This window comes from Carcharodon carcharias, chromosome 9, assembly GCF_017639515.1.
Source record: "Carcharodon carcharias isolate sCarCar2 chromosome 9, sCarCar2.pri, whole genome shotgun sequence".
Taxonomy (NCBI): Eukaryota; Metazoa; Chordata; class Chondrichthyes; order Lamniformes; family Lamnidae; genus Carcharodon; species Carcharodon carcharias.
Genome location: NC_054475.1, coordinates 3,146,320 through 3,290,498, shown reverse-complemented (window position 1 = coordinate 3,290,498; position 144,179 = coordinate 3,146,320). Strand labels below are relative to the sequence as shown.

Sequence of the window (144,179 nt, the reverse complement as noted above, 5' to 3'; positions counted from 1 at the left end):
ACCACATGTGCAGGAAGTGCTGCCAGCTACAGAAACATGAGCTCCAGGTTTCAGAGCTTGAGCGGCGGCTGGAGTCCCTGTGTCGCATTTGCGAGGCTGAGGGCTACATGGATAGCCTGTTCAGAGAGGCGACACACTGCAGCTTAAGAGCCTTGAGACAGAGAGGGAATGGGTGACCACCAGGCAGTCTGAGGGAAGTAGGCACATAGTGCAGGAGTCTCCTGGGGGCCCGCTCACAAATCAGTTTTCCATTTTGGAAGCTGGTGAGGGCGCTGGCTCCTCGGAGGAGAGCAGTCAGAGCCAAGTTTGTGGCGCCACGAGAGGCTCGGCTCTACAGGAGGGGAGGAAGAAGAAAGGAAGAGCAATAGTGATAGGGGATTCATTGGTTAGGGGAACAGACAGATGTTTCTGTGGCCGTAGACGTGACTCCAGGATGGTATGATGCCTCCCTGGTGCCAGGGTCAAGGGTGTCACAGAGCGGCTGCAGGACATTCTTCTGGGGGAGGGTGATCAGCCAGAGGTCGTGGTCCATGTTGGTACCAATAACTTAGATAGGAAGGGGGATGCAGTCCTGCAATCAGAATTTAGGGAGCTAGGTAGAAAATTAGCAAGCAGGACCTCAAATGTAATAATCTCTGGATTACTCCCAGTGCCACATGCCAGTGAGTACAGAAATAGGATGATAAGGCAGATGAATGGGTGGCTGGAAAGATGGTGTAGGAGGGAGGGCTTTAGATTCCTGGGACACTGGGACTGGCTCCAGGGGAGATGGCATCTGTACAAGCCAGACGGGTTGCTCCTGAACAGAGCTGGGGCTGAGTTCCTCACAGGGCATTTTGCTAATGCCGTTGGGAGGGCTTCAAACTAACTCAGCAGGGGCATGGGAACCAAGAGAAAATATTAGAGAGGAATACCAGCATGCAGAAAATACTGGGAGGGACAGATAGCACTAGTATAGGGAAAGTTAATAGGTGAAGTCGGGTGAAGGAGAAAGTAACAAAATCTAAATCAGGGTTACTGTGCATGTATGTGAATGCACAGAGTATAGTGAATAAGATTGGGGAGTTACAGGCACAGATTGCCATGAGGAAATATGATGTTGTGGGAATAACAGAGACCTGGCTCAAGGAAGGGCAGAACTGGGTGTTAAATATTCCTGGGTACAAGGTGTTCAGAAAAGATAGGAAAGGAAGGAAAGGAGGACGGTGGTGGTATTGGTTAAGGAGAGCATTGCAGTGCTGGAGAGAGAGGATGTCCCAGAGGATTCAAGGACAGAATCTATTTGGCTAGAGATAAGAAACAAAAAGGGTGCAATTACATTGCTCGGTGTAGTCTATAGACCATCAAATAGTGAGAAGAACATAGAAGAATAAATCTACAGGGAAATTACAGAGATGCAAACATTATAGAGTAGTTATAATGGGGGACTTCAACTACCTGAATGTAGACTGATTGGGACAGTAAAGGGTGGAGAGGGACAAAAATTCCTAGATTGTGTTCAGGAGAATTTTTTACAGCAGTATGTGTGTAGTCCAACAAGAAAAGATGCTCTGTTGGATCTGGGTCTTGGAAATGAGTGGGCCAAGTAGATCAAGTGTCAGTGGGGGAACATTTAGGAGACATTGATCATTGTATTGTAGGTTTTAGGGTGATGATAGGCAATCGAGAGTAAGAATAATTAACTGAAGAAGAGCCGAACGAGGTGTAAAAGGAGGAGAAGGGCCGATTAGGGGCCTAAAAGGGAATTTACAAATGGACGAAGAGGCCATGGCTAAGATATTAAATGAATACATTGCATCCGTCTTTACCAAGGAGGTAGATTCTACCCAGGCCATGGTGACAGATGAGGAAACTCTGTCACTAGAAGGGTTCAAAATTGATAAGGAGGAAGTGTTAAATAGACTTTCAATATTTAAAGTTGACAAGGCACCGGGACCAGATGAGATGCATCCAAGGATATTGATGGAAGTAAGAGTAGAAATTTCAGGGGTATTAGCCATAATCTTTCAGTCTTCCCTAAACTCAGGGGAGATGTCAGAGGACTGGAGAATTGCAAACGTTACACCCTTGTTCAAAAAAAGTTAGAAGGATAAGCCCTACGATTACAGAGCAGTCAGTTTAACTTCAGTGGTGGACAAGATTCTAGAAACAGTTATTCAGGATAGAATTAGTAGTCACATGGAAAAATATGGGTTGATGAGGAAGAGCCAGCATGGATTTCTAAAGGGGAAATCGTGTTTAACTAACTTGCTGGAGTTTTTTGAAGAGGTAACAGAAAAGGTCGATGAGGGCAATGCTGTTGATGTGGTGTACATGGACTTTCAAAAGGCATTTGATACAGTGCCACACAACAGACTTGTGAGAAAAGTTAATGTTCATGGAATAAAAGGGACAGTAGCAATGTGGATACAAAATGGGCTGAAAAATAGGAAGCAGAGTGTAATGGATATTTTACGGGCTAGAAGAAAATTTGTAGTGGAGTTCCCCAGGGGTTGGTATTGGTATTACTTTTCCTGATATATATTAATGACCTAGATCTTGGTGTACAGAGGACAATTTCAAAGTTTGTGGACGATACGAAGATTGGGAGCATTATGAACTGTGAGGAGGACAGTATAGAACTTTAAAAGGACATAGACAAGTTGGTGGAGTGGGTAGATAGGTAACATGAAGTTCAATGTGGAGAATTGTGAGGTGATGCATTTTGGGAGGAAGAACATGGACAGACAACATAAAAGAAGGGGTGAAATTTTGAAGGGAGTACAGGAGCAGAAAGACTTGGGTGTATACATGCATAGGTTATTGAAGGTGGCAGGACAGGTGGAGAGAGCAGTTAATAAAGCATACAGTAGCCTGGGCTTTATTAACAGGGGCATAGAATACAAGAACAAGGAGGTTATGCTGAATTTATATAAGACACTCGTTAGACCTCAGCTGGAATATTGTGTACAGTTCTAGGCACCACACTATAGGAAGGATGTGAACGTATTGGAGAGAGTGCAGAAGAGGTTTACAAGAATGGTTCCAGGGATGAGAAACTTCAGTTACGAAGCTAGATTGGAGAGGTTGGGACTGTTCTCCTTGGAGAGGAGAAGGCTAAGAGGAGATTTGATAGAGATGTTCAAAATCATGAGGGGGCTGGACAGAGTAGATAGGAAGAAGCTGTTCCTCCTTGTAAAAGGATCAAGAACGAAAGGGCACAGGTTTAAAGTGATTTGCAAAAGAAGCAAGTATGAGAAAAAACCTTTTCACACAGCGAGTGGTTCAGATCTGGAGTGCACGGCCTGGAAGTGTGGTGGAGGCAGGTTCAATTGGGGCATTCAAGAGGGCGTTAGATGATTTTTTAAAACAATGTGCAGGGGTACAGGGGAAAGGCAGGGCCATGGCTCTAGGTCATAATGCTCACTTGCAGACACGATGGGCCGAATAGCCTCCTTCTGTGCCGTTAAAATTCTGTGATTCTGTAATAATGCCCCTATGAAATGCCTTGGGATGCTTTATTACATTAAAGGTGCTATATAAATATAATTTGTTGCTATTATTGATCCTCCTTATGAACTGTCTGGACAGAATTTTGCCCTCGGTGAGCAGGGGGTGGGGTCTGCTCTCTGACACATAAAAGGACGCAGGATGATGTCAGGGGAAACCCCCGATATCATCCCGCCCCATTTAAATTTTCAGGAAGGTGGGGGCGCAGCAAAATCAGCTGTGGGCCCGCCGACCTGTCAATGGCCAATTGAGGCCATTGACAGGATCATTTATACAATTAAAGGACCTGCCCGTCCAACCTTAAGGCTGGCAAGTCAGTCAGGAGCCCCAGTGGGGAATAGAGAAAACATGAAACCTCATCCACCGGCGGGGTGTAGGGTTTTAAAAGTTTTAATAAAGTTATTCTGTAAATTATGAACATGTCCCATCTCATGTGACATTGTCACATGAGGGGGACATGTAAGGGATTTTTTTTTTCCTATTTTTAGTATTTTTCAAAGTCCAGGCGATCTCCCTGAGGCTGCACTTAGCCTCAGAGAGATGTGCGCTCTGTCATGCACATGCATGAAAGAGCACACCCTTGGTTTTGGGGAATTCCCCCCCTCCCGCCCCCTCCCCACCTCACTCACACACGAAGTGCATAGCACTTTGCGCCAGACATCAATCTGGGTGGGCCTTAATTGGCCCACGCATGTAAAACGGCGGTGTAGCCCGCTTCTCTGGTGGGGATCAGCTCCCCGCCCACCAGACAGGCAAAAAATTCTGCCCTCTATCTGTATTATCTTTCAGTTCTGACAAACAATAAAAGACTTCAAACATAAAAATTTCCGCAGATGCTGCCTGCCCTGATGAGTTTTCCCACATATTGTGTCTTTGAAGCAATTACGATGCTGTGTGGATTTATATCAGGACCTATTTAATACCTTTTGGATGAGATGTTAAACTAAAGCCCCGTCTGCCCTCTCTGGTGGACCCAGGAGATCCCATGGTGCTATTCCTGGTGTGATGACCAATAATGATTTAACCTCCTGGCCCTGCTTTCATTTCATGTTTCAAGGAGTTTAGTTTTGCGGATGTAGTATTGAGTCGTGTGGAGGTGGACTCCACTCTTTCGCTGTCAGATCGGATGATTTGAACAGGAATTAAATTGTTCAGATACGAGCAAAATACTGCAGGTGCTGGAAATCTGAAATGAAAACAGAAAATGCTGGAAAAACCCAGCAGGTCTGGCAGCATCTGTGGAGAGAGAAACAGAGTTAATGTTTCGAGTCTGTATGACTCTTCTTCAGAGCTAAAGAGAAGTAGAAAGTGATGAAATTTATACTGTTTAAGGGGGGGTGGTGGTTGGAGCAGGTGAAGCTGGATTGAAGGTCAACGATAGGTGGGGGCTAAAGAGAGATTGACAAAGGTGTCATGGACACAAGACAAAGGGAGTGTTAATGGTAGTGGTATGGGCTAAAGGAGGTGCTGATAGTGGTGTGAAGGTAAGAAGTCAGAATGTGTGAACAGTAGAACAAGGATCAGCACTCAATGAAAGAACAACATTGAACAGGTAAGAGATGGCCCTTTTGGGGGTGGGGTGGGGGGACGATGGTAGTGTTTAGGGAAAAAGGAAAGAACAAGGGATAAAAAGGGGGGTTAAAAAAGGGGATTAAAACCATGATTAAATGAATAAAAATAAGTAGATAAAAAATAAAAATAAATTTTAAAAAAGGATTTAAAAAAGGGGTGGAGACAGAGGAGAGAGTTCAAGGTCTGAAATTGTTGAACTCAATATTAATCCAGGGGAGGCTGTAAAGTGCCTAGTCGGAAGATGAGGTGCTGTTCCTCCAGTTTGCGTTGAGCTTCACTGGAACAATGCAGCAGGCCAAGGACAGACATGTGGGCATGAGAGCAGGGTGGAGTGTTGAAATGGCAAGTGACAGGGAGGTCAGGGTAATGCTTGCGGACCACCACCCACGATCGGAGCCGGGCCGCGAATTCACTCTGGCGGGTCAATTAACAATGCTTCAGCGCTCAGTGCTGCCTGTGTTTTGGGGGGGGGGGGGGGGGGGGGGGGGGAGAGGGGGGGGCCGGGGGTGGGGGGAGGGGAGGAGGAGGGTGAGTGGGGAGCTTCACGTATGCGTGCGGGTACGCACTGGAAGATCTCCCTGGGTCACAGAGCTGTCACATGAGCAGTGACATGTTAGAAATTAGGATGACATTTTTTTTCTGATGATGGATTGAAACCTCATCCCACCTGTGGATAAGGTTTTTGCAAAAGATGCAAAGGCCATTTGGCCTTTTTGCCTGCCCGCGTAAGGTTGGGCGGGCAGTGAAAAATTTAATTCAATTACATTTTAAATGGCCTTAATAGGCCTTTTAATTGCCGGCAGGTGCACTGCCTACTCCCGCTTGTGCCCGCCAACTGAAATATCCACAAGTGTGGGTCACCGCTCTAACCTGTCTCTCTCTGAACTTACTGCACTCCGTTTTCTCAGGTCCAACCCTGACTTTGTCATCAAACCTGCTGACAAGGGTGGTGCTGTTGTTGTCTGGCGCACTGACCTCTACCTCGTAGAGGCTGAACGTCAACTCGCAGACACTTCCTCCTACCTCTCCCTGGACCATGACCCCACCACTGAACATCAAGCCATTGTTTCCAGGACTGTCACTGACCTCATCTCCTCTGGAGATCTTCCCTCCACAGCTTCCAACCCTAATAGTCTCCCAACCCAGGACAGCCCGCTTTTACCTCCTCCCCAAAATCCACAAACAGGATTGTCCCAGACAGACCGATCATGTCAGCTGGTTCCTGCCCCATGGAACTCATTCCTTCCTATCTTGACTCGTTCTCTCTCCCCTTGTCCAGTATCTTCCCACCTACATCCACAATTCCTCTGATGCCCTATGTCATATCAACAATTTCCAGTTCCCTGGCCCCAATCGCTTCCTCTTCACCATGGATGTCCAATCCCTCTACACCTCCATCTCCCACCAGGATGGTCTGATGGCTCTCTGCTTCTTCCTTGAACAGTGGCCCGAACAATCCCCATCCACCCCTACTCTCCTCCGTCTGGCTGAACTTGTTCTCACACTGAACAATTTCTCCTTTAACTCCTCTCACTTCCTCCAAATAAAAGGTGTGGCTATGGGTACCCACATGGGCCCCAGCTATGCCTGTCTCTTTATGGGGTATGTGGAACATTTCTTGTTCCAGTCCTACTCAGGCCCCCTGTCACAACTCTTTCTCCGGTACATCGATGATTGCTTCGGTGTTGCTTCATGCTCTCGTCTGGATCTGGAAACATTTATTAATTTTGCTTCCAATTTCAACCCCTCCATCATTTTCACATGGTCCATCACTGACACTTCCCTTCCCTTCCCTGACCTCTCTGTCTCAATTTCTGGTGATAGACTGTCCACCAATATTCATTATAAGCCTACCGACTCCCACAGCTACCTTGACTACAGCTCCTCACACCCCGCTTCCTGTAAGGACTCCATCCCATTCTCTCAGTTCCTTCGCCTCCGTCGCATTTGTTCTGATGATGCCACTTTCAAAAACAGTTCCTCTGACATGTCTTCCTTCTTCCTTAACCGAGGTTTTCCACCCACGATGGTTGACCACGATGGTTGACAGGGCCCTCATTCATGTCTGGCCCATCTCCCGCGGATCCACCCTCACACCTTCCTTTCCCTCCCAGAAACATGATAGGGTCCCCCTTGTCCTCACTTATCACCCCACCAGCCTCCGCATTCAAAGGATCATCCTCCGCCATTTCCACCAACTCCAGCATGATGCCACCACCAAACACATCTTCCCTTCACCCTCACTGGTGGCATTCCATAGAGATCATTCCCTCTGGGACACCCTGGTCCACTCCTCCATCACCCCCTACACCTCAACCCCCTCCCACAGCACCTTCCCATGCAACCGCAGAAGGTGCAACACCTGCCCCTTTACTTCCCCCCTCCTCACCGTCCAAGGGCCCAAACACTCTTTTCAAGTGAAGCAGCATTTCACTTGCACTATCCTCAATTTATTCTACTGCATTCGCTGCTCCCAATGCGGTTTCCTCTACATTGGAGAGACCAAACGCAGACTGGGTTACTGCTTTGCGGAACACCTTCGGTCTGTCCGCAAGCATTACCCAGACCTCCCTGTCACTTGCCATTTTAACACTCCACCCTGCTCTCATGCCCACATGTCTGTCCTTGGCCTGCTGCATTGTTCCAGTGAAGCTCAACGCAAACTGGAGGAACAACACCTCATCTTCCGACTAGGCACTTTACAGCCTTCCGGACTGAATATTGAGTTCAACAATTTCAGATCCTGAACTCTCTCCTCAAACCCCACCCCTCTTTCCGATCCCCCTTTTTCTAATAATTTATCATTTTTTTTAAAATATATTTTACTTTTCCCACCTATTTTAAAATTTATTTTGATCTATTGTTTTATCTCCACCTTTTAGCCTATTTCGATCCCTTCCCTCTGCCCGACCCCCACTAGGGCCATCTGCCACTAGCTTGTCCTGCTTACTACCCTTAACGTCCCCATTAGCACATTCCTTAGATAATATCACTACCATCAACACCCCTTTGTCCTTTTGTCTATGACATCTTCGGCAATCTCTTCTTTGCCTCCACCTATCACTGGCCCCCTATCCAGCTCCATCTGTCCCACCCCCCCACCCCTACCAGCTAATATTTCAACTCATTTCTCTATTTCATTAGTTCTGATAAAGAGTCATATGGGCTCGAAATGTTAACTGTGTTCCTCTCTGCAGATGCTGTCAGACCTGCTGAGTTTTTCCAACTATTTTTGTTTTTGTTTCAGATTTCCAGCATCCACAGTGTTTTGCTTTAATCTTACACATAATCCAAGTTGGTTTGGAGAAGTATGTATAAAATAGTACACTGATTACATATGATGAGCTTTGAACAAAAGAATGATTCACCCCCTCTGCAGCTATTGCCTTGTTTAATTAAAGCCACTTCTTAATCTTACTTTCAATAGAACAATGCCTGCTACCACCACAGGATGTTGGCAACACAGATGAAGAGGTCACTTGTGATGAATAACATCGGCTGTTAATGACGCAGGACAACAGCCCAGCCAATGTTTGCCATTGCAGGCCAGTAATGCCAGGAGAATGAAGGTAGGACATTCTGAGATTACAGGCCTTCAACCGTCATTGAAATGAGCTTTTATTTTTACATAATGGCCTTGGTGCTCACTGGCCCCATTAACTAAGGTGCTCTCCCACTGGTGCTATAAACTCCAACATAAACTGGAGGATGTTGATTGATGGAATTCCAGTGTCACCATTAGGATCGTTTTTTTGTAGGTGCTCAGGACCATTTAACCTAAAGGATGCAATTTTCGGAAAATGAACGGCATTGAAGCAGTTCTTATGTATTGATACTTATAGCCATCTCTAGGATGATATGGATGGACTTTACAAGCTTGACTTTCAACCATCCCATGGAGCTCATTATAATGAATCAGGGCTGAGGCTATATCTGAATGCTGCTTCTGCTCACTGTGTGCAAAAATATTTAATCGTATAAACAGATGCTGGGCTGCAGGTCAAGCATGTTGCCTGATTGATAAAGAAATGCAATTATATTAAGGTATAGATGCCCTCGGGACCAAAATGCTTCATGGCCAACTAATTACATTTGAAGTGTAGTCACTGTTATATAGGCAAAGGCAGAAGACAAACAGCAAGATCCCACAACCAGCTAATGAGGTGAATGACCAGTTTATTTGCTTTGTGGTAATGTTGAAGGGGGGATATTAGTCAAGATGAAGAAGGGAAACCTCCTCCTCTTCTTCCAATAGCTCCATGTCTGAACCTAAAGATGGCACCTCCAACAATACAGGACTCCCTCAGTTCCAGAATTGTATTCCTTGGCATTCAGAAGGGGAAGGGGTAATTTGATTTAAGTTTTCAAGATATTAAAGGGAGCTGATAGGGTAGGTAGAAACTATTTCTGCTGATTGGGGAGTTTAGGACTGAGGGACATCGTCTAAAAATTAGAATGAGGTCTTTCAGGAGTGAAGTTAAGAAACACCTTTGCACACTAAGGGTGGTAGAGTTTAGAGCTCTCTTTTGCTGCCAGTAGTTGATGCTAGGCCAATTGTTAATCTTAAACAGGAGACTGATTTTTGTTAACCAAAGGTATTAAATGATTTGAGCCAAAGGAAGGTATAAAGAGTTAGCTGTGATGTCACTGAATGACAGGAGAGGCTTGAGGAGCTAAATGGCTGATTCCTATTTCTATGTTCCTACTGCACTGAAATATCAGCTTAGATTTGTGCTCAAGTACTTAAGGGAAGCTTAAACCCACAACCTTTTGTCTCAAGAGTGACACAGTTACTAACTAAGGCAAGCTGATGCAGCTTATTTAAATCTTCAGAACATAGGGTTGCTCAGTAGTGTGATAGATTAAAGCAGCAATGGTGTCACAGGGTAATAGGATAGGATACATAGGATACTTATTACACTTCACCAACACATGCTATTCTTTCCATAGGATAGGAGATTACAGCAAAGCATCAGGACATTGGACTGGATTTTTGCCGAGTCAGGATAACTCAGGAACCTTTTAAAAAAGCCAGGTGGGTCCTGATTCCGGGACTTCTAATCCCATTCCCAAGGTTTCTGATTTCCACGAATGCCTTTTAAGGGTGCGGCCTAGTTCAGGTCACAAGCTGACACCCTGCACTCCCAGCCTGGCCAGCTCCATTGCGGGGATAGGCATGCCCTAGTCCTCTGCAATTTTCATGGAGTCAGGCCAGGTTTTCAGTGAGTCATGGTTCACAGCACCTCAGAAGGGTCATGAATCATAGTTTGCATGAGGGAACCTTTTGAAAGGTAAGTTCTAAAGGTCTTCTTCATTTCCCCCACATTCCAAGTTATGCTGCCCCACCTCGCCCTCCATACCTCTCATGCCAAGGTATGTCCCAACCTACCACCCCCTATGGCCCCTTATGCCCCATACCAAGCTATGGCATTTCCATGCCCATTTGCTCCAAATACAGTGATTAGGAACCCTATAGTGACAGTAGGGTATGTAAAAAAAAGGTTTTAAGAAAAAAAATCATTCATTGATAACTTTCCACTTTCTTTAAAAAAGACATTTTACTACAGCCCAGTAAAAGTGTCAATCATCCAGACCCTTTAAAGTATCAATAGCAGAAATTGCAAGCGCTCAAAACTTCTTTATCTTATGTAAATAAACATTGTGAAATTGACCATATAGATCTGAGAGCCAGAGCTGTCAATCAGGCAATGTTTTCCCTGGGACTCAGATGTTTCAACAGGCTAATGGATTTCTGGGCCCTCAGCCAAGCCTCATTATATATCCTTGGCCGAGAGCCCAGAAATCCTTTAAAATCCTTTAAAACTGCAGCCTGCTCCCTCTCAATGAAAATCCCACCCTTGCAGGCACTTTCTCCCAAGGCTGGTGGCCAAGATGGGAATTTTCCCACCTCCTGCTACCCACTTCGAAAATGAAAATCCAGCCCATTGCGTCAAGCTCTGTCAATGTGTAAAATGCTCCAGATAGTTCCATAGTCAGTTAGAGGAAGACTCACCAATTCACATTAACAACATGTTTACCCTCAACTTACAGGTAATACTGTTTCCTTGCCAATATTGCAGACTAATGGGGATCTTCCCTTGCTCTAGGTCAGAGAGCTCTGTAATAAAAGTAAGTTCAAACCAGTCAATAATCTGCGGACTCCAGTTTTTTTTTAACAATTGCAAATTTTTTGCCCAATATTTTTCCCTGCTCACCGATCCCCCCCCCCCCCACCCCTCCCCTCCAACTTAAAAGTTTTGCTGGGGTTTGGTTCAAGAGGTGCTAGCGAACAACAGTAACAATAACTTGAATTTATACGGTGCCTTTAATGTGGTTAAATGTCCCAAGGCACATCACAGGAGAGTTATCAAACAAAATTTGACCCTGAGCCACATGAGATAATAGGGCAATGATCAAAAGGTTGCTTGTGAAGTAGGTTTTAAGGGGCATCTTAAAGGGGGAATAGGGTAGTAGAGTGGATCCCTCCAATAACTCATACAAGTGGCTACGATTCATGTCATAACGAATACCAACGTGCTATTTACCCATGGAGGCATCACAATGGCACCTAATCCTGTCAGAACTTGGTGTTCACACACTGAGAGTCCAGTAGAAACTTCCAATAGAAGTCACTGAATGGTGATTAGGGGTAAGAATCTTGGATATTTGCCCCCCCTCCCCTCCCTCCCTCCCTCCCTCCCTAACCCAAAGTGACTGCATTGCTTTATTTAAAATTCAGCTAAATCCATGTGGACCAGGGATTGAACCTGTGATCTACCTGGCCTGGAGAGATCAGCTATTTAACGCATAACTTCACTGGGCTATCGGCAAAGCTTCTGACCTTATATTTTTCTTACTTCTACTCTTTCCTCCTGTGCCTCCCATGTTGAGTCCTTGCAACTTTCTGTAGGATTCACCTGGGCCACAGGCTCCTATCAACAGCAAACTGCAGGTTCTACTTGTGATTGTCCAGCAGGGGGCAAACTTTCCACACTGAGCTGACTGCATCAATTCTCTGCTTGTGGGCACTGGATCAAGTGGATTAAAAAAACAGGAGAAATGTACAGAATTAAATTGAGTGAGTGGCTCTACCTGGTAATCAGCCTGGATTCACTGTTGTCTCCATCATAAGTTCACATGAGAACATATGGAAAGACCGGTTGGGTCAACACTTAGATCCAGGTTTAGCACCCATAAGAAATCGTTTTCACCTCTTGTCTTGGCACTAAAACAATATCCTCTACAGCACGACTAGCATAAAATGCTCACTCCTCAGAAGTTACAGGATCCTAACCACAAGGTAAACAGTTTGAGATATCAATGAATATTAGTCTTGAAACATGATTGCTCTCAATTGGAATCCAGCACTCTACTTTTAGGGGCATACATATAGGAGAATGACCTGCTGCCACATCTACAAGTCATAAATGAATAAAACTTATTTTAATAGTGTATATTTCCAGAATAAATTGTTAGGAATCACAAAGACCTAATGGAGTACGGCTCCATCTGCTGGCCAGCTTAGTGCCTAAGATTATTTAGAAAATAGTAAAAAAAAAGTACTTTTTTTTAGTATCATAATACTGAACCCATCATGTTTATTGTTGCTGTGTACATTTTTTACAAAGCTGGTAAGAACCAGATTCTGGAATGTTCAGATATCTACACAGCCTGGAAGATCAGGATCAGTTATAGTGCACTCCAACCCAGGTCATCATGGTTATAACTTCTATACTTCTAGAGTGGAGTGAGCTGTATCGGTTTCCCTTGAGCTGTAGAGGCATTTTACTTACAATTAGTTAATTGCTGGACCACAGCAATAGGGGGAAAAAAGCAATAAGAAATAGAATGATGAATAAGAATGTAAAAAAGTCTAAGGTTGGCTTGAATTCTTCAGCTCATCACTGACTCAGCGAACATCCAAGAACGTTTTCAACTCCTGCTTCACTCAAAAATCTTGTCAATTATGTTATTCTAAACAGTTTATCATGATTTTAAATGAACAGTTTTTTCACTCTAAACCTAAGACCTGTCATCTGTCGACAGATGGTGAAATTTGAATTCAATAAAAATCTGGAATTAGAAGTCTGATGATGACCATGAAACTGTTGTTGATTGTTGTTGTAAAAACCCATCTGGTTCACTAATGTCCTTTAGGGAAGGAAACCTGGTCTAGCCTACATGTGACTCCAGACCCACAGCAATGTGGTTGACTCTTAAATGTTCTCTGAACAAGGGCAATTAGGAATGGGCAGTAAATGCTGACCTAGCCAGCGACAACCACATCCCAGGAACGAACAACAAAAAAAAATTGGGTTGACCACTCTTGACTTTTTCTAAACAAAGTCTTGCATTTACACAGCACTTTTCATGACCACAGGATGTCCCAAAGCACTTTGCAGCCAATGAAGTACTTTTAAAACATAGTTGCTGTTGAAGGAAATGTAGCAGCAATTTGCACAGAATAAGGTCCTGCAAACATCATTGTGATAATGGCCAGATAACCTGGTTTGGTGATGTTGCTTGAGGGATAAATAATGACCAGTGCACCAGTGTTAACCCTCCTGCTCTTCCTAAATAGTGCTGTGGGATCTGTTATGTCCCCCTGAGACAGCAGATAGGGAAAGAAAGAATATCTATTGTTCTTCTGGTGTACCCTTGCAGGAGGGCTGGAAATTAGATGGGATCATGGACACAGGGCCTTCCAGCCAGCCCACCAATTCCCACAGAGCCATATCGGGAATACCCAGGAGAAAGGATTCCCTGACCAGGAATTTTCTCTACTGTGGCCTGGTGTAGGATCCGTGAGCTGGTACATTGAGTCAGAGCTGGCACCTTGCCTGGCACCTGGTCAAAGTGAAGCATACCTGGAGGTCCAGGCCTGATCTGTGACCTGTATTATGAATACTTTCTAACCCCCCTTTATGAAGTGATCTGTAAGTTCTGTTTCTACTTCTTTCCAAGGTGCTGGTAAACTCTGCTACATTTTACAGCCTCCTTCCTCTGCCAGGTACCATAAGCTGCACACCGAGTAGCCAATGTCACCCACTTGGATTATTTAAATTAGGCAGCCTCACATTGATTTTGCATAATTTGCCGCAGTCAGTATTGGAGTTAGCGGTGGGCAAATCCTGACATATACTCTGGCATTGACAGTCAGCGGGTTTGCATGCCCAAGGTTTAGTACGGGCTAGAACCAGAACTTCACTGGAACTTGCCAAGCGGAAATACATATAGGCCAGGATTTTACAGCCCCATAGAGATAAAAACAAAAAACTGCGGATGCTGGAAATCCAAAACAAACAGAAATACCTGGAAAAACTCAGCAGGTCTGGCAGCATCAGCAGAGAAGAAAACAGTTGACGTTTCGAGTCCTCTGTTGAAGGGTCATGAGGACTCGAAACGTCAACTCTTTTTTTCTCCGCCGATGCTGCCAGACCTGCTGAGTTTTTCCAGGTAATTCTGTTTTTATTTTACAGCCCCTCCTGCCTGACAGCATATTACAGGTCTGCCGAACTGAACGGAGATTGAAATGGCACGCCGCATCCACCAGGGGGAGACATGCCATGGTGGGGTCGTAAAATCCTGGCTCAAGATTCCAAACTAATCTCAGCTCTGACCTTGCAGCCGAGTGCCAAGAGTTTCAGTGTTTTAAATCTTGGACATCTCGCAGAATACATGTGTCTCTTGTTTAACAAGGCACTTTGTAGGAGCTTTATCAAGCAAAAATTAGCATTGAATCACATAAGGAAATATTAGGACAGGTGACGAAAAGCTGAGTCAAAGAGGTAGGTTTTAAGGAGCATCTTAAAGTGCAAACAGAAAACTGAAGGAAAGCATATATTGAAACCATGCACAATATCATTATCCCCTTTGGGAATCCTTAAAAGAAATGTTGTAGATCAATGCTTGTTTACTGGAAGGTCTTAAAGGAAACCTCTGGAACTATTTTATTCTAGGACAATGGCAAAAATAGGCTGGGATAATATGTGTATTGTGCAAATACTCCTAATATATATATTTGCAAAGGGAGTAGGAGGATTTTACTCTGGGATTTTAGCTGATATTTGTGTGCAGATGAGTCACAGAGAAAATGAAACGTAGGTTATTACATAGATTCTATTTTCACTCGATCTGCGAAAATCTTCTTCTAATGTAAACTTGCACTTCTTTCCAGACCAAATCAATACAATTTGTGGGGATAGATTGCAGAGGAAAATTTGTGTTTACTAAGGAAGAGGAATCTGACAAAATATCGGCACAAGCGGAGACAGTTGGATGCAACGGATAAGGTGAAAATTGAGAGGGAGGGAGGAGGTGGTGGAAAAGTTGGTTATGCTTAGAGTAGATACAAGTCACTTGGTCCAGATGGCTTTGCAGTCCAGGTTGCTAATGGATGTGGAGGTGGAAATAAGGAAGGGCCTGCCATAATCTGCCAATCTTCCCTCGATATGAGGGAGGTGCTGGAGGACTGGAGAGTTGTACATGTGACCCCCTTATTCAAGAAAGGGTGTAAAGATAGTCTTAGCAACCACAAGCCAGTTAATTTGACTTCTGTAGTGGATAAGGTTTTAGAAACAATAATCCGGGAAAAAAATCAACAGGCCCTTGGAGAGGTTTGAGTTAATTATGGAGAACCAGAATGGATGTGTCAAAGGCAGATCATGCTTGACCAATCGAATTGATTTTTTTTGATGCAGTAACAGAGAAATTTGATGAAGGGATTGCGGTGGATATTGTCTCTATGGATTTTAAGAAAGCTCTTGACAATTTTCATGGGAGGCTGGTTAACAAAACTGAAGTTCGTGTAATAGGAAGATCAGTGTCCAACTGGATAAAACATTGGCTTCAGAACAGAAAGCAGCGAGTCATGGTAGATGGTTATTTTTTGGACTGGAAGATGGATGACAGTGGTGTTTCCCAGGGGTCAGTACTAGAACCACTGCTATTTTTGCTATATATAAATGATTTAGATCTTGGAATACAAAGTGAAATTGCAAAATTTGCCAATGATACCGAACTTGGAGAAATGGCAGTGAGGATGGTGTGACTGACCTGCAACAGGATCAATAGATAAGTTAGCAGAGTTGACAGACAGGTGGCAGATGGAATTTATGTCAGAGAAGTGTGAGGTGAGACCTTTGGCAATAGAGATAGGGAGAGGCAAGATAGGCATGTTGGCACAGTTCTAAAGAGTGTTAGGAACACCCAAGGGACCTGGGGGTGCATGTGCATCATCCTTTGAAGGTGGCTGGACATATTGAGAGGCTGATTCGCAAAGCAGATGGGATCTTGGGCTTCATAAAGAGGCATTGAGCAGGCAAAAGCAGGGAAGTTATGCAGAATTTTTCTAGACCTTAGGCCCCAACTGGAGTATTGCCCCCAGCTCTGGTCACCACATTTTAGGAAGGATGTGAGGGTCCTTGAGAGGGTGCAGAGGAGATTTACTAGACTGGTCCCAGGGAATGGGGAATTTTAGTCACAAGGTTAGGTTGGAAAAGTTAAGGTTGTTCTCCTTGGAGCAAAGGAAAACGAGGGGAGACTTGATAGAATTGAAAAAGATTATGACAGACTTAGATAAGGTAGGCAAGGAAAAATTGTTCCCATAAGTTGATGACACAAGGACTAGGTGAACATAGATTTAAGCTCTTGAAGAAAAAGGGCAAGGTGAATACGAGGGAAAACTTTTTTACACAGCAAGTAATAATGAGGAGAAATTTGCTGCTCTTGGGGGTGGTGGAAGCAGAAACAATCAATGATTCCGAAAGGAAATTGGATGGTCATTTGAAGGAAATATGGGATATGGTGATCGAGCAGAGGAGTGGTAGCGCATGGATTGTTCTACGGAGAGCGGGCATAGACTTCATGGACCGATTGGCCTCATTCTGTGCCATAAATGACTTTATAACTCTGTAAATACCAAAATGACTTACCATCTCTCGGTGAGCAGGTAAATTATCACAACAAAGATTGTATAATAATTTTTTAATTCACTCATGGGATGGGTATTGCTGGCAAGGCATTTGTTGCCTATCCCTAATTAACCTTGAAAAGGTGGCCTTCTTGAACCACTGCAATCCATGTGCTGTAGGTACATCCACAGTGCTGTTGGGGATGGGGTTCAAGGGTTTTGACCCAGCTATGATGAAGGTGACTTGGAGGGGAGGTTGGAATTGGTGATGTTCCCATGAGCCTGCTGTCCTTGTCCTTCTGGGCAACAAATGACATGGGTTTGGGTGGTATTGCTGTAGGAGCTTTGACGAGTTGCTGCAGTGCATCTTCCAGATCCTATACATTGCTGCCCCTGTAAAATGATGGTGGAGGGAGTGAATGTTTAAGGTGGTGGATGGGTGCTGATCAAATGGGCTGCTTTGTCCTGGTTGGTGCTGAGCTTCTTGAGTGTTGTTGGAGCCACACTCACCCAGGCAAATGGAAAGTATTCCATCATACTCCTAACTTTTGCCTGTAGACAAAAGACAAGTTTTGGGAAAACAGGAGGATAGTCACTCACAGCAGAATACCCAGCCTCTGACCTACTCCTATAGCCATAGTTTTTATGTGGCTGGTCTAGTTAAGTTCCTGGTCAATGGTGACCTGCAGAATGTTGATGATGGGGGAATTCCAGGAGATTATTGGGTTTTGTCTTATTGAGATAGTCACTGCCTGTCACTTGTGTGGTGCAAATGTTATTTCTGAATGTCACATCAGAAAAGGAATAGAGCAATGTTACAGCTATTCAGTTCATCTGCTTAAACACCTCTATTTTATCACACTTCCTTATTTCCAATTGTAACGTGGTGACCAGTTCACAAAACATCAAAACCTGCTTAGCTCCTGCTGGCCAGGGTATCCAAGTGGTAAATTATATTGCTGCAATTACCCTAATCCAAGTTAGATCTAGTGGAAAAGTAATGTTTCATTTTTTAATACTTTTTTCCTTAAAAAGGTTTGAATAGATTAATATCTTACAAGTCTTTAATGTAAGTAAAGAAACCTTTTGATTTCAAGAACCATTTGTGAAATATATGATATTTTTTCAGTACTGGTAAAGACCTAGGGTGAATTTATAGGGTTGGTTTGCCATTTAAGCTTTTATTTAGCTTAAGCCAAAATCAGGATTTTAAGAATACAGTGTACAAACCATGATGGCAGCACTTTCTACCCATACTGTTTAGCCCAGGTAAAACTCCTCTATGAGTAGGTAATGTAGGATTAGACAGAAGCTCCACACCTAAAGGCTACCTTCCTTTCCAAGTCTAAAGGAGACCAGGCGGATGCAACTTCATAGTCACTAGATCATTAAGGATTTGATTGACTTAAGGGAAACCCAACACAGATACACACACTTACACACTGATACACACACAAACACATACATTTACACACTGATACACACACACATACAAACGCACACATATATATCATATTTGCTTCCCACTATGCTACCGTTGACCTAATTTGTGTATATTTGGCATGAGGCACAAACTCCCATGTGAAAAGGAAATTTTATTTATTATGTTAAGTTTTTGATTTGGATTTTTTTATTGTTAGAATATAAGAAATAAGAGCAGGATAAGAGCTAAATGACCCCATGAGCTTGCTCCACAATTACATATCATGTAACTGAACTTCTACATCAATTCTGCTTTCCTGTACTATCCCCATATCCCTGCTTTCCTGTACTATCCCCATATCCCTGCTTTCCTGTACTATCCCCATATCCCTTGATTCTCTTAATGTCCATGAATCTAAATCCATAGTCCTCAGGGTAGAGAATTCCAAAGATTCACAACCCATGGTGAGTGAAGAAATTTCTCATCATCTCAGTTCTAAATATCTGTAACCTTTATCTTGAGACCATGACCCCAGTTCTAGACTCTTCAGCCAGTGGGAAACATCCTCTCAGCATCTACCCTTGCAAGATCCTACCTCCATAAGATCCCCTCTCATTCTTATAAACTCCAGAGAATATAGACCTACTCTACTCAATCTCTCCTCAAAGGATAGCCTTCTCTTCCCAGGAATCAATCTAGTGAACATTTATTGCACCACTTAATATCCTTCCTTAGGAAAGGAGACCACATCTGTACAAGGAATTCCAGGTGTGATCTCACCAAGACCCTGAAATTGCAGCAAGATTTCTTTAGTCTTATACTCCAAACCCCTTGTAATAAAACCTAGGCTAATGCACTATTTGTAACATGTGAGGGTTAAAACAGGTCATACCCTGTTGAGATCAGCCGTGGCAAGCTACTTTCTACAAGATAAAGACAATATACATCACAACCTGGCACGTAAAAAGTGTCACTTTAGATCGGTGGTGGACAACCTGCGGCCTGTGGGCCGCATGTGGGTCATCAGGGTTCTGAGTGCAGCCTGCAAGATATTGTGTTGCCTGTTGCCTGTTGCCTACATGCAGGACTGCCAGATTCCACTGGCTTTCATCCATGTATATTGTTCCGACGGCTATTACTAAAGTGATACACACATAAAGCAAAGGCATGTGAAGTGAGGTGTGTGCTGATTGCACATAACATTGACTGTGAGAGCCATGCTCTTCCTCTGCGTCCAGTCAAAGTGCTGCTACAGTTCATTCGGCACTGCCCTGCAAATTCTTGTTCATGGGGTCATGGTTAGTGCACATGCCCGATTCCAATCTTGCGGCCCACTGAGATGAAGGAGGGCCACTCATGCAGCCCACTCACCAACCTAGGGTGCCCATCACTGTTTTAGATGCTCCTTCCTAGGAAGCACATAATTACACTTTGAATCTTGTGTGGCATTCTAATCAATTTGTCCATTTTGCCACTTCAGTTATGGTCAGGCACTGAGATATCGACAAATTTTATTGGCAGTAGCAATTGTAAAGGGCAGACAAACATTCTAAGCAATTACAAAACAAAAACAGAATTACCTGGAAAAACTCAGCAGGTCTGGCAGCATCGGCGGAGAAGAACAAAGTTGACGTTTCGCGTTCTCATGACCCTTCGACAGAACTATTGATTGCCTGTGAATGACTGTTGATCTAATGAGAAACACTATTGCCTATTTCCTTTTGTCTCTGTATATCTTCAAAGAATGTTAAGTGATAAATCAGGGCTGTCGTTATGCCAGTAAGTATTCAGTTTCAGTTTCTAGGGCACAGTTCTGTGTTTAAGGTTGGGCTGGTTAGAAGGCAACTTGACTTGTTTGAAACTGCAGCGTATTTTCAGAGCCTCCATTACAGACTCTTTTAGGTCCATTTATATTCCTGCAATGCTGATGAACCTTTCTGATCTGTGATAGCAATTTTCTTAATTTTAACTACTACCTGAGAAAATTCAAATCTTTGTGTTAATGACCTCGGTGAGGGAAATTTCGAAACATTTTGAGTGGAACTGGGCTGGGACAGGAGCAACTATTGGACTTGGCTGTGAATTAGAGCTGAGCAGATTGAAATTAAAGTGTCTGAGCAGGACAGATTAATCAAAGGTGTCAATGGCCCAGCTTTTACAGTCCCCAGATGGTCGGAGACAGGGTATACCACCCAAGACAAGCTTTTGGACCCAGTGGGAGTTTCGATGCAATGATTCCATGAGAATTGCCTGGGAAGTTTGAAATTCCAGTGGGCAATTTCATTGCTCCCTGGGACCCTTTGAAAAAATCTCCAACTCTGTAACTCAAGAGTCTGAGACATTGGACAGTTCTGGAATGTTAGACAGAAAATTGTAGTCTAACTCCTGGGTAACTATACAACTGATAGCTCCAATTCCCCTCAAACCCCTGACTACCCCACCTGACCCCCTTGACCTTCAACTTCCTCTGACCTGGCCTGTCTGGCCCCCACCACCTGATTTTCCCCTTACCCCCCAATTCCCCTGGACCCAACCTGTCTAGCCCCTGTCATCCGTCTCCCTCCCCAACCCTCCCAACTCCCCTCGACCTGACCAGACCAGCCCTGACCTGACAACCCCCCACTGACCCAATCTGACTAACCCCCAACACACCAACACCCTATCCACCCGTCAACCTACCCACCTTCCACCATACCCAGCTTGCACCCTAACCACCTTCCATGGGTGCCACCCTACCCACTTACTCAATTACCTCACCCAGCTACCCACTTACACCCTACACACTCACTTTATTCAAATGAGTAAGACAAAATGAGTGCATCAAATGGAGCAGAATGGGACTGGTAAAGGCAAATAGGGTCATAATCAATGTTTTCTACAATACGAATTACTTACCGGCCAGTGCTTTTCACAAAAGTTCAGTTACCCAAAAAGCACAAATTCAAACTGAACTCAAGGTAAATTTCACAGTGTTCTCTGAAGCCGATCACCATTCAAGATGGAGCCAGTTCAGTTTGGTCAGTCCAAATATCAAATCTCAAAGGTAAAAAGCAGGAGATAAGATTTGGTGCCCGTCTGAACAGAGATGTTCACATCCTTTGTGACCTTGAGATAATGTTCTGATCCCCTACCCTCTCTGTTGCCACAGCTGCCAACTTCCGCCTCTGTAAAGTGGCTCATTTCCATTCCTGCCACAGCTCTGAAAGCCCCATCCATTCCTATGTTACCTCCAGACTCAACTCTTGCAATGCTCTCCGACTTTGCACCCTCCATAAACTTGAGCTCATCCGAAACTTTGTTGCTCATTTCCTAACTCACCACTAAGTCCTGTTCACCCATCGTCCCTGTGCTTGCTGTCCTAATCTGGCTCCCGGTCTGGCAACACCTTGACTTCAAAACTCTCGTCATTGCTTTTAAATCCGTCAATGGCCTTGTCCCTCCTTTTCGCTGTAACCTCCTCCTGTTGCACAACCCGCTGAGATCGCTGCGCTTCTCCAATTCTTGCACATCCCCAACTTTCCTTGCTGCACCATTAGCAATGATGCCTTCAACTGCATTTTTTATTCATTCATGGGGTGAGGGCTTTGCTGGCTGGGCCGGCATTTATTGCCCATCCCTAGTTGCCCTTGAGGAGGTGGTGGTGAGCTGCCTTCTTGAACTGCTGCAGTCCATATGGTGTAGGTACACCCACAGTGCTATTAATGAGAGAGGTCCAGGATTTTAACCCAGCGACAGCGAAAGAACTACGATATATTTCCAAATCAGGATGGTGAGTGACTGTACCTGCTGCCCTTGTCCTTCTAGATGGTAGTAGTCATGGGTTTGGAAGGTGCTGTTGAAGGAGCCTTGGTGAATTCCTGCAGTGCATCTTGTAGATGGTATACACTGCTGCTACTGTGCATCAGTGGTGGAGGGAGTGAATGTTTGAGGATGTGGTGCCAATCAAGCGGGGCTGCTTTGTCTTCTACAGTGTCAAGCTTCTTGAGTGTTGTGGGAGCTGCACTCATCCAGGCAAGTGGGGAGTATTCCATCACACTCCTGATTTGTGCCTTGTAGATGGTGGACAGGCTTTGGAGAGTCAGGAGGTGAGTTACTCACTACAGGATTCCTACCCTCTGACTTGCTTTTAAGGCCACAGTTCAGTTTCTGGTCAATGGTAACCCTCAGGATGTTGATAGTGGGGGATTCAGTGATGGTAACATGATGAACATCATGGGGCAATGGTTAGATTATCTCTTGCTGGAGATGGTCATTGCCTGACATTTGTGTGGTGCGAATTTACTTGCCACTTGTCAGCCCAAGCCTGGATGTTGTCCAGATCTTGCTGCATTTGGACATGGGCTGCTTCAGTACCTGAGGAGTCGCAAATGGTGCTGAACATTGTACAATCATCAGCAAACATCCCAACTTCTGACCTTATGACGGAAGGAAGGTCATTGATGAAGCAGTTGAAGATGGTTGGGCCGAGGACACTACCCTGAGGAACTCCTGCAGTGATGTCCTGGAGCTGAGATGACTGACATCCAACAGCCACAACTATCTTCCTTTGTGCTAGGTATGACTCCAACCAGTGGAGAGTTTTCCCCCAATTCTCATTGACTCCAGTTTTGCCAGAGCTTCTTGATGCCACACTTAATTAAATGTGGCCTTGATGTCAAGGGCTGTCACTCTCACCTAACCTTTGGAGTTCAGCTCTTTTGTCCATGTTTGAACCAAGGCTGTAATGAAGTCAGGAGCTGAATGGCCCTGGCAGAACCCAAACTGGGTATCAGTGAGTAGGTTATTGCTAAACAAATGCTGCTTGATGGCACTGTTGATGACCCTTACATTACTTTACTGATGATCGAGAGTAGACTGATGGGATGGTAACTGGCCGGGTTGGACTTGTCCTGCTTTTTGTGTACAGGACATACCTGGGCAATTTTCCACAAAGCCGGGTAGATACCAGTGTTGTAGCTGTACTGGAACAGCTTGGCTAGGGGCGTGGCAAGTTCTGGAGCACAAGTCTTCAGTACTATTGTCGGAATATTGTCAGGGCCCATAACCTTTGTACTATCCAGCGCCTTCAGCCATTGCTTGATATCATTTGCAGTGAATTGAATTGGCTGAAGACTGGTACCTGTGATGCTGGGACCTCTGAAGAGGCCAAGATGGATCATCCACTCAGCACTTCTGGCTGAAGATTGTAGCAAATGCTTCAGTCTTATCTTTTGCACTGATGTGCTGGTCTCCCCATCATTGAGGAAGTGGTGCCGGGCAAGTGGTTGAAGTGTCAGTGGGGGAGCATTTCGGGGATAGTGACCATAACTCTAAAGGCTTTTAAATAGTTATGGAAAAGGACAAAGATGGACCCGAAATAAAAGTCCTGAATTGGGGGAAGGCCAATTTCAATATGATAAGACAGGATCTAACCAAAGTGTACTGGGAGCAGCTACTTGTCGGAAAGTCTACATCAGACCAGTGAGAGTCATTCAAAAAGGAAATAATGAGAGTTCAGGGCCAACATGTTCCCATAAAGGTGAAGGGTAGGACCAACAAGCCCAGGGAACCCTGGATGTCAAGGGGTATAGGGGTTTAGATAGGGAAAGAAAAGGAGGCTTATGACAGCTACAGAAGGCAGAAAACAGTGTAAGCCCTAGAGGAGTGTAGAAAGTATAGGGGGGTACTTAAAAAAGTAATTAGGAGAGTGAAGAGGGGGCATGAAAAAATGGTGGCAGGCAAGATAAAGGAAAATCCCAAGGCATTTTATAGATATATTAAGGGCAAGAGGATAACCAGGGAAAGAGCAGGGCCCATTATGGACCAAAGTGGCAAGCTGTGTGTGGAGCTGGGGGACGTAGGTGAGGTTTTGAATGATATCTTTTCATCTGTGTTCACTATGGAGAAGGATGTTATAGGTGTAGAAATCAGGGAGGAGGACTGTGATTTACTTGAACAAGTTAGCATTGAAAGGGAGGAGGTATTATCGCTTTTAGCGGGCTTAAAAGTGGATAAACCCCCAGGCCCAGATGTGATCTATCCCAGGCTGCTGAGTGAGGCAAGGGAGGTGATTGCAGGGGCTCTGACACTAATTTTCAAATGGCAGAGGACTGGAGGGCAGCGAATGTGGTACCATTATTCAAGAAGGGTAGTTGGATAAACCAGGTAATTACAGGCCAGTGAGTCTAATATCTGTGGTAGGGAAACTATTGGAAAAAAATTCTGAGGGACAGGATTAATCTCCACTTAGAGAGGCAGGGATTAATCAGGGATAGTCAGCATGACTTTGTTAGGGGGAGATCATGTCTAACAAAGTTGATTGAAATTTTTGAGGAGATGACTAGTGGTGTAGATGAGGGTAGTGTGGTTGATGTAGTCTACATCGACTTCAGTAAAGCTTTTGACAAGGTCCTGCATGGGAGAATGGTCAAGAAGGTAAGAGCCCATAGGATCCAGGGCAATTTGGCAAATTGGATCCAAAATTGGCTTAATGACAGGAAGCAAAGGGTGATAGTCCCTGGTTGTTTTTACAATTGGAAGTCTGTGATGAGTGGTGTACCGCAGGGATCGGTGCTGGGACCCTTGCTATTTGTAGTGTACGTTAATAATTTGGATGTGAATATAGGAGGTATGGTCAGTAAGTTCGCAGGTGACATGAAAATTAGTGGTGTTGTAAATAAGATGAGGAAAGCTTTAGATTACAGGACGTTATAGATGGGCTGGTAAGATGGGCAGAGCAGTGGCAAATGGAATTTAATCCTGAGAAGTATGAGGTGATGCATTTTGGGAGGACTAACATGGTAAGGGAGTACACAATGCATGGCTGGACCCTAGGAAATACAGAGGATCAGAGGGACCTTGGTGTACATGTCCTTAGATCCCTGAAGGCAGCAGCACAGGTAGATAAGATGGTTAAGAAGGCATATGGGATACTTGCCTTTATTAGCCGAGGCATAGAATAAAAGAGCAGGGAGGTTATGTTGGAGCTGTATGAAACACTAGTTAGGCCACAGCTGGAGTACTGTCTGCAGTTCTGTTCACTACAGTATAGGAAGGATGTGATTGCATTGGTGAGCATGCAGAGCAGATTCACCAGGATGTTGCCTGGGCTGGAGCGTTTCCACTATGGAGAGAGACTGGATAGACTAGAGTTGTTTTTCTTAGAGCAGAGATCAACTCTTTCTTGGACTCGAACTCAAGTTATGTCGAAGGGTCATGAGGACTCGAAACGTCAACTCTTCTTCTCCGCCGATGCTGCCAGACCTGCTGAGTTTTTCCAGGTAATTCTGTTTTTGTTTTTGTTATGGTTGAGGGGGGACCTCATAGAGGTATACAAAATTATGAGGGGCATAGATAGGATAGCTAAGAAGAAATTTTTCTCCTCAGCAAAGATGTCAATAACCAGGAGGCATAGATTTAAGGGTAGGGACAGGAGGTTTAGAGGGGATTTGAGGAAAACTTTATTCACCCAGAGGGTGGTTGGAATCTGGAACACACTGCCTGAGGGGGTGGTTGTGGAAGGAACACACACAACATTCAAGAAATATTTAGATGAGCACTTGAAATGCCATAGCATACACGGCTACAGACCAACTGCTGGAAAATGATATTAGAATAGATAGATGCTTGATGGCCAGCACAGACACAATGGCCGAAGGGCCTGTTTCTATGCTGTATAACTCTATGACCCTATTGTTGAGGATGGGGATATTTGTAGAGCCTGCTCCCCCAGTGAGTTGTTTAATTGTCCACCACCATTCATGACTGGATGTGGCAGGACTGCAGAGCTTAGATCTGATCTGTAGGTTGTGGGATCATTCAGCTCTGTCTATCACTTGCTGCTGATGCAAGTAGTCCTGTTTTATAGCTTCACCAGGCTGATCCTGTTTTATAGCTTCACCAGGCTGACACCTCATTTTTAGACATGCCTGACGCTGTTCTTGGCATGTTCTCCTGCACTCTTCATTGAACCAGTCTCTAAGCTGCAGAATTCCCTGTCTAAACCACTCTGCCTCCTACCTCTCTCTCCTCCTTGTGGACACTCCCTAAATCCTATCTCTTTGACCAAGCTTTTGGTCAACTGTCCTAAACTCTTATTTTTATATATTGTAATTTCTCCTTGTGTGGCTTTGTCTAATGATGTTCCTGTGAAGCGCTTTGGCACATTTTACTTTGTTAAATTCAGTATAAAAATGCAAGTTGTTGTAGTGCAGCCTGAAGGAGCATGTGTACAAGCAGCCAGCACAGTGACCAATTGCTGCAAGATTAACCCAATACCAGGGAGCTACCTGTAATCTCTCAACCAACGAGGTTTTCCACCCACGGTGGTTGACAGTGCCCTCAAACGTATCCGGCCCATCTCCCGCGCATTCATGCTCACACCTTCCTCTCCCTCCCGGAAACATGATAGGTTCCCCTTTGTCCTCACTTATCACCCCACCAGCCTCTGCATTCAGAGGATCATCCTCCGCCATTTCCGCCAATTCCAGCATGATGCCACCACCAAACACATTTTCCCTTCACCCCCCTGGCGGCATTCCGCAGGGATCATTCCCTCTGGGACACCCTGGTCCACTCCTCCATCACCCCCTACATCTCAACCCCCTCCCACAGCACCTTCCCATGCAACCGCAGAAGGTGCAACACCTGCCCCTTTACTTCCCCTCTCTCCTCACCATCCAAGGGCCCAAACACTCCTTTCAAGTGAAGCAGCATTTCACTTGCACTTCCCTTTATTTAGTCTACTGCATTCGCTGCTCCCAATGCAGTTTCCTCTACATTGAAGAGGACCAAACACAGACTGGGTGACCGCTTTGCAGAACACCTTCGGTCTGTCCGCGAGCATGACCCAGACCTCCCTGTCACTTGCCATTTCAACACTCCACCCTGCTCTCATGCCCACATGTCCGTCCTTGGCCTGCTGCATTGTTCCAGTGAAGCTCAACACAAACTGGAGGAACAGCACCTCATCTTCCGACCAGGTACTTTACAGCCTTCCGGACTGAATATTGATTTCAACAATTTTAGATCATGAACTCTATCCTCCATCCCCACCCCCTTTCCAACCCCCCCCTTTTTTTCCAATAATTTATATATATTTTTCTTTTCCCACCTATTTCCATTATTTTTAAATGTGTTTCCACCCATTGTTTTATCTCCACCTTTTAGCCTATTTCGATCCCTTCCCTTCACCCCACCCCCACTAGGGCTATCTGTACCTTGCTCGTCCTGCTTTCTACCCTTAATGTCACCTATTAACATGTTCGGTAGATAATATCACCACCTTCAACACCTCTTTGTCCTTTTGTCTGTGACATCTTTTGGTTATCTCCACCTATCTCTGGCCCTCCATCCAGCTCTACCTGTCCCACCACCCCCCCACCCACCTCCCCACTCCCCCCCACCCACCTCCCCACTCCTCCCCCAACCCACCCCCTTAAACCAGCTTATATTTAATCTCTTTTCTATTTTTACTTAGTTCTGTTGAAGGGTCATTCGGACTCGAAACGTTAACTGTGTTCCTCTCCGCAGATGCTGTCAGACCTGTTGAGTTTTTCCAGGTATTTTTATTTTTGTTTTGGATTTCCAGCATCCGTAGTTTTTTGCTTTTAGCTACCTGTAATTGTTGCTCTCAGTCCTGCTTGTTCAGAAAACCATTTTGAAATATCTACGGCATTCATGCCACTCAGCATATTTGTTGTGACACCCGCCTACGTGATTTAAATACCTTCCCATGTACACAGCTGAAGCACCAGCCTGACATATGCATCCTGTTTTCACAGGTAAAGTGAAACACACTTAACAACAAACATCGACATTGTGTGGTTTTTTTTTTGGTTGCAGTAAATGACTCAAATCTGCAAATGACATTTCACAAGGAAGATGCAGTTTGATGACCTGATAAGCCATATTTCTAACTCCTGAAGCTGTCTCGTTAGAAATGCTTCAAAGCTTTTTTTTTGAGAAACAAATTAGATTTCAATCTTCACTGATGCAAATTGAAACCAATCTAAATCCCCTATTTGATGCAAGATATCAAATAGGGAATTCAAGGAATCATCTGGAAGTTCCTCTCCACGTCACTCACCATCCTGACTTGGAAATATATCGTCATTCCTTCACTGTCGCTGGGTCAAAATCCTGGAACTCCCTTCCTAACAGCACTGTGGGTGTACCTACACCACATGGACTGCAACGGTTCATGAAGGAAGCTCACCACCACCTTCTCAATGGCAATTAGGGATGGGCAATAAATGCTGGCCCAGCCAGTGAAGCCGACATCCCAGAAATTAATAAAAAAAAAATAGTGAATTCAGAAGAAACATCTTTAACCAGGAAGTGGTGAGGATGTGGAACATGCTACTAAAGGGAGTGGTTGAGGTGAATACTGCAGATACATTTTGGGGAGGCTAGATGAGCATATAAAGGAGAAGGGTTATGCTGATAAAGATATGGGAAAAAAGTTGGGAGTGGAGCATAAAAGTCATGGACTGATTGGGCTAGATGGTCTCTTTTGTGCTATATATACAATGTAACCCTATGTAACTCAATGAAAAGAGTGTCCCTAAATGTATATTGTGATTAGAGAAACAAGCATCAGAATAGGGAAAACATCGGGCTGAATTTTTGCCACTTAACTGGAAGTCTCTCTGTTGGGGTCAAAACTGGGAGGTGACCTGGTTTTGGCACATGGCAGATCACAGGGTGGCATTTTGCTGGCTGCAACCAATGAAGAGGCCACTGCTGGGATCGCTGTCCAATTAAGGGTAGCGGCCTGCTCCCAAGAGCTGCTGCCCAATCCGAAGGCCAGCTGCTTGGCAGCCTCAGCAGCGCCACCGGTAGTGGTGGTGAGTGCTGAAACTGCAGCTCCAGTGATAGGATGCCTCAATGACAGGGTTGCCTCGAAGAGAGGTAAGGAAGGTTGGAATAAGGTTGACAGCCAGGACCCAATTAGAGATTGGGGGTGAAGCGGGAGTCATGGACCATCAGATGTACCATTAAGTGTGGACGTTGCCGCCGGGGAATCCCTCCATGAGCCATGGAGTGCCAACCAATGAGCCCGAACCCCAGAGCGGGCCCTCCTGATGTACAATGCCCATGGAGGTGGGAGATAGCCTTTAATTGGCTACTTAAGTGGCACCTTGCGCAGCTGAGCTGTTTCCTGTCACAGCCAATAAGACATGGCAGTGAGAAGATGTTGGGCTCTGCACCAACTGCTTACCCCACCACAATTTTGGCAGCTCTCCCACCTCTCAGCCCATCACCAATAGACTGGGAAAATTCAGCCCATTGTAATGGCTCTCATTTGATATGTCATTGTAACTGTGCACAAAGCTGTAGAATAAGGATTGCTTCAGTTTGATAGGCACTATTGTGCACAAAAGTAGGAGTGTAACAGATTTAGCATATCCTGCATATACTATATTGCCACTACAATGGCAAAGCTAATGATGACCTGATAAGTGCAGAGTAAAAATTGCAGTCACCATGACTTGTGTTACATTGCCACGCTGAACATCACACTGTGGGCTGACAGCTGAGAGTTCCACAAACTCTTGTTTGTTGAAACACTACAAAAGGGTGAGGCCTCGAATTTGTTGAGGCCGTGCCCATTTTATGTCTGTAAGAGCCCAGTGAGTGGCAAACACATTTCCTGCTACTGGCAATATTGTTAAAGGTTTAAGTAAAGGCATCGAGGGTTCATATCTTAAACAAGTGTCTTGCCCTTTGCACGTGCAAGAGTATGTCCAACATCTGTTTCAGCACTGGGCTGCCCTGACACAGCCAATTCTGTTCTGTAGTTTATCTACAGAACGTAGCAACCCACCAAGGCTGCTTCGACAGCAGTTTCCAAACCCGCAACCTCTACCACCTAGAAGGACAAGGGCAGCAGATGAACAGGAACACTACAGCCTGTAAATTCCCCTCCAAGTCACTCACCATCCTGACTTGGAAATATATCGGCTGTTCCTTCACTGTCGCTGGGTCAAAATCCTGGAACCCCCTTCCTAACAGCACTGTGGGTGTACCTACACCACGCGGACTGCAGCAGTTCAAGAAGGCAGCTCACCACCACCTTCTCAAGGGCAATTAGGGATGGGCAATAAATGTTGACCTTGCCAGCTCACATCCCAAAAATGAATAAGGCACAAGTCAGGAGTGTGATGGAATACTCTCCACTTGCCTGGATGAGTGCAGCTCCAACAACACTCTAGAAGTTTGACACCATCCAGGACAAAGCAGCCCACTTGATTGACACCACATCCACAAACATTCACTCCCTCCACCTCTGACGCACAGTAGCAGCAGTGTGTACCATCTACAAGATGCATTGCAGGAATTCACCAGGGCTCCTTCGACAGCACCTTCCAAACCCATGCCCACCACCACCTGGAAGGACAAGGGCAGCAGATAGATGGGAACACTGCAACCACCTGGAAGTTCACCTCCAAGTCACTCACCTTCCTGACTTGGAAACATATTGCCGTTCCTTCATTGTCGCTGGGTCAAGATCCTGGAACACCACCCCCCCTCAACAGCACTGTGGGTGTAACTACATCACATCTACTGCAGCAGCTCAAGAAGGCGGCACACCACTAGCTTCTCAATTAGGGATGAGCAATAAATGCTGGCCTAGCCAGCGACACCGAAATCCCATGATAAAAATGAAAACAAGTTCTCTAATGTTCCACTATAGCACGTACAAAGATTGTTGTGATTCAGAAAACACCATTTATGCCAGCAAACCTGTTCCTTATAGGTTGATAGATTTTTGGATACTAAATGAATTAAAGAATATTGGGAATGTGTGGGAAGGTGAGGTTGAGGTAGAAGATCAAACATTATCATATTGATTAGCAGAACAGCTTCAAAGGGCCAAATGGCCTATTCCTGCTCCTATTTCTTAAGTTCTTATGTTCTTAACCCTACCTTCCCCCTTTTTCTCACTACCTCCCTTGATTCATTTTTCCTCCAGAAATGTATCTATTTCTCCTGAACCTATTTGTTAATTTCCTCAATGATGATCCCTGGCAACTCATCTATTTCTCTATTACTTGCGTGATTAGTCTATTCCATCTGAATAAACATTTGGATCTGCACATTGTTTTTATAGCTATATGTAATGGACCATAAAGCCAAGAGTTAAAAGCTCAAACCTCTTTGCTTGTACCATATGGTGTCTAACAGACCAAATCTAAAATTGTCTCGTGTCATAGAACATAGAAAATTTAAGGCACAAGAGGAGGCCATTCAGCCCATCTAGGGGGGGAATTTTATGGCTCTCTGCCAGGCATGTTTGAGGCAAAGGCATGTATAATAGGATGGGTGGTTAGCCCACCACCTACCCGCCCACCCCTGAGCTGTCCCCCATAATATGGTGAGCAGGTAAGGCATCAGTCAGCCTGCCCACCCTAAGGCCTATTGAGGCCCTTAACTGGCCAATTAATGGGCAGTTAAGGACCTAATTTCGCCTCTACTGCCATAATACAGTGGCAATGGAAGGCAGAAGGAAAGTGGCCAGCCTGCATTTTCACCATCTGAGGTGAAAATACGGGAAGAATGGAGAGGTGGGAGGGGTGCCCAAAGATGACATCCACCTTGTGCCTCCTTCCTAGCCTCCAAAACCCAAAATTCCATCCCCTCCCCCTCAATTACTCTCTAACCTTTAAATTTATGGCCCCTGATTATTGACCTCTCTGCTAGGGGAAATAGGTCCTTCCCATCCTTCCTATCTGGGACCCTCATAATTTTATACATCAATTAAATCTCATCCCGGCCCCCTCTGTTCCAAAGGAAATAATCCAACCTGTCCAATCTTGCCTTATAGATAAAAATCTCCATTCCTGGCAGCATCTTCATGACTAGGGGTTATGTAAAAAAAAAGCAGAATTTTATAAATCGAAAGTGTACATAAGAGTGAAGTACATCACACAGTTACGGACAGAGTTTTGTGTTTTGATGCTGTTGAGAGTTCTAATGCCATGGTAAAATAAATCAATGTCCTCCACAGCACAACGTGGAATTATGTCTGGTCAGTTATATAATTAAATAACTCAGTTTATTTGTTCTCCTGTTGGCCTTTTATAACATCTCACTTTTGCTAAGTAGGAGAATTGGCCTGGGCATCAATGCTTAAAATGGCCACTCTACTAGCAGAGTTTAGAGGAAGTTTATGTTGGGAGCCATATCCATACAATGGATCATACAACTTTGTCAAATGCCTCCTTCCCTCATCTACAGATTCCAGTCCCTCCATTTCCAAAAAGGCCCTTTTCAAGCCCTCTGTCCTGCCCATCTCCAAACTCCCCTCCTTCTGATTCTGATCTATTCAGCTTAAGGTTGCATTTCACCAATTACACTGAGACTGTATTTGTTAAATTCGCCAGCGATATCCTATGTGACTGCAGCTATGGTACTGTATTGCTCCCTGTGCTCCTCAGTCTCTCCACTATCTTCAACATGGTCAACTATCACATCCACCCCACCATCCAGTCCACGTCTCTGGAATCACTATCTCATAGTTCAATTAATATTTGCCCCAATGTAGCCAACAAATATCTGCCGCGGCTTTTCCTTCCATACCTCTGGTATGCCTGAATGTGTTATTACAGGAAACTTCTTATTCCTTGTCAACTTTAAGTGGCTTCTCTTGTTTTGAAATTTCTTATTGATGAAGAGTTAATATTCCTATCTTGCTAGAAAAAAATTATACGGTTCTCAGTCACAATATTATTAGCAACATGAAATGATAATGTTAAATGCAGAGAAAGTTAAATCAGTACAATTTTGGACATGGGATTAAGGTATCATATAGAGTAGAATGAATGTCGGAGGCTGCAGATCTCCCAGAATTTGACCTGAACAGAAGCCGGTATAAAATGGCTTTGTAATTCTTCCTCTATAAGTGAAGCAAACCTACCATTAACATTGGACTGGCGCTCCACAAAGTTTCATTCTTCCAATTTGTCACACCATTAAATAGTAGAAGATAGCTTCAGGCTGCCAATTCCTGAAGTAATTAATTTTTATCTCTGCTGTGTCATCACAAAGTTTTTAATCAAAGGCACAGCACTTGCCCAAAGAGAAAGAGGGAGGAGATTTGAATGATAACTCATCTTAGCCACTCTCTTATGCCTCCCATCTGCTAATCACAGGGGGAAAATGGTCTGCTTCTGGGAGTGACAAAAAATCTGAGAAAATATCTGGCGTAAAAATTCAAGAAAGGTGACACAGGCACTGGGGTAGATGTGACTTTGTGTGATAATGTAAAAAGAGTGTTAGTGAATCAGCTTTCCTCTCATGATTTTACAATCCAATGACTTGGGAGCAATATAAAATGGACCAAAACAAAAACAGAATTACCTGGAAAAACTCAGCAGGTCTGGCAGCATCGGCGGAGAAGAAAAGAGTTGACGTTTCGAGTCCTCGTGACCCTTCGTTCAAGTCCTCATGACCCTTCGACAGAAGGGTCATGAGGACTCGAAACGTCAACTCTTTTCTTCTCCGCCGATGCCGCCAGACCTGCTCAGTTTTTCCAGGTAATTCTGTTTTTGTTTTGGATTTCCAGCATCCGCAGTTTTGTGTTTTTATAAAATGGACCACCCATTCTACACTATCGCATAATGTCAACATGTACCCCAGTGAGTGAACGTCGAGCTTTTCCACATGGCAGAGAAGAAAATTAAAGTGAGAAGCATTGTTTGGTGGCCCATACAGACCTCCCAGTTTATCATTGGTGGATGGGGGAAATACAAGGCTTGGGAATTTTCAGAGGGAGATTCAAAGAAAGAAAGAAATACTTACATTAAGGGCAGAATTTTGACGTTGGCGTGCAGGGGTGTGCCCTTCACACCGATGCATAAAGTGACATGAGATGGCACTGGCCGTCCCAACATCATTGCACGTCATTTCGATATCGCGTTCGGTGGGCGAATGCCAGAAATGGCTGCGTGACCATCGAACTGCCAAAGGCCAGTAAAATTAATTGACATTGTTAACAGCGCTGCACGTCCAGCCTTAAGGTTGGGGGGGGGCGGGGGGGGCAGGTGAAGAGTCCAAGCGGCCTTCACGTTTTTCAGGAAACCTCACCCACAGGTGAGGTATCCCCAAGGTTTAATAAAATAATTAAACGAATTTTGCAAAATGCACAAACATGTTCCAGCTCACGTGACACTCACATGAGGGGACATGTTTAAATAATTTTTTAGTTCATTTATTGAAAAGTTTCATTATCAACTTAATCTCCTTGAGGCAGCTCTGTGCGTCAGGGAGATTGCTGTGCTCATCATCGCACTATCTTGTGAGGAACAACACAGATGTTGTGGCCATTTTCCACCCCAGAAGTAGTTTACCATGTGCTTGCATTTTTTGATATTATTTCTTATTTTCCACACATAACTAGAATCACTGCACTTTAAGTGCAACTTGTATGAAGGACTTTTGGAAGCTTATGGGTTTAAGCATGAAAAGGGACTATGTAAATAACAACAGCAACTTGCTTTTATATCACGCTTATAAAATGTCCATAAGGCTCTTTAAAATATCTGTGGAATCTGTAATTCTTTTAAAAAATATTTGAAAAGTACATTTAAGAGATTGCATCAATTGTAAAGGGATCATTGTAATTTTCTGGGATAATAGGAAATACTGGTCCATGTGACCTGGTGACCATTAACCTGGAAACACTACCAACAGGAAAGAAGTTAAGACAGAAACTGTGCGGCCAACCACAAAGGAGAGCTGGAGGCGGAAGGCAATTGGCACACAGATGCAAGAGCTCTTGGCGGCACTGTGCGAGCGGACTAAAAAGGTCTAAAACCTGGAAAGCTGTGTACATAGCTTGGAGAGCTGGGTATTCTACCAGAAGTGGCCAAAAAATGAACTGGTGTATTATTGGTTAGTCAGTTTTAAAAGAATTCTAGAGAACTAAACCACCAAGACTGTTAAGAGATTTGAAGGATAACATGCAGGTAGGAGAGTTGAAAGTTAACGGATCTAGGAGATCTGAAGAGTAATATTTGAAGGATAACATGGATGAATGAGGGCTGACTTGTCAATAGGATTTGTAAAAATATTAACTAGTAATTTTTATGAAGTTGAACTGCCCCATTGACCTAATGATAAAGTTAATGGTCAGTGTTATGTGAACTTAAAGGTTGAAGATTCAATTCCTGATCTCTACTGAGTTAGCTGATCTCTGGAGGGGCCACAGTTTGGCAGGGGTTGCCCTTGATTAGCATTCCTTGGGCTGGAAAGGGGGAGAGATGGATGAGACAGAGCATCCTGGCTTGACTGCTATCCAATGAATTATGCTGGAAAATGCATATATGTAGACATCTGGTGAGGTTCTGATCTGGCTCACCTGTGATGCTTTCCAAGGTGAGACTAAAGGGGTAATTTCATCCTAAATCACTGGACAAGATTGGACAGACTGTCAGTTCTGAACCCACCCAATATTACTCCTTCATAGGTCCACCTATGAAGAATGACCATTTAGGCAAGCTATTGGAAGTCACCGGAAGCCCAGGAATATGAAGACTTGGATCAGAGAAGACTCAGGAGAAGAGGTGTGAAATTTGGGAGGAAAAGAGTTGATATTTAATTGTAAAAAACAGGATATTGGATGGTGAGGTGGTATACTATCAGCTCCTAGCGCTGTTGAGTATGAATACGAGCTTGCACTTGGAATCACTGCACTGTTGATTTAGGAACACAGGAGCAGAAGTAGGCCATTCAGCCCATTGAGCCTGCACTGCTATTCAATACGAACGTGGCTGGTCATCCACTTCAATGTCTTTTCCCCACATCAACCTCTTGTCCCTTTATGTCACTGGTATTTAGAAATCTGTCAGTCTCTGCTTTAAACATACTCAATGACTAAGAATTCCAAAGATTCACAACCCTCTGAGTAAAAAAAAATTCTCCTCATCTCAGTCCTAAGTGGCTTCCCCCTTATTTTGAAATGGTGTACCCTGGTTCTGGACTCATCAACTAGGGGAAACATCTTACCTGCATCTATCCTCTCTATCCCTTTAAGCATTTTGTAGGTTTCAATGAGATCACCTCTCATTCTTTGAAACTCTAAAGAATACAGGCCCAGTTTCCCTAATCTCATTTCTTAAGACAGTCCCGCCATCCCAGGAACAAGTCTGGTGAGACTTCGTTACACTCCCTCAATGGCAATAATACCCTTCCTATGGTAAGGAGACCGAAACAGTAACACAGTACTCCAGATGTGGTCCAACCAAGTTTCTATACAATTGAAGCAAGACTTTGCTACTCCTGTACTCAAATCCTCTGGCGATAAAGACTAACATACCATTAGCCTTCCTAATTACCCTCTGCATCTGCATGTTAGCTTTCAGTGACTTATTGACAGGGACACCGAGGTCCCTTTGTACATCTACACTTTCTAATTTCACCATTTAAGAAATATTCTGCACATCTGTTCCTCCTACCAAAGTGGATAATTTCTTATTTTTCCACATTATGTTCCATCTGCCATGTTCTTGCCCACTCAATAATTCTGTCCAAATCCCCTTGAAACCACTTTGCATCTTCCTCACATCACACATTCCCACCTAGCTTTGTGTCATCTGCAAACTTGGAAATATCACATTTAATAAACACCGGCTAGCTAGAGCGGGTCAGCACAAAACAGATGCAAGATACCCCTCCTCAAGATGAAGGAAAAGTTGGAGAGAGAATAATTCCTAGGGCAGCATTTTCCCATCGGTGAGTGAGGGGGTGGGGCCCGCTCGCCGACGCGTAAAATGACGCGCGGTGATGTCAGGCGGGGGTCCCAACATCACTGCACGTCATTTAGAGTTTCAGTTCGTGCCCGCTGAACTGTCAAAGGCCTATTAAGATCATTTAAAACCTAATTAACTCAATTTAAGGAGCTGCCCGTCCAACCTTAAGGTTGGCTTCAGGCAGGCGAAGAGCCCAGGCGGCCTTCACATTTTTCATGAAAGCTCATCCACAGGCGGGATGAGGTTTCATGAACTGTTTTAAAATCTAATAAAAATTTATATGTTTATTCTTCGACCTGTCCCAGCTCATGTGATAGTGTCATGTGAGGGGCCATATTTTATAAGTTTAAAAATCCTTTATTTAAAAGTTTGACGCTGAAACGAATCTGGGTGCCTCAGGGAGATCTCTGCGCTCTTTCACGCGCGCGGGGAGCGCTCAGCGCTTCTGGGCACGCGTAGATGATGGGTGGGCCTTAATTGGCCGGCCCAAGTAAAATGGCAGCGGGGCGCCCATCAAGTTTGTACCTGCTCCCGCACAACCCCCCACCCTCCACCCCACCACCCCACCACCCCACCACCCCGCTAAGTTCCTTTCACACAGTTCCCTGTGAGTAGTTCCACAGGTGAATAGCCACCTGAATGGGTCTGGGAGTTTCAGGGAGGCTTAATTGTGCAGCTAAAGACAAGAGGGAAAGCATAAAAGAAGCATAAGGGAAAAATTAACTGAAAACAGCACAAGTATGTTTCAAGAAAACATAAACAAATTCACATGTTGAGCCAAGCTGAAAATCCTAACCTTTAATACGTTTCCTTTTATGTGTGCCTATTGCAGGTTTTTAAAACATTCAGTGCTTGTTTCTCGCATGATCCTGAGCCACAGAATTTTACGTTGTTCTTATAGTCAGCGTTATTTTGACGTTGTTCCATAATTATGTCATTCAGAAAGGTGGGGCTCCTATGAGACAATCAAAAAGCTGATCTTGTGATGTTGCTGTGTATCTATGTACATCGAAACCTCTGCCCCGGTTGCAATGTCAACTTAAAGAGTTGATTAAAACAGTAACGTGCACAGGAGAGTGAGTTGTTGTCTGTTAAAATTTCGAACGCCTCTTCGAACTGGTACAGAGGCATGGTAATAGGAAAATAAACTTTTTCAAAAATACACCAATACCTTTGCTTTAATTCTCACACAAAGAGCAGATCGCACAAGTTGCATTTTGTTTTAAATAGATAAAATTGTAAAATTACCTTGCTTTGTTTCCTAGCCAGGGTACTTCCGTTCTTCCAAAGGTTTTTTTTTTTAGTTTCAAAGCTTTTCTGCATACTTCACCCTTTTGAGATTTATGACAGGAACAGACAAGCCTTGCAGCACGATGTGTCACCTTTGCTGCGGAAAATGAGGAGCTTTCATCTGAACAAACCATTTTCTTTCCTAATTTCATGAAAGTTTACCTCGAGTCTGCTCTGCACAACAGTTCGTATGACCAACCTTTTGTTTCCTTGGTCTTCATCTGCATCAAAACCTTTAAACGTCAACGTGCTGATTGTTTACTCTTTTCGCTCTCTATTCTGATTTGTAGTCAGTGAGACCAGAAGAGGGGGATTTCCTTTCATGCCTTCTGGCAGTTTTGTGTCGGAACATGGCAGAGTTAACTGACAGAAGTGGGTTTGACAGCTCATCGTGGTTGTAACTGAACAGCTCAGCTGTCCACCAAGCTATCCTGGCTGCACAGAGAGGAAGTAATTAATTTTACATATAAATCATTGTATGAGAGTTAGTAAGTTGTCTTTCGCTTCCTCCTGACAATGGCCCTTATCTGTGCATATTTTTGAAAAAGTGAACGCTGACAGATATTTGAGGTTTTCTTCTCTCATTAGTTCATGTTAAGAGAAGAGGTCACAAGATCATGAGATACTGAGATAAGAGAGGCCATTCAGCCATCCTAATTTATTTATTTATTTTTGTTCATGGGAGGGGGCGTGGCTGACTAGGCCAACATTTATTGCCCATCCCTAATTGCCCTTGAGAACTGAGTGGCTTCCTAGGCCATTTCAGAGTTAACCACATTGCTGTGGGTCTGGAGTCACATGTAGGCCAGACCAGTTAAGGACGGCAGATTTCCTTCTCTGAAGGATGTTAGTGAACCAGATGGGTTTTTACAACAATCAGCAATGTTTTCATGGTCGTCATTAGAATTTTAATCCAAGATTTTTTTTACTGAATTCAAATTTCTCCATCTGCCATGGTGGGATTCGAACCCAAGTCCCCAGAGCATTAAGATAAAAGCAAAATACTGCAGGTGCTGGAAATCTGAAACTAAAACAGAAAATGCTGGTAAAATTCAGCAGGTCTGACAGCATCTGTGGAGAGAGAAAAGCAAAGTTAACGTTTCGAGTCTGTATTAGGAAGGGTCCCCAGAGCATTACCCTGGGTCTCTGAATTATTAGTGATAATACCACTAGGCCACTGCTTTCTCCATCCAAAACAGCTCTACCTCATCCATTCTTGCATGTATTTGCTTCTTAAACGGTTTCGAGACATTTTCCTTCACATTTCAGCTTGAAAAATTTTTGCACTACGTTTTCCTGAGAGTGTGAGCTGATAATGGCGCAGTGAGGGCAACAGGACATCTGAGGCCTAAGTGAACAGCAGGACCAACAGCATATCTCCTTAACCAAAGAGATTTAAGGATTGAGCAAGGAACAACAGAGAATGAAATCAGGTAAATTAGAGTCAAATCAGGAACAGAAAGAGGAATAAAGCAAGAGAAACAAAGATTGGATTAAGAGACAAAAGAGACAGACCAACAACAAAACGAGTTGCATTGATGTAGCACTTCTAAGGTAATAGAACTTCATGAGACGTTGCACAGATTTGGCACTGGACCACATAAGGTGATATTAGGGTAGATGGCCATAAGTTTGCTTAAGAAAAATAGGTTCATGTAGTCTCTTAATGGAGGTAGGAGTGGTGGAGATGTGGAGTAGTTTAGTGGGGGCGGATTCATGAGCTCAAGGGCTGAATTTTCCATACCCCCACCAGGCGTGTTTACTGCAGGAGGTGGCACGTAAAATAGGGTGGGTGCCAACCCCATCACCTTCCTGCCCACTCCCGAGCTCACCCCCATAATATGGGGAAGGGGGTTGTGGTTGGGTGGATGCTGAACTCGGCAGCCTATCTGTCATATTTAAGTAAACAATCAAGGGTCAATCATTAACAAACCAATTGACCCTGATAATACCCTGCCCATGTTATACTATGGTTGGTGTGGGCAGATGGGCAGGAGTGGGCAGGCTATTTTAAAAAAAAATCTTTAAAAGGGTGGGAAGGAAGGTGGGTACTAACTTTGGTGTATTGGAAGGCAGCCCACCCTAAAATAGTATTCCCCTTTCTTCCAACTCATTTGCTCTGTAAAACCCACCAATCCCAGCTCCCTGCACCACCCCCCTCCCTAAACTGATGTTCTGATGAAGAGTCAATACAGACTCAAAACGTTAACTGTGTTGCCCTCCGCAGATGGTGTCAGACCTGCTGAGTTTTTCCCAGCTGCTTTTGTTTTTGTTTCAGATTTCTAGCATCTGCAGTATTTTGCTTTTATAACAGAAGGTTGTGGGGCTGGAGGAGGTTACAGAAATAGGGAGGGGTGAGGCCATGGAGGGATTTGGAGACAGGCTTGAACATCTTAAGATTGGAATGTTGTTTGACAGGGAGCTAATGTAAGTCAGCAAATGGGTAAATGGGACTTGGTGTGAGTCAGGATGTTGGCAGCAGAGTTTTGGATGACCTCAAGTTTACAGAGGGTGGAATATCCAAATCTATAGGTAACAAAGGCATGATGACAGTTGACGCAGCAGTTGAGCTGAAGTAGGGGAGAAGTTGATTCAGTGATAACCCTTATTGGTGACAGTGGTTATATTTTATTCAGTAGATGTAAAACTTGACACATGCTGATGTCTGAGCAGTAATTTCAAAGTGCAGCAGCATTATCGTTACATTCTAGGCAGAACATGATCTCCATAAAATTTGTCCCTCGTCACGCCATTCAATGTGGTCCCTCTGTCAGTCCCGTTCTCCTGTGGGGTCCATCTGGGGGATGATTCCAAACCTCTCCTGGCCAAATATTACTTTCTCTGGGGATCCTTTTTTGTACTTTCTTTTCTCAGCAAAGCCTATGGAGATCAATTTAACCCACTTACCTCACACTTATTTGAACAACCCAATTATAAAAGATGTAATTGAACCATTTTCTCATTCAAGTCAGGTCAAACCCTCAAGATCCCTCGTTTCCCATACTCCAACACCCATCACTTTATAAACATTCCACCGCTAGTGTCAGGCCAAAGCAAGGTAAACATTTCAACTCTCCATTATTTTGACAACAAAATCTGGGCCGGTGTGTAAATTTACAACATACTCAAGTTATCCACAAATGTTATGATTCGTTCTTAGCTAACATTCTCAATATTTCACCAAAGAGGAAAGGGTCTCCACATTGTTACTGCACTGTGTGACGCCATTTCCTCTCTGAAGCACTCTGTAATTTAAGCATGAAAGCATGCCAGAAATAGATTGTAGTCGTAGCAGACAGTTAGAGAAGTGTTGATGTAAGATAAAGTTACCTCTAGTTACAAAATAGATCACGATGAATATTTGTTATTTACAATATTTAAACTTTGGACCATAGAGAACTGCAAATATGTGCTGGGGGCTAATTATACTGAGACAGGCAGGCAGCCAACGCGGGCCTGCTTATTAGCTTCATGCCTTTTTGGGGAAGAGGGATATGGAAAATGAGGCATCACTGGCATTCCTGCTACTACCATGGAAACTCTGACTGTAGCTGTCTCGGACTTGGGATCCAGTATTTACAGGGATTTCAAGAGCATCACAATACTCCTGCGCTCTGTTATCGTGAAGTGGAGAAATAGAGCTGATCAAAGTCACCCACCATGGCCATCAGAAGTATCCAAATAGAAGTTCAGCAACCTTCCACCTCCCAGGCTCTGGCCAGGGGGGATCCAGGCTGTAGAAGCACTAGGGGTGGTTAAAAGACTACAGAAGTACAGGCACCAAGGGTTTTCACGAAGTGTAATTATTAATTCTCCAGGTTGGCCGTTATCAAATTGTGAAGTGAGATCTTGAAGTAAATTTTTTGTTTTGAAAATGGTGTTCATATGTGTTGTCACATAAGGACAACACCTGCCAGGGTCATGTGGACTCAAAACTTTAACTCTGTTTCTCTCTCCACAGATGCTGCTGGACCTGCTGAGTTTTTCCAGCATTTTCTGTTTTTGTTTCAGATTTCCAGCATCCGCAGTATTCTGCTTTTACAACATCGACCAGGCAGGACTGAAAGAAGGCAAACAGATGGTGTTTCTGAGGACAGTGGTTATAAAGATGGCAGGACTGTTGGTATGTTGGCAAGTAGAAGGATGGTTCAGCTGAAGTGATCTATGAGTTGTTCTCTGACAGCTCTGTCAGCTAGAGGGACAGGTGGGCGATCCTATTCCTGTCCTTCCTCCTCTTCATCCTCCATTTCTCCTGTCCCAGCTGATGTCTGTAAAATAATGTGGCGCACAGCACTCCACAACAAACATGGAGGTACTCAGAGCTCCTCAAGAATCATCCAGTCAGTGGAACCATTATGGTCTGCACAGTAACATTTCAACAGTGGCATGGCTGTCACTGGAGTCCAGCTCTGTCTTTGTGCCCAGGATCCTGACAGCATTCACGAGCCATTATTGTCGCCAAATAGCCAGCCTGTGACCTGGTTGGAGAATAGAGGTGGAACTGAGGGCTGGTGTAGGATGAATGAATCATATTTGACACCAAGAAGCTGGTCACAGACCTACGTTATACACTGCCTGTATGGTCGCAAACAAGCTTCACCTTGAACGAGTGGTACCACTTTTTGTTGACCAAGGTGCCGGGCTGGTGACGGGGAGCATGCAGGGCAATGTTAGTGCGGTCGATGACTCCGTGGACCCTGGGTAAACTGGAATGCAGGCACAACCTGGTACTTGTTTGTCCTGTTTCGTTTGTTCCATCGGAGAAGGAGGCGTATCTGCATGCCTCAAATAAAGAGCGTCGGAATGTCATCTTATGCAGTAGTATACAACGGACTGGGAGATTACACTGCTGTCACCTGCATCAATCTGGAACAACCACATGGCAAAAAGTACAAGGATCACTGTGACCTTGACAGGCAGAGGCAGTGCTTTCCATTCCCTGGTTTGGGGCTACAGCAGATAACAGAGTTCCATTACAGCCTCCTTGTTGAAACACAGGCACCTAGCTGGTCCACTGCTCCGAAGCAAGTTTGACTGAGGGAAAGTGTCCCCTGAAGACCTGCTTGGGGTGGTACCTCCTGCACAGTGCCTTCCCCATCCCTCTTCCCCCAGTTGTTCCCGCCTGCTCCTGCCTTTCTTTCTGCTCGCCCTCCTCCAGCTCCAAAGACATACCTAACAAACCGGCTATGAAATATCTCTAAGGCAAACAAGCAGTCCAGCACCAGGGAAAAGTTGTTACCAGAGCTCACAATTAAACACTGGTGAAGTTGGGGGAATAGTCAAAATATGGCCCAGAGGTTGAGCAGCAATCTAAAAACACAAACCTGCAACTAACCTGTATGCGGTGGATGAGCCCTGTAACTGGTATTGCTGCAGGATCTTTTCTGACTGTAGCACAATGATTTTCTTGGCAAGTTGATCATGTGGCCAGCAAATCAGGTGCTTCAGCAGCTCAGCTTCACAAAAGGATTCGACAAACATACTTCCAGCACAAGCCCATAATGCCTACTGCATGTCTGATCCCAGCAAACTTTCAGCTAGATTGTGAGGGTGGGGGTGGGGAGGCTTTTCATCTGCCATATTGAACCCTCAGGTGCCCATTTCATGATCTGTTTTCTAGACCATTGTCTGCTTAACACCATGGCGTCCTCAACATTTTCACTGCCTGGCCCACTCTGCAGTACCCAGCAAAGCAGGTATCACGAATTGTAGCTGCGTGCTGCACACCTTGACAATTATGAAGGAACAGCCTTTGTCACCACCTATCGAGCAGGAAGCTGAGGAGGAGGAGCACGAGGAAGAGGAGGAAGAGGAAATGGAGGTAGATCAACAGGAAACGGAGAAATAGAAAGAGGACAGAAAGCTACAAAGTAAACAGTCCCTCTACCCGGGCTGTATGAGATCAAATCATTCATGAATGATACCAATAACCTCAATCATGTCTCCCCATTCACCAAAAGTCCCACACTCCTTATCTATCTTCTTTCACTGACCATCTCATCATCCTTGATCCCACAGCACAAAATTGAAAACCACCAGAATACACACATTCCAATCCAATTTTATACATTCAATATTTAGAGAATGCACATTAAAATAAACCAATCATTCTTGTGCATTCCCTTAATACCTGTCCTCAGTGTAACCTTTGCCTACCATACAAGATGCTTCCCCAGGGGTTGGAACATGGCAGGTGGAAGGTACCTGACACTCAATTGAGCAGACTGCAGGTGGTAACCATGAATAGCTCTGGGCCGAGAACACCTGGCTTCAGACCGCACATTCTCAGCCTGGGCTGCAGCAGTCTGAAGCAAGGGCACTGGCAGAGTGGGAGGGAGTTGGTGCAGGTCACCCTGAGAGAGGACAGCAGATTCACTTTCCATGGAGCCACTGCCACACCTCAGCACTCCAATTGATCTGTTGGAGAAGCAAGTGATAGACTGCTGTGATGGTCTGGAAGCCCCTTTTGGATAATGGTACCCAGAGCCATGATGAAGACAGTCAGGGCTTCCACTGCAGGACTCAGACCTTAGATGGAAGCTGTTTGGGTTCCTGTGCCATCAGTCACTGCATCATGTGGGTTTCACAGGCGTGCTGATGGAGGTGACCACCCATTCCAGGTTGAAAATAATGGGCTCCAATCTCAGGATAAAGCCCTGTGCCAAGTTAATGCTGGACTCCTCTATGTTCCTTAACATTGTGTACAGGATTTAATTTGCATCAGGTATTTTTAATGTACACCCATCAGCCATCTTCTATGGCCTGGTCCATTGAAGTCCTCACCTGACTTCTCTGTAGCAAGACCAATATGCAACCTCGGCCTCTGGCTCCACCCTTTCCCCCTGCTTTAGTTCCTGAACATTGTACTGGGTGCTTCACATTGTGTGAATTCTTCCTCAATCCTATCACCTGAAATGCATGCAGTGTCAAGCTCTGATTTGGTGGCTGCGAGTGTAAGATTGAGTGACAATATCTCTTCATCTTCACCATCTTCTTTCTCTTCCTCCTTTGGGATGATTCTAGTTCCTGGCTATCTGAAATCAAAAAGCAACAAGATTGAGTTGTGATTGGAAGAGGAGAGAAAGTGTGAGCTTACACCATCTACAGCTTGTGAGTCAGAAGAGACTGTGGGATAAGGGAGAAGTGGGAAAAGAGGAGGAGGATTAGGTACACAGATACACTAACCATCGATCATGCCAGTGCAGCCAGTGGTCATGGCCTCAGTGATGCCCCTTGCAATAATGGCCAGCAGTCTTACCTTGATGTTAAAACATAAAGGCTTGCTTGTCCCCCTCCAGTTCTTTCCTGCTGCTCCAGTTAGTCTCCACTTTCTCAAGTAAGAAAGAGGGAAGTTTGTCACTGTGTGTCCTGCATTATGTTCAATAATGTGGCTGCCAACGTGTACAAGATTTGTGTTGTAGATGTGAGGCTTGTAACAGGGAAAGTGAAGTAAAGTATCTGCATTTTACTGTGGAATAGTGATTGATAGAGATTGATGATAGGTAGGTGATGGGAGTGTTGTAAATCAAGCAGTGGGTAAGGCTAATGGTGCATTTGGTAGGATATGCCATTTGAAGATGAACTCACTCACCTTGACAACTTGAGTCAGATCGTTAACTTGCTTCTTGCACATCATTCATGTTCTTGGAGCACAACCGGCATTGACCTCTGCCATTACTTCTTCCCACTGCCTCCAGAGCATCTGTCTGGACATAGGACATGTCTCCATTTCTTCCATGTAGGCCTTCAGTGCATTGTTAGAAAGCCTGGGTTTTCACTGTCCTGCATGTTCAACCATTCCTCAAAGTATCACAGCCCAAATTCAATATGCAAAAAAATACTCACCACTTCTTCCCTTTAAGAGCTACAGGCTATCTTTAAATAGTGCTAGCCACTCATGATATCAGGCCCACACTGCTGATGCATGTAACAAACCAACAGCTCTGGCTGCGTGCAGCATCATTCAGAACACCAGGTAGCACAAATTCACCATGCAGCCGATAATGAAATGAATAGGCGTGGGTTAATCACAAGCTGCCATCCTCATGCCTATTTTTGGGACTCAGCCAATTAAAACCCCATTGAGTTTAGTGCCATTTTACAAAGCAAATAGAGTTGATGGCAAATTAAACAACAATGGATTGCACATCTAAGTGTGGTACAGAATGTGAAATGTAATATTTGCTGAGACTAATGCAACTTTTGAGGTGGTTGAGATGACATATCGAGGATATCCTATGCAGGCTAATAGTCTTCATCTTTTTAATATTATGTAAAGGTTTTGGCTTGTCTGTCCAACTCTGGTTGTTGACATTAGGCTATTGCAGTTGTTGCTGAGTGTTGCTGAGAAAAGTTACTTGGAATAGAAATTTAGGTAATAAAATAAGTAGATGCAGGTAGATCTCATTCATAACCTAATGATAGGTAATAATTCTAAAAATATGTTGCGCAAAACAGCACACAAAACATGTGAAACCTTTGTGCACATGTAACCAGCATCACCAAACTAGTAATGTCCTATATAGAGGCCCTTAATGAAGGGGTTAATGACATATAGTAGTCCCTATCAATTATGTATTTTGCTTCTGGTGTCAGGAAAGCATCATGAGTGCTATTTCTACCTTTATCTTTGTACAAACACAGGACTCTTTGTACTAGCCCTATTAAGGAAACACAGAAAACTGTAAATTCACAGGAAACATCTGAACATCTTAGAGCACGAGCCCATAGTTTATTGTCACTGTGTCAATGTAATTTTTTTTTGATGTGTTCTGGTTTCAGTATCAATTTCTTCTGCTTCTTGCATTCATATTGTTATAGATCTTGAGGCATTTGTGGTCTTGATGATTCTGTTTATCCCTGCAGTGTGTCGGTTGTGCCTTCTTTAACATTGCTGAAATTTCAAGTAGTTTAAGGTTAATTCTGTGTTTCCCTTTGCCTAATACTCTTCAGTGGTTATCCATGGACTGGACTCTGTCGCTTATTGTTTTATGGTAAGGTATTTGTTGGTTGGTTTCTATTTGCAGTATGTGTTGCAGTATTTCCCTGTAAAGGCCTCTTCTAGATAAATAGATGGTTCAAGTGGGTTTCTGTGACGTCATTTCTAATCGTATGATTTTTCAGCGATAGCTCTTTGTACAATGTGGTTGTGTGTGTGGTCCGTTGGTTGCATGTGTGAGTTTTGCAACAAAATTTCCGTGGGATGAATGACACGCTACAGACACAAGTCAGCTAAGAATGTAGTGTAGCTACAAGAACACGTGATACATATAGACGCAGAGTCCCAGTTCAGTCTACGAATCTCCATTATGGCTTGTTTGAAATTGACCCTCCATCCATCCAACCATGGCCCATGAAGCTTGGATAAAGAGGAAGGAAGGCAATTCCAAGTGAGAAGTTTCATTGGCTGAATTCATACCTGAACTGAGTAACCTGGATGGTGGAATGAACCTCTCGGTTCAGCAGTGATCAGCTGTGGGACAGAAATGGTCTTCGGGTCAGAGTCCCAAGAAATTGTTCTCTGGATCTGTCCTCACCATCCAATAATTTTTCCTGCTGCATCTTCTGTGGGGTGTGGGTGGCCACCCAGGACCATATTCCCCCCCACCCACCCGCCCCCCATCCACCCCACCATCCGCCCCACCATACCATCAGAGTGCTGATGAGTATCCAGCAGAAAGGTGACTGATGGTGAAGCTTAGAGTGAGCTTCATTGAAGCAATGTAAAGACCAAAAGCAGAGAGGTCAGACTAGAAATGGGTGTTAAATTGGCAAGATGCAGGCAGCGGGGAGTCACAGTTGAGGATTGAGTGGAGACTTTCTGCAAAGCAGCCTGAAGTTGGTCTCACCAATGTAGAAGAGACCTCACCGGGAGCAATTAATACGGAATACTAGCTTGAAGGAAGGGAACCTAAACTACAGCCTTGCAGCAGGACTGCCTGGCGCCCTAGACAACAGTGTAGGAGGAAGTGAACAGGTAGGTGTCGCATTTACAGTGAACCCCTTCAGAGACAGTTTCTCAGCTGAGTGAAATCAAAGCATTGCAGAAACTCTGACACAGAAAGTTCTCAGCTGAGCAGAGAGGGTGGAGATGGAGTTTTGGAAAGAAAAGAATGGAGACTCTACAGGAAATCAGATGGGAAGAAGTACATTTCAAGTATTTGTGAGAGTTGCTAGGCTTGTAATAGATGTCAGTAGAACAATTATCGTCAGAGATGCAGAGACGGGCCACGTGTATCTGAGGGTTGAGAGGCAATTGAAAGCAGTTAGTACTTTCTCAAGATCAGGGAGTAAGAAGGAGCACCCACACAATTGTCAATCTAATGGAAGTAGAGGACAGGGAGAGGCCTGAATAGAACTGAAACAAACATATCTTACAAAGAGAGAGCAAAAATAGAAACAGAAATACCTGGAAAAACTCAGCAGGTCTGGCAACATCGGCAGAGAAGAGCACAGTTGACGTTTTGAGTTCTCATGACCCTTCAACTGAACTATTCTGTTCTGTTGAAGGGTCATGAGGATTCGAAATGTCAACTGTGCTCTTCTCCGCCGATGCTGCCAGACCTGCTGAGTTTTTCCAGGTATTTCTGTTTCTGTTTTTGTTTTGGATTTCCAGCATCCGCAGTTTTTTGTTTTTACAAAGAGAGAGGCCTAGCTCAGACCAATGCAGCTTCTCACAGACCATGGTTTCTCTGGGTAAAGTTAATAGAGAAATTAGTCAAGATGAGATAAAGCTTAGCCAAGCGAAGGAGTTGGATGGTGGTGGATGGGTCTTGTTGGGCAACTGTTCAAGGAATAAAGCCTTCACAGCATTCAGATGAGGGGTGTAAGGCAATAAGACTGGTAGCAGGGAATCTGAAATAGTTAAGGCAGCAGAGAACATCAGAGGAGGATATTAGGTGGGTAGAGAGTGGGAAAGGAGACAAAGCAAAACATCAGGATCAGAGGGATTTATTTCAGAGAAAAATGCTGTAATGTAGTCAACCAACCAGCATCGGTGTTTGTTTCAAAATCCATTCAAAAGGGCAGACAGACTTATACCAAGCTTTCTCAGCTGCAATTTCAAAAACAGAAAGGGATATGTTCTCATTTTAAAACTATTCTCCTGAATAATTCAAATGTAATATTGTATTTCCCCTGGACCCCCTCCACTCTACATCCTCCAATCACCAATGCAGATGTATTGATTTTGAGCACGACATTTACCAATCTGTTTCCATAAGAGCTTTGTTGGACAGGAGATTTGTTCCACCAAAGTAAAAGGCCTCATTATTATCCTAAAGATTTAGTATTTTTGTAACTGCATTTCCTTTTGTTAAATCACTAGATTTACGTTGGAGCCATTACTGCTGTCTGTACTGGTTCCAGTCTGTGACCATCCTTATCTTACCAGTAAACTCAGAGCTGGGTTTCAGCCAGTATTGAGCTTGCAATATTGATTAAGATGCTACATCTATTAAAATATGGCTCCTCTGCTTATTTAAAAAATAAGGAATAAAACACGCTTAGGAACAGAATTACTTTTATTTAATTCAATTGAGGAACTTTATTTTTAATTTATGTGCATCTGTATGTGTCAGTGTTAGCTCAACGATTAGCTCTCTTACTACTGAGCCACAAGCTGGGGTTCAAGTGCCCCTCTGGAAATTTGACCTCATAATCTAAGCTGACACCCCTTTCAGTACTGAGGTGTTTCATTGTCAAAAGTGCTGCCTTTCGGATGAAACATAAACCAAGACCATGTCTGCCCTCTCAGGTGAACGAAAAGATTCCTTGGCACTATTCGAAAAAGAATAGGACGTTTCTTCCAGACATTCTAATCCATATTTATCCTTCGGCTCACATCGCATAAACAAGCAGATGGCCTGGTCATTATCTCACTGTTGTTTGTGATCTCTGACTGTCTTCAAATTGCATGCCCTGTTTCCCTGCATCACAATATTGACTGCACTTATGAAATATTTAATTGATAGCAGAGTGCTTTGGTATAACCTGACATCCTGAAAGACTTTCCTTTTTCCCCTAACTCTCAAAAGTGATCTTAATTTAAAATGGTCTCTTTGTCAGCTCACCACAAAGCTCTCGCCAGTCTTATATTTTGCCCCATAAATTCACACAACACTAACCCGGGGAAAGGGGGCCCAGGGAGGATTTGAATACAGCAATCCCAAGCATAATTGTGAGGATATCTTCATGAGCTGTCTATACGCCTTCAGTCCCAATAAAACTACAATAACAACATTGGCTTGTATTTATGTAGCACCTTTATATAGCACCAGTAATAAAAGACTCCAAGTGCTTCAAAGGAAAAGTTTCAAGCAAAATTTGACACCAAACCACATAAGGAAACCATATTGGGACAAGCAACCTTTAAAACTTGGTCAAAGAGGTAGGTTTTAAAGAGCTTCTTAAAGGAGAAAAGAGAGGTCGAGAGACCTAGAGTTTTAGGGAGAAATTCCAGAATTTGGGGCCTTGGCATCCGAGGGCATGGTTGCCAATGATGAAGTGATTAAAATCAATAATGTGTAAGAGGCCAGAATTTGAGGAGTACAGATATCTCAGAGGGTTCTGGGGCTGTAAGAGGGGTGAGACCATGGAGGGATTTGAAAACAAGGATGAGAATTTTAATATCAAAGTAACAAAAGCAGAAAATGTTGGAAATGCTCAACAGATCTGGCTTCAGCTGTGATGAGAGAAACAGAGCTAACATTTCAGGTCAATGAACTTTCAGACAAATTTTCTGGTTATTTCAGATTTCCAGCATCAGCATTATTTTGCATTAACCGAGAGCCCAGGTAGGACAGGGAGCACAGGAGTGACAAGTGTTTGGGACTTCTGTAAATTAGGATTTAGCCAGCAGGGTTTTGGATGATCTCAAATTGATATTTGGCTGAAGATTAAAAATCTTTAACAGGAGATTCTCATTACCCTGATAGTGTTGAGTCATGTAGACCAGAGAGGCCCTGGTTTTCAGTAAGGTTTAGTATATCAGTGGATGTTTGGTGGGGATATCTCATGTCACCTAAAGACAGTAGAACAGGAGATAGGTAACACAATACTGAAAATATCAAAAACTATCTTACTTCATTTAAAGCTATTAAATGATTACTTAATCTTATCTCTCTCAACGTTGTGGTTGTCGTTTTGAAATCAAGTAAATAGTTTCAACGAAACCTGTCCCATTTCCTCCTGATACTGTGGCAAACACAATAATATCAGAACACACCGTCAGAGTTGAAAGTAACTCAGCTCTGCCTCATCATTAAGACTTTGTAACTCAAGGGGTGATGCAGCTTGAAGGATAAGTTGTCATCATTTTGAACAATTAGTAGCAAGCGCCTCCTAGTCATTAATGTCAATGCTGCTACATTTCACGGAGAGCTTCAAAGTGTCTTTGAGGTGTTTTCTTTGAAGAGTAGTCACTGATGTAATGTAGGATACAGAGCAGCCAATTTGTGCACAGCAAGCTCCCACAAACAGCAATGACCAGACAATCTGTTTTTTGTGATGTTGATTGAGGGACAAATATTGGCCAGGACATCAGGATAACTCCCCTGCTTTTCTTCAATATAATGGAATCTTCTGTGTCCACCAGAGAGGACAGGCAGGGCCCTGGTTCATCTCAACTGAGAGTAAGTACCACAGCACAGGACTCCGTCAGTATTTTAAGCCTAGGTTTTTATGCTCAAGTCGTTGGGTGGCATTTAATGGGGGTAATGGGGATCACCCACTTGCTGGAGAGACAGCAAGAGCCCCACGTCATGCCCTTTTGGGGAAGGCCCACCCTATTAAGTGACACTCATGCACTTAATGGATAGGGGCGGGCCTTCACTGGGATCAAGGACCCTGGAGGCAGAAGTCTGACCCGCCAAGTGATTGGCCAGCAGCTCCATAGAACAGCAGTGCCACCAGGGAGGTGGTGGCTGGTGCCAACATGACAGGAGGCCTGGGATCGTTGCTGGATCCCCAGCCACAGGTGTGAGTGATGGCAGGAGGGGCTTCATGGGGTGGGGGTCACGGGGGAGGGTGGTTTAATGCCAGCGGTGGTGGGATGAACCCAATTAAGGGCTTTAATTGGTGGTGGGGGTGGAAAGGCTGTCCAGTGGCCCTCCCACCATGGACTTCATCGGGGTGGAGGTGGGAAGACGGCGCTATCCCCACTCTGCCGCTCTCCCACCTGATAAATGCCGCTCTGTCACCAAACTCCCCATGGGGCAGGGCGTTAAATTCCAACCCTTGAGTTGTACTTGACCTCACAATCAATTGACCTAAGAAGCAAAAGTGCTACCCACTGAATCACAGCTGACACACAAAAGGTAGAGAAAACTGTAATAAATACTGACTGAGTTAGAAGGTTGGGGATTTAAGCTTCCTTCCAGAGACTAAATCTAGGTTTACATTTCAGTGCCATATTGAGGGAGTTCTGCACTGATAAAGGTGCTGTGTTCTGGATGAGATGTTCATTCAAGGAAACAATTGCCCTTTCAGGTGGATGTTAAAAACCATAATGCATTATTTGAAGGACAGGCCAAATGTCCTGCCCAATATTTATTTCTTAATAACATCCCTGAAAACATTTTTTAAAATTTATTTCGAAGTTGCCTATGGGATTCTGCTCCATGCAGATTGGCTGCAGTTTTTCCCAAAATAAGGTAGTGACTGCATTTCAAAAATAGCCCACTGAAAAATTGCTTTGGGGTGTTGTGAGGATTGAAGAAGAGCGGTATCAGTTCCTAATGTGTTGAGAGAACGAGAGCTTCTTTTCACCTAAGTGGTTGATCTGGAAGATTGTTCACGGTAAAATTGAAATATTCGCTATTCTATCACCATATTAAACTGCAATGATATTTTAAAATAGAGTTACGGGAATAAATTACATCCAGTTTGCCAGCTTTTTTGCTGAAAACTATCTTATCATTCTCCCTTTTAAAAACTGGGATTCCTGAATTCACAATTTTTGGTGGTAGATTGACTAAAATTATAGGAATGAAATGCAAATTTAGTGTGGTGCAAATTTGTCGATAGCTGATCATGTGATTGTTATACATCCTGACCATATCAGACTGGGTATATAATAGACAGCCAGTTTGCTATTGCCAGTTTTGCTCCTTCGCTGAAATTGAATTTGACCTCCATTATGATTTTTACCACCAACAATTGCCAAATGACACAAAATAGTGTTCAGTCTATAAAGCAAGAGTATTGTAAGGTACTTTTGCCCTTCTGCTCAAAAATATCCTTAAGCAGTCATGCTGTCGGAAAGCTTTCTGCCTCAGCTTTAAAACTGTAAACTTCGGCAGATGGTATCTGTCAGCTGTGGCTCAGTTAGTAGAACTCTCTCATCAGTTGTGGTTTTAAGTCACATCTCTGGGCTTGAGCACAAAAATCAAGGCTGGAACCCCTAGTACAGTTCTGAGAGAGTGCTGCACTGTTGGAGCTGCTGGCCTTTTGGATGAAGTGTTAAGCAGTTGTGATGGCCATAGAATTTCAGTTGTGATGGCTTTGAAACCATAAACTTTTAGCCCTCTCAGGTGGATATAAATGATCCCATGGCACTATTTTGATGAAAAGCAGGAGAATTTTCCCTGGTGATGATTATCCCTCCATCAGCATCACTAAATACAGATTATCAGGTCATTATTATATTGTTAACAAAAACAAAAAAACGAAAAACTCAGCAGGTCTGGCAGCATCTGCGGCGAGGAACACAGTTAATGTTTCGAGTCCGAATGACCCTTCAACAGAACTGAGTAAAAATAGAAAAGGGGTGAAATATAAACTGGTTTAAGGGGGGTGGGACAGGTAGAGCTGGATAGAGGGCCAGTGATAGGTGGAGATAACCAAAATATGTCACAGACAAGAGGACAAAGAGGTGTTGAAAGTGGTGATATTATCTAAAGAATGTGCTAATTAAGGGTAGAAAGCAGGACGAGCAAGGTACAGATAGCCCTGGTGGGGGTGGGGTGGGGGGAAGGGATCGAAGTAGGCTAAAAGGTAGAGATAAAACAATGGATGGAAATACATTTAAAATAATGGAAATAGGTGGGAAAAGAAAAATCTATGTAAATTATTGGGAAAAAAGGTGGGGGGGATCGGAAAAGGGGGGGGGGGGTGGCGGGGGTGCGGTGGGGATGGAAGAGAGAGTTCATGATCTAAAATTGTTGAACTCAATATTAAGTCCAGAAGGCTGTAAAGTGCCTAGTCGGAAGATGAGGTGTTGTTCCTCCAGTTTGTGTTGAGCTTCACTGGAACAATGCAGCAGGCCAAGGACAGACATGTGGGCATGAGAGCAGGGTGGAGTGTTGAAATGGCAAGCGACAGGGAGGTCTGGGTAATGCTTGCGGACAGACCGAAGGTGTTCTGCAAAGTGGTCACCCAGTCTGCGTTTGGTCTCTCCAATGTAGAGGAAACCGCATTGGGAGCAACGAATACAGTAGACTAAGTTGAGGGAAGTGCAAGTGAAATGCTGCTTCACTTGAAAGGAGTGTTTGGGTCCCTGGACGGTGAGGAGAGGGGAAGTAAAGGGGCAGGTGTTGCACCTTCTGCGGTTGCATGGGAAGGTGCCATGGGAGAGGGTTGAGGTGTAGGGGGTGATGGAGGAGTGGACCAAGGTGTCCCGGAGGGAACGATCCCTGTGGAATGCCGCCGGGGGGGTGGTGAAGGGAAGATGTGTTTGGTGGTGGCATCATGCTGGAGTTGGCGGAAATGGTGGAAGATGATCCTTTGAATGCGGAGGCTGGTGGGGTGAAAAGTGAGGACAAGGGGGACCCTATCATGTTTCTGGGAGGGAGAGGAAGGTGTGAGGGCGGATGCGTGGGAGATGGGCCGGACACGGTTGAGGGCCCTGTCAACCACCATTGGTGGAAAACCTCGGTTAAGGAAGAAGGAGGACATGTCAGAGGAACTGTTTTTGAAAGTGGCATCATCAGAACAGATGCAACAGAGGCGAAGGAACTGAGAGAATGGGATAGAGTCCTTACAGGAAGCTGGGTGTGAGGAGCTATAGTCAAGGTAGCTGTGGGAGTTGGTAGGCTTGTAATAAATATTGGTGGACAGTCTATAACCAGAAATTGAGACAGTGAGGTCAAGGAAGGGAAGGGAAGTGTCAGAGATGGACCACGTGAAAATGATGGAGGGATGGAAATTGGAAGCAAAATTAATAAATTTTTCCGGGTCCAGATGAGAGCATGAAGCAGCACCGAAGTAATCATTGATATACCGGAGAAAGAGTTGTGGGAGGGGGCCGGAGTAGGACTGGAACAAGGAATGTTCCACATACCCCATAAAGAGACAGGCATAGCTGGGGCCCATGTGGGTACCCATAGCCACACCTTTTATTTGGAGGAAGTGAGAGGAGTTTAAGGAGAAATTGTTCAGTGTGAGAACAAGTTCAGCCAGACGGAGGAGAGTAGTGGTGGATAGGGATTGTTCGGGCCTCTGTTCGAGGAAGAAGCAGAGAGCCATCAGACCATCCTGGTGGGGGATGGAGGTGTAGAGGGATTGGACGTCCATGGTGAAGAGGAGGCTGTTGGGGCCAGGGAACTGGAAATTGTTGATAAGATGTAAGGTGTCAGAGGAATCACAGATGTAGGTGGGAGGGGACTGGACAAGGGGAGAGAGAATGGAGTCAAGATAGCAAGAAATGAGTTCCATGGGGCAGGAACAGGTTGACATGATCGGTCTGCCAGGACAGTCCTGTTTGTGGATTTAGGGTAGGAGGTAGAAACGGGCTGTCCGAGTTTGGGAGACTATCAGGTTGGAAGCTATGGAAGGAAGATCTCCAGAGGAGATGTGGTCAGTGACAGTCCTGGAAACAATGGCTTGATGTTCAGTGGTGGGGTGATGGTCCAGGGAGAGGTAGGAGGAAGTGTCTGCGAGTTGACGCTCAGCCTCCGCGAGGTAGAGGTCAGTGCACCAGACAGCAACAGCACCACCCTTGGGTCAGCAGGTTTGATGACAATGTCAGGGTTGGACCTGAGAGAACGGAGTGCAGCAAATTCAGAGAGAGACAGGTTAGAGTGGGTGTGAGGAGCAGAGAAATTGAGACGACTGATGTCATGCCGACAGTCCTCAATGAAAAGATCAAGAGAATGTAAGAATCTAGAGGGAGGGATCCAGGTGGAGGGAGAATATTGGAGGTGGGTAAAAGGATCCATTGAACTGGGAGAGGAGTCCTTATATTGTTTGTGAGAGCTTGCTTTGTGCAAATTGGCTGCTGTGTTTCCTTCATTACTACTGTGATTGCAAAAAGACTATACATTTCGAATGTGCCTTTCACAACTACCCGATGTCTTAAAGCACTTTACAGCCAATGGGGTTCAGTTGAAACATTTTGTGTGTCCACTGTGCCTCAGTTGGTAGACTCTTGCTTCTGAGTCCAGAAGGTTATGAGTTCAGGTCTCGCTCCAGAACTTAAACACAAAAATCTAGGTTGATGCTCCAGTATAATACTGAGGGAGCACTGTGCTGTTGGAGGTGCCTCTTTCAGATGTGATAAATGCTCTTTCAAATTGGCAGCCAAGTTTCCTGCTTTACAACAGTGACTACACTTCATGAGCGGTAAGGTGCTTTGGGATGGACCTGTGATTGGTGTCCTTGGCACTCTTGCCTTTAAGCCACAAAGGTCTGGGTTTAAATCCTGCTCTAGGACTTAAAATGCTAAAGTAAAAACTGACACTCCACTCCAGTGCTGCGCTGAGGGAATGCTGCGCTGCCAGAGGTGCTGTTTCCTGGAGGAGGTGTCGAACCTGTCTGCCCCCACCCCCCTCAGATTGGCTGTCGACTTCCCCCACAGTGACGACACTTCGAAAGCATTTTGATTGGGGGTAACAGTGCTTTGTGACGTCTGCCAAACGAAAGCTGCTGCTTGATGAACGTCAGCTTTAACTTTCCCAATCCTGCAGAGAAAGCCTCGGTGGGGTCTGAGGGCTGGGGCTGCAGTTCCCACCCAGCGGCTCAGCCATCGCAGGGGGCAGCAGAGGCTCGGGCTGGGGGAGTGGTGGTCTGCGGGCTGGGGCTGCAGTTCCCGCCCAGCGGCTCAGCCAGCACAGGGGGCAGCAGAGGCTGGGTGGGAGGAGGGCCTGCGGGCTGGGGGCTCAGCGTTTGGGGCTGCAGTTCCCGCCCAGCCGCTCAGCCAGCGCAGGGGGCAGCAGAGGCTCGGTGGGAGGAAGGTCTGCGGGCTCAGGGTTTGGGGCTGCAGTTCCCGCCCAGCGACTCAGCCAGAGCAGGGGGCAGCAGAGGCTCGGCAGCGGGCAAGCGGGCAGAGCGGAAGCGGAGCTGGGGGAAGGTCGCTTTAATTCTGCTTCCCAATAACTCTGGCAGCTCTTTCGGATCAGGAATCGGTTCCGACCGCCCTCCACCTCCTCCCCCCCCCCCCTCCCCCTGAAATAAGTGTAAGTGTGAAGTCTGCTGGCGTTTGAACGCCGAAGGGGTTCTTAATTCTATTTACTTCAAATGTGTGCAAAGCTGTCAGGACTCAGGAGTCCCTGGAGTCCACAGGCCTCAGTCAGGTCATCCTGGGCCAGTGATGAATGTCCCAGCTTTACAAAGTTACACAGAGCTTAAAAAAAACCCAAATCCTCCTTAAATTTTACTCCTAGGCCTTTACTTTTTGAATGCATGCAGCAAAAAAAAATAATAATTCTTCCAGGCAAACAAGTTTTAATGTTTTGTGGCATTTTGCATTAAAAGCATATTTTGGGGTGGGGTGGGGTGGGGGTGGGGGTGGGGGGTGGGGGGGGGAATGCTCGCAAGGAGTGTATAAATCTGGGGTTTTGAGGTGCCCCGGGTCGCGAGTATAAAATGGTTTGTTGTCCTCTTGGCTTTAAATTCCACCTTTTTGCTCCTGTGAAAGAGGAGGCCTTTGTGGCACGGTTGGTGCGGGCGTTGCTGGCGCAGAGTCAGAAGCTGTGGTTTCGAGGTCTACTTCATGACTCCATGACCCAGGAAGGCGTGTTCATAACACAGCCAAGCTTGATTATCAACCTGCAAATCCCTCCAACACATGCCAACGGCAGGCAGCAAGAGCAGGGGAGATTCCTGTTCAGCAACGTGATGGAGAGAAGGTTGGAGCCTCTACCACAGGTCTGGACTACAATGTGCATGTTACCACAAGACTCCCCAAGTGATCTGTGACACCCACCGCTCATAAAAAGTGACGATTGACTTCAGTTATTATTCTGCTTTGAGTGTTTGACTCCTATGTTTAGTAATACTCTTGTTTTTCTGTGGTTAAAAAAAATGGTGTTTGGCAGAGTGTCTAATAAACACTACAATGCATTGAGGGTGAAATAACACAGTTGGTAGATAATGTGACTGCCAGTGTGGTAAATTTTTGTCCCATATTACAAAATATTTTTTCAACTTTTATTGGAGTAAGCAGTTGTATGAACTATGTTTGGAAAAGTGAAAACTGCATCAATGTGTATAAAAAATGATAATGGTTGAGTGGGAGCACTCACAGAAGATAACCTGTTTGAAAGGTTTACCTGATGCTCTCAGCTGGTACTAAACTTTATTGTATTTACATCAACAACTCAAAATAGGATCTAGGAAGGATGTGGATTCACTGCTCAGGCCATAAGCATCTTGCCAGAGACAGACCCACTGTATATATGGAGCAGGCATTTGGGTGATTTGATGCAGTGGGCTTCCGTGAGGCTGTTTGAATATTTTCAATATTTCAATGCTAATACTGATTTTTGAATGTTAATTTTACTGCATAATATTTAACAGTTTTGAAATTGCTAATGTATTTCTGTGCTGTGCCTGTGGCCCTGTAATTAATCTGGGTAATTGGTCCTCTTGAAAACACGGTGTCTTGGCTGGGATAGTGTTCATGGGTGCCATTTGCCTTCTTTGGGGCTGGAGAGGGGAGGTGCTGGGAGTAAGGGTGGGGGAGAGAGAAATGAATGAGCAGCTAATTCTTTATAGCCGTGTTGTTAGATAGTTCTCTGTCCTTCTTTGGATACTGCCAAGACCTTGTCTGGGTGCACCAGAACTGGGGAACCAATTCGGGAAGATGGCACCTCTGATAATTGGGCACTCTGTCTTTACAGTGTCATCCTAGATTATGTCCTGTTATGCTGAAGTTCTGTAGTGGGGCTTTGAACAACAATCTTTCTCACCTATGAGTGTGCTATCACTGAGCAAAGAAATCAAAAAGGCAATGAGGGATGGACAAGAAAAGCTGGCCTTGCCAGCGACACTCGCATTCTCAGAATTTAAAAAAAAGTGGACAGAACCACAGGGGAAGAGAGATGACGTCTTTTTCTGCCTATCACCATAAATGAGTAATGTGGTATGTAAATTTCCATGCCAGTGTGAGGCTTGGTATGTAGGCCATATGACCCAAAGATTGGCAGATCATATCAAACAGCGTGTTCCAGCCGTTGCTCGCAACAGGCAGGGTACAGACTGTACCCAACCAGCCTGTGCTTGCAAAACTCAACACAGTGTCCAACATTAAATGTAATTCTGTGATTGGACAGCATTTACTAAATAATCCTCAGTATGCTAAGAAATACGCTGACAACCAATTTAAGATTGTCAGTTGGGCTCGCTGTGTCGTGCACTGGAAGCTACACATGTTAATACACGGTCTTGTTCTTTGCAGACAGAAAGAACATATACATAAATTGCACCTGTTTCAACGAAACAAAATAAGTGATAGCCATTTGCTGACTCATTCCTCAGGGCAATGTCTTGACCAATCAAGAGTCAAGCTGCCTGGTTTAAATTTCAAACAATGCTTGGCAAATAACTGTCAGTCACCATCAGTGGTGCATCCTCCACGACAATGCCACTTGCCAATCAATCAGCATTCTCTTCACATATGGTATAAATTGTTGTCTTCTCTTTATATTGGTATTCTTGCGAATGTCCTGATGAGTGCAAAATGAAAAGCTTAGGCATGTCTTTTTTTTCAACAGTGCTCAAGTTTTGTATGACCAAATGAATATTTGTATACCAAGCCTGAATGTTGTCCAGGCCTTGCTGCATGTGGACACCGACGGCAGGGATTCTGGTAGAGCTCTCTCATGTGCCAGCTGATAATGATGTTATGTGCTTCAATGCAATTAGAATGGTTAGAGACTACTCTGATCGAAAACTGCAGAATGGGGAAAAGGGACCTTGTTGCCAGGGAGGAGGAAATCCATTTGGTATTTTGGTAGCTGTGTGAAAAGATTAATTTTCTTTCATGTCATTTTTTTCCTTAATTTTTTGAGTTTCAATGTCTGATTAATCGTGTGCATTTTTATGAAGCTCAGTGCTGGTTTTTCATTTTGGGTGGGTGTGAATGATCCTGTGATAACTCCACTTTGTTTCTTTAATCCTTTAGGCCTTGTTTGCAAGAGTTTCTTCCACTATCCATGCTGCCACTAGCCACAATGAGCAAGAAAAAACTGAGGCCACAAACTGGCCCAGTAGATATTGGTCATGTTTTCCTTTAGCCTTTGCACCTACCATATGAAAACATGTCTACTTGCATATATAAAGTAAATCACCCAAGTTAAAGCTCAAGTGTTGATTCAAATATCAGCTTGCCGATTGTTTACATAAACTTGCCTTTTATTTCAGACAACCCGTTAATTGCCAGAATGACTACAGCTTCAGTCTCCGACACATATACGCCGGCTGATGCAACGTGCAGAGTCTCAGTGGAGAATGTTACTCAGGTAACGTGGTAGATCAGAAGTTTCTTTGAGCATCAAACACTGCCATAGATTCAAAAAGATTGATCATTTAGAAACAGGAGTAGGCTATTTGGCCCGTCAAGCCTGCTCTGCCATTCAATTTCAGCATGGCTCAGTGCCACTTTCCCACACTCTCTCGATATCCCTTGATGTAATTGCTCTGCAAAAATCGATCGATTTCTGTCTTGAACGCACTCAATGACTGAGCTTCCACAGCCCTCTGGGGTAGAGAATCCCAAAGATTCACCACCCTCTGAGTGAAGAAATTCCTCCTCACCTCAGTCTTAAATGGCCTTCCTCTTATGCTGAGATTATGTCCCCTAGTTTTATACCTGCCAGCCAAGGGAAACGTCTTATCTACATCCACCCGGTCGCGCCCTGTTAAGAATTTTGTAAGTTTCAATGGGGTCATCCCCTCCCTCCTTCGAAACTGTAGGGAATGCTGACCCAGTCTCCTCAATCTCTCCTCATAAGACAACCCTTACAGTCCAGGGATTAATCTGGTGAACCTCTGTTGCACTCCTTCTATGGCAAGTATAACCTTCCTTAGATAAGGAGACCAAATCTGCATGATACTCCAGGTGAGGTCTTACCAAGGCTCTGTATAACTGCAGCAAGACACCCTTACTCTTGCAGTTAAATCCCCTCGCGATGAAGGCCAACGTGACTTTTGCCTTCCTAATTGCTTGCTGCACCTGCGTGTTAGCTTTTAGTGACTCATGAACAAGGAAACCCAGGTCTCTTTGGACATGCGCACTTCCCAGCCTCTCACTGTTTAAGAAATACTCTGCCACCTTGTTTTTTCTACCAAAGTGAATAACTTCACACTTATTCATATATTCTATCTGCCATGCTCTAGCCCATTCACTTAGTCTGCACAAGTCCTCTTGAAGTCTCCTTGCATTCTCCTTATCCATTCCCACCCAGTTTGGTGTCATCAGCAAATTTGGAATATTACCATTTGTCCCTACAACCAAATCATTTATATAGATTGTGAACAGCTATGGACTTAGCATGGATCCTTGTGGTACCCCACTAGTAACAGCCTGCCATCCTGAGAATGATCCGTTTATTTCTACTCTGTACTTTCTGCCTGATAACCAATTCTCAATCCATACTAGTATGTTTCCCTAATCCCATGCACTCTAACTTTATTTACTAACCTATGTGGGAACTTAGCAAAAGCCTTCTGAAAATCCAAGTACACCACATCCATTGGTTATCCTTTATCTATGCTACAAGGAACATTCTCAAGAAACCTTAAGTTTGTCAAACATGATTTCCCTTTCATAAATCTATGTTGACTGCCCAATTTTACCATTCCTTTCTAAATGTCCAGTTATCACAACCTTAACAATAGATTCTAACCTTTTCAAACTAACAGGTATGTAATTCTCCATTCTTCCTCTTCCTTCCTTCTTAGTGGGGTTACATTTGCTACTTTCCAGTCTGCAGGAACCTTTTCAGAATCTAAAGAATTTTGAAAGATAACTACCAATGCATTTGGTATCTTTCTAGCTGCCACCTTCAACACTCGGGGATGAAGCTCATCTGGTCCAGGGGATTTATTAACCTTCAATTCAGTTAACTTTTCAAGTACTACCTCTTGGCTAATACTAATTTCTTTTAGTTCCTCAGTTTAACCCTTGGTTGCCTAGTATTTTTGGGAGATTTTCTGTATCTTCTTCTGTGAAGACTGACGCAAAGTAACTTTCGTTTCTCTGCCATTTACCTGTTCTCCAGTATAAATTCTCCTGTGCCCGCCTGTAATGGGCCTATATTTGTCCTAGTTAAACTTTTCCTTTTCACATACCTAAAGAAGCTATTACAGTCAGCCTTTATGTTCTTTGCTAGTTTGCATTTACATTCTCTTTTCCCTTTCTTAATCAGTTTCCTTGTCCTTCTTTGCTGGGTTCGAAATTGCTCCAAATCCTCAGGCTTACCACTTTTTCTGGTGTCCTTGGACTTCCAGAAGGCCTTTGACAAGGTGCCACACAGGAGGCTGCTCAGTAAGATAAGAGCCCATGGTGTTAGAAGCAAGGTATTAGCATGGATAGAAGATTGGCTGTCTGGCAGGAGGCAGAGAGTGGGGATAAGGGGGTCCTTCTCAGGATGGTGGCCGGTGACTAGTGGAGTTCCGCAGGGGTCAGTGTTGGGACCACAACTTTTCACTTTATACATTAATGATCTAGATGAAGGAACCGAGGGCATCCTGGCTAAGTTTGCAGATGATACAAAGATAGGTAGAGGGATAGGTAGTATTGAGGAGGGGGGGAGGCTGCAGAAGGATTTGGACAGGTTAGGATAATGGGCAAAGAAGTGGCAGATGGAATACAACGTGGGGAAGTGTGAGGTCATGCACTTTGGTAGGAAGAATAGAGGCATAGACTATTTTCTAAATGGGGAGAGAATTCAGAAATCTGAAGTGCAAAGGGACTTGGGAGTCCTAGTCCAGGATTCTCTTAAGGTTAACTTGCAGGTTGAGTGGGTAGTTAGGAAGGCAAATGCAATGTTGGCACTTATTTCAAGAGGACTAGAATATAAAAGCAGGGGTGTGCTGCTGAGGCTTTATAAGGCTCTGGTCAGATCACATTTAGAATATTGTGAACAATTTTGGGCCCCGTATCTCAGGAAGGATGTTCTGGCCCTGGAGAGGATCCAGAGGAGGTTCACGAGAATGATCCCAGGAATGAAAGGCTATGAATATAAAATATGAGGAATGTTTAAGGACTCTGGGTCTATACTCGATGGATGAGGGGGGATCTGATTGAAACTTACAGAATACTGAAAGGCCTGGATAGAGTGGACGTGGGGAAGATGTTTCCATTAGTAGGAGAGACTAGGACCCGAGGGCACAGCCTCAGAGTAAAGGGAAGACCTTTTAGAACAGAGGTGAGGAGAAACTTCTTTAGCCAGAGAGTGGTGAATCTATGGAATTCATTGCCACAGAAGGCTGTGGAGGCCAGGTCATTGAGTGTATTTAAGACTGAGATAGATAGGTTCTTGATTGATACGGGGTTCAAAGGTTACGGGGTGAAGGCGGGAGAATGGGGTTGAGAAACTTATCAGCCATGATTGAATGGCGGAGCAGACTCGTTGGGCCGAATGGCCTAATTTCTGCTCCTATGTCTTATGGTTCATATAAGCCATTTCCTTTAATGTAATGCAATCTTTAACTTCTTTTGTTAACCACTGTCAATTTACCTTTCCCTTTGGGTGTTTGTGCCATAGAGGAATATATATCTGTTGTAGACTGTGTAGTATTTCTTTAAACATTAGCCATTGCCTGTCTACTGTCAAATCTTTTGGTGTATTTTCCCTATCCACCATAGCCAACTTGCCCCTCATACTTTCATAATTTCCTTTCTTCAGATTTAAGACCCTAGTTTCAGAATGAACTGTATCACATTCAAACTTAGTGCAAGATTCTATCATATTATGGTCATTATTTCCCAAAGGCTCCTTTACAGCAAGGTTATTAATTAGTCTTTTCTCATTACACAACGTTAAATCCAAAATAGCCCGATCCCTGTTTGGCTCATTAATGTACTGCTCTGGGAAGCCCATCTTGTACACACTCAGGAATTCCTCCTCCAGAGCATTAGTGCTGATTTGGTTAATCCAGTCTATGTGTAAATTGAAGTCACCCTTTATTACTGTATTGCCCATGTTACTTGCATCTCTAATTTCCTGATTACATACAAACATACAGATGAACAAGGAGCAGGAGTAGGCCATTCAGTCCCTTGAACCTGCTCTGCCATTTAATAAGATCATGGCTGATCTAATAGTAACCTGAAATTTGCATCCCACCTATCCCCTGATAACTTACCACCCCCTCGCTTACCAAGAATCTATTCACCTCTGCCTTAAAAGTATTCAAGGACTCTGCTTCCACCATCTTTTTAGGACGAGAGTTCCAAAGACACAGACAACCCTTTGAGTGAAAAAATTTCACTGCATCTCTGTTTTAAATTGGCGACCCCTTATTTCTAAACAGCGACCCCCTATTTCTAGATTCTTCCACAAGAGGAAAGATCCTCTTCATATCCACCCTGTCAAGACCCCTCAGGATCGTATATGTTTCAATCAAGTCGCCTCTTACTCTTTATACTATGCCCAACATTACCACTACAGTTTGGTGGCCTATAAAGCAATGTACGTTGTTCAGAATGCAAGGCAAATGTACATGTTTTGGCTCCACCTAGTGGCTGGCTAAAGCTGCTTTGGGAAAGGCATGTTGTGCAGTCTGACTGATCGCCCTGGAGCAGTGCTAGGGGAGGCAACGAAGTGGGCCAAATGAACGACTCATAACGTTTTCTTTTTGCAATTTCAGCCATAAATTGTATATTCAGTTTTATATCAATTCACTATTGTAGATCTTCACAATCTATACAATCATGGAAATGTAAATTTATTTTAGAAATCTATTGAAATGTGTGATTTGTTTACATATTTCAATGCAGATGCTCTTTAATTTTTAACTACTGCATATATTTGTCTGTTATTCAATTTATGTAATTACTTGGAACTAAAATTTTGGCACATACTGCCCTCTAAGTTTTGATATCTTCTTGTATATCACATTCATGCACTCAAAAGTGAACCCTGTTTCAGACTCAGGGGGGAAAAATAGGTTCTGAATTTGGAATGTATCTATGTATTGTGTGCTCAGTTTTGTGGGTTTTACTTACCAGAAATCATCGAGTTCCAAAGCATCAATGTCCCCTTCTGATAACTATTACCTGGCGCGAAGGCGGACTCTGCAGGTGGTGGTTAGTTCCCTACTGACTGAAGCAGGTTTTGATGCAGCAGAAAAGGCGGCTGTTGAAACACTGACCGAAATGCTGCAGAGCTGTGAGTAGAAATAGTTGGCTTCGTTTTAGTATTTTTCAGGTTTTTTTTATTCCATCAGTGCAAAGGTCACCTTACAGTCCAGGATCGCTTATACTGAAGATTTGTTTTAAAATGCAGAATGTTTGTTTGATTCTTTTCCACAGCTGAGGGAATCCAGGTGAGAGTCTTTATACTGTGGGCGCAAACCACGAGGTTTGGGTTGAGAGTTCATGCTTTTAGCCTTATCGTAAATTGCTAATGGTTTTTTTTTTTTGCCACCTTGGTTGATGAGAAATGTGGCAGAAACCCCATCTTCTCCTGCAGGGTGCAATATATTGTTGAGTTTTCAAAGCTCTCTTTCTCATTTGTCATTATAAAAAACGTAGCATTTTTTCGATCTGAGGCTAACATTGCAATCAGTGTAAAATATTTGATTGAGAATTATTTTTCAAGTGTCTTTTATTCAGCTATCTTTTTGCCCATGCCCTTCTCCCACACCCATGCTGCTCCATTCTATGATTCCACTTTACTTTGAAGGAGATTAGCGAATTCAGGGTTGCTTTAAATATCTTCAGTCACGCCTCTAAGCATCCTTAGTGTTTGCATATGTGAGATGTGACTCACCCTGTCCTATCTGCTTGTCTGATGATGTAAGCTGGGCGTGAAACAGCAGTACTATCTTGTGACCCAAATCAGATATTCGTGTCTCTGTCACACGCATATATCTGCAACCGCTTCCCAGGTGGACAGAGCAAATGTTTTGAGACTCGGCTGGATCTGAATTTAGTGATAAAAGCAAAAAACTGCGGATGCTGGAAATCCAAAACAAAAATAAAAATATCTGGAAAAACTCAGCGGGTCTGGCAGCATCTGCGGAGAGGAACACAGTTAACGTTTCGAATCCGTATGACTCTTCAACAGAACTGAATTTAGTGAGTTGTGTTATTTTGTAGTAAGGAAACTCAAAACAATTGTTATGACTGAACTAGCATAATACAATCCATGTTACCATGCTGAAACAAAATAAAGAATGTGGTATACTGCTCCACATTAGACTGTTGTACTCATATTTTCAGAATTGTCTTACCCTGTCCCTGCGTTTTGACTTTCAACCCACGACAGGACCTGCAGCCTGCTTGTCAAATTTCAGTCAAACTCACTTAAATTAACTTAGCAAGTTTCTATTTTAAATTCTTTTTGGACAAGGTTTTCAGCACATTTTTATTAAGTAAATATTGCATAATAGAGGATTAGACTTAATCCTTTAGCACCACTTTATTTAAACAGGAACTTTTTTTTTCCCCCATCTAGATCTTTCTGAAATTGGTCGAAGTGCGAAAGTATATTGCGAACATTCAGCACGAACTCAACCAACTTTGTCAGATGTTGTGGTTACTTTGGCAGAAATGGGTAAGTTCTATATTGGGCTCAGATATTGACCTACTTTGTTAAAGTTACTGCATGTCTTGTGCAGCTTCCTTAAACCACCAGGGCCCAAAGTTACAGCAGCAGGATCAGAAGCTGACAAGTCCCTAATCTATAGTTTTTGTTTAAAGTAATTTGCTAGCAGTAATTTTAAAAATACTCAGCAAGAGAAAGGTGCTTTGTCTGGTAGCTTGGTGCAGTGCATATACATTGAAGTTGCATCGTCATGGTTATTTGGTTATCATTTTTTTTTAAATGGAGCCTTAAAGTGAAACTGGAATGATTCTACAGCCATTGTGCTCCCTGGTCTCAGTTTGGTGAACCAGTGGTAATATTTGTACTCAAAACTGGAAAGTGAGGGGTTGTCTTGCTGCGCAGAGGTAGCAACCCTACCTTTGGGCCAGAAGCTGTAAGCTCAAGACCCACTTTGATGGCCACGGAAGGTGCGCTTGTAACGTGGCCAAACAGACTGACTATCAGCCTATAAATCCTTCTAATACGCCTGATGGTAGGCGGTAAGAGTGGGAGAGTTTCCTGGTCAGCCATACTGCAGAGGGCATTGGCAAACTACTGCAGTACTTGGCCAAATATAATCAGGAACCAATCCAAAGGAAACCCATGGTTGCCAACACCCTCTTAGGGCATGGTACCTGAAGGAGGAGGAACCTGGAAAGAAAGATGCATTTATATAGCAACGGATTGTATTTCTTGAGGATGTGCCATAGTGCTTCGCAGCCAATACTTGGCAAACTCCCACATGTAACAAAATATGAGGCAAATGAACAATTAACCAGTTCTCCACACTGTTCTTTAATTCCTTCCTGCTTAAGACATTCTAAAACTAGTCTTGATGTGTTCAAGGATAATAACCAGACTGGAAACAAATTTATTGTAGCCTAACAGCCTTGGTACTGGAGTAGCAATCAAGAAGAAATTAGTTCAAATCCCATCACGGCAAATGGGGAATTTAAATTCAATAAATCTGTTCATTTGGGGTTGTTTTTTATTCATTTGTGGGATGTGGGTTTCGCATTTATTGCCCATCTCTAATTGCCCTTGAGAAGGTGGTGGTGAGCTGCCTTCTTGAACGGTTGCAGTCCCTGTGCTGTAGGTACACCCACATTGCTGTTAGGGAGAGAATTCCAGGACTTTCACCCAGCAACAGTGAATTTGTGGGCTCACACCTGAAAATGAACTAACAAATGGGCTGAGTTGTAAAAACCCAACTAGTTTAGTGATGTGCTCTGGGTCACCTGTACTTGGCTTGGCCTAAATATATGACATGAATGATTCATAATGCCTTTCCCACATCCCAGGGTCAAATTCAAAAAAAAAAATTGGCACTTAGTGCTAGACTTCAGTCCTAGTTTTTGTCACTCAGGGTTAGTTTTCGGCCAGATTCAGAGTAAAGTTTGTTCTTTTCCTCTAGAAATTTGTCATGACTCCAAATTCAGTATGGAACCTCTGCTGTGATAGTATGACAGTTTCACTTCCCATGCTACTGAATCTTGTGGTCTTTCAGTGAAACTGGTAAATGGTGTTGAATTGCAATTATGTGTCTGCTGGTTTGAGTTACTGAAGGATTTCTGAGTACAGTAAAATGTAATTAGCCAAAAATGCTTTGATTTTTATACTCTTATTCTTCAGGTTTTAATGTGGATAACATTCAGGCTTATGCCAAGCGTTCACAGAGGATGGTTATTACCGCTCGTAAGTATGTCTTCCCCAAATGTTAAGTGCAGAACATTATAGCCCGGCCTCTACACCAGGGTTTTATTTGGTTTGTTCAGAGAAGGACCAAGTGGATATGACAGTAGAAAAGAGATGCTGTTTGAAGGTAGTGGAACACAATGCCCTGTTAGCACAAGTGGTGCAGGAAAGTTGCTGCTGCGAGCCGGGAAGGAGACCCATCACATTAGGAGCTTTAACCCTAACAATGCCGGCTTGTCACTGAGTAGGTGCAATCCCAGAAAGACTGAATTCTTTGATTAAAATTGGAAAATGAACTTGTATTAAGAATTGCTGATTTGTAGGCACCAAGAAAAATGATCCAAGTTAAGAGCAGGAATTCATATTTCCTTTTTCTTTTTGTTTGTTTTGCTGATATTTTGCATTTTTTTTATTACCCATAACCTATCTCGCTTTATCTCTTTAGTTACTTTTTGCTCTCACCACCCACTTTGAACTGATTGTTTTTGTTTTTTTTGTGTGGGGTTCTATTCGTTTCCTGATTTTCTTAGAATCAAAAGTACCTAAGATTTTTCAGCCTGTTAACTGGAGATTTCTGGTCTTCTCTAACCTTTATCACCTTTTCCCTTTTGTTCCCTTCTACTGATCTGTACCTGTTGCCCTTCTGCAGGCAAGTGATCAGTTTCAGCATCTGTAAAGATGACTGTGGATTTCACTTGTTCGCTGTCATTTGATTTCACGGCTGATGCTATACTGTCTGCCAATCTAACAATACTAAAAAACAGAATTAACACATAGCAATGCAAAACTAGCTAACCTGACCATGTTTTCACCAGAATTGTGACATTTTAATAACATGCTTCAAGAAAAATGCATTTAAGGAATTACGCTTCTTGTACACTATTCTTAGTTCCCTCAAATTGTTTCCACTAATGCTAGACTTGTAACTAACAGTACTATAGTTATCCTAAAATGCTTTCTGCAGGTATAATTCAAGATTGGTTAAACATTCTACTGCTTGATTAAGTTTTTATGTTTTATCCATTTTAACCGGTATGCTCAGCAGTACAATTATAGATTTTGCTCTGACAATCTTGAATTATGCCTGCAGGAAGCATTTTAAGATAACTATAGTACTGTTAGTTACAAGTCTAGCATTAGTGGAAGCAATTTGAGAGAACTAAGAATATTGTAAAAGAAGCGTATTTCCTTAAATGTATTTTTCTTGAAGCAGGTTATTAAAATGTCACAATTCTGGTGAAAACATGGTCAGGTTAGCTATTTTTGCATTGCTACGTGTTAATTCTGTTTTTTAGTATTGTTAACGAGGAATGTACTTTGAAAGATGTGAATCTCCTTGTGTCTCCAACAGCCTTAAACATCTTTGGCTACGCAGCCTTGTCAAACTGTGCTGCTGCACTGATGTTTAATTAGGATGTATGCGTTACTTTGGCTCTTCTTACAGAGCATTCCTGCAAGTGGTAATGCAATTTGTATGTTTTTATTTCTGCATGTTTTTGGGAGCTTTAAATCAGTGTGAAACCATACCAAATGGTTTACTTCACAAGCTGATAATTGTCAGTGGCTTGAAAGCAAACGGCAGTTCTTAAGATGCAGAGAAGAAAACCGTACCAAACTTCATTGTTTCCCTCTGATTTGCTTCTTAGCAAAACAATCCATTTACATTAAATGTTGACCTGCTGGGAACCTTGAGCAGCCATTGAACATGACGGTCTCTCACAGCTTTATGCATTGATGTTGCTTGCCTCACAAGTATTTTCCCCTCTGTTTCCTAAAGGTTGTTTATGTTATCAATCCGATTACACCCCTTTAGTAAGTCAGTTGGGTGATCTTTCTTTGTATATGAGTGTGCTGACCATTAGCGGGACATTTGACTCTAAGGATATCACAGCTATCCTGATACACACCTCACCAAGTTTTTGTGCAGGCGCACTAGTTTGTGATCTGCTAGAGGTTGCTGATTTTCTTTTCTTCTTGGTTTGTATTGTCACTTTCTAGCCCAGGGACCTAATACCGAATGTACTTTTCAAATGGGGTGGGGAAGAGAAGAAGATGAAGAATTTGGGAATGCTAAGGCCAGTTGAAATGGCCTAGCTTCTGCCCCTGCTCAGATGGTGATCAACTTCTGATAGTTTTATTTTTCCTTCAAGCTCCTGTCACAAATACCCCAGCAACCCCCAGAGCACTTTCTACTGGACAGAAGAGAACGCACCCCTCATATATCCCAGGGCATTTTCCAGAGTTCCCTGATCCTCACACCTATATAAAGACACCTGTAAGTGTAAAAGCTAGATGTTTGGCCTTATTGTGTCTTGTTTCACACTTGTAGTATAATTTAGTAAGCAATGCAGCAAATCACAAATTTGTGAATTAATTTGACCACCTTCAAAGCTGTTGGTTGGTCTGTGAATTGTAAAAGATGTATGAGCGCTATCGTGTTAATGCTAGGTGCACTTTCCAGAAGAGGCACTATTTTGAAAAGGAGGCATTTAGAATGCATAAATTGAAAAGGGGGCAGTTTAAATTTTTCAAATCCCATTTTGACTGAAATAAAAAGTAATGAATTTTAATGTAATGAGAGCAGAGTTAATGAAAACAAAAGCAAAATGCTGTGAAGTCTGAAAAACTAAAATGGAAACCAAAAATTGCTAGAAAAAAAACTCAGATTAGGCGGCAACAGTGGAGAGAGAAACTAAGCTAAAGGGCCAGATTTTGCAGTAGCTAGACATTTCCCATTAGACTTGCCCTGTAGGTTTAGGCTTTCTATTTTTTTTTTTTGCGTGGAAAGTTGCCGTAGCATGTGCTAGTAATGGCACAGTAAGGGCATCAGGGACCTGAGTGAACAGGACAAGCAACTCCTTAGCCAGTCAAATTGAAGGATTAAGAGACAATACTATAAGGACTTAAGAAGGAAGTGTGAATTAGAGAAGGTGAATGCAATGTTGAAGAAAGGAAAACTGGATCATAAGGGAGCAAAAAAAAAAGACAGAGGAAAATATTTTCTCAAAATAATTTTAAATTTGACATTTTTAAAAGCTCCAACAATTAATACCTGAAGGAATGAGCCTCCAAACTTGTAATAGTTTATTTGTAGTGACAGGGAAATTGATTGGCAGCAATTAACACTTATCAAGTTATTAAAAGGGTTCTTACACTTGAAATGACCAGATGTAACTTTGAGAGTTAGTTTGTATCTATCACAAATGCAGCAACTTCACACCATTCAATGCATTTCGATGATGAGGCAGGCAACGAGGTACCAGTTTCGTGAAGGTAATGGTGGAGCAATCAACCCAGCCATCAGGATTTGGATATTTGCGTTTAACCTTGCAACTTTTTCTTATATTCGTTCATGGGATGTTGCTGTCACTAGCTAGGCCAGCATATATTGCCCATCCCTGTCCCTTGCCTAAAGTTGCTGTGCCATTTATATAGAATTTACAGTATTGAAATGGGCCATTCGGCCCAACTGATCATGCAGATATTTATAATTCACACAAGCCTACCCTCTATCCAACCCCCTCATGTACATATCTAACTTTCTCTCAAATGCATCTATGTTGTCCACCTCAACTACTCCATGTGCTTGTATCATTGTTAACTACACAAGTGAAAACTAATTTGCACATAACTAATGGTGAGCACCATTTTTTGACTGTTACTTTGACAACAAAATCTGGCCCAATACTTCAGGTCGATGACTTTTCATCAGAACAAAGTTAAGGTGGTGTTTTAAATTAATTGGATTAACAATTCAGCGTTACCCCCATTTTACCTCCTTTCAGAATTTGCAGATTAATACCATTGGAACAAATCTATTTGTAAAACTTTTACATAGGTTTGTTTTAAGCAAGTGGGATTTTCAAGATTAACAAATAAGTGAATCAAACTCAGGTGTATTATTGTTATGTCTCTGGTGGGGAGATAAAGATGAGAAAAGGAGATTGCTCTTTGGGTTTTTAACTTTTGACAGTATGCTACGAGAGATTATTTGCCCGTAATACCAACTGACTTTAGCTCAGAAGAACAAAATTTGCTTCACAACATCTTGTGTGGATATTCAAGTACGTTTTTTTCCCCACTGTTAGACAATCAGAGAGCCAGTTTCTGATTACCAAGTGCTGAGGGAGAAAGCCGCATCACAGAGAAGAGATGTGGAGCGAGCTCTGACCAGATTTATGGCCAAGACAGGAGAGACAGAGAGTCTGTTTAAAGATGATGTCTCAACATTCCCATGTAAGCATGTAGTTTTACTTTTGTATAAGAATAGTTTGGCAGAAGAGGGTAAGTTTGTGTGAAGTTTTTTTTAGTGGGTGCAGCAAGGAGGCAGAAGTGAATAGATGGAGTTTGCACAGTTGCAACCCTGGAGTACTTGGAGAATAGAAAACCAACCCAGTGCATCGTGAAGGTTTTGCTCACTCTGAATTGACTGTTGTAGTTACAAAACTGATGCAAAACTGATTTTAATTTTTCAAAGTTGGGTAATTATTGAGTCCTGAAGCTGCTTTAATACACTCAACATTCTGAGACTGGCTGTCCCATTTGTTTCCATACAGACTCTCTGCTAATCTTGGAAATCAGTTTAGTGGGAACAGTAACATAGTGGTTATGTTGATACATTAGTAATCCAGAGAATGGGAGATCAAATCCAACCATGGCAGCTTATGAATTGAAATTCAGTTTACAAAACCTGGAAATAAAAAAAGAAGATTGGTTATCAATAAGAGTGATCATGAAGCTGATTAATTAGGGCTACCCGCTGTTCTGCCAAATATGAAACTCCGGTTGTACACCTTTTTCAACTGGCCTGGTAAGCCATTCAGTTGTATCAAACTAGTGCAAGCATGGACTGCCGTGGTTTAAGAAGGCACATCACCAGGGAAAATAGGGATGGGCATTAAATGCCAGCTTCCCACTGTCACCCACATCCTAAAAATTAATTTTTAAAATGAAATATTTCATGGGACTCCAACTGCAGATAATAGAAATGAATTGTGGACAACTAGTAGGACTATTTTGATATGTGACCTCAAGGCAAAATTATCTATTGTAGGTTTACTCACTGTTGACAGTTGTAAGGAGATGTCTTGCTGATTCATTTTTGGGAATATGATGTTATTGCAAACACAACATTGGTACACGAAGTAGAAAGTTCTGGCTGCGATGTTACGACGGTGATAAATTTAGCATGTCATTTTTATTCAGTTTTTCAAATGTCTTATGTTAAAAAATATTGATATACAACATGTCAAGTTTGAAATCAGTTGTTTAGAACTTAGCTGTTGTATCAATGTTTTATTAAGAAATGTAATTATGTCCCTTGGAAATCATTAGTAACAAGAAGGGAAGTGCACAATGTCTGCTAATCCTGAAGTTCCTCGCTTAGATTAAAATATATATTTTTTTAAACTTTTTTTAAAGTGATTGCTGCGCGGACTACCACAATTCCTTACCTAAACGCCTTGCTACCATCCGAACTTGAGCTGCAGCAGATGGAGGAGACAGATTCCTCAGAGCAGGATGATCAGACTGATACAGAGAATGTTGCACTAAATATGAACACAGTATGTTTCCAGTACCCTCTCATTGCAAAATTTTATTTTCTACAATGTTGGCAAGTGACAGTACCTTGTAATATGGAGTCCCTGTGTTTACCTCCCTTGAAAAAGATTTTGTGACTTGCTGCCCTCCAGTTCTGCTCCTTGTTGGGGAGTTAGGTTATCCTTTAGCCCTGTTTAGAAATCGGTATTTTTGCTGCCTCCAGCACTTTTTTTCATCATACTGCAGAACTTATAAGTTGTGCTTTGCAGTGTGAGTTCAATGACTCCTGGGCTTTTGTCAGATGTTGTAGTACAAAGAATTGCTTAAGTTAATTGTGTATCTTTGGACAACCTTAATAGTTACCTTTAAGACATCCCTCCCTTGAAAGCTGTCTATTCTCCTAACGTGACCTGGTATTAAATTTTGTTTGGTAACACTCCTCAAGTGCTGTGGGACCTATCATTACATTAAAGGCACTATAGTTAAAATAAACATCTGAAGTTATTATTGAATACAAAATCGATATAAAGTAAAATTGTGAAGATCAGTTAGCCACTGCATAATAAAATTAGTCAAAATACTAAATAATCCTACCAACAGATATATTGGTATCAGAGACGATTAACATCACAGCTCTGACTAAAAGGCAGAGGTCAGTTGAAGCATTAGCAATGGTTAACTCAGCAGATGCAGGATCAGATCAGAGCTGTTCCTTGTTTTTATGGCTCCATGTTTCCTTTTTTTTAAAAAAGGATCCCCAGCCCGCAATTTGGTGAATTCACTCCCTGTTAACAACCATTTTCTGGTTAAATAGGTTTCAGACTCCAATACTGCCCCAGTTATTGGGGGAGCGTGATACATTTGGCCTGTCCCTATATTGCAGATATAGGCAGAATTGCCTCTTTGGACAAGTTTACATGAATAAATTTTAAATGTTGATAACATTTTTATACGTAAACGGTCTTTTGTTCATTGATTGTGGATAGCTTAGAATAACAGCAAAATAATTAAGTTGAAGGCTTAAATGGTGCTGGCCTGTCTATTTATGTAACAATTCTCCACCGTGGAATAAGATTATTGCATTGGAATCCTTCCCAGATAGCTTTATCGCCTTCTGTGCCCATGTTAGTTCAAATGACGCTCAAAATTACTAAAGTTCAGCTTTATTTTTAAAGGGACAGAGAAGGGGAAATATTTCTCACCATGCTGCCTGTATTGTAAGCAATGAGGTGTTTTTTCTTGCACTGCTGGCTGTATTGTAAATGTTATGTAACAAAGCAAATGTCTCTTTTCTAGGATGAAATGTCTGCTGAAAAGGAAAATACCATGTTGCAACAGAACTCGGGCTTATCTAACAGTAAGAGTAATGAAGAGCCAATGATTGACAATCCATATCTGAGGCCAGTCAAAAAACCCAAGATCCGTAGGAAGAAATGAACTCTGGAGGAAATACAAGGATGATTTCAGTAAAAATACCATGCATTGTAACAATACAACTGTTCGAACTGAAAAAGTTGTTTTAATTGAGCACTGTCTTCATCTTCGGAAATTGTGAAAAAGTGATCACAGCCCTAATGGAGTGAGGGGGTTTTGGTCCCAGAAAATACCTTAAGAGACTGCGCCAGTTTGGTAACCTGGTGTAAAATCTGGGTAACCAGTACATGAAGCCAGAATTTTTTGCGCCTCTGTTCCGATGGAGCAAACATACTTTGTTGTAAGTTTAAAAACTTGTTGAAATACATTGCAGTTCAGCTCACGGAAGTCTTATGATCTTTGTCCTAATGAGAAGGTCCAAGTGTCACATGGTCGAAAACGCATTCCAGTGTGGTAAAAATGATTATCTGTTCGACATCACTTCTTGTCATGGCAGTTTATGTATTGTCCTTTTTCCTGTTCGTTCACCACTTTGCAATTCAGCTTTGAACTTTTGGTGGTATTTTCCACACTGCTTGACTTGGCAGCTGGTCACAGATGTTTAGATATGACTGCTGCCCAGCAAACACATGTAGTGCAGCAGTTGCACAGTTAAATGTAAATAAATATTTCTTCTGGTCTAAAAAATAAATCTTGCTGTTGAACTACTGAACGAACTGCTCTGCACTACAGGAAGATGCATAATGTATCTTCACTGGTGGCTTTCACCAGTGGAAAATTTTATTTGCTTACAGCTGCAGGTGCAGCTACTGGAGCAGAGATCATACATGCTTCGGATTGAACCACTGCTTTTAACAAATTAAATCGGCTGACAGCATGTAACTGGTACAATTGATCATATTCCTACTTGCATGAACTTGAGTAGGTCCACCAGTAGCACACTCTTTGGTTGGTAGGAGAGAGGATGACTTTGAAAACCAGCAGCAAACAATAATGGTAGACCATTGGGGGAAAATAAAAGGTTAGATTTGAAGAGATGTCATTCAGAATTGAAATTAAGTTATTTAAAACAAAATAAAGCGAAGTCATTCAAACAAAGCTCAAGAACTGATTTCTTCCAACATGCCAATGAAAATCTAAAAACTCAAGTTTTTTTTCAGTCATAAAACTGGTATAACGTTGAGTAACTTTGTAACTGAAGACACAGCAACAGAACTAAGCTCTGCACTGGCAGCTGCCCAAACTGCCATTGCCCTTCCCTTCTTGGTTTTGCCTCTTTCCTGAAGGTACAGTTCCACTGGAGCTGGTTGTCTTTTTGGTGGCAGCCTGAAATGGCCATTTCTAATGTGCAAGTCTAGACATGAGTATCAATGAACTTATTTCTCATAGGATGGATCAGTGACATGATGTCTGCTCAGATGTACTTCCCAGCTGGAATCTCAGGATAAATACGTAATAAGACAAACAGTCTTAATTCCTCCCAGCAGTAAGATCTTGGAAGTCCTTCCATAACAGCATCTTGTTCTTAAATAGCTTCAGAATTTTGCCTCTGCTTCTTATCTGGAAATTTATTCCCTGCATTGATCACTTTTTATGAAGTATAATTTGCCTATTAATAGTCCTAAATTTGCCTTTTATTGATTTGAACCTGTGTCCTTGTCCTACTTTGGCAATTTTATTTGAAATAATTTGATTTTCCACTTCCTTACATCCAAAGGGTAACTTCTCAGTTGCCATTTTCGGGAAGAGCAGTCAGAGAGGCGGATCTGCAGGAGATACACGGAGCGGGGAGAGAACAAATACAGCTCGGGGAGCGTGGCCTACATCACTTGCTTTCGGGAAGCGCAGTCGGAGAGGCAGACCTGTCTGCTGCTTGGAACCGGCCCGCATTGAGTTCGAAAGCAGAGTGGGGGAAGAAAATTGTGACATCACAGGAACGAAGCAGTCTGGTTGGTTGGAGAAGAAGCTGGCTGCTTGGTGAGTATCTGGTGAGTATCTAGAAAGTGTTTAAGGTTTATTCTATTCCTAAAGTTTAGAATAAAGTGGGAACTGCACTTTTTGATAAGGTTTATTAAGTAGGGCCAACTAAAATCATTTTCTACTTTGATAAAACTGAGTTCAAGGGATAAAACAGCGGGAGTTCAAGGGATAAAACAGCGGGAGTTCAAGGGATAAAACAGCGGGAGTTCAGGGGATAAAACAGCGGGAGTTCAGGGGATAAAACAGCGGGAGTTCAGGGGATAAAACAGCGGGAGTTCAGGGGATAAAACAGCGGGAGTTCAGGGGATAAAACAGCGGGAGTTCAAAGGATAAAACAGAGGGAGTTCAGAGGATAAAACAGAGTTTAGGAGATAAAACAGTCGAGTGGAGAGACAGTTGGGAATTGAAGGCAGCGCAAGTATAGAAATGTAACTTTCTGAACAAGCACGCAAAGTAAGAATTTATAGGAGAGGGAGCTGATTTGTAAGGGCGAAGAATTTCTACTGATCTCCAGTTTATAGTTAATAGTACAAGAGTAAGGTTAAAGTAAGTAAAAGTTTAAGCAAAAAAGTGATTTATAACTTTAAGATTGAGGTAGAGCAGGACAGCTCAGCCAAGCAGAATGCCCTTCTGTGGCATGTGGGGAGTGGTGGACACATGTGACCCAGACAAGCCCATGTGCAGGAAGTGTCATCGGCTGCACAAACTTGAGCAGCGGCTGGAGTCACGGAGGTGCACCTATGAGGCAGAGAACTACGTGGCTAGCATGTTCAGAGAGGTGATCACACCACAAGTTAGGGGCAAGCAGGCAGCTAGGGAATGGGTGGCTGGTAGTGCTGGAGTCCCTAGAGGTCCCACTAATTAACTGGTTTTCCATTCTAGTTATCAGTGAGGGCAATGGATCCTTGGAGGAGTGCAGCAATAACCAAGCCTGTGGCACCAGCAGTACAGGAGGGGAGGAAAAAGAGTGGAAGGGCAGTATTGATAAGGGATTCTTTAGTTAGGGGAGCAGATAGGTGTTTCTGTGGTTGCCAACATGACTCGAGTTGGTTTGTTGCCTCCCTGGTGTTAGGGTCAAAGATGCCAACAGAATGGCTGCAGGACATTCTTGTGGGGGAGGGTGAACAGCCAGAGGTCATGGTCCACATTGGTACTAATGACATGGGTAGGAAGGGGATGTGGTCCTGCAATCGGAATTTAGGGAGCTAGGTAGAAAATTAGCAAGCAGCACCTCTAAAGTAGTAATCTCCGGATTACTCCCAGTGCCATGTGCAAGTGAGTAATTCCTGGGACTGGCTTGAGGGGAGCTGGCAGCTGTACAAGCCGGATGGGTTGCATTTGAACAGAACTGGGACTGAGTTCCTTGCAGTTGTTTTATTAGTGCTGTTGGGGAGGGTTTAAACTAACTCAGCAGGGGTGTGGGAATATTAGAAGGTAATACTAAGATGCACAGAATGCTGGGAGAGGCAGATAGCATTAAAATAGAGAATATTAAGTTAATAGATAAGTTGGAGTAAGGCAGCAAGTAATGAAGTCTAAATCAGGGCTACACTGCATGTATGAGAGTGCATGGAGTATAGTTAATAAAATTGGGGAGTTACAGGCACAGATTGCCTTGTGATGTTGTGGCGGTAACGGAGACCTGGCTTAAGGAAGGGCAGATCTGGGTGCTAAATATTCCTGGTTACAAAGTGTTCAAAAAAGCTATGAAAGGGAAAAAAGGAGGAGCGGTGGCATTTTTGGTTAAAGAGAGTATTGCAGTACTGGAGAAAGAGGATGTGTCAGAGGATTCAAGTCAGAATTGATTTAGCTAGAGCTAAGGAATAAGAAGAGTACAATTACATTGCTCAGTGTAATGTATAGACCACCAGCGAGTGGGAAGGATATAAACGAACAAATCTACTAGGAAATTACAGAGAGATGTAAACATCGTAGAGTAGTTATAATTGGGGACTTTAATTACTCGTTTATAGACTGGGATAGTGGTAGTGTAATTGAGAACCAAGCTGAATATAGAAGGTTCAGAAGGGATGTGAAAAAGCAAATACGAGAAGCAAAGCGGGATTATGAATAAGACTGGCAGCTAACATAAAAGGAAATCCCAAAGTATTCTATAAGCACATCAGTAGTAAAAGGGTGGTAAAAGGAGGAGTGGAGCTGATTAAGGGCCCAAAAAGAGGATTTACATAGAGGCATGGCTGAGGTATTAAATGAATACTTTGCATATGTCTTTACCTACGAGGTAGATGCTGCCCAGGCCCTGGTGATGGAGGAGGAAACTCGGTCACTAGAAGGATTTAAAATTGATAAGGAGGTATTGGATAAGCTGTCGGTACTTAAAAGTTGATAAGGCACCAGGACTGAGATGCATCCAAGAATATTGAAGGAAGTGAGAGGGAAATTGCAGAGGCACTGTCAAAAATCTTTCAATGGTCCCTGGATTTGTGGGAGGGACTGGAGAATTGCAAACATTATGCCCTTGTTCAAAAAAGGTTATAAAGATCTGCCCTGCAAATACAGTCCAGTCAGTTTAATTTTGGTGGTGGGGAAACTTCTAGAAACAGTTATTTGGGATAGAATTAATAGTCACATGGAAAAATGTAGATTGGTTTGGAAGAGCCAGCCTGGATTTGTTAAAGGAAAATCGTGTCTAACTAACTTGCTGGAATTTTTTGAAGAGCTAACAGAGATGGTTGATGAGGGAAAGGCCGTTGATGTGGTGCATATGAACTTCCAAAAGGCGTTGATACAGTGTCACAACAGACTTGTGAGGAAAGTTATAGGTCACGGAATAAAATGGACAGTAGCAACATGGATGCAAAATTGACTGAGGGATAGGAAACAGAGTAATGGTTTTGGTTATTTTGTGGGCTGGAAGAAGGTTTGTAGTGGAGTTCCCCGGGGGTCGGTATTGGGACCCTTGCTTTTCCTGATATATGTAAATGATCTAGATCTTGGTGTACAGGGGTCAATTTCAAAGTTTGTAGACGACACAAAACTTGGGAGAATTATAAACTGTGAGGAGAACAATGTAAAACTTCAAAAGGACATGGACACATTGGTGGAATGGGCAAGTAGGTGGCAGATGAAGCTCAATGCAGAGCAGTGTGAGATAATGCACTTTGGTACAAAGAACATAATGAAGGATACTATTCTATAGGGTGTGCAGGATCAGAGCGACTTGGATGTATATGTACATAAGTCATTGAAGGTGGCAGGACAGGTAGAGAGAGCTGTTTCTAAAGCTTACAGTATTCTAGACTTCAGTAATAGGAGCATAGAGTATAAGAGCAGGGAAGATACTGGTTAGACCTCAGCTGGAGTATTGTGTACAGTTCTGGGCAGCACACAATAGGAAGGATGTGAATGCATTGGAGAGAGTGCAGGAGAGGTTTATGAGAATGGTTCCAGGGATGAGACACTTCAGTTATGAGGAAAGATTGGAAAAGTTGGGACTTTTTCTTGGAGAGGAGAAGGCTAAGAAGGGTCTTGATAGAAGTTTTCAAAATCATGAGGGGTCTGGACAGAGTAGATAGGGAGGAATTATTCCCGCTCATAAACAGATCGAGAACCAGAGGGCACAGTTTTAAAGTGTTTTGCAAAAGAAGCAAATGTGAGGTGAGAAAAAACTTTTACACATCAAGTAGTTGGGGTTTGGAATGCACTGCCTGGAAGTGTGGTGGAGGCAGGTTCAACTGAGACATTAAAGAGGGCATTGGATGATTATGTAAATAGAAACAATGTGCAGGGTTACGGGGAAAAGGCAGGAGATTGGCACAAGTTAAAATGCTCAGAGAGCAGACATAATGGGTCGAATGGCCTCCTGCAGTATAACCATCCTGCAATTCTGTGATTTCTCCATTCTGAAAAATCCCAATTTCATTTTGGAAAAGAAATGACAGGTAACGTTTCAGAACTGATCCCAAAGAGAGATACAGCTATCTTAAAATTGTCGTCTACAACTTGTTCATATCGTTTGTCTCTAAGCTGCATCAGCTTGGCTCAATTTATAACATTTACATGTCTGAGTCAAAACGTTGTGCATTCAATTCCCAGATCAGGAGTTGGCCACCATGCTTTGGGATATCAGAAACAGTACAGTAATTTAGAAAAAAGCAAAAAACTGCGGATGCTGGAAATCCAAAACAAAAATAAAAATACCTGGAAAAACTCAGCAGGTCTGACAGCATCTGCGGAGAGGAATACAGTTAACGTTTTGAGTCTGTATGACTCTTCAACAGAACTAAGGAAAAATAGAAGAGAGGTGAAATATAAGCTGGTTTAAGGGTGGTGGGGTGGGGTGGGACAAGTAGAGCTGGATAGAGGGCCAGTGATAGGTGGAGATAGCCAAAAGATGTCATAGACAAAAGGACAAAGAGGTGTTGACAGTGGTGATATTAGCTAAGAAATGTGCTAATAGGTGACATTAAGGGTAGAAAGCAGGATGAGCAAGGTACAGATAGCCCTATTGGGGGTGCAGTGGGGGGAAGGGATCGAAATAGGCTAAAAGGTAGAGATAAAAAAATGGATGGAAATACATTTAAAAATAATGGAAATAGGTGGGAAAAGAAAAATATATATAAATTATTGGAAAAAAAGGGGTATCGGAAAGGGGGTGGGGATGGAGGAGAGAGTTCATGATCTAAAGTTGTGGAACTCAATATTCATTCCGGAAGGTTGTAAAGTGCCTAGTCGGAAGATGAGGTGCTGTTCCTCCAGTTTGCGTTGAGCTTCACTGGAATATTGCAGCAGGCCAAGGACGGACATGTGGGCATGAGAGCAGGGTGGAGTGTTGAAATGGCAAGTGACAGGGAGGTCTGGGTCAAGCTTGCGGACAGACCCAAGGTGTTCCACAAAGTAGTCACCCAGTCTGCATTTGGTCTCTCTAATGTATAGGAAACAGCATTGGAAGCAGCGAATGCAGTAGACTAAATTGAGGGAAGTGCAAGTGAAATGCTGCTTCACTTGAAAGGAGTGTTTGGGCCCTTGGATGGTGAGGAGAGGGGAAGTAAAGGGGCAGGTGTTGTACCTTCTGCAGTTGCATGGGAAGGAGCCATGGGAGGGGGTTGAGGTGTAGGGGGTGATGGAGGGGTGGACCAGGGTGTCCCGGAGGGAACGATCCCTGTGGAATGCCGCTGGGGGTGTGAAGGGAAGATGTGTTTGGTGGTGGCATCATGCTGGAGTTGGCGGAAATGGTGGAGGATGATCCTTTTAATGCGGAGGCTGGTGGTGTGATAAGTGAGGACAAGGGGGACCCTATCATGTTTCTGGGAGGGAGATAAGGTGTGAGGGCGGATGCGCGGGAGATGGGCTGGACATGGTTGAGGGCCCTGTCAACCACCGTGGGTGGGAAACCTCAGTTAAGGAAGAAGGAAGACATGTCAGAGGAACTGTTTTTGAAAGTGGCATCATCAGAACAGATGCGACAGAGGACAGAGAAGCAGGGTGTGAGGAGCTGTAGTCAAGGTAGCCAGTAATTTAGAATGCTGCATGGTTCGTGCTGCTGTCTTGATGAGATATTTAACTGAGGCACTATCTGGACGTTATAAATCTAGTGGCAAAATTTAAGAACAGGGATGAAAACAAAATGCTAGAAAAACTTCTTCAGAGATTCATATGGGCTCAAAATGTTAACTCTACTTCTCTCTCCACACATGCTGCCAGACCGGCTGAGTTTTTCCAGCACTGTCTGTTTTTATTTCAGATTTCCAACATCTGCAGTATTTTGCTTTAATTGAATAATGGGAAATTCTTATATCCTGGTCAACACTGATCCCTCAACCACCATCACTAAAAATCAGTTAACTGGTCTTTCATTTCATTACTGTTGGTGGGAACATGCAAAATAGCTTCAGTATTTGCGTCTATAATGGTTGCTTCAAAAATATTACGCACTAAATTGCTTTAGGATGCTCTGAATGGCATTAGGAGCTAAACAATTCTATTTACCATGCACAATATTACCTAGTAGCCAGCCTGTGTGCGCAATGGCGGTTGCAATTGCCTATATCTGCCAGTGCACTTCGAAGCAGTTTAAAACTTTTGAGATGCTTCTCGGATGGGATAAGGCTCTCATGTCTTAGTTTTATCTCCCCGCTTTTACTGGACTCTACATTTATGCCCTCTGCTACTTGTGACTCCTTTGCTGTACTCTCCATGACTGCAGCTAGAGCTTTAAATCAACTGGATATGTTGGAGTTGTATAAAATGCTAGTTAGGCCACAGCTGGAGTACTGTGTGCAGTTCTGGTTGCCACAATATAGGAAAGATGTGATTGCACTGGAAAGCTTGCAAAGGAGATTTAGCAGGATGTTGCCTGGGCTGGAGTGTTTCAGCTATGAAGAGAGACTGGATAGGCTAGTGTTGTTTTCCTTAGAGCAGAGAAGGTTGAGGGGGAACCTGACAGAGGTACACAAAATTGAGGGGCATAGATGGGGTAGATAGGAAGAAACTTTGCCCCTTAGCAGAGGTGTCAATAACCAGGGGCATAGATTTAAGGGGCAGGAGGTTCAGAGGGGAGTGGGAAAAAAAATAATTTTCACCCAGAGTGTGGTTGGAACCTGGAACACTGCCTGAGGAGGTGGTCGAAGAAGGAACCCTCACAACATTTAAGTATTTAGATAAGCGCTTGAAACGTCAAAGCATAGAGGGCTATGGGCCAAGTGCTGGAAAATGGGATTAGAATAGATAGGTGCTTGAAAGCTGGCGCAGACATGATGGGCCAAAGGGCCTGTCTGTGCTGTATAACTCTATGGCTCTAACTGGCAATAATAACTGGGTTTCAGCAGGGGTAAGACTGAGCTTTTGGATCCTGCTTATACCAAGTTTCCTGCGCTACGGTTTTTTTTGGCAGTTATTCCTGTTACCTCAACTTACATGATCAACATTAAACTTTGAAAACACGTTGGCAGTTATGAAAATTGTGACAGATTTTTGCTACCATATTTGGTTATGTTATTCTGTCATTATGGAAATAGTTAAGCTCCGTGGAAGTCGTGGAGCCAGAGTGAGGTTAGCCACGTAGTACTGGAGTTTTTTAATTTTTTTTTAAAAAGTGGGAACACTTCTGTACACGTAAGCATAAACTTAAAGACTTTTTCCCTGTACTCAAAGGTATAACTTATCTTTTATATATTGAAAATGTTCCACTGTATGAAACAACCAAAAGGGAGTGGAGGCAGGAAATTTAAAAAAAAACTCCTCAAATATATGCTCATTTTTTTAATTATAACTATTACAGAAAGTTTTGAAGTGAGTACAGGAGTGGGCAAACTTCCAAAGCAGGTGGCGCTGGGGGTGGGGTGGGGCGGGCTGTTTCTCAGGCTCGCCAAGGGATTGGCTGGAGCGTAGCTAGCGTCTTGCGCCTGCGGCGCTGCTGATTGACAGGCGCGGGGAGCCAATCGCGAGAGGGAGGAAGAGGCGTGGCTGGCCGCCCGCCTTGCCGCCCCTCCCCTCCCTCCCCCCCCCCCCCCCCCCCCCCCCAACCGTCAATCAAAGCGCGCGGCCGGACGTAGTCCCTGGCGGAGGGATCAGGGTTGCTGAGGGCCGGCGGAGTGGAGCGGCCTTGTGGAGGGCGTGAGAAGGCAGGGGGTGGGGGGTGTTCCTGTTGATGAGTGTCCATTATCCCCGTCTTCCCCCTCCCCCCCCCCCCCCGCCCGCCCGCCTGCCCGGCCCCCCCATCAAGCCGGACGCCATGGACATGCGTTAATGTAAGTGTGGATTGGCGCCATTCCGATCACAACAAGCGCGGCGGCGGCGAGGAGGAGGAGGAGGAGGAGGAGGAGGGAGGCCTGAAGTTAAACTCTGACCCTGGCCGAGGGTGAGCGGAGAGCCCGCAGGCCTCACCCCCACCACCCCCCGAGGGTGAGCGGAGAGCCCGCAGGCCTCACCCCCACCACCCCCCGAGGGTGAGCGGAGAGCCCGCAGGCCTCACCCCCACCACCCCCCGAGGGTGAGTGGAGAGCCCGCAGGCCTCACCCCCACCACCCCCCGAGGGTGAGTGGAGCCCGCAGGCCTCACCCCCCCCACCCCCCGAGGGTGAGTGGAGCCCGCAGGCCTCACCCCCCCCCCACCCCCCGAGGGTGAGCGGAGAGCCCGCAGGCCTCACCCCCCCCCCACCCCCCGAGGGTGGTGGTGGCGGCGGCCGAGACGGTGAATGGTTTCTAAAGGAAGTTGGGTGGGCGCTTGAGCGAAATAAGCTTGCGGGGTGGGTGGGGGAATGGGACTGGCCGGGGGCTGTTCTGCAAAGTAGTATGGAGTGGGTGGGCCGAATGGCTCCTTTCAGTGTTGCAATGACTCTGGTGGAGAGTTGTGGTTAGTGTTAAAATAGCCATTTCACCCTGCCTTATTAGGAATAGGAAGCCAGAGTCTGAAGTGCCAGCTCTGTGGATTGTAAACCCTGCCATGTTCTCATTTTAAATTTGCAAAGTTTTGTCTTTGGTTGGATTCCATATTGCAGGGAGGTATCTCTAACCCTGTAGGTTCCGCATCCAGTTAAATTGATCCTAGTGCAGAAGTCATGGTTGTGCGGCTACTCAAATGAAGTAGGTAAACACAACGATTAGGATTGAGGAAAAAAGCAAAATACTGCAGGTGCTGGAAATCTGAGACAAAAACAGAAAATGCTGGAAAAATTCAGCAGGCCTGACATCTGTGGAGAAAGAAACAGAGTTGACGTTTCAGGTGTGTATGACGAGTCTGTATGGCTCTGAAGAAGGGTCATACAGACTTGAAACGTCAATTCTGTTTCTCTCTCCATAGATGCTGTCAGACCTTCTGAGTTTTTCAAATATTTTCTGTTTTTGTGTGAGAGGATCGAGACTTGGCATCTGAAAAGACACTCATTGTAAAAGCAATTTAAATACAATGAGCTGCGCTGTTTGCCTGAGGTGAGTGCCAGAGTAGATTGCATTTTTAAGGTAGCATAAATGCCCAGTCTGGAAAGATTAAAATGGTAAATGCAATTCTCGAGCTTGTTTTATGCTTAGTTAGCAGGTCTCACTTGGGAATGGAAAGAATGGTCCTAATGCTCCTGGCCTAGGAAGTGTAGGGGGATGGAATATGCTGATTACTGACTTCTGGTCAGTGTTCCCTACAGCAAATTTCATGTCACTTCTTCTTTCTGAGGACCAAGTTAGGATGTGGTTGTGAATCTCCCTCAAGGTGAGGTACCTTGTACATGATTAATAATACTTGGGTAAGTTACTGGAATGAGTTTCTAGTGTGTAGCACGACCATCAAGAGAAGAATTATTGATGAGCATGGGCATAGTAATTGCTAATTACTTTAAAATGAACTTTGAGCATGATTTTTATGATTTGCTAAATTATTATAACTTATGCTATACTGCTTTAGTAATTAAAGCCTACTTGATTTGAGAATTTGCCCTGTTCAAACATTAGTGACTTGGGAGGGATTCCACTACTTGGTTAACAACAAACTTGTGTAAAATTTATGGGAGAAAATAGTGCAGATGTTAAAAATCTGAAATAAAATCAGAAGTGACTGGAAATGAGCAGCTATGGCTGTCAGCTTCTGTTAGAGAAAAGGCAGCCCACTGTTTTCAACGTAAACCCATTGAAACTGGAAAATAAATGCCTTAACAGGAATGTGATTTTCTTTTTAAAGAAACTGGAAAGAGATGATATATAAATATCATAAAAGCAAAATACTGCAGATTCTGGAAATCTGAAACAAAAACAAAAATTGCTGGAAAAACTCAGCAGGCCTGACAGCATTTGTGGAAAGAAAGACGGAGTTAACGTTTCAAGTCCGTGCGACTCTTCAGGATGAAGAACTTCTTCGAAACGTTAACTCTGTCTTTCTCTCCACAGATGCTGTCAGACCTGCTGAGTTTGTCCAGCAATTATTGTTTTTGATCTATGAATATCATTTTGGTGAGGTAGTGAAGAATCGTTAACCAAATAGGAAATAATGAAAATAAATAAGGTATTGAAGTTGCAAGGGAAATATATGCATGAGGAGCCCAGATAGAGCAGATACAGAAAAACTTCCCCCTGGCAGTAGGGTTAAGAACCAGAGGATACTGATTTAAAGTGACTGGCAAAAGCATGTTGACAGTGAAAAACGTTTTTGCAGAGCAGGTGGTTAAGATTTGGAATATAATGCATTAGTGTTTGATGGAGGCAGATACAGTTATGGCTTTCAAAAGAGAATTAGTTAAGTAGCTGAAGGAAGAGAATTTGTAGGGCTACATGGAAAAGGCAAAGGTTTGGGTGCAGCTAAGTTGCTCTTAAAGTCTGCTTGAACACGACAGGCCTCCTGTGCTGTAACCATTCTATGATTCTCTGCACAGCAGGCTCTCTTTTCCATCATCTGGTTATTTCTTTTGTCCTCTGCTTTTCCATGCCCTTCCTGAGTGCTTGTCTCCAGGCACTCTGGTCAGCAATGAGGGTTTCCCATGCAACCTTCCCGGTCAACCTGAAGCTTCGATTGCAGACATCCTTATGTCACAGATGTGGGTGACCTGTTGGTCTTTCGTTAATAGCAAGCTTGCCATGGAGCATGTCTTTGGGGATGTAGCCCTCATCCATTTGGCTCACATGATTCAGCAAGTGATCCTCCATTATAGCGGGAGCAATGAATATAGCATACCAGGTTAGAAGATGTAAGTGGACCTTGGTACCTTCTGAAATCTCCATCTCCACCCCCAACCCCTGCTCAAGGCAATTAAGTGTAAAATTGACTTAAGGATTTAAGACATTTCTGTTGTACTTTTCATAGTGACTCTTGAATGTATTTTGAGGAAGATCATGCAGATCTTTACACATTTGCAGGTGTTTAAGCATATGAAAATTGCACCAACTGTTTCATAAATTGTGGCTGTTTTTTAAGGAAGTAATTACACCTGTCATGACGCTACATACAAACAGCATATGACCTTGTACATCTTGCAGTCCTTTAGCACGTTTTCTAGGCTCCAAAAGTGTACTGGTTCATCATAGTGTTTTTGCATCCTGGTTATACAGAGCAATATTCACATACATCACTACACTAATGAACTTTGATTATAATTGATTTGACATACATTCTTTTGATAACCAATTGGCCAGTCCTTTAATAGTTGATGAATGGACAGCATTGTGAAATGTTACTGTGCACCCAACTCTGCGGTCCTGACACATTAGGCTTCTGGTTAAAATGTTCAAAGCACTGGTGAATAAAGTATGTGTTGAATGTACAATAATCCAATAGTGTTTTATTCAATATTTTTTAATTGGCACTTTTTTAAGCTTTTAGAGCCAGGTTAAAGTGACTGATCAGCGTACATATAAAAGCAAAATACTGCGGAAGCTGGAAATCTGAAACAAAAACAAAAATAGCTGGAAAAACTCAGCAGGTCTGACAGCATCTGTGGCGAGGAATACAGTTAACGTTTCGAGTCCGTATGGTTCTTCATCAGAACTAAGGAAATATAGAAATGTGGTGAAATATAAGCTGGTTGAGGAGGGTGGGACAGGTAGAGCTGGATAGAGGGCCAGTGATAGGTGGAGGAAAGAAGAGGTTGCCAAAGATGTCAGAGACAAAAGGACAAAGGTGTTGATGGTGGTGATATTATCTAAGGAATTTGCTAATGGTGAGACTGAGGGTAGAAAGCAGGACAAGCAAGTGACAGCCCTAGTGGGGTGGGCGAGAAGGGATCAAAATGGGCTAAAAGGTAGAGATAAAACAATAGATCAGAATAAATTTAAAATAGGTGGGAAAAGAAAAATATGTTGTTGTGAGCAGCGTACATTGTTGAATCTACTAGCTGGCCGTTGCATATTCTGTAGTGTGCACAGTTGCTGCATAACCAGATGTCTTTCCGAACTCCCTCCACAGACAAATTGGAAGAGTCAGTGAATAACTTGCAGCTTTAGGATTTGTCTCAAAGGAGCAGAAAATGGGCTGTGAAATTCTTTCTTTTGCTGAAACAATAGATTGAATAGTAGAGCAGTCGAACTAATCTAATACACCTGAATTTCATTCATGATGAAACCAATTCAGCCGCACAGTTGTAGGGTTTTGATCTTGAGGAGGGCCGTCTACAAGTAATGATTGCTTAAACTGAATTCCATTGTAATTGGATTACACTTGGCTCAGTGTTTACTTTTACATCACCTGGTAAGCATGGTATTAAAATGAGGGTTTACAGTTTCAGATTGAATTTGGGAAATTCTTTCCAAGTACAAATTGCTTTTCAACATTTAAAATCTGTGGAATGGCCAGTTTGCAGTCTGTTCTTGTATCCCCGAGTTCCTGGTATGTTGCAACTTACCACAGGACCTGAAGTTCCAAAAGCATATTATTCATGTAAAGACCTAGTTCCTTCTGATTAACTGTTACTCCAAAACCTTTACTGTTCTTTTAAATAGATTGAATATCTGGCACCTTTCAGGCTCTCGGGCCACCTAAAAGCATTTTGCAGCCAATGAATCACTTTTTAATGTATTGTCACTATTGTAATGTACCACTTTTTATTTTGTTTTAGTTCATGGAGGCACAGCAGAAGGGTTGTTGACCACAGCAAGGTCCCACAAATATGACCAGATAATCTGCTTTAGTAATGTTGGTCAAAGGATAAATATTGGCTGGCTCCTCTACAAGTAATTCCATGGGATCTTCTGCAGTCAGCTCACAGGGTCTCTGTTTAATGTCTGATCTGGAAGACAGCACCTTTTGAGAGTATAGCACTCCCTCGGCACTGCACTGGGGTCAGCCAAGATTGTATGCTCATCTCTGGCCTGGGATTTACACACCCATGAGCTTCTAACTCATGGAAGAGTGCAAACAGTGAGCCAACACTGATTCCTAATTAAGTTTTGAAATGTAAGTGGAATCTTCATTGCCATTTGGAGCTAGAACTTTAATCTGCTTTTAAAGCAAATGCCAGTTTGGCTTTCTGTTTCAATTAGTTCTTTGTGCTTTTGTTAAGATGCTCAGTTTTTGTTTCACTGCTTTCATACTGGTTTTACCTCTCTCGTAGCATTCTCTCTTCTGGTTCAAGAGATTGTCCACTTTGGCAGAAGGAATAGAAATGCAGCATATTATTTAAATGGAGAGAGATTGCAGAACTGAGGTACAGAGGGTTCTGGGTGGCCTGATGCATGAATCACAGAAAGTTACTATGCAAGTACAGCAAATGATTAGGAAGGCAAATGGAATGTTGTTCTTTGTTGCAAGAGGAATGGAATATAACAATAGGGATATTTTGCTACAGTTGTGCAGGGTTTTGGTGCGACCACATCTGGAGTATTGATCTCATTTAAGAAAGGATATAAAAGCTTCAGAAGCAGTTCAGAGAAGGCTCACTCGACTGATACTTGGGTTAGGAGGGTTATCTTATGCGGAAAGGTTGAACAGGCTGGGCCTGTATCCACTGGATTTGAGAAGATTGAGAGGTGATCTTATTGAAATACACAAGATCTTGAGGGGACTTGACAAGGTGGATGCTGGAAGGATGTTTCCCCTTGTGGGAGAGGCTGGAACTATGGACATGGTTTAAAAATAAGGGAAAAGCAAAATACTGTGGATGCTGGAAATCTGAAACAATAACAAAAATTGCTGGAAAAACTCAGGTTTGACAGCATCTGTGGAGAGGAAGACAGAGTTAATGTTTCGAGTCCGTATGACTCTTCATCAGAACTAGAGAGAAATAGAAATGTGAAATATAAACTTTTTAAGTGGGGTTGGACAGGTGAAGCTCGATAGGGGCCAGTGATAGGTGGAGGCAGAGGAGAGATTGCCAAAGATGTCATAAAGGTCAAAGGGGTGTTGACGGTGGTGATATTAGCTAAAAGATGTGCTAATGGTGACATTTAAGGGTGGAAAGCAGGATGAGACAGATGGCTCTAGTGGGGGTGGGGTGGGGGAGGGGATCAAGATAGGCTAGAAGGTGGAGGTAAAACACTGGATGGAAATACATTTTTAAAATAATAGAAATTGGGTGGGATAAGAAAAAATATATAATAATTAGAAAAAAGGCAATCAGAAAGGGGTAAGGACGGAGGAGAGAGTTCATGATCTGAAGTTGTTGAACTCAATGTTAAGTCCGGAAGACTGTAAAGTGCCTAATCGGAAGATGAGGTGCTGTTCCTCCAGTTTGCTTTGAGCTTCACTGTAACGTTGCAGCAGGCCAAGGACAGACATGTGGGCATGAGGGCAGGGTGGTGTGTTGAAATGGCAAGCGATAGGAAGGTATGGGTCGTGCGGACAGACCGAAGGTGTTCCGCAAAGCGGTCACCCAGTCTGCATTTGGTGTCTCCAATGTAAAGGAAACTGCATTGGGAGCATCGAATGCAGTAGACTAAATTGAGGGAAGTGCAAGCGAAGCACTGCTTCACTTGAAAGGAGTGTTTGGGCCCTTGGACGGTGAGGAGGGGGGAAATAAAGGGGCAGGTGTTGCACCTTCTGCAGTTGCATGGGAAGGTGCCATGGGAGGGGGTTGAGGTGTAGATGGGGGAGTGGACCAGGGTGTCCCTGAGGGAACGATCCCTGTGGAATGCCACCGGGGGGGTGAAGGGAAGATGTGTTTGGTGGTGGCATCATGCTGAGGTTGGCGGAAATGGCAGAGGATGATCCTTTGAATGCTAGTGGTGTGATAAGTGAGGACAAGGGGGACCCTATCATGGTTCTGGGAGGGAGAGGAAGGTGTGAGGGCGGATGCGCGGGAGATGGGCCAGACACAGTTGAGAGCCCTGTCAGCCACCGTGGGTGGAAAACCTCGGTTAAGGAAGAAGGAAGACATGTCAGAAGAACTGTTTTGGAAAGTGGCATCAGCGGAACAGATGCAACGGAGGCGAAGGAACTGAGTGGGATGGAGCCCTTACAGGGAGCGGGTTGTGATGAGCTGTAGTTGAGGTAGCTGTGGGAGTTGGTGGCCTTGTAATGAATTTTGGTGAATAGTCTTAGAACCAGAAATTGAGACAGGTCAGGGAAGGGAAGGGAAGTGTCAGTGATGGACCATGTGAAAGTGATGGAGGGGTGGAAATTGGAAGCAAAATTAATACATTTTTCCAGGTCCAGACAACCTGGAAAATAAGGGGTCTCCCATTTAAGACGGAGATGAGAAATTATTTTCTGAGGGTCACGAGTCTTTGTAGCTCTCTTCCCTGGAGAGCGGTGGGGGCAAGTTAATTGTTTTTAAAACTCAGCAGGTCTGATAGCATCTGCGGAGAAGAATACATTTAACGTTTCAAGTCCGAATGACTCTTCATCAGAACTAACGGAAAATAGAAAAGAGGTGAAATATAAGCTGGTTTGGGGGTGGGGGGGAGTTGAGACAGGTAGAGCTGGATAGATTGCCAAAAGATGTCATAGACAAAAGGACAAAGAGGTGTTGACGGTGGTGATATTAGTTAAGAAATGTATTAATGGGGACATTTAAGGATGGAACGCAGGATGAGCAAGGGACAGATAGCCGGAGTGGGGTGGGGGGGGGGGAATTGAAATAGGCTAAAAGATAGAGATAAAACAATGGATGGAAATACATTTAAAAATAATGGAAATATGTGGGAAAAGAAAAATGCTTTTATTTTAATAGTTTTTAATGCAGAGATAGATCTTCGACTAACAAGGGGAGTCTTAAGGTTATCGGGGGTGGCTGGAATGTGGAGTTGAGGCTGCAGTTAGATCGGCCATGACCTTATTGAATGATGGACCAGGCTTGAGGGACTGAATGGCTACTCCTAATTCGTATGTTTGTAGATTGAGTGTCCATCCCTTATTCCTGAAATTTAAGCACATTATCTAGGCTGGCACTTTGTGTGGTCCTGAGGGAGTGCTACTTTGTTGAGGTTCTGGCTTTCACATGATCTAAACAGAGGCCCTGTCTGCCCCCTCAGCTGGGCAAAAAAGAAATCCCACAGCCCAATTTGAAAAAGAGCAGGGGAGTTCCCCCAGTATCCAGGCCAACATTTAACCCTCAAACAACACTTAAAACTGATGATCTGACCATTTATTTCAATACTGTTTGTGGGACTTGCTATGTGGAAATTTGTTGCCACATTTCTAAAATTATAACAGTCATAGCACTTCAAAGGTACTTGATTGGCTGTAAAGCGCTTTTGAATGTCACGGAAGTTTGGAAAGGTGCTTTACAAATGCAAGTCACATTTCTACTTGCAGAATTATGAGCTCGCAATATAAGACCATAAGACATAGGAGCAGAAATTAGGCCATTCGGCCCTTCAAGTCTGCTCCACCGTTCAATCATGGCTGATAAGTTTCTCAACCCCATTCTCCTGCCTTCTCTCCGTAATCTTTGATCCCCATACCAATCAAGAATCTATCTATCTCGATCTTAAATACACTCAATGAATTCCATAGATTCACCACATCTCTGTTCCCTTTACTCTGAGGCTGTGCCCTCGGGTCCTAGTTTCTCCTACTAATAGAAACATCTTCCCCACAATCGTTCTATCCAGGCCTTTCAGTATTCTGTAAGTTTCAATTAGATCCCCCCTCATCCTTCTAAACTCCATCGAGTATAGACCCAGAGTCCTCAAACGTTCCTCATATGTTAAGCCTTTCATTCCTGGGATCATTCTCGTGAACCTCCTCTGGACCCTCTCCAGGGCCAGAACCTCCTTCCTGAGATACAGGGCCCAAAATTGCCCTCAATATTCTAAATGTGGTCTGACCAGAGCCTTATAAAGCCTCAGCAGCACATCCCTGCTTTTATATTCTAGTCCTTTCGAAATAAATGCCAACATTGCATTTGCCTTCCTAACTACCGCGTCAACCTGCAAGTTAACCTTAAGAGAATCCTGGACTAGGACTCCCAAGTCCCTTTGCACTCCAGATTTCTGAATTCTCTCCCCATTTAGAAAATAGTCTACGCCTCTATTCTTCCTACCAAAAGTGCATGACCTCACACTTCCCCTTTTCCATCTGCCACTTGTTTGCCCATTCTCCTAACCTGTCCAAATCCTTCTGCAGCCTCCCCCCCCCTCAATACTACCTCTCCCTCCACCTATCTTTGTATCATCTGCAAACTTAGCAGGATGCCCTCAGTTCCTTCATCTAGATCATTAATGCATAAAGTGAAAAGTTGTGGTCCCAACACTGACCCCTGCGGAACTCCACTAGTCACCGGCTGCCATCCTGAGAAGGACCCCCTTATCCCCACTCTCTGCCTCCTGCCAAACAGCCAATCTTCTATCCATGCTAGTACCTTGCCTCTAATACCATGGGCTCTTATCTTACTGAGCAGCCTCCTGTGCAGCACCTTGTCAAAGGCCTTCTGGAAGTCCAGGTTGATAACATCCATTGGCTCTCCTTTGTCTAACCTACTCGTTACCTCCTCAAAGAATTCTAACAGATTTGTCAGACATGACCTCCCCTTGATGAAACCATGCTGACTTTGCCCTATTTTACCAAGCATTTCCAAGTATTCTTAAATCTCATCCTTAATAATGGACTCTAAAATCTTACCAACGACTGAGGTCAGGCTAATCGGCCTGTAATTTCCTGGCTTTTGCCTCACTCCCTTTTTAAACAGGTGGGTTACATTAGTGATTTTCCAATCCTCTGGGACCCTCCCTGATTCCAGTGATTCCTGAAAGATCACCACTAACGCCTCCACTATCTCTTCAGCTATCTCCTTCAGAACTCTGGGGTGTAATCCATCTGGTCCAGGTGATTTATCCACCTTCAGACCTTTCAGTTTTCCTAGCACCTTCTCCTTGGTAATGGCCACCATATCACCTCTCGACTCTCTTGAATTTTGGGGATGTTACTCGTGTCTTCCACCGTGAAGACTTGATGCAAAGTACCTATTCAGTTCCTCCACCATTTCTTTGTTCCCCACTACTACTTCTCCAGCGTCATTTTCCAGCGACTCAATGTCCACTTTTGCCTCTCTCTTACCTTTTATGTATCTAAAAAAAACTCTTGCAATCTTCTTTTATATTACTGGCTAGTTTCCCCTCATATTTAATCTTCTTCCTCCTTATTTCTTTTTTAATTGCCCTCTGTTGGTCTTTGTAGGCTTCCCAATCCCCTGGTTTCCCACTGCTCTTCACCACATTGTATGCTTTCTCTTTAGCTTTTATGCTCTCCCTGACTTCCCTTGTCAGCCATGGTTGCCTCGTCCTCCCTTTAGTATGCTTCTTCTTCCTAGGGATGAATTGTTGCTGTGTCTCCCAAATTACTCCCAGAAACTCCTGCCATTGCTGTTCCACTGGCTTTCCTGATAGGCTCATCTCCCAGTCAATTCTGGTCAGCTCCTCCCTCATGCCTCTGTAGTTGCCTTTATTCAACTGTAATACCGTTACATCTGATTCCAGCTTTTTCCTCTAAAATCACAGGGTAATTTCTATCATATTATGGTCACTTCCTCCTAAGGGTTCCTTCATCTTAAGCTCCCTTATCAAATCTGCCTCATTACACATCACTAAATCTAGAATTGCCTGTTCCCTAGTGGGCTTCACTACAAGCTGCTCCAAAAAAGCCATCTCGTAGACATTCCACAAATTCCTTTTCTTGGGATCCACTACCAACCTGATTTTCCCAGTCTACCTGCATATTGAAATCCCCCATGATCACTATAACCTTGCCTTCCTTACACGCCTTCTCTATCTCCTGGTGTATCTGGTGCCCCGCATCCTGACTACTGTTTGGAGGCCTGTACATAACTCCCATTATGGTTTTTTTACCTTTGCGGTTCCTCAACTCTACCCACACAGATTCTACATCAGCTGACCCTATGTTGTTTCTTGCTATCGATTTAATTTCATTTCTTACTAACAAAACAACCCCACCCCCTCTGCCAACCTGCCTATCTTTTCGATAGGGTGTATATCCTTGGATATTTAGCTCCCAGCCCTGATCCCCTTGATGCCCACCACATCATACCTGCCAATTTCAATCTGCGCCACAAGCTCATTTACCTTATTTCATATGCTGCGTGCATTCAGATACACCTTCGGTCCTGTATTTCCTGTCCCCCTTCTCATTGTTGTCCCTAGTAGTATTTATTGAACTGGAAAATAGGTTCACTGCAGAATGTGCATATCCAAAAAAGACAAAACCAAAAAGCTTGGTTTAATGCAAAAGAGGAAACCCTGGAAGTACAAATGAGTTAATCGATATGGAAAAAAAATGTAATAGCAAAGTGCTGCAGATGCTGGAGTTCTGAAATAAAAACAGATGCTGCCAGGCTTAATAAGTTTTTCTGGCACTTTTTATTTTCAATGAAAGAAAAATGTGTTCATTACTGGGGTGTGACCATTTGGAACGGTTTTGGTAATGTTTTTGGTGCCTAAAGAGGGGTGAGAATATTGGCCTGTTCCATATCTTTAAAAAATGGTCCATAGTTATTACAGGTGATTCAGCAAGACTGGCTGATCAGGATGAGTGAGTCGTCAGTTGATAGGGACATGCCCAAACATGCTGCTCTTACTGAGTTACCTAATTGATCATTTTAGTGCATAGTAGAGAGAAAAGAGAGCGTGAGAGAGTGAGCAAAGACCTTTCCGCGTTATACAGCAATGTAAGTATTACATTAATTTAAAATGCTTTTGGTCGAGGAAAGAGTAGGTCTGGTCCTTGAAAACCTGATGTTGTATATGCCTTGCTAAAATTTACGGTAAAAACCACTGAAAAGCTGGATATGCTGTGTAATGAAAACTCTGATGGAGCACACTTTCTGGTTGTTAGCAATGTGTAAGATTTTAAAATTGGGTTCAAATTACTTTTGGGTGGGAGTTAAAAGTGCAGTAGAACTAGATTTAATAGGCCAGCCACTTTACAGATTTTGCATTTGATGCAAAACACCTTCGATTCTGGTAGCACAAAATGTTTGGATCAGTTCCACTGTAAAGTTGCCTGAATTGAAAGCCGACAGTGACAGCCTGCAAACCTTTCTTCTTTTGCCTTGTCATTTCAACATGAAACTTGAATTGCCATTCTGAAGCCAGAGTAAAGTAGAAGCAGATTCTACCTGCCGTAAGTTAAGCACGTTATAAATGCTGCCAAATGTGGTTATCGCCAACATTGTTTGCTCACTGGTCATTGAAAGCAATTTTAAATTCATTCATGAGATGTGGATGTCGCTGGCTAGGCCAACATTTATTGCCCATCCCTAATTGCCCTTGAGAAGGTGGTGGTGAGCTGCCTTCTTGAACCGCTACAGTCCATGTGGTGTAGATACACCCACAATGCGATTAGGGAGTTCCAGGATTTTGACCCAGCGACAATGAAGGAACAGCATTATATTTCCAAGTTAGGATGGTGAGTGACTTGGAGGGGAACTTCAGGTGGTGGTGTTCCCATCTATCTGCTGTCCTTGTCCTTCTAGATGGTAGTGGTTGTGGGTTTGGAAGGTGCTGTCTGAGGAGGCTTGATGAGTTCCTGCAGTGCATCTTGTAGATGGTGCACACTGCTGCTACTGTGTGCTGGTGGTGGAGAGAGTGAATGTCTGTGGATGGGGCGCCACTCAAGCAGGCTGCTTCGACCTGGATGGTGTCAAGCTTCTTGAGTGTTGGAGCTGTACCCAGGCCAGTGGAGAGTATTCCATCACACTCCTGACTTGTGTCTTGTAGTTGGTGGACAGGCTTTGCGGAGTCAGGAGGGGGGTTACTGTCTGCAGGATTCCCAGCCCCTGGCCTGTTCTTGTAGCCACAGTATTTATGTGGCTAACCCGGTTCAGATTCTGGTCAATGGTAGCCCCCAGGATGTTGGTAGTGGGGGATTCAGTGATGGTAATGCCATTGAATGTCAAGTGGCGATGGTTGGATTCTCTCTTGTTGGAGCTAGTCATTTCCTGGCACTTGTGTGATGTGAATGTTACTTGCCACTTGGCAGCCCAAGCCTGGATGTTGACCAGGTCTTGCTGCATTTGTACATGGACTGCTTCAGTATATGAGGAGTCGCAAATGGTGCTAAACGTTGATGATTGCACAATGAACATGCCCACTTCTGACCTTATGATGGAAGGAAGGCCATTGATGAAGCATCTGAAGATGGTTGGGCCTAGGGCACTACCCTGAGGAACTCCTGCGGTGATGTCCTGGAGTTGAGATGACTGACCTCCACCAACCACAACCATCTTCCTTTGTGCTGGGTCTAACCATTGGAGAGTTTTTCCCCTGATTCCCATTGACCCAAGTTTTGCTAGGACGCCTTGATGCTGCACTCAGTCAAATGCTGCCTTGATGTCAAGGGCATATTCTCGCCTCACCTCGGGAGTTCAGCTCTCTTGTTCATGTTTGTACCAAGGCTATAATGATGTCAGGCGCTGAGTGGCCCTGGTGGAACCCAAACTGGGCTTCAGTGAGCAGGTTATTGCTAAGGAAATGCCACTTGATAGCACTGTTGATGACCCCTTCTATTACTTTACTGATGATGGAGTGTAGACTGATGGGATGGTTATTAGCTGGGTTGGATTTGCCCTGCTTTTTGTGTACGGGACATACCTGGGCAATAGCCGGGTAGATGCCAGTGTTGTAGCTGCACTGGATCAACTAGGCTAGGGGTGTGGTAAGTTCTGGAGCACAAGTCTTGAAGTCTTCTGTACTGTTGCTGGAGTGTTGTCAGGGCCCTTAGCTTTTGCAGTATCCAGTGCCTTCAGCTGTTTCTTGATATCACGTGAAGTGAATCGATTTGGCTGAAGACTGGCATCTATGATGCTGGGGAGGAGGCTGAGATGGACTATCCACTTGGCACTTCTGGCTGAAGATTGTTGTGAATGCTTCAGCCTTATCATTTGCACTGATGTGCTGGGCTTCTCCAGCATTGAGGATGGGGATATTTGCGGAGCCTCTTCCTCCAGTGAGTTGTTTAATTGTTCACTAGTATTCATGACTGGAGGCAGGACTGCAGAGTTTAGATCCATTGTTGTGGATTTGCCTAGCTCTGTCTATACTTGGCGCTTATGCACGTAGTCTGGTGTTTTAGCTTCACCAGGTTGACACCTCCTTTTCAGATATGCCTGCTACTGCTCCTGACATGCCCTCCTGCACTCTTCATTGAACCAGGGTTGATCCCCTGGCTTGATGGTGATGGTGGAGGGGGGGATATGCCGGGCCATGAGGTTACAGATTGTGGTTGAGTACAATGCTGCTGCTGCTGATGGCCCACAGAGCCTCATGGTTGCCCAGTCCTGAGTTGCTAGATCTGTTCGAAATCTATCCCATTTAGCACAGTGGTAGTACCACACAACACGATGGAGGGTATCCTCAATGCGAAGACGAGATTTTGTCATCCCAAGGACTGTGCAGTGGTCACTCTTATGATACTGTCATGGGCAGATGCATCTATGGCAGGCAGGTTGGTGAGGATGAGGTCAAGTATGGTTTTTCCCTTTTATTCCCACCTGCTGCAGACCCAGTCTAGAAGCTATGTCCTTTAGGACTCGGCCAGCTTGGCCAGTGGCAGTGCTACCGAGCCATTCTTGGTGATGGACATTGAAGTCCCCCACCCAGAGTACATTCTGTTCCCTTGCCACCCTCAGTCCCTCCTCCAAGCAGTGTTCAATTCAGGAGTGCTGATTCATCAATGGAGGGAGGTGGGAGGGTGATATATGGTAATCAGGTAGTTTCCTTGCCCATGTTTGACCTGATGCCATGAATGTCATGGGGTCTGGAGTTGTTGTTTAGGACTCCTAGGACAACTCCCTCCTAACTGTGTGCCACTGTGCTGCCACCAGTGGGATAGGACAGGTGTCTCAGCAGAAAAAGTTGGCCAGGGAATGTATGATCAAAACTACAAATGTACATTATTTTATCAAAGCGTTTAAGTGTTAGGTTTTTAATAGAGTTCAGTATGTGGTTTGCTATCTTGAGCTGAAGATTTATATTTTATCCGTTACCTAGAAAATTGACATACTGGTAGCTGATGGTATTTGTATATTTTTAAATTTATATTTGCAATTCTTTACAGGCTTAAATTTACCACAATTTATTTCCCCACTGTTCGTTGTTCCAGTGTACCTGTTTTTAACTGTAGATCTGACATTGTAATTTTAGTTCCACCTGAAGAAACTATGTTTAAAAACATGCATAAGTTTCAAAAACACCTCTCTGTTGCCATTTGTATGTGTCCCTGAAGCAGCTATTGGCATTGGTGCTCAAAATACAAACTGTGAAAATGTGACTCTTGGGGCAAGTGAGACCTGCAAACTACAATACACCTGTTATTTGGCTGCTGTCCAGGAACTTTCAGAATTGTTTGGCCAAGTGGTTATCTGAAGTGGATATGCCCTTTTTGCCAAGCTGGGATCAGAAGATCCCAGAAGAAATGCCGAACAGTATTGAGTTGGGGGAATTTACGAGCGCGGCGGCAATCCGCTCGTCATTGCCGCTGCTCAGAAGATTTGGGCCAATGTCTGTAGTTTCTTAGACTGGATGGTTTGGATTTGGATTAGAATTCAGTGGCCCAAGATTTATCGATTGACCTGAAGACCAAACTGTGATCAGTTTGCTCACCAAACTATGCTTAAAAACTCTTGAATTACTGGGCCATCAAATTTGAAAAAAAGTAAAAACAATTATGTTAGAGGTGGAAGCAGATTCAGTTGTGGTTTTCAAAAGGGAATTGGATAATTATCTGAATGGAAAAAATATTGCAGGGCTATGGTGAAAAGACAGCAGGGTGGGACTAGCTGTGTTGCTCTTGCCGAGAACTAGCATGGACATGATGGGCTGAATAGCCTCCTGTGCTGTAACCATTTTATGATTTCTATTGAAGTGAATTATTCACAACCTTGAATTTGGATTTTCGTTATACTTTGCATTAAATGTCAGAAAGACATCTAAATCTGCTGGTATAATAGGGCATACAGTAGTGTCTGGGACACTAGGGTACGCTTCTGTGAGTATGACTGTCAGCCTGTTGCTTGACTAGTCTGTGAGACAGCTCTCCCAGTTTTGGCACCAGCCTCCAGATGTTACCAAGGATGACTTTGCAGGGTTGACAGGGCTGAGTTTGCTATTGTTGTTTCCGGTGCCTAGATTGGTCCGTCCAGTTCCGTTCCTTTTGGACTTTTTAGTGGATTGATACAACAGAGTGGCTTGCTAGGCCATTTCAGAGGGCGGTTTAATATCACATGTTGGCCAGATCAGGTAAGGACAGCAGAATTCCTTCCCTAAAGGACATTAGTGAACCAGGTGAGTTTTTACAACAATCGACAATGGTTTCATGGTCATTAGATTTTTATTGAATTCAAATTTTGCTATCTGTCATGGTGGGATTTGAAGCTGGGTCCCCAGAGCATTACTCTGGACTCTAGTTTATTAGTCCAGAGACTACCAATATGCCACTGATCATTGAAAGCCATTTTCTATACTAATGCACCCTTATACTCTAATAGTTAATGCAGTTCATAGCGGGGGGGGGGAATGGTAGTGTAGCGGTAATGTCACTGGACGAGTAATCCAGAGGCCTAGGCTGATGTTCTGGGGGCAAGCGTTCAAATCCCACCATGGCAGCTGGTGGAATTTAAATTCGATTAACAATCAAATCCAGCCTCAGTAATGGTGACCGTGAAACCATTGTTGTTTGGCACAAAAACCCATCTGGTTCGCTAATGCCCTTTTTTTAGGGCACTCTTACCTGGTCTGGCCTAGATGTGACTGCTGACCCACAGCAATGTGGTTGATTCTTAACTGCCCTCTGAAATGGTGTCGCAAGCCATTCGGTTCAAGGGTAATTAGGGATGGGTAGCAAATGCTGGTCTTGCCAATGGCATCCACATTCCGTGAAAGAATAAAGCCGGAGCAATTATGTTGTGGCCAATAATGCCACCATTGACACCTTTTGAGGTTTTAGTGATATAGAATTCTACCCTTGTTCGCCATCCCTGATGTTGGACTAACTGTCTAAAATTTTCTGTGAATATATAAATGAAAAACCGAATATGTTGTATAATTAAACCTCTGATCAGGCACACTTTTTGGTTGTTTGGAATGCATGGCTGTTTAAAATTGGGCTGAAATTCTTGAATTATGAGGAATCTTTCAGGATCTTTCATTGGTGCCGGTTATTCAGTTTGCTGAAACAGGCGAGGACAGATGTCATTTTGTCTGTTTAAGTTATAGCTCCAGGTTTTTATACACTCCCTTCACAGTTGAAAATATATGCTGTTGGGTTGGATGTTTATTATTGTATAATTATTTTTTACCAGTTAGCTTTGTGGATCGGGCAGGAAGATTTTGTCACCTGTACAACTCTTACCATTGTCCCTTTTGCGTTCTCTAGTCCGCGTTGTGCCAGAAGTTCCTTGATAGCCAGTGTTATAAATTATCTTCTTATTCCTCTCCCCCAGACGCACAGTATCCCTGTCAACATGACAACAGCCTCCACATCTAAACCATATACATCACCTGAAAATCCATGCGGTGTCTCAGCAGAAAAAGTTGGCCAGGTAATGTATGATCAAAACTACAAATGTACATTTTTTTATCAAAACGTTTAAGTGTTAGGTTTTTAATAGAGTTCACTATGTGGTTTGCTATCTTGAGCTGAAGATTTATATCTTATCTGTTACCTAGAAAATTTACATACTGGTAGCTGATGGTATTTGTATATTAAATTTATATTTACAATTCTTTACAGTGACTTAAGTTTACTACAATTTATTTCCCCACTGTTCGTTGTTCCAGTGTACCTGTTTTTAACTGTAGATCTGACATTGTAATTTTAGTTTCTTCAGATGGAACTCTGTTTAAAAACATGCATAAGTTTCAAAAACACCTCTCTGTTGCCATTTGTATGTGTTCCTGAAGCAGCTATTGGCATTGGTGCTCAAAATACAAACTGTGAAAATGTGACTCTTGGGGCAAGTGAGACCTTCAAACTACAATACACCTGTTATTTGGCTGCTGTCCGGGAACTTTCAGAATTGTTTGGCCAAAAGGCCTAATCAGTTATCTAAAGTGGATATGCCCTTTTTGCAGAAGATCCCAGAAGAAATGCCGAACAGTATTGAGTTGGGGGAATTTACGAGCGCGGCGGCAATCTGCTCGTCATTGCCGCTGCTCAGAAGATTTGGGCCAACGTCTGTAGTTTCTCAGACTGGATGGTTTGGATTTGGATTAGAATTCAGTGGCCCAAGATTTATCGATTGACCTGAAGACCAAACTGTGATCAGTTTGCTCACCAAACTATGCTTAAAAACTCTTGAATTACTGGGCCATCAAATTTGAAAAAAAATAAAAACAATTATGTTAGAGGTGTTAGTGGTGGAAGCAGATTCAGTTGTGGCTTTCAAAAGGGAATTGGATAATTATCTGAATGGAAAAAAATATTGCAGGGCTATGGTGAAAAGACAGCAGGGTGGGACTAGCTGTGTTGCTCTTGCCGAGAACTAGCATGGACCAGATGGGCCAAATAGCCTCCTGTGCTGTAACCATTTTATGATTTCTATTGAAGTGAATTATTCACAAACTTGAATTTGGATTTTCATTATACTTTGCATCAAAAGTCGGAAAGACGTCTAAATCTGCTGGTGTAATGTTTTTGAAAAAAGTTTTATGTCAAATGAGAGTAAATGTATGAGTGGGTAACAAATGTGAATTAAAATTTTGAGTGTACTTTTTAAAATTGCCATGTGCTTCTGTTTGGCTTTCTTCTAGATAAGGCCAAAGACACCTCTGCTGAACATCCTGCATGAAGCCGGTGCATCAGGAGAACACTTCACATTGAAGGAGGTAAAGCAATTGAAATTTTTTTAAAATACAAATTAAGCTTCTGCATCCAAGCAAGAAACACATTGCAGCTGGGTACAACCTTTTGAATGTTGGTTAGCAATTGTGGATTCATCTTTTTAATTTTTTTGAAAAAGACACATCTTTCAATTGGTGAAGGTAATTTGTGAAAAATTTTCTGTAGCCTAATGCATTTTCCAGTGTCTTTAATTGAGTGGGTTTTCAAACCTATCTTTGTTTGACCACACTGTGGTCATTTGAGAACGCTGTTCAATTCTGGACACATCACATCTTTAGGAATAACATACTGGCTTTAGGGAATGGAGCATAGATTTACCAGAACAAAACCTGGGTTAAACAGAAAGATATGATTACACAAACTAGCATTTCCCTGGATTCCCTGGAATTTTAAGGGTTAAGGATGACTTGAATGAAGTTTTCAAGATATTAAGGGAACAGATAGATAGGGAGAAGCTATCCTATTTCTACTGGTTTTGGAATCTGGGATCAGGGGGCATAGCATAAAAATCAGAAGTCAAATTAGGAAATACTGCATCAAAATCCTGGAACTCCCCCCAAAGCCTTACAGTACGGTGGGTGTACCTTCACCACATGGTTCAAGAAGGCAGCTCACCACCTCAAGGATGGTTAATTAGGGATGGGCAATAAATGCTGGCCTAGCCAGCGATGCCCACATCCCATGAATGAATAAAAAAATATTTGTTCATGTAAAGGGTGGGAGTTTGAAAGTCTCTTCTGCAAATGACATTTAATGCTGGGTCAATTGTTAACTTTAAATCCATATAAATTGATTTTTATTTTGTTAATTAAGTGTACTTATGTTTTTAGGGTGAGGCAGGCATATGAAGATAGGTTACAGATCAGATCCCATTGAATGACAGAACAGGCTTGAGGGGCCAAATGGCCTACCCCTGTTCTTATGATGTAAATATAGTGAGGGGCCTTTAAAATTCTATGGCAAGGGAATGTAAATTCCATGTAGAGAGGAACCAGCAGTATATAGATGATGTGGACTCTGCCTGAATGCCTTTCCGTATTTGGGGCTGCATAGTATGCAGCAAGGAACTTTGGCAATGTACAAGGTTAAATCAATGTACCCATTAATTTCTATCTAGGTGTCTTGATTTACACAACAATGAGGCAACAATTAGAACAACCCTTTCCAAAACTCCAAACCCTCCAAAAAAATGAACTAGCAAGTAAAATCATTGGCTGCCAATTTCCATTTTCCATCATTGGTGCCTGAGCGTTGCCTGGGTTTTAAGAGCTTGAGGGCCATATGTGTCCTTTAATTTGAACACCCTGCACTAGATACAGTGCCTTGGTGCAGAAAACAGTTTTTAAAAAAAAATTCTGCACAATTTCTGACTGTTGCCAGAAATGCAATGGTGAATCCTGCTGTGGAAGATGTATTGGCATTCAGTCTAGATTTGCTTTAATTTTCTACGGCACAAGAGCGAAATGCCCCATTTGTTAAGCTTTCCAAGTTGATGCTTGCTGTGATTTCACCCACTAATCACTTCTCCATCACTTTAAGAGGCTTTGTAATTTTTTTTAGTGTTCTAGTTATTTCACATCAGGCATGATATTGTTATGGCTGTGTTCTCTTTCAAAAAAACTCCTTGCTCTGTTTGACTCCCTCTCCACATGTTTGCTAACTACGTTATTGAAGTATACAAAAGCAAAATACCATGGATGCTGGAAGCCTGAAATAAAAACAAAATTGCAGTTAATACTCAGTAGCTCTAGCATTATCTGGAGATGGAAAATTAACATTTCGGATTGACCAGCTGAGTATTGCCAGCATTTTCTGGTTTGCAAGTGTAGTACGATGTATGGTCTAAACATTATGCTAAGTGCCACCCTCAACAACCAGAGTGGCGAGATAAAACAGTAAGCGAGAAATGCTTGAGCAAGAGGAAACTTCTATGGTATGGCAGAAATTCCATTGCAGCCTTTAAAGGCTGCTAGATATACCTCCAGTGGTCTATTAATCCAAAAGATTTACACAGAATATCAGTTTGAAGCCTTTAACAATGTTTCTCTTGCCTATAAGACTCCTAGACAGTACTATTTCTTGGAACTGTTCCTTTTCTGAGTAGAAACACAAATGTAGGGCCATAAAGTGCTGATCAACCCATTGGCCTGCCAAGTCATTTTGCATTTCCAACAATCAGCAGTCAAATTCAGGATTTATCTTTCCTTGTATCTCTCACCTGTTGCCAAATATGTGCAAGAAAAAATGAGTGCAGTTACATATTGTAAAGTTTGCAGCAAAACAGAACACCTGAGTAGACTAGAATCATTTTTAACTACAAATCATGAGGGTACTTCCTAGAAATAGAATAATATTCATCTTTAATCAACCTGTAAAAGATTTGTACCTCATCTGCCTTTTTTTTTTGGAATTTTGTGATGCAAGGCTTCACCTGAAAATAAATATATTTTTGACTGTTGATAAATTACGAAGTTAAACTTTTCTAACATTAGTTTAGGCACTTAAAAGAGCTAGCTAGACTATCAAAGTAGTTCTAAACTTAAATAATGCAAATGTAATGCAGTGCTACCTTTCAAACAATACAGATGTCTGACACCAAAGGGTTTTCTATTTACGTTGTTTGCTGAGTACCTCTAGTGTCGTAAACTGGGTACTACAATGTCGTAGTAATGCCCAGCCCACAGGAATTGCCTGACCTCAAGTGAGTGCTGATGACAGCAGACTTAAAAGTTCAATGATCAGTAGCATTTGCAAGTATGAAGGTGGCACACTTTGGCATTTGGATAATTTCATAAGAAATAGGAGTAGGCCATTTGGCCCATTGAGCCTGCTCCACCATTCAATAAGATCCTGGCTGACCTTGATTGTGGCTTTAGCTCCACTTACCTGCCTGCCTACCCACCACCCCCCATGTTCCTTTGCTCCCTTGTAAATCAAAAATCTATCTAACTCAGCCTTGAATAAATTCAATGACCCAACCTCCAATGCTCTCTGGAAAAGCATTCCAAAGACTAATGACCCTTAGAGAAGAAATATCTCTGCATCTCCATCTTAAAAAGGAGCCCATTTTTTTATATTGATGCTTGTCCATGTGAACATTGGACAAATTTTAAGCACATGTGACCTTTTTTCCAGAAAACTTTGTTAGTGTGTGTTTTCTGATAGGTATTTTCTTTTGCAGGTAATGCACTATCTTGGTCAGTATATAATGTTGAAACAACTGTATGACCAACAGCAACAACATATTGTACATTGTGGAAATGATGCCCTTGGTAAAGTATTCGGAGTCCAGAGCTTCTCTGTTAAAGATCCAAGGTAAAAATCTTTGGTTTTTAATACTTTTTCATTATCATTCTCTGGAAACAGACAGACTATTTTGAAATGCAACATTTTAGCTTTTCTGTGAAAATACAAGCTTGCCGAAGCATTTGTGCTAGCAATGGTGCCAACTGGTGAGCTTACCTCTGAAGTGTGGCCCTTTTAGAATCCAGTCCAGCTCGCTAGGTAATCAGAGTCAGGACTGATTGATATATATATTTCGTTTTAATATACACTTAACAAAAATTCATTTGCTTGTGCTATTGACTCTCCATTTAAAAATTCCTGTCCATATGAATAATAGAAGCTGTTTATCAAATTAAGAAGCAGAACCTCAAAAGGTGGTAATCTCTGGATTATTACCTGAGCCATGTGAAAATTGGCCTTGGGCAAATAAGATTAGAGAGATGAATGTATGGCTCAAAGACTGATGTGGGAGAAGTGGGTTCCGGTTTGTGGGGCAGTGGCATCAGTACTGGGAAAAGTGGGGGCTGTACCATTGGGATGGTTTACATCTGATCCGTGCTGGGATGAGTGTCCTCGCAAATTGCATAACTAGGCAAGTAGAGAGGGCTTTAAATTAAACAAGAGGTGTGAGGGATCAAGCTTGGGTAGAGGTAGCAATTTAAGACTTAAAGTCAAGACAGGAGAGCAAAATAGTAATATGAAAAATGAGGGTCAGAAATGGCAAGAAGGTACAGAGTGAAAAAAACCTAAGAAAACATCAACAGTCGAGACTAGGTGTTACAAAGGTAACAAAAAAACAAAGCTGAATGCTCTTTTTGCGCTTAGCCCATTCATAAAGTAAATGAATTGGTGGCCCACATTGAAGTAAACAAATATGATCTGATAGCAATTACGGAGAGGTGGCTGCAGGACAGCAAAGATTGGGTCCTTAATATTGAAGGGTACATGACATTCAAGAAGAATAGGAAGCCAGGTAAAGGTGAAGGGTTAGCACTGCTAATCAAAGAAGGCATTGGTGCAATAGCTAGAGATGACCTTGGTTCAGGAGATCAGGATGTAGAATCAGTTTGGGTGGAGGTGAGGAATAGTAGGAGGAAAAAGTCATTAGTGGGAGTAGTGTACGGGCCTCCTAACAGTAGCCACAGAGTAGGACAAAGTATTCAAGAGAAAATATTGTATGCTTGTGATAAAGGGACGGCAATAATCATAATCATAGGGATAGAACTGAGGGTAGAAGATCAGCCATGAGTTTATTGAAAGGCAGCACAAGCTCAAAGAACCGAATGGCCTACTCCTGTTCCTATTTCTTATGTTCCTGTCACACTGAATTATGGTCTGGCAAGCTTGCTGAGGCAATTTCCATCATAAATGGGGACAGAATTACATCTATCCACTTCTAACCTTTTCTCGTCAAAGATCACGCTTGATTTTCATTCCCTGTATGTAAAAGTGCTATATAAATGCAAATTTGTTTTTACAATCTGCAGTTTATCTTTTCTTAATTTGAAAACCAATACATCTCTGGCTGAAAGATTAATGCTGTGAAAATTGGAATTGTGAACAATAAATAGAAAATGCTGAAAATGTTCAGGTTAGGCAGCACCTGTGGGGAGAAACTGTTAGCATAAGAAATAGGAACAGGCATAGGCCATTCAGTTCTTTTAGCTTATACTGCCTTTCAACAAACCCATGGCTGATCTACCCTCAGTTCTATCCTTATATCCCTCCACTCTCTTAGCATCCAATAATCTATCAATCCCTGTCTTGAATAAACCAACAACTGAGCATCCACAGTCTTCTGGAGTAGAGAATTCCAAAAATTCACAACCCTTTGAGTGAAGAAATTTCTCCTCATTCTAGTACTAAATGACCAACCCCTTATTTTGAGACGGTGACTGACAGATTTTGTTGAGATGTGAGTTTGATTGGACTTAGTTTGCCTGAGTGGCCTGGTTGTGTTATGAATTCAAGTCCAAACGAAAATAAGAATTTAGTTTTGTTTTGTGTGAAATATATACTGTGGCAAGTTATTGTATTTTTTGAATACCTCTTTTTACGAGATTGAATAAGACAGGATAACTCATTGGGAATGCCAATATATTGTTTTAGAGTCTGGTAGATTATTGATTTACAATGTGATCCTGTGCACTGAACTTAAATGAGCTACGTTTGAGGGAGACGAGGGCAAGTGGAGAAATGGCCCATTACACAGTTGTGAACCATTTTGTATCACTCAGTTGATGAACTTAGTTGTATACCAATGGTTTTTTACCAAAAACAATAACCCCGCATTTTGTTTTGGACATTAATGCCCAGGGGCTGCCTATCATGGAGAATTATACAGTGAGGAGCAATGTCCTCTTAATGCATGGTATGCTGAATGAAGTAATATGTCTTGTAACATTTAAACATGCTTATCCTTTTGCAGCCACTTGTATGAAATGCTTTCGAGGAACCTAAGAACTGCCAACTTGCAAGGTGTGTATATTATTTTGGGTCTTTGTTCATGCAGTGAAGCATTTGTTTGAACTGTATTGCTGCAACATGAGGGAGTAAACTAATGGGGCAAGAACGTAAATGTTTGGTGGAAGAAATCCGACATAGGTAGTGGTGAACGTTACTTGCAGATATATCCATTTAATGTACAGTGATTTGAGTACTCTAAATGGATGTTGCCTTGCAGGCTCAGAGCTGTTACCAGTTGAAAAGGAAGGAAGCAGGATTACAACATTTCTAAAGAATGTGATTTGTAATGGTTTCCAACAACTTTTTCAGGCTTTTGGAAGATTTCAAAAATGTGAAATTTGTACATGGGTTTTTGTCATGTTACCTTGATTTGTGTTGAGTTTTAAAAACCATGAACTAACTACTGTCTTGTTGAGCTGCAATGTGCTTAAAATTAAGTGTATAAATGACGCACGCTTTTAACATGTAGCAAGGAAGAAATCCCTGTGTATTTATATCTCATATTACTTGGCAGAACCACCTGAGGTACCAAAGGCACAGCATGCACTCTGAGTTGGGGGCTTCAATGTCTATCACTCAGAGTGGCTCGGTAGCATTATTGACCAAACTGGCTGAGCCCTGAAGGATATAACTGCTAGACTGGGCTTGTGACAGGTGATGAGAAAACCAACATGAGCCTCAACACTCAATTGATCTCATCAATCTACCAGTCACAGATGAGTCTATCCATACTACCATGCAGTCCTTGTGGAGACAAAGGCCCATCTTCATACTGAGGGCACCCTCCATTGTGTTGTGCGGTACCATCACTGTACTAAATGGGATAGATTGAGAACAGATCTAGCAGCTCAAAATTGGGCAGCCATGAGGCACTTGTGGGCCATCAGCAAATTTTATTTTGCCACATTCCGTACCCTTGTGACCTTGCATACTCCTGCCATGAACATGAATTCAGTGATAGAATGCAAGAGACCATACCAGAAGCAGCACCAGACATATAGTTAAAAAGAGGTACTAGTCTGGTGAAAATACAGCACAGGACTGTAAATATGCTAAAAAATGGAAGCAGCATGCTATAAACAGTGAAGCGATCCCACACTCAACAGGTCATATCAAAGTTCTTCAGTCCTGCCGCCTCCAATCGTGAATGGTGATGGACAATTCAACAACTAACAGGAGGGGGAGACTTCATAAACATCCCCATCCTCAATTATGGAGGAGTCCAGCATCTAAGTGCAAATGAATATGGAGTGGATGACTCATCTCTGCCCCCTCTGGCATTTCCTACCATCACTGAAGCCAGTGTTCAGCCAGTTTGAATCACTACGTGATATCAAATGGCTGAGCTCACTGGTTACAGTGAGCCCTGACAACGATCATCTGCAACACTGAAGACTTGTGTTCTAGACCTAGCTGTGCTGCTATCCAAGCAGTCCCAGTACAGCAACAACACTGACATCTACCTGACCATAGAAGATTGCCCTGGTGTGTGTTCTCCACAAGAAGCGGGACAAATCTAATCCAACCAGTTATTGCCCCAACCACCATATCAGCCTACTGCCGATCAGCAGCAGAGTGTTGGAGTGTTTTGTCAACAGTGCTATTGTGCATGTTTACTCACCAATAACCTGCTCACTGCTCCGTTTGAGTTCACCAGGCTGTTCAGCCCCAGACCTTATAACAACCTCGGAACAAACAGAGAGAAGAGAGCTGAATTCCATAGGTAAGGTGAAGGAACTGCCCTCAACATCAAGTCAACATTTGGTTGAATGTGGCACCAAGGAGCCCCGTGTGGCAGGAGTCATAGCTAGCACAAAGGAAGATGGTTGTGTTTGTTGGAGGCCATCATTTCAACCCCCAGGATGTTGCTGCAGGGTTTCCTCAGGATAATGTCCTGGCCGTAACCACCTTCAACTGCTTCATCAATGATCCTCCCTCCACCATAATGTCAGAAGTGGGAAGGATTACTGCCCATTGTTCTGTTCCAATTGCAATTCCTAATATAATGAAGCAGTCAGTGCCTGCATGCAGCAAGGACAGAATTCAGGCTTAGACTATTAACATTTGTGCTAGGCAATGACTATCTCCAACTAGAGGCAAACCACTTCCTCATGACGCTCATTGAGATTACCACCATCAAGTTCCCCCATCATCAACATCCTGGGGTTCGCCATTGACCAGAAACTTAACTGCCATCCCTGTAAATACCATGGCTACAAGAACACCTCAGGAGCTTGGTATTCCGTGAGGGTGACTCACCTCCTGAATCTCCAGAGCCTGACCACCGTCTAAACCCACAAATTGGAGTGTGATGGAGTACTCTCCACTTGCATGCTTGAATACAGTTCCAACAGTTGAAGCTCGACACCATCCAGGACGAAGCAACTCTTTCAACTGACACCCAGTTAACCACCTTAAATTCCCTCCAACACCTGTGCAACAGATCTGCATCTACAAGATGCAGTGTAGCAACTTGTCAAAGCATCTTCGACAGTGTCTCCCAAACACGTGACCTCTACTACCTAGAAGGATAAGCACTACAGGTGAATAGGAATTTCACAACCTCCAAGTTGCACACCATCCTCACCATCAGTCCTTTGTCATCGCTGGATCAAAATCCTGGAACTCCATCCACCAGCATTGTTAGAGCACCTTCAGCACATGGGCTGCAATGCTTCAAGAAAGCTGCACACCAACACCTCACAGGCAATTAAGGAGGGCAGCAAATGCTGACCTTGCCCACAGAATGTATAAGAAAAATTGCAAACCATCATGAGTTCCACCTAGCTTTTGCAAAAATGGCACCTTGCCCTTAACCTCCCTGAGTATCATGATGTTGCTGGGTTTGCATATTAATTGGTTATTAAACTCACTGGTGAAATCAATCTATCTGGCCCTGGAAGCGAACAATTTTGTTGCGAAGTCTCATTTCTTTTGATAGTGAATTGTTGGAGATTTTAAAAACAAATCTAATTTTAAATTGTTAAGTTTTTCTTTTTTCTGTCTGTCTCTCAATTTAGTATTTCTTTCTCTCCCTATTTCTCATTCTAAACCTGCATTCACCCACTCTAATTCACCTTCCTCTATTTAGTTCTCAATCCTTAAATCTTATTGGTCAGCAAATGCACCGTTAGCCTTGTCATTCACCAAACTCTCACACGCCTTGTTGACCCCGACTGCATTATTAGCCTGCACTTTTAACAAATACAACGAAAATGATTTTTGAGTTGAAGGATGTAGGAAAATGTCTCCCTGACTGGGTGAGATTCCTTTCTCCAAATTCTAGCCAAGTCTATTTAGTTTGTAGGTGCTGTGAAATTTTTATGCCATAAACTAATGAATGGAATGAGTCGCTTCTGATCAGAAAATAAAATAATTTTAAGTTGGATGAATGTGCTACTAAGTGGATCTGTACCGTCTTGGCCAGGCTGCTAAAGGAGAGATCAGTTAACCTCCACTTGCATGTTTGGCAGCTAAAGGAGAGTGCCATTATCTGTGGGCATGTCACCTGTCTAGTAAAGGAATGGTGTATGGCCTGGAAAGAGACCAGAGATTGTAAACATCTACTGCAGAACCTTCTTAATATCATGGAATTGAAATTCAAATCTATGCATGTTGTAAATCGGGGGAGGTGGTGGCATAGTGGTATTGTCACTGAACTAGTAATCCAGAGACCCAGGGTAATGCTCTGGGGACCTAGGTTCAAACTACTACGGCAGATGGTGAAATTTGAATTTGATAAAGTCTAATGATGACCATGAAACCATTGTCGATTGTTGTAAAAACCCATCTAGTTCACTAATGTCCTTTAGGGAAGGAAACCTGTCCTTACCTGGTCTGGCCTACATATGACTCGACCCACAGCAATGTGGTTGACTCTCAAATGCCCTGTAAAATGGCCTAGTAAGGGTAATTAGGGATGGCCAGCAATGCTCCCATTCCAAGAACAAATATAGTTAAAAAATCAAAAGTAACTGCTGTTCCGCCTATCTATCTGATCACTTGCAATTTAACTGGGCAGCACTTGAATTAGCAGTCCATTATGCAAGTATCTGTGTCTATTATTCCAGCTTGTTACCCTTTGTTGTGTACATCATCAGTTATTGGGCGGGTCACTACCTGCACCACCATTGGAGAGCAAATTACTCAACTATGAAAATTGGAAAATAAACCAATTTTCCCTGCTTGGTTGATGAGAGTTATGATTCAGTCGTTGAGCTATATTAATAGCAACCGTAATGAAGATCACTCCATCTTCCCCATGCAGATGGACACCTGGTATTCTTTTCATGGTGAGGGCGTGGGAGGTGGCCAGCAGAGTGGGAAGCACAAAGTTTGTGTTGAACTTGTACATGTTTCAAAACAATGTATACATTTCAATTTTCAACATAAACATTCCCTAGCTTGATATTTTTTAAAGTGAGGATTTAAGTTAATTGAAATAATAAATGCAATATTAATTATATCTGCATTTCAACTCTTCTCTCTACCCCCCCCCCCCCCCCCCCCCCCCCCCGCGCCCCACAATACACTGCCCCATAGTTTTTATTGTCATTATAGGCCCTTGCTGCCACTGTGCTTCCTTCTCCAGCTGGCATATATCTGGATGCAGGCTTCAGTTACTGCTTTCAGTTTTACTCTGTGACCGGCTGCAGTGTGGAATTGGTCCTGTCAGTTGACCCGCCCCACTCAATAGCGAGCACCACACTTCATTGTGCTCCATCTGGCAATGTGGCCAAGAACTGATGAAGCTCCCCCGAATGGGGGCAGGTGGGTTGGAATGTCAGCCAATGCCTGAATATGAACTCCAACTTCCTAGTGTAGGGTGTGTGATATATTGAATTGCCCTTTTTCATTTTACATCTGTGGATTTACAAATTCTCATCTACAATCCCAAAAGCAGATTTTTAGTATAGCATAGGATATTTTGGACTCTAAGCAGAAGTAGAGAATTAAAGTAGTTGCCTATATGATGACTTAACATTCGGGACACACTTTTAATGCCACATTCATGCCTTCTGAACTGCAACCCCTAGTGGATGCTAGAGCTCCGTGTTTCAGTGCATAAATGAGATATGACCATTGGTTTGCAACTGGATATTGAAATCGGCGACAAAGTATACCAAGGCAGCATATTTACTTGATTTAAATTTTGCAATGCAAGCCATGTGTTGTACAATTGATATGCAGTTATACCCATGTTATATGTTGAAGTGTATGATGTGCAGCAATAAAATGAGTACTTTTTTTCAAATAACTAGGTACATTGTAATCAATATATATATAATCAATTGGATATATAGAATAATGTTTTAAATGTAGGAATTCAACATTTATTTCGGTGTGATGAAGTGTTGAGCCTTGTAGTTCCAAATATTAGGTGATTAAAGAAACCTTCCTGAATTTCACTGTAGTGTATTATTTGGATGCAAGATCGTTTTCCAGTAAAAAGTATAAAATGTAGAAAAAAAAAATCCTAAGAAATTGCTTCCTTTTTCTTCCCTTTGTATATTTGTACTTTCAAAAAAAATCTTCTTTACTCTTTGCATTAACTGTAGATCTGTACTCTGATTTCTTCTCTGGGGAGGAATCTGCTGGGGAGGAAGTTGTGTGACTGAGCTTTGGAATGAGAGAAGAATACTAATAAAGGAAACTAACCCTCCTTCCTCGTTTTGAATCAGTGACCCAGGTTGAGTGGTAACGCGCAATGAATTCCAAATGATTGTTGTGAGATGGTTAATATCGGGGAAGGTGTTCTTCTTTTTTGTTTTACCTGCAATGCAGATGCTGCACAGACTCGCACACTTGTAAAGGATACGAAATGCCTGCCTATGAGGGAAGATCGTCTGAAGGTAAACTACTGTGTGATTTGTTTTGTACAGAGTGGCCCCGTCTCTGTACTTCCTGTCTGAGCATGCTCGAGCCTGAGCTCAAGACGGGTGGGACAGAGTCTCCTTCTCTGTTTTTCCAGAGTTCTCTTCTCTGTCTGTTGAAGGATGTAGCACCTTTTTCTCTGTTCACTTGGCTCAATTTGTGGAAGATGGCAGAAATGAACAGGCTCCTGTACACCTAAACATGTCATTTAAAAAAATACCACTTTGTTTCCTAAACTCTCCATTTTGTGGGTGGAAAGGGGGAAAGGTTTTAATTTGTAAATATAGTGACACTGTGTGTTCAATGTAGTTCCTCTCTTCCATTTACAAGACTCGGTATATTTTGTGTTATTTAACAGCACTACATCCTCAAGTTTCCATTCTTATCTAATGCAGTAAATCGCATCAGAGATACTTTATATTGAGTTTGAATATGGAATAATCAGAGTATAATTTGTCTTCGTCTGTTACTGACTGTCCTGGAATGTCTGGAAAGTTTGTTGTAATGGTGTAAGGAAAGTTGGTGATTACGTTGGCTATTTTTTATCCTTTTTATTTTCTAATTAATTGTACCCCTGTAAGCATTGGCCACTTTCTTAAAAGAAAAACATACTCGCATTTTGTGTGTGTTTGAATCTTTATCTGGCAGTGCAGAAAATTATACAAACATGTTTGTAAGATGTTACTTCACATGGATCTGCATTTCTGCAGTGTAGACAAGCTTCTTTACAATTTATTATAATTGTGGCTACTCATTTTTACTCCCTTACCCTTCCCCACCCCCAATTCAATTTTGATCCATTTGACATGACTACAGCAAAAACTTGCATTTGTTAGGACCTTTAACATGGAAAAACAATCCTGTACAATTTGACTTTATAAATACCAGTATGAATGATCAATTTATTATGCACTTATAAGGCTTCAGAATTTATATAAGTTCTATAAATTACTTCAAACTTTCTGTTACCAAGGGGTTTGGGAACGTCCAGCCTGAGTTCTGCCTTTTTTGTTATAGACACAAAGGACGGTGACTGAGTGGAACTGCTACATCCTATTCACAATCAAAAGATAATGATATAAACATTTGCTCCTTACTCTGTCTTTCCCACACAGTGCCCTGCATCAGGTGAACTTAGTGAAGAAGAAACAACTGCCTGTAGCATACCAACTACCTCACGTTTAAAAAGAAAGAACTCCGAATCAGGTTAGTGCCAAATTATTTACGATGGGTTAAGATTTAAGGTAAGGTTTGTACTTTATCTGGTGACTTATTACATGTCTCAAACACTCCAAATGCAATGAACTACATTTGAAGAACAAAAATGCCAAGCATACTATGTACCAGCAAAGTCCTGGAATGAGGCTTGAACAAACAACCTTCTGATTCAAAGACAGCATGATACCAATTGAGCCAGATTGACAAGATAGTGGAAAATGTTTAAGTATGATTTTTATTTTCTTTGCTCCATCTCATCCCCCCCCCCCCCTCTCAGAAAACCTATCTCATTTCTATAATATAAATTAAAGTAAAGGTTTAGGATAGTCCCATTATCATTTAGGTGGTTTGTCTCTTGGACTGTAGGATAAAGGGTTGATGCTGAATATGTAACTAGACAGGCTACATCATCAGTGATGTACGATTACATGACAGAGTATACTGAGAGACAGTTCTATGTAGACCCTCGTGCTAAGCCTATACTGCTTGACCTTTTTTTGAATATTATACTAACAGCTTTGCCTCCAGTAGTCTCTGTAAATTCTGACTAAGGACAACCCCATATAAGACCTGTAACCAGACTGCACCTTGTGTTTTACAGAGTTCTAGCCAGAATTCTAACTGTTTGTTATCCTTGTGTGCCGGTTATGTGCAGTTATCTTTTCTAAATCTCAGCCCTTTCATAAACCTACAATTTACTGATTTTAATATTTGCTTTGCTCAGTTACTCTTTAGCTGGGATTTAACCATCCATTCGATTGCTAGCACCTGCACATACACATCCCAAAATGATGGGCTTCAAGTGTCTCAGGGTTATGCAGCCTTGATTAAGCATCCATAGTCTTGTATTATCTGATATTGCTTCTAGAAATCAATCCATCAGTTTTGGATTCTCCGTAACTATTAAGCTTTTCCTGTTTTTTTTGTGTGCTTTATTGTGATGGAGCCTGGTGTTGGAATTATTCCCATTGCTCATACCAAGTGTTGGTATCAACACTGCTTTGTCAGATGCAGCACAACCAGAAGCTGAATACAGTTATCTCCACTCTGCCCCAGAATTCTAGGCCTGGACCTGAGAAAAACACCTATCAAAATGACCAATTTCCCCCATTTTTCATAATTGCTATCTCTGAGGGAGATGGTTGGGGACTGCTATGGCCCCATGCTAACGACAAACAGTATCTAGATTTCTCGATTTCATTCTTGCTGTTCAAAATTAGTTTGTATAAAATATATATTTCTGAACCCCATGTGTATTTTCTTTTAGAATCCTCTTGCTTATTTTCAGTACAGAACTTGGGAATGTTCAAATCCCAATGAGCAGAGTTTTGGGGAAAAAAGTGAATGTGTTTAATTTTCCAGATGAGTCTGTGACAGATGACCAATCTGAATATCAAGCCAAAGATAGTATTTCTGGTCTCTGGGATGCTGCTGGACTGCCATGGTGGTTTATTAAAAGCTTGCGCACTAATTATGGAAGTAGAAAGAGTGGATCAACAGATATTCACAGCAACCAGGTGAAGTGATCTTTAAATATTTTATAACTTTTTAACCCTTAAATACTATTCTGAACCCTTTTTTGAAAAGCTCTCTGATGTCAAACAATGTTCCCTGAGGGGATAGGTGGGCAAACTGGTACCATAAATCAAGCAAAAATAAAAGAACTGGGACTGAGGTACAAAACTGCAAATATGCAAACATCTTGCCTTCCGTTACTCTGTCTGATACACCTCATTCTCACCCCTAGCACTGACTGTAGAATTACTTATTCATGGAAATGAGCTAAAATTTAACTGCAGTTGACAGCCCTTATCTCACAGACTTCATAAAAAAAAAAGCATTTAATGTGTCGGTAAAGTGTGATGGAGCTGCCTACAACAATTCACTCAGAGAATGGGTGGGGATGGAACAGGAAGGGGAATATACGGAACTTTGGGGTTCTGTTTAATCTGACTGTGCAAGGTGAGAGGGAGCCTGTAGTCAGTAATATGCTTGCCTATATTGGGGGTAGATAGGAATGGAACCAAGTGAAGGTGATGTCAAGGGTGGGGACCATAGTGGATAAATGATGGGAGAAGATGGTGTGATCAATCAAAGGTTGGAGAGCTTGATGCAAGGAAGAATAGCCATAGTTGTCACAGCTGATGCCTATGACTTTGAGGAAGGTTGGGATGCAGGATTGGGTTTTGTGCAGGGCATAAGCTTGATGAGCGCAGGGGCTGGATTGGAGGGAGAAGTTAGGGTGTTACAAGGTCAGGGTTCGAGTATTGCAAGGCAGATGGGCAGTAGGGGAGTTTGAAGCAGCTGAGTAAGATGAATTTGCTTTTGATGTTGGAGGTGTGCTTGAAGGGAATTGTTAGAGAAGGTGGGACTTTCTTCAAGGATAAGCATGGAGTAGTATGACGATTAGGCCATGGAGAAGAGAATAACTAAAGTTTACATGTTAGAACCAGATTAGCCTTGCACTATATCTACTTGAATCTGCACCCATCGGTTTAGAATTTGAAGGCTGTGCTGCTGGTTGGCACTAGTTACATAAGCCATGTACAAAGCACAGTTGTTCCAAGGAGTACATTTTGCATTTAGCAATGTGGAACCACCCGTGGATGAGGTGATGACTCTTCAGCGATGACTCTTTAATGCCAAGAAGGTGTTGCCAAGCCCTTCCGAGCAGTGTTTGGATTATGCAACCATAGGGATAGTCAAAATACAATGTAAAATAAAATTTAAATCACTCCTCAAGGAGGTGACTGAGCAGGCCACCTAACTTACTAGAGAAAGTATCTCTTAAGTGAATCCAGCTTGGAATCTCTAGCCCACTGCTGTGGAGGTGGGTATTATGAAACAAACTATCCAGAAATGGTCTCTATTTTGTCCTCATTTTCTGGGAGTGCCATTTTTGGAGTTATTGACAGGTTCATTTTTGAGTAAGGTGATAATTAGCATCCTTTTTAGTTAGATATGTATTGAGATTTTGACGTTTTTCCATCCCAGGTTTGATCACTAGAATTTGGAATAATTTCTTCTTTGTGGAAGTAATCCAGATAGCTCAGGCAGAGGGATGCAGATTCCATTAATAAATGTACTCATACTCTGGCCACTTAAACTATGTTGAAAGCTTCTGTGGCACCACCCTGCCAGAGGACAAGCTTAACCAGCTAGCAGTAGATGTATCAGAGGCCATTGACTGATGGAGATTAGGACACCCTTGCATGGAAGAAAGTAATTATGATGTGCCAAATAATGGCATGCTAGATTAGTTTATTTTGGGGCTGAATAAGATTACAACATTAACACACCATTTTTATTCGTTAGGATATAGACACTGCCATTGTTTCTGATTCGACTGATGATCTGTGGTTTCTGAATGAACCTGCCAATGACCAAATAAATGTGGAAATCAAATTGGAAACCATTGAGCCCAAAGAAAAAGATGCCTGTGAGGGCCAGAAAGGGGAGGAAGGAAAAAACACAGATTGCAAGGAGGTAGGCAAAATATTGAAGCAGACAAAAGTTACTTCTGGACACATCAGTCATACGTGACCCTTCTCTGTGCCCTCCTCTCCCGCGCACCTACAAAATCACCACCACTTGAACTGTTGCTGTATGGGTCCTCTAATTTAAAATGCAGTTGTGTCACTGAATAAGATAAATAACAGATAAAGGTTCAATGTAATGTATTTTTGACAGTCTTTAGAATTAGTTTGAACAACCTTCCATTGTTTTTTTTTTAAGTTGTGGAAGACACTGAGCTCATTAGTTATTGAGATGTTGAGCGCTAAACAGCCAGCTAATTGGCCGTTCACCATGTTTTATCAGGAGAAGCAATGAATTGAAAAAAATAAATAAAACACTAACTGGTTATTGAATTCTGTGTTGGTATTAACTCATTTATATGTGCTTTTATTGTCACATTTTTTTCCAATTGTTTTATATAAATATCTGCAAACTTAGTTTTAATCGAATATTCACAAAGTTTAATCACTATTTAAATATCTTTATTGTCATTTTGGATAATAATTTTCTTGATCAGTTGATGAGAAACAAACTTTACTGGGCAGTTGGGAAACCTAAAGAGATCAGAAGGCTATTGTAATCTTTAACAGTGTACTGTTTGTGCAGTTTGGTCTCCAAAAAGTACAATATTTATTTAAAATGAAAAATTAATTTACATTTTGAAATCATTTTTGTAAAATTTGGTAATAATGGCAATAGCTAGTTAAAGATTTTTTTTACCCTGGTCGTTGTCTCTCAGGTTAAAAAGTGCTCACTTTCCTGACTGGAGAAGAACCTTGAGGTCTTTGGGGTTTGGAGTCGAAACTAGTCCAAATAGATGTCATAAAAGTCTCTTCTCTGAAGGCTGTTAACTTCACAAGAGAAGTTTTGAGCTTGTGGGCAATTGACTAAGTTAAATGCCCTGAATTTAGCATAAGTTGCTTCCAATTCAACAAGCTCAGTCATAGAAAACGCAAGAGTGAAATGTGTGGGGTGATTTTACTCTGGTGTAGTATGGTGGTGCTTCCTTGAAGTTGGTATACATCATCAGGTGCGCGTAGACAGTTCTACAGTGCATCTGACCTGTTATATATGACTCGGAAGTGCTCGATACTGTCACTGGGTTACAAATATAAATACCCAACATCGTATCATTCTTCGCCGTGAATGTGAAAAGTTGGTAATCCTAACCTGCAAGTAGCCAAGGTAAGAATCAAAGTGCACTTAATCATTTAGTGACTTACACTTACGGTTTAGCAATAGCTATCTTGGTGTCTTCTCTGTTGTAATTTTTTTTTTCCACCACTCCTCCTGCCCCCGACCCTGGCCTTTTTCTCCCTTTAGGTTATTGAAGTTACAATATATGAAGCTGATGATGATCTGCCAAGCTCGGGAGATGCTACTGACACAGAAATCTCTGAAGAGGTTGAGAATTCCAGTGATGTAAAGGTAAAGGCCTAATATTCTAATCATTCTGGGGTTTATTTGTTTTAGACACAAGATGATACACAGTGCAATCTTAATACAGTAAAAGGCTTATTATAATATTACATCAATTTGTGTATACAAGCTGTTTTCCACACCAATTTTAAATATTAACTCATTCAGGTGGAACACATTCGGTGTTGTGGCATCTTTGCAAATGCCTGAATCGCAAAAGCTACCCTGATACAATCCTTTCTTAATAGCTATGTGCATACTTTCCAGGAGTGGGAACTCTGGCTGAATTTTAACAAACTAATCTTTACTTTGAAGTTTATGCTTAATTGAAATTGCTTTCATTATTAGCAAAGACTTAAAAACATAAGTTGCTACAATTTATAAACTAATTCATTTTGGGGAACATAGGAACCGGGATTGGCCATTCAGCTCCTCAGGCCTGTTCTGCCTTTCTGTTAGATCATGGTTGATCTCTATCTTAATCCCATCTACCTCACCTTGGTTCCATAATCTTTAATGCCTTTGACAAAAATCTTATCAATCCCAGTCTTGAAGTTTTCAATTGACCTAGCTTCAACCACTTTTCGGAGAGACTTCTAGATTTCCACACCCTTTTGTACAAAGTGCTTTCTGGCATTGCCCTTGAACAACCCCAGACTAATTTGAAAATTATAGCTTGTTCAGAACCCCGCCCCACTGGAAAAACTTTCTATCTACCCGATCAATTCCTTTAATCATCATAAGTAAGTCTATTAAATTATCTCTTGATCTTCTATATTCAAGGGAATATTACTCTAGTCTCTGCAACCTGTCCATGTAATTAACCCTCTAGCCCCAGTGTCATTCTTGTGCTGCATTGCTTTCAAGGCAGATTTATTCTCCTGAACTCCAGATGGTGTCTAACTAGAGCTCTGTATAATTGTAACATAACTCCCACCCCCTTTGTATTCCAGTTATAAGAGCATAAGAGGCCAGCATTCCGTTAGCCTTTTTAATTTCGTGTACCTGTGACTAAGACATTTTGATGCAGTATGCTGCAATATCAATGCATTTTGTTTTTAAGTATAATTTCATTTTCTAGAAAATAAACTTCTGCTATAATATTTCATTCAAAGCAACACAATTTATGCACCTGGAACTTACTAGTGGTTAGTATCTATTCCTTTCTGTTCCTGTTGTTCAAGTTGCTATTAAATATAAATATTGATCAAATTCACACCTTGAAAGCTAGAGTTGGTGATGGAAACAATATTTGCAAAGTGGTCATCCAACATGTCTTTCCTGTTTCCAAGTGCTATATGGCACTAAAAGCATTCCTGCTTTTCCTTTTAGGATTCTTGGAAATGCACCAAATGTGGAAAGTGTAATCCTTTGCAGAAACAATACTGCCTGCGATGCTGGGCACTTCGCAAAGGCTGGCATCTCAACCCTAAGTTTGTACATTCCACATCTGACCCATTAATTACCGGCTTTGAGGAAACGGAGCACGAAGATATAGATGTCCCTGACTGTAGGAAGTCCATTTCTGAGCCTTTAATTCAGACTGCAGAACTAAAATGCAAGGAGAAAGGGAAACATGCCCAATGTGGCTCTTCTGAATCCTTAGAAAGACTTCTGCAGCCATCCACATCAAGTATCAGCTTGCCTGGAAGTAAAGAGGACATTGAGCCTGTGGATCAAGGAGCAAAAACGCGGTGTGAAGAATCCTTGCATTTTCAAAGGAATCGCTTGGGACCCTGTCTTGTCTGTGGTATACGACCCAGGACTGGGAATATCATCCATGGAAAGACGGGACATCTTGTAGCATGCTATGCATGTGCTAAAATGTTACATAAGCGCAAACTGCCTTGTCCTGTGTGTGTGCAGCCAATTAATACAGTTATAAGAACTTTTATAGGGTAGCTACATGCTATGCTGCCAAGGTGACTTGTATTGAATGTGCATTGTAAAACCATCTCTGTTTATGATTCTTTATCCATCTGGGATTTTCCAACCTCCTTTGCAACACGTGAAGGTAACGGGAAAGAACAAAATACCGGAAGAGCCAGGAATCTATTTTGGTATATGTGGAGCTGTTTATTACCATGCTGTTCTTGTTGTGGATTTCTGACATTAGTTATTCATCCTATTGAAAAAGAGCATACATTAGTCATTTAGTTAATTAAATTAACACTGCACTGCACAGGTAAATCAAAATACTGTAAACTTGACTTCATTAGACTTTCATTTGTTGGCTGCACCTTATTGTGATTATGTTGTAACAGCTAAAGTAAATGCCCCGCACATTAATGTAGCCAATATGTGAGATTGTAGCGTGAGGGATGGCAGTTTTGAAGTTGGATTTAGATTCTGGTCAGCCCATTAAACATTGGGTTCTACATTTATATTTATTTTTAGCTGGATTTTGAGTAGCCTTGTACAGCTCTTCGAGCAGTGGTGGTACTAAAACTTGTTGATTTCTTTCAGTTGTCATGCTCTTTAACTGTGATATTTTTATTAGTATTTTTGATATTGCCTATAATTGTCTTCACTGTAAGCTGGACCACAGACAAGTTTAAAAAAAAAGTTGCTGAAAGTTTTCATCAACTGGTAGTGCACTCGTCTCTGATTCGCAGAGGTTCTGGGTTCAATACTTTATAGGCTGTAAAGTACTTGGAGGCGTTGGATGGTCATGATAGGTGCCATATAAATGCCAGTCTTTTAATTTTGTTAATCTCCTTTTCCTAGAGGCAGGAGGTATGATTATCAGATTCAGTTTGCTGCTGCATTGCCTGTCGTCAGCAAATTGTTTGCCAATTAGCGCCTAGAATTTGAAACTTGATGCTACTATTGGATTATAAACACTAATAACCTTGATTGCCATTGGCTGGATATATTTAGCGGTTGAGACTCAGAAACTTAGAGGAATGACAAAAACGTACAATATGCTTTTTTTAATGTTATATTTCTGTGTTCAGTGCATAATTTCTCATTGATTCCATTATTGCCTTCATCGATGATGGGCCTGTAGTTATTCGTTAATATAACTGAAAGCGCTTTTTCCATATACAACTCCAGTTTTAAAAGAACATTTAAATTTCTACTAAGTGCTTTTTTTTTGGACATAGGCTTCACAGAAAATCTAGTGACAATGTTGGCTGTCTGAGATTAAATTGGCAGGCTGTCTGAGATTAAATTGGCAGTGTATTAGCTAATGCTTCCTTCCAATGCCACAAAATATATGGCCTCAGTCCAGATAAGCTTTTTAGCTTTCAATTTTGAAATCCAGGTGAGAAGTTATGAAGTGGAATTATTTTCTCCAAATTAAAACCACTTTACTTTCGTATTGTGCCATACAGTGACCCATCTATATTTGGTATTATCCTGACAAGCTGCTGCTGCCCACTGTTGTCCTATGGGGAGAAAGATATTCCATTAATGTTTCCATGTATTATGAAAAATACCCTGTGTGTTAATAGTTAGCAAGTTTGCAATTTAATGTTAACAAATATCCTATTTGTTGTTTTCAAACCCCTTCATGATTCTCATTGAGGTGGCCACTGTTGTTGTCATTTCTGGGTGTTTGTGTGGAAGTCATGTCATTAAATTAAACTGTCCTGGGGTGTGATCATTTTTTACTAGGTTGCAATGGATGCATAGTGGTTCGTTCAGTCCTGCCAGAGAATGGACATTTGCACCAATAAACTAGCAAGAATCTAACAGTTTGCTGTTTCTCATTCAGTAAGGTGCTATGTGAGCACTTTTAACATGCGTTTTCTTTTTTGGACTTAAACATGAAAAGAAAAATAAGAAAAAAGACCCAATCTCTTGCTTTTTATGATTGTTCGGAGGGACAGTTTACCTTTCTTCGTTCCAGTATATAGTGAATCATGACTGACTTCCATTTCAAATTGATTGACGTTGTCCATGTGGTGTCTACTCAGATGCTTTTTCTGGCTTTGGCTGATTGGCACTGTAAAATATGGTTAGTTCTGGGTGTGTGCAGGGTTGGAGGGTGCACAAAAAAGGTGACTTAGTATAGTTCGTAGCATAAGCCAGTCAGAGCTGAAGAAAGCTTTAGTAGACACCATGTGAGCAGAGCGAATGGATGACAGTTACCTGTAGCTCAAAAATGGATGGTTGGTACCTTTGCTTTCAGTGCTATCATTTATAAAAAGTGCAGTTTTTTTGATGAACCAATCGAATATCTCAAAATGCTCTTTCATTTTCTTTCTGTACAATGTCTTATTTTTCCTATTGTTAATGACGGGAGTGAGGAGAACTGAACTCTTCTGTTTTCTTGCCGTCTGTCCATAACAGAAATTGGGATCTCAAGTCTGAGGTAAGATCCATTACAAACAAGCCACCATCTATCTCCTAAGGTGAACAATAGATTTTGACTAGAGGCGTAGAAACTGATTCAAAACAAAAAATGCTAGAAAAACTCAACGGGTCTAACAGCAGCTGTGGAGAGAAAGCCAGAGTTATCGTTTCAAGACCATATAACTCTTCAGAAACTGATTGTTTACCTGAAACTGACTCATCAGTGGGCAACACCACATGACCTAAACTCCACTGACCTTTGGAAAGTTTTAATATATTCCTGGGCTGCTGGGGCACTCTGTTAGAACATAGAACACTACAGAACAGAAAACAGGCCATTCAGCCCTTTTAGTCTGTGCCAAAATATTATTCCGCTAATCCCATTGACCTGCACCCAGTCCATAACCCTCCAGACCTCTCCCATCCATGCACCTGTCCAATTTATTCTTAAAACTTAAGAGTGAGCCCACATTTACCATGTCAGATGGTAGCTCGTTCCACGCGCTCACCACTCTGAGTGAAGAAGTTCCCCCTAATGTTCCCCCTAAACCTTTCCCCTTTCATCCTAAAGCCATGTCCTCTCGTGTTTATCTCTCCTAATCTAAGTGGAAAGAGCCTACTCACATTTACTCTGTCTATACCCCTCATAATTTTGTAAACTTCTATCAAATCTCCCCTCATCCTTCTACGCTCCAAAGAATAAAGTCCTAACCAGTTTAATCTTTCCCTGTAACTCAACTCCTTAAGACCCGGCAACATCCTAGTAAATCTTCTCTGCACTCTTTCAATCTTACTGATATCCTTCCTGTAGTTAGGTGACCAGTACTGCACACAATACTCCAAAGTTGGCCTCACTAATTTCTTACACAACCTCACCATAACATCCCAACTCAATACTTTGATTTATGAAGGCCAGTATGCCAAAAGCTTTCTTTACAACCCTGTCTGCCTGTGACGCCTCTTTCAGGGAATTATGTATCTGAACTCCCAGATCCCTTTGTTCCTCCGCACTCCTCAGTGCCCTACCATTTACTGTGTATATCCTACCTTGGTTTGTCCTTCCAAAAATGCAACACCTCACACTTTTCTGCATTAAATTCCGTCTGCCATTTTCTGGCTCATTTTTCCAGTTGGTCCAGATCCCTCTGCAAGCTTTGAAAGCCTTCCTCGCTGTTCACAATGCCTCCAATCTTAGTGTCATCAGCAAACTTGCTGATCCAATTTACCACATTATCATTCCAAATCATTGGTATAGACAACAAACAACAATGGTCCCAGCACAGATCCCTGAGGCACACCACTAGTCACAGACTTCCAGTCTGAGAAGCAATCATCCACTACCACTCTCTGTCTTCTCCCACACAGCCAATTTCGAATCCAGTTTACAACCTCTCCATGGATGCCAAGTGTCTTAACCTTCTGAACTAACCTCCCATGTGGGACCTTGTCAAAGGCCTTACTAAAGTCCATGTAGACAACATCCACAGCCTTTCCTTCACCTACTTTCTTGGTAACCTCCTCGAAAAACTCTACAAGGCTCGTTAAACAAGACCTACCACACACACAGCCATGCTGACTATCCTTAATCAGCCCTTGGCTGGCCAAATAATTGTATATCCGATCTCTCAAAACCTTCCCATAATTTACCTACTACTGACGTCAGGCTCACTGGCCTGTAATTACCTGGTTTACTTTTGGAGCCTTTTTTAAACAACGGAACAACATGAGCTACCCTCCAATCCTCCGGCACCTCACCCGTGGCTAGGGACATTTTAAATATTTCTGCCAGGGCCCCTGCGATTTTTACACTAGTCTCCCTCAAGGTCCGAGGGAATATCATGTCAGGCCCGGGGGATTTATCTACCTTCATTCGCTGTAAGGCAGCAAGCACCTCCACCTCTTTAACCTCTATATGTTCCATGACACTACTGCTTGTTTCCCTTCCTTCCTTATACACTATGCCAGTTTCCTGAGTAAATACTGATGTTAAAAAACTGTTTAAGATCTCCCCCATCTCATGAGGCTCCACACATAGATGACCACTCTGATCTTCAAGGGGACCAATTGTGTCCCTTACTTTCCTTTTACTTTTAATATACTTGTAGAAACCCTTCGGGTTTACCTTCACATTATCTGCCAAAGCAACCTCATGTCTTCTTTTTGCCTTCCTGATTTCCTTCTTTAGTATTTTCTTACATTTTCTATAGTCTACAAGTACCTCATTTGCTCCTTGTTGCCTATACCTGCTATACACCTCTCTCTTAACCAGATCGCCAATATCCCTTGAAAAGCAAGGTTCCCTATGCCTGTTAACTTTGCCTTTAATCCTGACAGGAACATGCAAACTCTGCACTCTCAAAATTTCGCCTTTGAAAGCCTTCCACTTACTGAACACATCCTTGCCAGAAAACAACTTGTCCCAATCCACTCTTCCTAGATCCTTTCTCATTTCCACAAAATTGGCCTTTCTCCAATTTAGAATCTCAACTCTAGGACCAGACCTATCCTTATCCATAATTAACTTAAAACTAATGACATTGTGGTCAGTGGACCCAAAATGTTCGCCTACACATACTTCTGTCACCTGACCTGTCTGGTTCCCTTATAGGAGATCAAGTATTGCATCCTCTCTCGTCAGTACCTCTATATATTGATTTAGAAAACTTTCCTGAACACATTTGACAAACTCCAAGCCATCCAGCCCTTTTACAGTATGGGAGACCCAGTCAATATGTGGAAAGTTAAAATCTCCTATTATCACAACTTGCTGTTTCTTACATCGGTCTGCTATCTCTCTACAGATTTGCTCCTCCAATTCTCTCTGACTATTGGGCGGTCAATAATACAACTCTATTAGCGTGGTCACACCTTTCCCGTTCCTCAGCTCCACCCATATGGCCTCTGTAGACGAGCCCTCCGGGCTGTCCTGCTTACGCAGCTGTGATATTTTCCCTGACTAGTAATGTCACTCCTCCCCCTTTCATCCCTCCCCCTCTATCACGTCTGAAACAACGGAACCCCGGCACATTGAGCTGCCAGTCCTGCCCCACCTGCAACCAAGTCTCACTAATAGCAATAATGTCATAATCCCACGTGCCAATCCATGCCCTAAGCTCATCTGCCTTTCCGACAATACTCCTTGCATTGACTCCACCCCATTAAGCCAGTGCAACCTTAGTGTCATATTTGACCCTGAGGTGAGCTTCTGACCACACATCAGTGCCATCATTAAACTACCTATTTCCATCTCTGTAACATAGCCTGTCTTCACCCTGGTCTCAGCTCATCTGCTGCTTTAGATTTGACTATTCCAATGCCCTCCAGTTGGTATCCTCCATAAACTTGAGGTAATCCAATCTTGTTCAAGCAAAGCCTTGATTTAAAAATTCTAGACCTTGTTTGCAATTTCCTCCATGGCTTTGCTTCTCCCTAACTCTAATCTTCAGTCCCACAACCCAGAGCTCTGGGGTGGAATCATCCAGAATTGCACCAAGTGGGGTAGTGAGCATGAAAAAAGATGTTTTACCCACCAGCCACGATGGCAGGTTTGGGTGCTGTATCGCCCCCTTCCCATCTCATCAATTATGCAGTGAGGGGAAACAATGCTGTTACCTTGCTGCTTCCTCACTCTGGGCACCATATTTAAACTGGAGCCCAGGACTGCTCCGGTGAAGACGTGGACCCAAAAGCAAAGAGTACAGCCTCCCCCCCCCCCCCCCCCAATTCAGTGACGCATCCCTGGAATGCCTTTTGGATGCCATGGAGGCCCGCTGTGATGTCCTCTACCCCCGGTCTGACTGCAGGAGGCCCATCAGTCTCACCACTAAACCTGGGAGATGGTGGCACGGTGCTGAGTGCCAATGCTGCAGAAAAAGGATGAATGATCTCATCTGTGCTGCCAGGGTAAGGCAACCATCTCATCAATCTCAACTCCCCCACTCACAAGCCCATCACACATTCACTGGCAGCTCACTCACTGCCAACTCAAGGGACATCACCACCCACTCTCACACACCCTTACATCTCCATCTGGCCTCATCTCCCCTGGAGATCGTCTCCTCATCCTGTTGTTGGCTCCACTCAGCACACACACACATGCCTGGCCTCCTCCTCATTTGGCCTGGCATCCGCCTTGTTCACACTCTCCATCTGCCTTTATAAAGTGCAAGATTGCACACAATCAGTGGGAGAGGTCCCAGACCAGGGATGGAGCGCTGGATATCAAGGTCCTTGCTCTATTCGAGAGTCACGAGTTGGGCCTGGCTGGAGAGGACGTGGACTGTTCCTGCGGCGACAGTGAAGTCAGCGGTAAGAATCCACGTGAGGATCCTGCACGAAATCATCCCTCTGTCAACAATACTCTGAGTCTGCTGTTGTGTGTGTAACGCAGCTGCTAAGGACTAATAATCTCCACTTTCTCTCCGAGGCACATCTACCAGGTCACCCCGGGTAACCTTGACCCCGATCCCCATGCTGAGACTCCCAAGCGCACCTCAGATGAGGACCCTGAGGGCAGCACCATTGAAGACCCATCTTGGCGCTCACCCACACCCTCCACCAGCGCAGCAACACACACCTCGGTGGGACCTACATGTACAGCACCCTCAGGATCACAATCTGCTGAGCACAGCACAGAGTCTGGAGACAAGGAATCTGCTGAGTCCGAGTCAGATGATGACCCTCTAGACTTGGTCCTCAATCAGTTATTGGAGCTACAAAGACAATCACGGGAATAACAGGAAGGGATGTCTGGTGCACTCCTTAGATTGCAAGGGATGTTGGAGGAGTCCATCCGCCCTCAGTCTGAGGTGATAGTGCCGATGCCATAGTTGGCCTCCAACAGTATCAACATGAGAGGGGTGCGGGGCAGCTTACTCTCACTCCAGCTTCCCCTTCTCAAGGAGTCAGCCAGGGGCTGTCGGGCACCCAAAGAGAAGAGGACCAGCAGCTTGACACTCAGGGCCATACACCCAGATAAGCACAGGAATGTCCGGCTGATCCAAATCCCCCCTTCCTGTGAACCCATCATCTCCAGCTCTACGGGCTGAGGAGGGTGCACCTGGTCCACAGCAGGACACTCAAAGCAGGCTGGGGCCCTCCACAGGACACCCACCAAGGTCATCACAGACAGGGTGTAACAGTCAGCAGGCTGCTTCTACCTCGGCTGTGAATGTTGGGGGAGCATCAGAACATAGCGGAAGGCTTAGGAGGATTAAGAAGATATAGTTGTGTGCGTGGGCATAGGTGTTAATGACTTGTACATAAACTCCCAAGAACGTCTCCTTGTCTATGGCTCCTTGTTATGATGAGCAGTGTTCGTGTCACTCGGATGTGAAATATCGGTTCCTACACAAGATAAAGGCAGGTGTCTCAGTCCAGGGCCTCTCCCCTGTGCAAAGCAAAGTGATGGTCCGGCTTCACACTCACTGTACACGTTACTGATGCCTGCACCTCGATGGTGTATGTCATTGCTGCCAGAACGTGGTGGGCAAGTGTCACAGAGTTCCGCCATTCTCTCTGTGTGCTCTCAGCACCTTTGAGGTGGGGCTGGCCCCCATCTCTTCAAGCATCTGTGTCTGGTGATGGTGTAGTCCTGAAGGGTACAGGTGATGAAGGCTGCCAGAGGATCAGGTGCACTTAAAGTTTGATGGCTGCAGTTGCTGGCACCCTGCACCTGTGGAAAATCTGAGAGCTGCACAAATCCCAGTGCTTTTGCTTCCTGGCGTTCCTGATCCCGGGCGAAATGCACAAAGTTGTGTACCTTCGCAAAGATGGCACCCGTGACCTCCTTGATGCATCTGTGGGTGGAGTCTTGCAAGATCCTGCACAGGTCACCTGTGGAGCCCTGGAAGGTGCCACTAGCATAAGAATTGAGCACTGGGGTCACTTTCACAGACACTGGCAGCTGGTGACTTCCACGATCCTGTGGTGCCAAATCCTGCAGCACGTGGCATATGTGACCAGTTGATTCCCTAGACATGCACAGTCTTCAGTGACACTTGTTCTCAGTCATCTGCAGGAATGACAAGCACCATCTAGTGGAGCGTCTACAAGCGACGGCCCACCATGGAGGCAGGAGGCCCTGCTGCACCTTAGTCCTGAGGATGGTGCTCCTCCGTTTGCTGAGCCAAATGCCTCTATCGCACTCCTCCTCCTCCTCTGCTCCCTGTAAGCCATGAGGCATATCGCTAGACCACCAGGCTCCATAATCCTGATATCCTCCTCTTGTTGGATCAGAGAGAGAGAGACGCGTGGATTAGCATATGCCTCCTAAGCACCTCTCTCGGTTCTGGCCATGTCTCATGCGTGCCAGAGAGTGCTAGTACCACTTGTATGGCCAGTGTGCAGTGTGCTTCATGGCTGTTCAAAACCCCACCAAACTCTGCCCCCCTCCACTTGACTGACTGGCAGCAGCTTCGGCCACTCGACTGCACGCTAAGCTCTTAGGTCAGGCGCATGCATTCTCCCCTCACTCGCACTGCAGTAAGTTAGCTTGAGCCATGAGGGATACTGGTACAAACCTGAATAAAGACATTGCGCTTTCAGAAGAAGTATTGGTGGATTATGATGCTGTGAAAAGTCTATTCTGAGTGCATATGAGATAGTCCCTGAGGCATGCAGGCAGAGATTTCATAACATAAGGAAATAGCCTTAGCAGGCCTATATTGAGTTTGAGAGGGTAGAGCAAAATAATTTTGACTGTTGGATATGGGCATTAAAGGTAGAGACAACGTATGAAGCTCTTATGGAAATAATTCTCTTGGACGAATTTAAAGATTCACTTCCTCCTGTAGTTAGGACCCATGCTGAAGAGCAGAAGGTTAAAACAGCTAGACAGCCACCGGAAATGGCTGACAATTATGAACTGGTCCATAAATGTAAACTTTTTTTCCATCATCCCCATAAACCTGAGAAGGATAGAAGGTGGGAAGGTGAAAGAAATGCAAGTAGGCAGGGAAGAGAAGGGACAACTGGGAATTCCCAGGAAATGTCTCCTCAGACCAGAAAGGAAGGTGCTGAGGGTGGAAGTGACATTCGAAAGCCCAAGTGTTTCCATTGTAACAAGGTGGAACATGTTAGGGCAGATTGCTGGAGATTAAATGGTAGGGCTGTTGCAGTAATAGGAATACCAAAAGAATCCTCAGGAAAGGTTGCATCAGAGAAGGAAATGGTTGTTAAAACTGTAGCAGTGGTACAGGTGAAACGTATTCCCTGAGAACATACAGCAAAGGAGGATATAGTGCAGGATAGTCCAAAGCATTCTTCTTTGATTACTGGTGAAGGAAGTCACGCTAAGTCTAGATGTTTTGTGTTGGAAGGAGAAGTGTTCACTCACTCCTCCAACAAAATAAGTAAACATTAAAATTTTGAGAGATACAGGGGCAGATCAATCATTGATAGTGGCTGATGATACAATTTATGTTCCAGGTAGTTTTATGAAGGGAAAAGGGACAAGAGGTATTAAAGGAATTTATGAACCTATTTCTTTGTGTAAAATCAACATACAAAGTCACTTTGTAAATTGAATTATTATGGTGGGAATTATTCCTAAATCACCTATTGAAGGGGTGGGATTTTGTTCTGACTAGTGATTCAGCTAGTGGAGACAGTAATGTAGTAATGACTGTATTGTAGCTGGCAGTTGATCATGTTGATCCTAACCAACTTCAAGAAACTATGGTGGTAAAAAATGAAACACTTATTAGAGTGATAGAGTTACACAGCACAGAAACAGGCCCTTCAGCCCATTGTGTTTGTGCTGGCCATCAAGCACCTATCTATTCTAATCCCATTTTCCAGCACTTGGTCCGTAGCCCTGTAAGCTGTGGCATTTCAAGTGCTCATCTAAATACTTCTTAAACGTTGTGAAGGTTCCTGCATCAACCACCCCCTCAGGTAGTGTGTTCCTGATTCCAACCACCCTCTGGATGAAAAAAAAATCCTCAAATCTTCTCTAAACCTCCTGCCCCTTACCTTAAATCTATGCACCCTGGTTATTGACACCTCCGCTAAGGGGAAAAAGTTTCTTCTTATCTACCCTATCAATGCTCCTCATAATTTTGTATACCTCAATCAGGTCCCCCCTCAGCCTTCTCTGCTCTAAGGAAAACAACCCCAGCCTATCCAGTCTCTCTTCATAGCTGAAACGCTCCAGCCCAGGCAACATCCTGCTGAATCTCCTCTGCACCCTCTCTAGTGCAATCACATCCTTCCTATAGTGTGGTGACCAGAACTGCACACAGTACTCCAGCTGTGGTCTAACTAGCGTTTTATACTTATTGCTGATAACAAGAAATTGAAGGAAAACCTGATTAATGTAGAAAACCAACTTTCATGTATGAAAGAGAAGTTTACCAATGAAAATAGAGAATTGGTGAGAACATTTGAGAATCAGTCACAGAAAGTAGAACACCTGACTGAGGACTTGAAAAGTCTAAATGATAAACTTGTAGAAGCAAATTTAACAAAGGTTAATCTTCAGTTAAAACTTGATGAACTTCAAGCATCAGAAGTTGCTGTAAAATATCAGGGAAAATGCCTTGAACAAGAAACGGACTTGTTGGTGAATCAGGATAACTGTTTGAATGCAGAAATAAAAACCAAAACTAATGAACTGTTAGAGCTTCACTGTGAAAAGAGTGCCGAGATTCTTGAACTTCGATGCAAACTGGAGAAGGGGAGGGGGAAGATGTGTGGTATGGAGTGTCACAGTTTGAAAGCTGTTCCTGTGAATAAAAAATTCTTTCCAAATTGTGGTCCAACTGATCCAAGTAAAATTACTGATATATCAACCTCAGTAATGGGCAATATGAAAACAACTAAAGTGCCTGCAGAATTGGAAATCAAGAATTGCCAACAAAAAGGGCTGAAAGCACAAGATGGTTTGGAAAACTCAGTGACCAGAGAAACTGATTTGCACGTGCTTGCAGGTGCCAATACACAAAATACAACAGCTAGAATCCAGGGAAGTGGACAGTTTGCAAAAGACCATTCAAAACCTGTAAAGGAGTGACATGATATAGTTTGTGGATGATGCAAAAGAATTGAAGGGTTAGAATGAGCTATGAAACTCCACAAGGGGAATAAAATTGACATTGCTCAAAAAGTGGAAAAGACCTGTTTGAAATGGAATCTGGAGAAACAAAAATATAATAAAAATTTAAAGATCAAACCAAGCTGGAGTATGAAACCCTTTTGTGTGAACATAAAAAGCATCCCAATAACATCCTTGAAACAGCGAAAAGAGATTTTGACCAGGGAAGAATTTAGATGTTAACACACAAAAATGCCATTTTGACTTTGTTAAATCAGAATGAGAATTTACCACATTTGAGTTTGGAAAATGAGCTTGGAGAAGGAATTACACCTACAGCGAACAAAAAGGATGATTGGGCTGTGGACTTAAATGAAACATTCTTTGCTGAGTTAAAGACTGGGAATAAGAGGATAAAGAAACATAAGAGTTGAGATGATAATACTATGATGTGCAAATTCAACAAATCTTGTTACATTTGTTTCCTTTAAGTACGTTTTTGTAATTGTACAATATGATGTGTAGTGAAACAAAATGGAAAATTTATTTGTATAGTATGTAACAAGCTATTGTTAGAGGTTTATGATGTTAAGTTTGTGTGAGGAGGATGTAAGGTCATTGTAAAGAAACCTTCGCTGTTGTGAACTTTCCTCCAAAAGGGGAGGTGTTAGGAAATAGAGATAGTTATTTGTGGGCGTTAAGCTTTAATGTTTAAGTTTGATTTGTATTTCTGTATGTGTGTGTTAAAAACGGTCAAATTGAGTTATAGTTTCACTTTAAAAGGTGCCTGCATTTCTAACGAAAGTTTACAAGTGTATGAAAAGTAGAAAAACTGGGCTGTTGCCTAGCAACAGGGGTCGAGAGAGGCAGGTCCCTCCCACAGACAGACACACACACACAAGTTATTAGAAACAGCAGTTTGATTTGGAAGGTGTTTGAGTTCAGTTGGTTTTTGAGGCCAGCTGCCAAGTAGAAACAACTTAGAAGGGGCAGATAGCCAATCCCAAGCTAAAGAAAGTCCTGAATTCAGGGGAGTGGAACAGGAAAAAGCCCCAAGCAGACCTTATAGTCAAAGGAAGGACAAGAACTTGGAAAAGGTCCTGTTGTGAATTTAAGGTTAGGGGTGGGAGGGAGGGTGGGGGTTTTGGGTCGGGGGGGGGGGGGGGGGGGGGGTGGGGGCGGGTGCGCAGAGAAAAGCTTAAAGCTCCAAGTGGCAGGAAGCAGAGTCAAAGTGATAAAAAGGCTTGTGAGAAGTCAGAAAGTCCAAATAGACAACTGAAGGTTTGTAGCTCTTTGCTATGGGCATGTGAAGCAGTGGTGCACTGTTGATAGCTGAGTCGGTGAGACAGAGTGCGTGGAAGAAAGCTTGAATGCATGTGGTGACCCAAGGGAGAGGAACATTGGAAGGGGAGTTCAAAACCCTGGAGGAACCCTTGTGGAAGACCGTTTGGGAGAAGATTCCAAGGTGAGTCCATGGAGAGTGGAGATTGAAAACCCTTGTGTGAATGATGGAGTTCAGTGAGACTGGTTGGCTCATGGTGTGACAAGCGTCTGGGGGGAGTTGAGGAGCAATCCATAGCATCTGTGTTGGGTGGTACCTGTCACTTGGTTTCAGAGTGTGGTGTGTCTGACCACAGGTCACCAATTGGTTTACATGGACTGTGTACTTACTGTGAACATTAGAGTGTAAGATAGTTTTTGTAACTTGTGCTATCCTTACAAATCTGTATATATCTGTAAAGGTTGTGGGTGAAGGAGTATTGTAATATAGTTCATCTTTTCTTGTTAAATAAATGTTTTTTTCTTTTGTTATAAGTTCATCAGCTGACTCCTGTGACTCTGTTCAGTAGCCACTCTCCACATATTAAAAGTTAGGATCTATCACTGGGATCAAGCTTGTCCAGTGGTAATATCAGCTGGGATCATAACAGTTTGCAATGACTTTTAGGTGAAACTTTCCAATTAGTTCCATTTCCCAGAGCCTCGCAAATTCTTCCGATTCAAATATATATTGAATTTCCTGTCAAAAGTTAGCATTGAGTTTGCTTCTACCGTCCTTTCAGATCATAAACAGTTTTTTCCTCATCTCTCCTCTGATATTTTTGTCAATTATTTTAAGCCAGTGTCCTCTGGTTACTGACGCTCCTGCAAGTGGAAACAGTTTCTCCTTATTTACTTTATCAAAACTCCTCATTATTTTGAACAAATCTACCGACTCTCCCTTTAACCTTCTCTGCTCAACTAATGAGAACAATCCCAGCTACTCTAATCTCTCCACTTAATTGAAGGTCCACATCCCTAGTATTATTCTGGGAAATCTCCTCTGTGCCCTCCGTGAGTCCTTGGCATCTCCCTAATGTATGCCCAGAATTGAACACAGTTCTCAAACTGAGCTGAAGCAGTGATTTCAAAAGGTATTGAATAACTTCATTCATTTTGTACTCAAGGGCTCTTGTTTATAATGCCCAGGATCCTATAACTTCTATCAGCCTATTGGCTCGACTCTTTAAGGAGGTGGAGGTACAATTGGCTGCTGGAAGAAGGACAACTCTTTTTTTCGAAGAAGTGTATCCCAGCTGCAGAAATCTATATTCAAAATCTCCAACTCTTTTTTATCAATAGCTCCTCACTTCCAGCTGATCCTGGCAGCTGTTGTGGCTTTAGTTTTGTTAGCCAGAATGTAAGCCGATGAAACTTAATTGCAGCTGCTACTCCACATGTTTGTGCAAATCAGAGCAAATCAGGCCAGCAGTAACTTGGCCGATTGATCATGAGAAAGCTGAAAAAGTGCATGGAAATTCAGGGGAAATGTTTCAAAGGTGTGCAAACGGCAGAAATAAACTACACCCAAATTTCCTTGCCTTATATAAAAGAAAAGGCTGGGATTTTCCATCCCCTTTCAATCCAAAGTGAACGGACCGTCAAATTTTCTATCCCACACGTGAAGGTTTTTGCCGCAGGCAGGACCGGAAAGTCTTTCAACAAGAAACAGGGAGAAATAAACCCTCTTGTTCAAGGTTTTGTGTTGCACAAGGAGCAATAAGGTCTCACTAGAGCAAATTGTATTCCATATTCTCAAGAGACATTTCAACAGTTCACCCTGTGGTGAAGATTCATGAAAAGGATGCAACATCTGTTCCCTTAACTGCCATTGCTTCTAGGGAGCTGCATACAGTGTTACATAAAATTGATCTTGAACCTACGGGGACATAAAAGTAAATGATAGACAATGTATTAGAAAGAATGAGAAATGTTTGGCAGCGAATTTAAGTGAGCAATTCAATCCTGGGGCTTGCTTTGTGTTGTAAATTGTTCTGACTGCGTTCTCAGTTTATCAGATTGAATTTTTGTCTTGTATCTCGCTGTTAGATAGCTTTTCATACTCTCCAGTATATGAACACAGTAAACCAACATGACACACAGGTGAAAAGGTACCAAAGAATATAGTATTAGTTTTGCTCCTTTAGTTAGCCATTATTTCATGGTCTAGAAATTGGACTGTGATTGAATCCAATCTAAAGGGACTTGGGTGTCCTTGTTCATGAGTTACTGAAAATTTACATGCAGGTACAGCAAGCAATTAAGGCGGCAAATGATATGTTGGCCTTTATTACAACAGGATTCAAGTTTAGGAGTAAAGACGTCTTACTGCAATTATATAGAGCCTTGGTGACATCACACCTGGAGTATTGTGTGCAGTTTTAGTCTCCTTACCTAAAGGAAAGATCTATCTACTGTAGAGGGAGAGCAATGAAGCTTCACTAAATTAATTCTTGGGATGGAGGGATTGTCCTATGAGGGAAGATTAAATAAACTGGGCCTCTATTCTTTGGAGTTTAGAAGAATGAGTCCAGAAAAAGGGACAAGCCATTTAGGACTGAGATGAGGAGGAATTTCTTCACTCAGAGGGTGGTGAATCTTTGACAGGAACATACTCAATGACTGAGCAAGACTGAGTTTGATAGATTTCTACATATTAAAAATATCAAGGGATATGGGGAGAGTGCAGGAAAATGGTGTTGAAGTAGATCAGCCATGATCTCAATGAATGGCACAGTGTGCTCAAAGGGCTGAATGGCCTACTCCTCCTCCTATTTCTTATGTTAAATCCTAGGTGGGTCATCTTCTCTGCCAGGTTACTGTTAAAATTAGCTTCTTTTGGTTTTTACTTACCCTCATTTCCTCGACAAAGATGTTGCTTTGAGAGCTCACATAGGTCCCAACCATGCTTCTGTTTGTGTAGGAAATGTTGAACACGTTCATTCCTACTCAGCACTCCTATCCTTGATCATGTTTCTTGTACTGTGTGTGTGCTGCTGATCTTGAGAACTTTAATGATACTTCTGATTTAACTTATTCCTCATCTTCAGATGATCCATTTATAAATCATTTGCTCGCTTTCTAGTTTTATTTCCATCTGTCTCTGGTGATGGTTTTTCTTTAATTGAAATTGCACTGACTCCCACAACTACCTGCAATATACAATCTGACCCATATCCTGTAAAGACGCTCAACCTTTTCTTCCACTCCATTGAATCATGACTCAACCAGCTGTGCTCAAACTTCTGAAATTCTCCTCTTTTTCTGAAGGGGAGGAGCTGCCTGTAAACTGGCCAAGACCTTTGACTGTGCTTGGCCTATTTCCTGTGCTTCTGCCCTGATTCCTCCTCCTTGCAGTCTTGGCAGAGGGCATGGACTTTCACTTCCCAATTCTTCATTTTTCAAATCATCCTTCACTACTTCTGCCATTTACAATATGCTCCCACTGGGGGTGGGGGTACAGTGGGTGTGATATAATGGGTTAATTCCAACTAATAAGCTAGTGAGAAAATATACATAATCATGAAACAAAAACAAAAATAGCTGAGTTTTTCCAGCCACTTTTGTTTTTGTTTCAGATTTCCAGCATCCACAGTATTTTGATTTTACATAATCATGATGTCACTCTCTCTTGTAGAACCTGGTGGTTCCACTAAAGTTGATGTCTTCCTTACTTCAGCAGACTCTAAACAAGAATGTTATATCCATTAGTTGATTGGGATGATCTGTTACATCATTCCACTAATGATTCTGTTCTCTATATGCACATTGTGTGTATAGTTAATCCACAGCAGGTCATGCATATGGAGGTAGGAAATGAGTGGGTACAACTATGGCAGATGGTATTCAATGTGAGTAGTGTGAAGTTATCTGCTTTGGATCTAGAAGAGGGTACAGCAGAGATTTAGCAGAATAATAGAGGTTTAAAGGGTTAAATTATGAAGCTAGGTTGTATAAACTTGATCTATATTCCCTTGAGTACAGAGGGTTGAGGAGAGATCTGCTCAACGTACACAGCAGTGACCATTCACTGCCAGTGATATAACTGATGAAATTTTGATCAAGACCAGTAGATGGCAGCTAAATCTTCACCTTTCCACAATCCTCAAGTAAATCTTTCATTGGAACTGCTGATCAAGCAAAGTTTCTAACAAAGCTTTTATCTACTCCTACAAACCCATGGGCTACCTATAAAATCAGTTGATCAAAAAAGAAAAGAAAGAAATGCCTTGCATAATAAATATATATTGAATAAAGGAACTAAAACTGAATGACCATAACTATGAGATCTTATGTAAATCTATGTGCTGTGCATCCAAGACTAATTTGAATATCTTTTCCTTAGGTCTTTCTTGAAGTGTCTGTCCTGTAGAGATATAGATTATATTAATTCCACTATTCAAACCTCACATATGCCCTCCTCTTTCCTGGGGCTTTTGTGGAGAGAGGAAGGTATAATCAGCAGAACTTGGCTTCCCTGGTGATAGTGTTTTTTTTGAGAAAATGATTTTTATTATCCACATTTATACTTTCAATTTTATATCCAAAAATGAATAAAGGGGAAACTGGAAAGAGAGCTAAAAATAATTTAAATAGTAAACTATTCAAAGTGCACACATCTAAAACTATCACATTTTACATTATCATTAGTTAACCATATATCTAATACAAATAAAAATAGGTTGAGATGTATCATTGAATTGAATTAGGTATTTCTTCTGTATAATTAATTTGCTCTTATTAAATTGATTTTTCATTAAAAAATATACAATATTGCATCTGACCATTAGACCATGGGTCCTCAATACCAGTTTCAACGCCAGAGTTCCTGATCACACTTGTGTTGTGCAAGGAGATAGTGAGAAATATCCAACTGTTATGTTACATAATTGCTCTTTCTCTTGAAAAAAATACATGGAAAAGTAAAGAGGAAGGAAGTTTAAGGGCGAGTACTCTGCTTTTTAAAAGATATTCATAGTGACTTATGTAATTCAGAAACTGTCTCAAATGTGCTGGCACACAAATTTTCATATGCATTGGCCCCAATAAATTCAGCCTTGCTTTGGGCATTTACTGGCTCCTTAAACTCCTAATTTTGAGGGAAGGGAGTGTGTTCAAATTTCTGAACCCGAATGGTAAATGAGAAAAAAAAAGGATTCAGGACAAATACCTGAAACAGGCATTAGCCCTGACCAGGGTAAAACGCCAACACAAAAGCAAACACAGAAAATGCTGGTAATACTCAGCAGGTCAGGCAGCACCAATGAAGCACCTGTAACAGAGTTAACATTCATTAGAACAGTCTTAATGCTGGTTTGATGCCCCCATTTCAAAAGTGCAACCAGTGACAGTGGCAAGTGCAGTCGGTTAAATCTGATCTGACCTCAATCGCCTACCAACTTTGCAAGTTTCTGAAATTTACATAACCTGAACGCGTAGATCCAAGGAGCAGAATTGCTTCTTCCGAATCCAAGAACACAGTACCTTTCACTCCCCTCAACCTGGGCTCCCATCTCCTGACTCCCAGCTTGACTTATCTGTGGGCTGCTGCAGAGGCCCTGATCTTGGTCTTGTCACCTGACTGTTTGCATCATGCTGACTCCCCTAGAATGAGGCTCAAAGCTCAATATTGGGGATGCCTAGGACTTCAGCATTCAGGTATGAGGAGTGTACCTTGTCCTTAATATGCATCATTTTAAGATAATGGCCATAGATCATTTTATTGCAGCAAGAGGTGGGCAACAGAAAAAAAAATCCAGATTTTATTTATTTTTGATAGCTAAGGCCAGAATGGACAAAATTAGTTAAGAATATAGCTTGGAGTCTTAAAGAGAACTATTAAAATTTCAAGGAGGGAATCCAAACTTTCTTATATAAGGCCAATGTCCTTTCCTGAGGGAAGCATAAAAGTTGCAAATATCTGACAAATTTAACTTTAGTCCTATTCAGAATTCCTTTGCAGGTACATAGATTGCTTTCTATTTGTTCTGTGTTCTGTCAGGTCAAGAATCCCCATAGTGGATTGCATTCAGAAATTATGTTTAAATAGCCAGGGAAAGGTTCTTTAACTTTGGCAGAACAGTCATATTGACAATCTTGGTGTGACCTAGGCCTTATTGGCTGCAGAAATTTATCTCCATTCTAGTTGCAAAAAGCAGCCAATCAGAAGGTAGGCTGGCAGCTCCTTAGAGCCTTTGCAAATGACACAAACAGTTGTAGCCAATGAAGTAGGTGGGAGATTTCCAAGTCAGTAAGGAACAAGGAAAACAGGATTTATGGATCATTTCAGCCCTGATCAATGTAGTACTGGATAAACAGCAGACTGCCTTCCAACTGTATTGTACATGAGGACTCTTCACATTCGTGCCTGGCAGACAACCAGAGAGTTCATGTTGTCCCAACCTGGAGGATTGTAGATGCTTACTATAATTAGAATGCACTGCAGAATTGGTCAGTATCTAGAATCTGAAGTGTTGTAGCTGTAGCTAGAATGGTATGGCATCAGGAGAAAAAACGGAGTAAAGCGGTTACCTTGCTGGGTTCGCATATTAAAAGTGGCCTTGGAATTGAGAATGAATGAAAACATTAGCTGGGAAATATTGGAAACCACGCATGTCGAATGTCATGAGGCTGGCCTGGATTTCAAAGCATCTTGAATGGGATATTTACGCTGATAGTGAGGATGGCAGCAGCCATTATATTTAAAATATGTATGGAAGTTTGTCCATCTCAGTAGAGATCAAGAAACAGGTCTACACTTACTCTATTGAGCCACTGGGGAAATGACATTCATAATCTGGTTGTGAGCGAGTTCATGACAGTTTTCTTGCTAGTCTACTGCTCATAATACAATCTTTGAGCAAGTGGACTATTAAAATGGTGCTGGTGACAACTAGGGAAGCAGCAAAGCAACTGGGAGTATCGTATTTCACAAAACCCATTACATTCCAAAATAGGAAATATAGCACCGTATCCATGGTTGACATCTAAATTAAGGTTAGTTCTGAATAAATGCCATAACTGCTGCAAGAGTAACATAACTGGAATCCTCAGCTCAGTTGCTAACAACATTCCACCCAAGATAATGTACGTGGTGTAGGAAAGA

At 42.8% G+C, this 144,179-nt stretch overlaps 2 protein-coding genes across 7 annotated transcripts; both read left to right on the top strand.

The window, feature by feature from the left end:
• Positions 1 to 57,675: 57,675 nt before the first annotated feature.
• Positions 57,676 to 76,687, top strand: taf8 (TAF8 RNA polymerase II, TATA box binding protein (TBP)-associated factor). Of its 5 annotated transcripts, none has more exons than XM_041195765.1 (9): positions 57,676 to 57,807; positions 60,995 to 61,092; positions 65,808 to 65,967; positions 67,258 to 67,356; positions 69,019 to 69,081; positions 71,232 to 71,356; positions 73,170 to 73,317; positions 74,503 to 74,645; positions 75,919 to 76,687. In XM_041195765.1, exons 2-9 carry the CDS (start codon positions 61,015 to 61,017, stop codon positions 76,057 to 76,059), a joined length of 957 nt encoding a protein of 318 aa, XP_041051699.1. In that variant the 5' UTR covers positions 57,676 to 57,807; positions 60,995 to 61,014; the 3' UTR covers positions 76,060 to 76,687. The 5 variants fall into 5 exon arrangements, with proteins under 5 accessions (XP_041051699.1, XP_041051701.1, XP_041051703.1 ...); XM_041195767.1 differs by lacking the exon at positions 57,676 to 57,807 and adding an exon at positions 58,225 to 58,498; XM_041195769.1 differs by lacking the exon at positions 57,676 to 57,807 and adding an exon at positions 58,528 to 58,568.
• Positions 76,688 to 85,634: 8,947 nt separating this feature from the next.
• Positions 85,635 to 126,593, top strand: mdm4 (MDM4 regulator of p53). 2 transcript variants are annotated; one of them, XM_041195389.1, is made up of 11 exons: positions 85,635 to 85,685; positions 103,241 to 103,339; positions 104,550 to 104,624; positions 107,822 to 107,955; positions 110,354 to 110,403; positions 116,176 to 116,243; positions 117,381 to 117,471; positions 118,846 to 119,000; positions 120,799 to 120,969; positions 122,323 to 122,427; positions 123,751 to 126,593. In XM_041195389.1, exons 2-11 carry the CDS (start codon positions 103,262 to 103,264, stop codon positions 124,318 to 124,320), a joined length of 1,497 nt encoding a protein of 498 aa, XP_041051323.1. In that variant the 5' UTR covers positions 85,635 to 85,685; positions 103,241 to 103,261; the 3' UTR covers positions 124,321 to 126,593. The 2 variants fall into 2 exon arrangements, with proteins under 2 accessions (XP_041051323.1, XP_041051325.1); XM_041195391.1 differs by lacking the exon at positions 120,799 to 120,969.
• Positions 126,594 to 144,179: the final 17,586 nt, after the last annotated feature.

Coding starts and splice junctions, on each gene's coding strand:
- taf8 (XM_041195764.1), top strand. CDS start 60,368: ATGAATATTTGTATACCAAGCCTGAATGTTGTCCAGGCCTTGCTGCAT. Junction 67,357..69,018: donor GGTTACTTTGGCAGAAATGG/GTAAGTTCTATA, acceptor CTTATTCTTCAG/GTTTTAATGTGGATAACATT. Junction 69,082..71,231: donor GAGGATGGTTATTACCGCTC/GTAAGTATGTCT, acceptor TTTTCCTTCAAG/CTCCTGTCACAAATACCCCA.
- mdm4 (XM_041195389.1), top strand. CDS start 103,262: ATGACAACAGCCTCCACATCTAAACCATATACATCACCTGAAAATCCA. Junction 104,625..107,821: donor AACACTTCACATTGAAGGAG/GTAAAGCAATTG, acceptor TTTCTTTTGCAG/GTAATGCACTATCTTGGTCA. Junction 107,956..110,353: donor TTCTCTGTTAAAGATCCAAG/GTAAAAATCTTT, acceptor ATCCTTTTGCAG/CCACTTGTATGAAATGCTTT.